The sequence below is a fragment of the Mesocricetus auratus genome, unplaced genomic scaffold, assembly GCF_017639785.1.
Source record: "Mesocricetus auratus isolate SY011 unplaced genomic scaffold, BCM_Maur_2.0 Super-Scaffold_100010, whole genome shotgun sequence".
In the NCBI taxonomy this organism is placed as follows: Eukaryota; Metazoa; Chordata; class Mammalia; order Rodentia; family Cricetidae; genus Mesocricetus; species Mesocricetus auratus.
Genome location: NW_024429194.1, coordinates 13911503 through 14040002, shown reverse-complemented (window position 1 = coordinate 14040002; position 128500 = coordinate 13911503). Strand labels below are relative to the sequence as shown.

Genomic DNA, 128500 nt, shown 5'->3' with positions numbered 1-128500 from the left:
CTTCTTTTCTCTCCCTTGGGCAGTGTGCTTTCTAAATGTCGGGCTGGTTTACACAAACTCTTCAGTAATTCATTCCGTGTGAGTTTCAACTGTAAATTCCATATTTTCATTTTATTTGGAATTAATGTGCTACTAGCATCATTGTTTAAACATCTTGGAAAAGTTCAAGGAAATATCTTATTTCCTTGATGTTGGAAATTTCATATATGTAAAAGATAAAATCCAAATAATTAATATATTAACACATCTAATTATGTCTATTCTTCACTCTGTTTCTGTGTTTAATCAAACCTTTTATCTATACAGTGTTTTGCCTGGATCTTCTTATCTCCATGCTGCACATTAAGAAGAGCTATGATACAATAAGGAATGAAAGGAAATTGGAAAAACATGAACCTCCGTCAGTGCATGGAAATGTCTTGCTCTTCCTAAAGCTAATCTGAGGAATGATGTAAAGAGAATCGATGACTTGTTACAGATTCTGGATTTCTAGTGAGAGTACAGGCTCTCAACCAGAGCCACCATGGCTAAGCCTCCCTATCTAAGAGTTTCTAGTAAAACATGCTACATTCATATTAAGCACCATAGAGATCTGGTGTGAATTATGTCCCAGAAGGAAGGACAAAGGGCTGAGTAAAACTCCTGATTAACTGCACTGGGCCTGTTCCTCATATCTCCTGGGCAAGGAGAGCAACAGGCCAACAGGGGCTGCCCAGCTCTTATTTTCAAAACAAGATAATTAGTGATGTTTACAGAACAGCCCCTATTTTTTGGCCTCTAACAAACTATTTTGCAAACCATGAAACATGAATATTACCATATTCCCTCAGTAAATGTCCACCGACTTAATATGTATTTTATCTTTTTTAAAGTGACAGAGAAAAATTTTCCATGGAAAATTCATGTTCCTCATGAGGACAGAGAAGAATTAGAATCTTTGTAAGCTCTCTTGTCTTTGTTAGTTATTCATTATATTCAAAATTGTGCCCCAAGAAAACAAAATCTTGATGTTTATATTTATGGTTTTTGTATTTTTTCCAAAGTAAAAATGTGCACCACAGAGGCAAACATGACCTCCAAGAAGTACAGTGAGATGCACACACTGGAACTCACTGGAGCACACATTTTGGCCCATCTTATTGAGGAAAAAGAAAGCAAGCACTGTTGAAGAGGAAAAACTAGGGTCAAGCAAGGAAAACAAATGACCACCCAGAACAGTGTGAAAGAAAGGTAAAATGAGAAAACGCAAGCATGTATTTTTTTTAGTAGCTCTAAAACCCAAATGCCCTCAGTACTGAGGCTGCTACAAGGAGAGTCTCTGTACAGACAGAGAAGACCAGTAGTGACAGGAACACATTGATAGTGCTTTGTGATCCAACTGACTGAATCCATGAAACATTCTAACAGCTAAAGTCTCATTTACAAATGAGTTCAATTACTTTACCCCATATACATATGGACACCTGAGCTTTAACAAAGAAGGAAAATCATACAATGGGAAAAAGAAAGCATCTTCAACAAATGGTGCTGGCTTAACTGGATGCTGGCAGGTAAAAGACTGCAGATAGATCCAAAAATTAAAAAAAAAACTTAAGTCCAAATGGATCAAAGACCTCAACATAAATCCAGCCACACTGAACCTCTTAGAAGAGAAGGTGGGAGGTACCCTTGACAAATTGGTAAAGGAGACCATTTCCTGAACATAGCACCAGTAGCACAGACACTGAGCTCGACAATTAATGGGACCTCCTGAAACTGAGAAGATTCTGTAAGGCAAAGGACAAAGTCAACAAGAAAAAAAGGCAGCTCACAGAATGGGAAAAGATATTCACTAACCCCATATTTGACAGAGGGTTGATCTCCAAAATTTACAAAGAACTCAAGAAGCAAGTCTCCAAAACACCAAAGGATTCAATGAAAAGTGGGGTACCGAACTAAATAGAGGATTCTCAATAGAGGAGTCTAAAATGGCTGAGAAACACTCAACATCCCTAGCCATTAGGGAAATGCAAAACAAAACAACTTCGAGATACCATGTTACTCCTGTTAGAATGTTAAAATCAAAAACACCAATGACAGTTTATGCTGGAGAGGATGTGGAGAAAGGGGAACACTCCTTCACTGCTGGTGGGAGCACCAACTCGTACCGCCACTTTGGAAATCAGTATGGAGATTCCTCAGAAAAATGGGAATCAATGTACCATAAGACCCAGCAATTCCACTCTTAGGCGTAGACCCAAAAGATGTACATTCATACAAGGACATGTGTTCAACTGTGTTCATAGCAGCATTATTTGTAATACCCAGAACCTAGAAGCAACCTAGATGCCCCTCAACTAAAGAGTAGATAGAGAAAATATGGGACATTTACACAATGGAGTACTACTCAGTTGGGCAAAAACAATGGAATACTGAAATTTACAGGCAAATGGATGACACTAGAAGAAACTATCCTAAGTGAGGTAACCCAGTCACAAAAAGTCAAACACAGTACGTACTCACTCATATATGGATTTTAGACATGGATCAGGGGAGTGCCAGCCTACAACACCACTGCCAGAGAGTCTGGGAAACAACCTTCATCCAGTGACTGATGGAAGCAGAAGCAGACACCCACATCTAACCACTGAACTGAACTCCTGGAACCCAGTGAAGGAGAGGGAGGACTGATGAGCAAAAGGGTCAAGACTGGGCTGGTTTAACCCACAGAAACAGCTGACCTGAACAAGTGGGAGCTTTTGGACCCCAGACTAATGGCTGGGAGGCCAGCATGGGACTGATCCAGACTCCCTGAATATGGGTGTTAGTGAGGAGGCCAAGGCAATCTATGGGGCCTTGGGTAGTAGATCAGTATTTAGCCCTGGCATACAAATGGATTTTGTGTGCCTATTTCACAATGAGGGGTGTTCTCTCAGCCTGGACTCTTGGGGGAAGGCCTTGGCCTTGTTCTGAACAAAATGACAAACTCTGGAGATCCCCTATGGAGGGTCTCACCCTCCCTGGGGAACAGATTAGGTGGGGGTCTGGAAGGATGGGTGGGGGGTTGGGGGGTGAGGGGAGGAAGAGGGAGCTGGGATTGACATGTGAAGCAAGCTTGTTTCTAATTTAAATAGAAAATCTTTAAAAAACAAAAATCAAAACAAACAAAAAACAAAAAAGTATAGAAAATACCCTACCAATTCAGAAGACAATGAGAGAAGGACTGGGGAAGCAAAGTTGGGGAGAGGATGGAAGGGGAGGAAAGGGAAGGAGAGGTAAGTTGGATGGAGGCAAGAGATCCTGAAGAGATTGCATGAATTTATTTTTGACCAACTGGCCATTTTTGTCATAAAATTATCAGATTATAACTGTATGTATCTTGGTAAAATTATTCAATGTGTTACTATTTAAGTTTTCATTTTCCTGGACAGGGTCTCACTAAGTAGCTCTCACTGGTCTTGAACTCACTATGTAGACCAAGTTGATCTCCAGTGGAGACCCTGTGTAGGCAGCAACTTGGGGTCAGCAACTCAAGAGGTCTAGGGTTAGCCTCAACAAGAGAGTGCTAAGATAGAGTCCTAGGTGGGCAGGAGCTGTCGGGAGCCACCTGGGAGGAGGAAAGGTAAACAGAATCATCAGCAGAACTAACAGATGTGGCTCTTGCCCTGGCCTTGTCTTAGAGACATCATGGATGAACAACAAAGGTTGAGGATCTAGGGTCAGACTATGCATGAGAGTTCGCACCTATAGATTGTTTCTGAAGAAGGATAAACATGTAAAGCCTGCTTCTAATGGTTAAACTTGGTGTGTGTGTGTGTGTGTGTGTGTGTGTGTGTGTGTGTGTGTGTGTGTGTGTGTGTGTGTTTAAAAGCTGGGCTTTTGAAAACAATGAATAGTGGAAACATTAATCTTAACTGTCATTGTGTGTTTACTTCAACAAGCATGAAGAAAGTAACTGCTGTTTAATCTATGATTTGCTTTTAGTTTACAGTCGGTCTACTCTGAAAATGCCAGTCATCAGTGGGTGAAGAAGTGTCTGCTTCCCAGGACCCTGCAGACTTTCCTTTTCATCTCCCTTTTAAAACTGTGAACCGTGGTGCCCTCTGCTGGATGGCCAGAAAAGCGCTGCTGAGCCTAGATAAGTCGAGTCTTCTGTGATGAAATAGCTGTAGGATTTCAGGGTTACCAATGAGACAAAGGTTGAGTAGGGAGGAAAGGGGTTATGAAAGAATTGGGGGGATATGACAAAAATATACTCTATGAAAAAATTAAGAGTTTGGGCTATAAAAGGTGTGAATTTCTTTGTTTCTTTATTTTGATTTTCCAGATCGTAGTTTCCCTTCCCTCCAATCTTCATAATCATCCCCCTCACCCCACCCAAAAAAAAACTCAATAGAGAAATCCAAATTGCTGAGAAATGCTTAAAGAAAAGTTCAACATCCGTAATGATCAGAGAAATGCAAATCAAAACTACTCTGAGATTCCATCTTACACCTGTCAGAATGGCTAAGATGAGTAACATGAGTGATGGCAAGGGTGTAGCTCAATGGGAATACTCCTTCATTGCTGTTACAGTGCAAGCTTGTACACCAATCTGGAAATCAATATGACATCTCTTCAGAAATCTTGGAATAGATCTACCTCAACAACCAGAAATACCAATCCTGGGACAATCCATCCTACCACAAAGACACTCATTTAACTATGTTCATATTGACTTTATTCATAATAGCCAGAAACTGGAAACAACCTAGATGTTCCTCAGCTGAAGAATGTATAAAGAAGATATGGTACTTTTACACAATGGACTACTACTCAACTATTTTGTTTTGTTTTTTTAAGACATCATGAAATTTGCAGGTAAATGGATGAAACTAGAAAAAAATCCTTAGTCAGTAACCCAGACCCAGAAAGACAAATACAGAATGTACTCACTTATAATTGGGTATTAGCTGTTACATAATGATAATCATGCTACAATCTATAGACCTAGAAAGGCTAAGTAGCAAGTCTCAGGGGAGAAATGTGTGCTTCTTCTTGGGAAGGAGAAAAGTAACAGATTTTGTCCAGTGGCCGGGGCATGAGTGGAAATGGGAACAGGAGAGACCAGGTAGGTGGAGAGGAATGGAGAAAGAGGGTAGGGGAAAAGATGAATGGGATTGGGAAGCTTTAGAGGGCATATAGATTCCTAGTCCTGTAGAAACTCTCAGGTTTCTGCAAGAGAGCTACCCTAGCAAGTACTCCTATTAATGGAGGATTCAGAGCCTGAACTGGTCATACTCTGTAACCAGCCAAAGCTTTTAGAGGTAGAACTGGAAGACCAACTCAATCACAAAACCTTTGACCTATAATGTATTCCACCTGCAAGATGTACTGGGCAATGGAGGCACAGAATTTGTGGGTCTGACCAACCAATGAGGGGGTCTAAGTTGAGGTTCATGCGGTCACGGGGAACCTATAGCCTAGATGACCAGGAGCCAGAGACTGGATAAACCAAAGACTTATTATTTAAAAAAAATCAATAAGACGAGATCAGGCACGTTCAGGGTGGTATGGTATGGAGATTCCACAGAAAAATGGGAATAAACCTACCACAAGACCCAGCAACTCCACTCTTAGGCATATATCCAAAAGATGCCCATTCATACAACAAAGATGTCTGTTCCACTATGTTCATAGCAGCTTTATTTGTAATAGCCAGAACTTGGAAGCAACCTAGATGTCCCTCAACCGAAGAGTGGATAGAGAAAATGTGGTACATCTACACAATGGAGTACTATTCAGCAGAAAAAAGTAATGGAATCATGAGATTCGCAGACAAATGGATGACACTAGAAGAAACTGTCCTGAGTGAGGTAACCTAGTCACAAAAAGAGAAACATGGCATGTACTCTCTCATATATGGATTTTAGACATAGATCTGGGGAGTGCCAGCCTACAATCCTATGGCCAGAGAGTCTGGGAAACAGAAAATTCATTTAGTGGCTGATCAAAGAAGAGGCAGACTCCCTTGGTTAAGTACTGAGCTGAACTCAAGAAAGCCAGTAACAGAGAGGGAGGACTGATGATCAAAGGGATTAAGACTGGGCTGGTTTAACCCCCAGAAACAGCTGACCAGACAAAGGTTAACTCTTGAATCCCAGGCATCAGCCTGGGAATCCAGCATAGGACTGATCAAGACCCCCTGAATCTGGGTGTCAGTGAGGAGGCCTAGGTAATCTATTGAGCCTTGGGCAGCAGATCAGCACCCATCCCAAGTATACACACGGACTTTGGACTCCCATAGAACAATGTGAGGTGCACTCTCACCCTGAACTCTTGGGGAAGGGTCTAGGCCCTGCCCTATATGAAATGACAGACTATGGACACCCCCATGGAGGGCCTCACCCTCCCTGGGGGAATGAGGGGATAACGGGGGGGGAGGGGGTTGGGAGAGGGCACGGGAGGAAGGGAGGGAAAGGGAGAGGGACCTGGAACTGACTTGTGAAGCAACCTTGTCTCTTATCTAAATTTAAACTGGAAAATAAAATTTAAAAAAAGAATAAAAAAAGAAAAAAAATCAATAAGATGATTCCTAATGAAATTCTCATATACTCACAGATGAGTGTCTATCCAAATCATCATTGGGCAACTCTATGGAGAAAGAAATGTAGGATCTGGGGAGGTCATGGATACCAGAAGAACTTGGCTAACAGATGTTAATTGAGAAGAGGTCATAGGGGTTCACAGAGACTGAAGCTGCAGTCATGCAGGCTGAAATGGTCCGGGCTAGGTCATCTGGATATATGCTATGGTTGTTAGCTTGATGGTGTTTTGTTGTTGGTGGTGTTTTGTTTTTGTTTTCTTTTCTTTTTTATTTAAATTAGAAACAATCTTGTATTACATGTCAAACCCAGTTCCCTCTCCTGCTCCTCCTCCCCTGCCCCCCACTCCCTATCCCATCCCCCTTCTACTCCCCAGGGAGAGTGAGGCATTCCATGGGGGATCTTCAAAGTCTATTATATCATTTGGAACAGGGCCTAGGCCCTCCCCTGTGTGTCTAGGCTGAGAGCTAACTCTATGTGGAATGGGCTCCCAAAGTCCATTCATATATTAGGGATAAATACTGATCCACTACCATAAGCCTCATAGATTGTCCAGGCCTTCTTGCTAAGACCCACATTCAGGAGGTCTGGGTCAGTCCTATGCTAGTTTCCCAGCTAACAGTGTGGGGTCCGTGAGCTTCCTCCTGGTTCAGGTCAGCTGTTTCTGTGGGTTTCTACTGCCTGGTCATGACCCCTTTGCTCATCACTCCTCCCTCTCTGCAACTGGATTCAGGAGGTCTGCTCAGTGTTTAACTGAGTCTGTCTGCTTTTGCATGCATCAGCTACAGGATGAAGGCTCTAGGATAGCATATAAGGTAGTCAGCAATCTCATTATGGGGGAAAGGCATTTAAGATAGACTCTCCTTCTAGATCTTTGGACATTTCCTTAGTGCAAGTTTTCTCTTTAAACTTATAATGGCTCTATCATGGCATCCCTTTTCTTGCTCTCCTCTATTCTTCCTCCAACTCAGTCTTCCTGCTCCCTCGTGTCTTCCTCTCCCCTCCTCTTCACACCCTGTCTTTATCCCAACTCCCTCCCCCACCCCCCTTCCTTCCAATTTGCTCAGGAGATCTTGTCCCATTTCCATCCTCCTGACGACCATGTATGTCTCTATTTGGGTCTTCCTTGTTTCCTAGACTCTCTGGTAGTGTGGATTGTTGGTTGGTAATCCATTGCTCTATGTCAAATATCCATATATGAGTGAGTACACACCGTGTTTGTCTTTTTGTGACTGGGTTACCTCACTCAGGATGGTTTCTTCTGGCTCCATCCATTTGTATAAGAATTTCAAGATTCCATTTTTTTCTGCTAATTAGTACACCATTGTGTAAATTTACCATATTTTCTCCATCCAATCTTCAGTTGAGGGGCATCTTCGTTGCTTCCAGGTTATGGCTATTACAAATAATGCTGCTATGAGCATAACTGAACAGATGTCCTTGTTGTATGAATGCGCATCTTTTGGCTATATTCCTAAGAATGGAATTGCTGGATCTTGTGGTAGACTGATTCCCCATTTTCCTGAGGAAGCACCATATTGATTTTCAAAGTGGCTATATGTGTTTTCACTCCCATCAGCAGTGGAAGAATGTTCCCCTTTTTCTGAATCCTCTCCAGCATAAACTGTCATCAGGGTTTGTGATTTTAGCCATTCTGATAGGAGCAAGATGGTTTGAGGTGCATTTCCCTGATGGCTAAGGATGTTAAACTATTTCTTAAATGTCTTTCCGCCATTTTAGATTACTCTATTGAGAATTCTTTATTTAGTTCTGTACCCCATTTTTTATTTAGATTATTTGGTGTTTTGGTAACTACTTCTTGAATTCTTTGTATATTTTGGAAATAAGCCCTCTGTCAGATATGGGGTTTATGAAGATCTATTCCCATTCTGTGGTCTGCCATTTTGTCTTGTTGACTTTGTCCTTTGCCTTACAGAAACTTCTTGGTTTCAGGAGGTCCCATTTATTAATTGCCTGTGCTACTGGTGTTATGTTTAGGAAGCAATCTCCTGTATCAATTCATTCAAGGGTATGCCCCACGTTCTCTTCTAAGAGGTTCAGTGTGTCTGGATTTATGCTGAGGTCTTTGATCCATTTGAACTTAAGTTTTGTGCATGACAATAGTTATGGTTCTGCACAAATACATATATCTGCAGTCATCTACATGTCCGCATCTAATTATGCCAGCAGTATTTGTTGAAGATGCTTTCTTTTTTCCATTGTATAATTTTTACCTTCTTTGTCAAAAATCAGTTTTTTTGTGGGTGTGTGGGTTAATTACAGGGTTTTCAATTAGATTCTATTGGTCTACCTTTAAGCCAATACCAAATTGTTTTTAGGACTATAGCTCTATAATAGAACATGAAGTCAGGGATAGTGATTCCTCCAGAAGTTCATTTATTACACAGGGTTGTTTTGGCTATCTTAGGTCTTTTGTTTTTCCATATAAAGTTGAGTATTATTCTTTCAAGGTCTGTGAAGAATTGTGCCAGTATTTTGATGGGGATTGCATTGAATCTGCAGATTGCTTTTGACAAGACTGCCATTTTTACTACATTGATCTTACCTATCCAAAAGCAATTGAGATATTTCCATGTTCTATTATCTTTAATTTTTCTTTCAAGACTTAAAGTTCTTGGTTTACAGGTCTTTCCCTTGTTTGGTTAGTATTAACCCAAGATATTTTATGTTGTTTGTGGCTATTATTATTTTTCGTATTCTTTTTTGATAGCTTTATTTCTTCGGATTAGAGATTATTATTTTTTTGTATTCTTTTATGATAGCTTTATTTCTTCAGATTAGAGATTACAATTTCATTTCTGCTTGTTTCTCCCTTAGAGATCTACAAATTCTTGGGTATAAAAGTCCAAGTCACCTTCTTCCACTGGGAAATGGAACATTCTTCTTCAAAGGAGGAAGGGAGGGATGGCAGGGCAGTTTCCAGAGAAAGCAAGAGTAGGTAACTTCCAACAGACAGAGGCAGAAGGCATAAGGACTAACTTGAGGGTCCTGCCTACTCAAGAACGAAAACCCAAGTAAATGGCAAACACTAAAAGCCGGGGAGCTTTCAAGTTGTTCCTGCTTCCTGTTTGGCATTCTAGACAAAACCCTACAGGATACACACAATCAGTGCAGGACAACTGCAAACCACACAACAGCAGCATGAAGAAGCCAAGGAAGGTGTTGCCATGGCAGTCCTCAAGACTCCTTGGCTCCCGCACAGCAGCGTCTGTGTCCAGGAGCGCCTCATGATCAAGTTAGGCTACGTGGAAGGTTCCTGCTAAGTGTTGAAAATGAGAAGCCATCTGGGTCACTGTGAAATGATCCCAGAGTAGGTACTGCAGAACACACTAGGGTTACCAAGAGAAATGTGGCTAGAAAAGCAGGAAGTTACAATGCTCAAGCAGGCTCTAGGAGGTGGAGTCCAGGTCCTGCAAGCTGTCTTGGGCATCAGTGCTGTCTTTGCTGTCACTGCAGCTATCATCTCCGATCAGGTTCTCCTGCTGACAGGCCTCTTCAGAACCTGGTGTGTTGCCCTGATTCTCCTTGGAACCCAGAACCAGGTATCTGCTTTTCTTCAGCACCAGCTGCCGCCTCAGCTCCTCCGCCATCTGTGAGAGGTCTGGCTTCATAGCATATGCGTCTTCTCCATCCGCATAGTACTTGGGCTCCACCTCACTAACCTGGAAGTTCAGGGTGTTGGAATAGAGATGCAAGGCTGCTCGGTTGCTCCTCCTGACATGCAGGGATACATACTTAGCGCTGAAGTTCTCGATCATGGCTCGTGAGGCCTGGTCCATCAGCTTCTGGGCCAGACAGAGGCGCCTGCGGAAGCGCTTCACAGCCCTTGAGGTGATGTGTCCGTGGGGGACATCATCCGGGTCCTCTTCCATCTTGGCCAGGACATAGCCCACGATCTTCCCGTCCTCATCCTCAGCAATGTAGGAGATCTGGGGCCAGGAGAGGCCGTGATAGAAATAGTACTTCATCTGGTAGTTCTACGGCAGGCAGAGAAGGTTGCAGCGCTGCATGTTCGGCAGGTCATCTGCCGAGCACGGCGGATGTTCATTTTGGCAGCAGATAGGCCTGTCAGGCTCCGGAGAACACGAGAGGATGCGACGGAGCACAAGCGACACCAACACCGTTTGCTTTAAAACAGCTGGGATATCCAAACAGGACTCATACAAGATGAGAAAGAGCTCCCACTATCTTCCATTTCTTTTTGGCGATGCTACAGAACCTCGTCCATCTTCATGCAAGTGGGGTCCCAGGCATGTCCAAAACGGATGACGACCATGCGGTCCTCCTCCGAAAGGATGGCCTGGTCTACCTGCCAGCCATTGTGTAGATGCAGAAGCATATATGACATCTTGAGCAAGTGCCGCGAGCTCGTGAGAGCCCACGCTGCCCGACCGCCTGCTCCTCCGCGCCTGTTTGTGGCTATTATAAAGGGCAATATTTCTCTGAATTCTTTCTTAGCCCATTTATTGTCTGTATGTAGTAGGGCTACTGATTTTTTTTTAGTTAATCTTGTATCCTGCCACTTTGCTAAAGATGTTTTTCAGCTGCAGGAATTTTCTGGTAGAGTTTTTCAGGTCACTTATGTAAACTATCACATCATCTGCAAACAGTGAAAGTTTGACTTCTTCTTTTGCAATTTTTATACCCTTGATCTCCTTTTGTTGTATTAATGCTCTAGTTAGAACTTCCAGTACAATCTTGAAGAGATATGGAGAGAGTGGACAGCCTTGTCTTGTTCCAGATTTCAGAGGAATCACCCTGTGTTTCTTTCCATTTAGTTTGATGTTAGCTGTTGGTTTGTTGTATATTGCTTTTATTATGTTTAGGTATGTTCCTGTTATCCATGGTCTCTCCAAAACCTTTATCATGAAGGTGTGCTGGGTTTTCTCAAAGGCTTTTTCAGCATCTAGTGAGATGATCATACCGTTTTTCTTTTTCAGTTTGTTTACATGGTGGATTGCATTGATGGATTTTCGTAAGTTGAACCATCCCTGCATCTCTGGAATGAAGACTACTTGATCATAGTAAATGATTTTTCTGATGTCTTCTTGGATTTGTGAGTATTTTTGCACCAATGTTCATGAGAAATATAAGTTTGTAGTTCTCTTTTGTAGTTGTGTCTTTGTGGCTTGGGTACCAAGGTAATTGTAGCCTCATAAAAAGAGATTTCCAATGACCCTTCTGCTTAAATTGTATGGAACACTTTAAGGAGAAATGGTGTTAGCTGTTCTTTGAATTTCTGGTAGAATTCTGCACTGAAACCATCTGGCCCAGGGCTTTTTTGGTTTGTTTGTTTGTTTGGGAGACTTTTGATGACTGATTCTGTTTCATTAGGGATTATAGGTTTATTAAATTGCTTATCTGTTCTTGATTCAATTTGGGAACATGATACCTATCCAGAAAATTACCCATTTTCTTTAAATCTTTTAATTTTGTGGAGTACAGGTTTTCAAAGTATGACCTGATGATTTTGGGGATTTGCTCAATGTCCCTTGTTATGTCCCCCTTTTCATTTCTGATTTTGTTAATTTCCATGTTCTCTCTGTGCCTTTTGGTTAGTTTAGATAAAAGTTTGTTTATCCTGTTGATTTTCTCAAAGAACCAACTCTTTGTTATATTTATTCTTTGTATTGTTTTCCTAGTTTCTGCAGGGTCCTTCCTGCAGGTAGAGCGGGGTGGGGGGGTCCAGCCAGTCTCTTCCCTGGGGCAAATATTTTAGGTCTCTCGCTGGTATCCAAATGGGTCTTTTTTTCATTTTGAGGGAAGACACATCCAAATCCTCTCCCTGCTGAGAAGAGGGGGTCTGTTCCTCTCCAGACCCCCATCAATGGGTCCCTCCATCTGACCCAAATAGAACTGTAGGTAATTGATGAGGACCAACATTTTTGAAAAGGAGCAGGTATTTATCTTCTTTAGAAAAATTTAAAATATTTAGGGTGAATAATGCCCTTTTTAATTGGTCATGTGGGGGTATAGATTCCCCCTTTTGTTTTTGTAATTGAGATTTGAGAACTTGATTATACCTTTCCACAAATGCTTGTCCATGAGGATTGTATGGGATGCCTGTGGAGTGTGAGATGCTTAAGGAAGTCCATAAAGGCCCTGCTTACACAGCATGGGCCATTATCTGTCTTAATCTGATCAGGCAATCCAAGGGTGGAAAAGCATTGAAGCATAGGGCTAACAGCATGTTTAGCTCCCCCCACCCCCGGCATGTGTCAATACCCAGCAGACATGGGAAAAGGTATTAACCGAGAGAAAAATATACTTTAACTTTCCAAATGGAGAATAATGAAGTTCTCAAGGGTTGCTTCCACTGTTGAAGCAGGATCTCAATTTGTTCCAACAGGCAGGAACTTATATAGGGCTGAGGTAGGAGATGGGAAACATAGGCTAGGGTAAAGTGATGTCAGGAGTAAGGGCCAATAGTATTCCACCAAGCAGGCAGGTAGCTAGGCAGAAGGAAACCTTACATCAGGTCTGGCTGAGTCACCCCCACGTGGAGGTTACAGATTAGAGACAGGTTGCCAAACTCTAGCCAGGCTCAGGAGATTACATTGGACCTCACCTCCTAGCCCTAACTCAAGTCAGGCTCAGGAGCTTACACTGGGCCTCACATCTGAGCCTTTCTTAAGCCCAACAAGTTTCTACTTTATTGATTTCAGCCCTTAATTTGATTACTTCCTGGCATCTACTCCTCTGGTGTGATTTTGCTTGTTTTTGTTCTAGAGTTTTCAGTTGTGCTGTTAATACTCTAGTGTGACTATTCTCCGGTTTCTTCATGTGGGTACTGCTTTCAAAGTGTCCCATAAGTTTGGATATGTTGTGTCTTCATTCTCATTGAATTCTAGTAAGTCTTAATTTCTTTTTTTTTAATTCCTTGACCTACAAATGGTGCAACTGTGTATTATTCAATTTCCATGAGTTTTTAGGTTTTCTGTAATTTGTGTTGTTGTTGAATTCTAACTTTTAAGCATGGTGGTCTGATATGATACAGGTGGTTATTCCATTTTTTTTGTACCTATTGAGGTTTGCTATATTGCTGAGTATGTTGTTGATTTTAGAGACGGTTCCATGTGGCACTGAGAAGAAGGTATATTCTTTTGTGTTTTGATGGAATGTTCCATAGATATCTGTTAAACCCAATTCCTTTTGTTTCTTTGTTAAGTTTCTGTCTGGTTGTCCTGTCTAGGGTTGAGAATGGGGAAGTCTCCCACTATAAGTGTCTGAAGTTTATGTGATTTGAGTTTTAGTAATGTTTCTTTTATGAACATGGATATCTTCGTGTTTGGGGCATAGATATTCAGAATTGAAACTTCATCTTAATGGTTTTCTTCAGTGATGAATTTGAAATGACCTTCTTCATCTCTTTTCATTGATTTTAGTTTAAAGTCTTATTTGTTAGATATTAGAATTGCTACTCCCGCTTGTTTCTTGGCTCCATTTGATTTGAAAATCTTTTCCCAAACCTTAACTTTGACCATGTGTCTTTGAAGTTGAAGTGTGTTTCTTGTATTCAACAGAAAGATGGATTCTGTCTTCATATCCATTCTGTAGCCTGTGTGTTTTTATAGGTGAGTTAAGACCATTATTATCGAGGGAAATTAAGGACTATTGGGTGATAATTCATGGTTGTTTGGGATTTGGTGGTGGTGGTGATATTGTGTGTGGGTTTATGCCACCTTTTCTTTTGGCTTTTGGTACATTGGATTTATCTGTTGCCTATGTCTTTGTGGGTGTAGTTAATTTCCGTAGGTTGGAGTTTTTCTTCCAGTATTTTTGGTAGGGCTGGATTAGTGGATATGTATTATTTAAATCTGCTTTTGTCATGGAATATCTTGTTTTCTCCATCTATAGTGATTGAAAACTTTCCTGGGTATAGTAGTCTGGGCTGGCATCCCTGGTCTCTTAGTGTTGGTAGACTATCCAGGTTCCTTTGTCTTTCAGAGTTTCCATGGAGAAGTCTTGTGTAATTCTGATACGTTTGCCTTTATATGTTACTTGGCCTTTTTCCTTTGCTGTTCTTAATATTCTTTCTTTATTATGTATGTTTGGGGTCTTGGTTATTATGTGGTGAGGGCACTTTTTTGTGGTCCACTATATTTGGCTATGTATAAGCTTCTTTACTTTTATTGGCCATGTCTTTCTTTAGATTGGTAATGTTTTCTTCTATGATTTTATTGAATATGTTTTTTGCACCTTTGAGGTGGGTTTCTTCACCTTCTTCTATATCTGTTATTCTTAGGTTTGATCTTTTCATGGTGTCCCATATTTCCTGGATAGTTTTGTGTTAGGGATTTGTTGGACTTAAGATTTTATTTGGTGAATGAATCTATTTCTCCTAGTGTATCTTCAACACCTGAGGTTCTCTCTTTCATGTCTTGTATTTGGTTGGTTATGCTTATATCTGTAGTTTCTGATCATTTACTCAGCTTCTCTATTTCCAGTATTCCTCAGACTGTGTAGTTTCTTTTGTTTGTTTAGTTGGGATTTTTTTTTGTCTCTATTTCAGCCTTCAAACCTTGCATGGTTTGAATTGTTTCTTGCAGTTTTTGGTTTGTCTTTTCCTCCATATCTTGATTTTTTGTTTGTTTGTTCTTCCATTTTCTCAAGGGATTTTCTCATTACATCTTTGAGGGGCTCTATCATCTTCATAAAGTTGTCTTTTAGGATTGTTATCTTCTGCTTCATGTTGGGATGCTCAGGTCTTGCTGGTGTGGAGTCCCTAGATTCTGGCGTTGTCATATTGATCTGTCTGTTGTTGACTGTGTCCTTATGCTGTTGTCTTCCCATGCCTTCTTCCAGTGGGTACTGGTAGGATCTCTCTCTATCCTGGTGGGTATGGGACCAACTCCAATGGATCTCCTCTTCCAGTGGGTGGAAGCAGGACTAGTACCATGATGTTGGCAGACTCTAAATGGGCTGTTCTTCCGGAACAGTTCCTCAAGTTTCAGGAGGTTCCAAGCAGGGCACCAGAAGGTGGGCCGGAAATAGGCCTTGTTGTAGAGTGTAGTCTTCCTTGCCAATCGCCTAGTCCCTGCCTCGCTGTCTGAATCCCCAAATAATACACAGGAGTGGGATTTGAGTTTCCACGCAGAATGACAAGAGCTTAAGAGGAATTTTAGAAACAAAAGAACTTGGTAGCAGCATTTTTTCTCAGGCAGGCTCTGTTTTACTAGAGACAAAAAGAGACTCACATGGCTAGCTTAAGAGAGTCATCCTGACTCAGCATAAGCAAAAAACAAAACAAAACAAAACAAAAAACCCAAAAGAACCCCAGCAAGGTTCTTTTAAGAGGCTCTGTTAACAACTGAATGGTGCGCACCAGCATCTGGCAGTGGCAGTGACCACATGTCCAAGCCGGCATCATGCTGCTGGATGTCAGGATAGACTGAGGCAGTGAGCTGGAGTCAAGCTTATGCCTGCCATGGTTGAAAGCCAGCTACTGTTTCTGCTTTAATTTTAGCAATGTTCTTTAGCCTATATAAGACATGTAGCCGGAAAAACATAAAGTTTTACAGTAAAGTCAGATTCAGATGAAGAAAAATATAGGTAGACTTGCAAGAGTAAAAGAAACAAGATATTAGAAAAAATAAAAATAAAGTATCTGGGTGTGGTGGCACATGCCTTTAATCCCAACACCCCAGAGGCAGAGGCAGAGGCAGGTAGATTTCCAAAGAGATACCCTTCTCAGAGAAAAATAAATAAAAGTGGGAGAAATAGAGTAATATAAACCACATAAAGATGGAAAATACACAGAAAGTCTGGATACTGTATACTGTTGTGTTTTTCAGTTGTTCAGTGGCTAAGGAAGGAACAACTGCTAAAATTTACTTGATTATAAATGCTGATGAATAAATTCAATGTACATCTGTTGAAAATGCCTTGAATTCAAAATTTAAGTACAAGGATATGTTACTTTGCAAAAGCTATTTTATTTCTGTTTCCACAGAAAATGGAAAGCTGAGGATTCCTTCCAGGCTTCTGTGGTTTGATAAACCAAGACCCCCGGAAGCAGTGGCCCTAGTGATCCAATATCTAAAACAGCTGAGATGATGCATCCTTATGGACTACAAAAACAAGGACTTGGCCAGGTTTCTGAGTTTTGTCATGATTCCCATGGTATGGACAGTGCCCCCTATCAGCAGGAAGCAGTTTGGAATAAATAACACCCAATTTCCCAAATATTGTTTATAATTTTTTGTTTTCGCTTAAATTGGGTTGCTTATAATTGGTTAATGATCACAACCAATCTCTTTTTAAAGGTAAAAGGGGGTTATAGTATGGAAATGAATACTTTGTATTGGTATGGTTTTTCATTAATTGATGCAAATTTAAGATCAATTTTGTGATGTGTATATTTCTCCTCTTGATCAAGTATTGTGTTTATACTCATCTTTCTAAACATAATACATAATAAAATACAGATTATAGATAGTTACCTATAATAGTCAGAACTTATAGTTAGGTTAGTTAGGTTTTCTAGATGTACAGAGATATAGTCTTTAAACCTTTCAAAGACCTTCAGAAAATGAAATTAAAAATGGTTTATGTTTTTTCTTGACAATGATAAATGTTTGCTCCTCGCACATCAATTACATCTGAGAGGAATATAGGCATCAAAGAAACTAGTTATGGAGTTTGCTTTCAACATGGCAAGATTAGACATCTAGGCAAGAAACTGCTCTTGCCTTTACTGTTTGATAGACTGCACATACAGGACCTACAGGAAAGTAACTGCTGAACTTGATAGACAGTACTAAAGGGTTCCTATTTCATGGAAGAATCTGCCGGACTTTCTGCATGACTCAGAAAAATGACTGACAGACTGCCAACGCAGATGGACAGTTTGAAATTTCCTGCTTTGCTGAGAAGTCTGCCAGACACAAAGGAACTTCGGGTGACTGTCCAGGTAGCAAAATGTCTCTGTCAGTTCTTGTGCTTATATATTATCCTTCTGTCGTCTTTGATGGAGTTAAAGACAGATAGTTATAATCATAGTTTTCCTTAGTTATGATAAGCTACACATAAGACTTTAGACTGACAAAGATAGAATAGATAATATTTTCTTTAAATCTTACTAAATGTTAATGGACAAAATATTATAACTATAGTTCTTACTTGATAACTGTTCTGTTATATATAATTTGTCTATGTTAAAGTTAAAGCCTTTCTTCTTATTTAGACAGCAAAGAGGAAATGATGGGAAATGTCATGTTGTCTCTCCTATTGGTTGTTGAATAACTGTTGGCCAATAGGTAAGCAAGATAGGTGGGACTAGCAGTCGAGGATTCTGGGGAAGGGAGGCACAGACAGTCACAATGTAGAAAGCTAGAGGAGTAAGAGGCCTGGACCCTGTTCTCTGGTAAGCGAAGACCACATGGAAATACTATTAGCAATTATGGGTTAACAGTGAAGTCAGAGCTAGCGGATAAGAAATCACAGCAAATGGCCAACAGCTTCATAATTAATAAAAGAAGCAAAAGGATAGAAGAAGAGTAGAGGACAAGAACTATCCATGTTCCCACGGACCTATGACACCAAGAACTATCCATGTTCCCATGGACCTATGACACCAAGAACTATCCATGTTCCCACAGACCAATGACACCAAGAACTATCCATGTTCCCACGGACCTATGGCACCTAACCAGACTTCACCTACGAGAGTCTCCACCAGTTCTAGCAATGCCATCAAAGGCACCCAAGCCTTTGATAGATATCCCATAGGTCACATTTTCTAGACCCAAACATAGCATATACTACCACTAACATGAAAAATAAGGAAAATAAGACTTTGTGAATTCAGAAGCAGAGAAGTCCCTTGCTCTCATGGAACCCTGTTTCCACTTTCCATTTTACATCTGAGAAAACAAAGGTTCTCAGTGGTCAAACTCTGGAACTTACCCCAGATAATAGAGAACTTTCTTCCTATTCTATCACCTGTCAAAATAATGGTATCTAGAAAGATGTTTATAGCATTTAACTTAAGCTTTTTTTGTCTTTTTCTACCACAAAAGCATGAATGTCCATTTACAAAGATTCAAAAGAAAGTAAAGATGACTAATTGTAAAGATAAAATTTCCATTTTGCTTTTTGAATTCAAATGGGCATTTCCTTCCAATTTTACACTAGATGGAGCCATTTGCTTAAATTGTTTTTTTTTTGCCTGCGAATCTCATGATTCCATTATTTTTTTATCATTTTTTATTTTAATTTTAAATAGCTTGTTTTGAAAAGGTTCCAAACTATTTTCTAAAATGACTATATCACTTTTTAGCTGCATCAATAGCACATGAAAATTCAGGAGGCTTCATTTACTGCCTGGTTGGCGTTTTGCTGCTTTTTCAAATTTACTCATCCTAATTTCTCTTTTACATCACTGTAGATTTTATTTAGTGTGTGTGTGTGTGTGTGTGTGTGTGTGTGTGTGTGTGGCTATGTTGGGGGATGTGTACAATTGTGTGGGTGAGTGCGGTCATGAATGCAGGGGCATGTTTGCACACATGTGGAGGTAAAAAAATCACTCTTTAGCTTTGTTCTTTGAGACAGGGTTTCTTACTAGACTTAAAGCTCATAACCCAGCTAGGTCGACTGGACAATGAACTTTAAGAATATGCCTATTCCTGTCTCACTCCTCCATATCCTAGCCCATCCCACATGGACTCCACTATTAGTAGCGCTAACTAGTGTTATAGACTCAAACAGTTGGCTTTTTCCATGAATCTTGAGGATACCAACTCATGTCCTCATGCTTGCGAAGCAAGCAGTTCCCCAAATGGGACATCTCCTAGAACATCATTATGATTTTTTTCTAACTTTCCTTAGTGACTAATGATGACAAACATGTTTCAAATGAACTTCTTAGCTCACTTTATATCATCTGTGCCAAACTACCTGTCCAAGTATTTTGCTTATTATTTATTGATTTGTTTCTTAATGTCAAGTTGTACAAATTCTTTATATTATTATGAGACACAGAAATTGCAGTATGTTGTGCTTGTCTAAGATAAGTAAAACTGTATGTCTACTCAAAGATCAATATGCACATGTCTTTAATATTATTTATATGCGCCCAATCTAAAAATTGAGCATCAGCTGGAGAGCAGACAAACTGCGCTTCACACACAGCATGGAACATTAACAGCAGTGGAAAGGAATGAATTGAATAAAACACGATGAATCTTCAAAGTTCAGTGCTACGTGAAAGAAATCAGACACAAAAGACAGCATGTTGTAAGATTCTCATGACATTCTTGAAAAATATACAGAGACTTCAGAAATTTGACAGGGAGTAGAGGGAAAAGACCAAAAGGAACAGGGCACAGATAAATTTTGGGGCGAGACTAAAATATTCTACAGCATGTTTGTCATACTTATGCAATTGTGCATATCCTGCTTGATTTGAGGAAAGAAGCATCAGTTGAGAAAATGTTCCATCAAATTTCCTGTAAGCAATTCTGTAGAGCATTTTCTTAATTAATGATTAAGGTAGAAGGGTCATGATCATGGGGGGGAAGGAACATTTCAGCCCTAGACAGGTGATTCTGAGTGCCGAAGAAAGCAAGCTGAGAAAGCTGTGAGCAGTAGCCAGTCCTCCGTGGCCTCTGATTCAGTTCCTGTTTCCAGGTTTTGCTTTGAGTTCCTGTCCTGACTTCCCTGATGAGGGATTGCAATGTGTAAGCCCCTTCCCTGAGTTGCTTTTGGAAACAAAGCACAGCACCGGATAGTAAACTAAGACACTACATTAACTGCACTTATAAAAAGGCTAAGTTTGTTCAAAGCCATTGGAAAAATATTATGGGACCTTTGATTGCTTCATAGTGAATGTTTTAATATTGAATTAACCCAATATACAGAAAGTTGCTTTTAGTCTTGTCACACTTTAAGGATGTGGATTAATAAGATTTTCCACTAAACCTGTATGCATGTGAGAGACTCAGTTATGTGAATGTGCCAGGGATAGTGTCTGTTTTCATAAAGAATGGCTCAAATAAAGGCTGTGAAATAACAAGCTGATCTGTACAAATCAGCTACAAACACATCTTTTTATTTCAGAATGGGACACTTTTCTTACTTCTTGCCTCTTGACCAAGAGGCTCTCCTTTGTATACAGGTGAACAGTATTTTACTATTAAATTCTAGAGAGAAATGTATTGTAATTATAAAGAAGACCATTCCAATCTATATAATATGTGACTAAGCATACACACGCACATGTATGTTACATATTTTTTTAAGTTAGATGAAAGTAAATCAGCACGTGGAGGTTATATAACACCCATTGTTCTAGTAGGACTATTATACCTTTGAATATTGCTTCCCTCTCAGCAACTGGGGTCCAGGAATTCAGTTCAGTGTTCAGCTGTGAGTGTCTGCCTCTGCTTCCATTAGCCACTCTATGAAAGCTCAAGGGTAGCATATAAGGCCATCAAAGTCATTATCAGGGAAGGGCATTTAAGGTAAGCCTCTCCACTAGCTAAAATCTTTCACATATATTTCATTTACAGTAGCTAGATGTGGAGTTTTTAAAAGGATGGCATCTAGTATATGTGAAATCAATTCTTTTCTAGATTTTTTTATTTAAATAAAAAAATTCTTTTACATATCAATCCCAGTTCCCTCTCCCTCCCATCCTCCAATGCCCCTCTTCAAGGCTCCATCCCATCACCTTCTGCTCCCCAGGGAGGGTGAGGCCTTCCATAGGAGATCAGCAAAGTCTATCACATCATTTGGGACAGGGCCTAGACCCTCTCCCGTATTTCTAGGCTGAGAGAGTATCTCTCTATGGGGAATAGGCTCCCAAAGTCAATTTGTACACTAGGGATAAATACTGTTCCACTACCATCGACTGCCAAGTCTCCTTACTGACAGGGGGCCTGGTTCAGTCCTATGCTGATTCCTGGATGTCAGTCTGGGGACCATGAGTTTCCCCTTGTTCGGGTTAGCAGTTTCTGTGGGTTTCCTCTGCTTGGTCTTGACCCCTTTTCTCATCACACCTCCCTCTCAGCAACTGGGTTCCAGGAATTCAGTTCAGTGTTTAGCTGTGAGTGTCTGCCTCTGCTTCCATCAGCCACTGGATGAAGGCTCAACGATGGCATATAAGACAGCGATCAAAGTCATTATCAGGGAAGGGCATTTAAGGTAGCCTCTCCACTATTACCTAGTTTTCCAGTTGGTGTCATCCTTGTAGATCTCTGGACATTTCCCTAGTGTCAGATTTCTTTCTAAACTTATAATGGCTCCCTCTATTAAGGTATCTCTTTCTTGCTTACCCACAGCTAAGCACTGAGCTGTAATCCTGGAATCCAGTTGTAGAGAGGGAGGAGGAATGAGCAAAGGGGTCAAGACCTTGCTGGAGAAACCCACAGAAACAACTGACCTGACCAAGTGACAGCACACAGACCCCAGTCATAAAGCTGGGGAACCAGTATTCGACAGAAACAAGACCTCTGAATGTGGGTGCCAGTTAGGAGGCCTAGGCAGTCTATGGGACATCTGACACTGAAGCCAGTATATATGCCTAGTTGACAAATGGAGCCCCTTCTCCATGGAGGGATATTCTCTCAGCCCAGACATACAGAAGAGAGCCTAGGCCCTCTTCCAAATGATGTGACAGATTTTGATAATCCCAATGGAAGGCCTCACCTTTCCTTGGGAGTGGGATTGGGGTTTTGCTTGGGGCCATGGGAGGATGGGAGGGAGAGGGAACTGGGACTCATATGTAAAATAAAATTGTATCTAAATTAAATAAATAAAATATATGAGGGGAAGAATACCAAAAGGTTTCTAATCTTCTCATTTATAGCAAACATACAAACAACAACAACAACAAAAAATTTAAAGTCCTAATCCAGGGCTAGCAAATGGCTTATTGGGTTAAGTGTGCTTGCCAACAGACCTGACAGTCTGAGTTCAGTACCCATAAGTCACGAGCTGGTGTGAGAAAACTGACTCCCGATAACTAAAATGCATGAACTATGGTAGGAATACATGCTGACCCCACAATAAAACTAAGAAGAAATTCCTAATCTATAAAATATAATCATAAGTTTTCATGAGAGTATTCTTTATTGTGAAAGTGAAGATTCATATAGGTACTTTTCTGCTATATTTCTCTTCTGAATTATACCCTGGCCAGAAATCTTCAAATGATAGACTGCTGTTCTTAGAACTCGTATCCTCACAGGTTCTCCAATCATGCAGGTTTAAACCAAAAAAAGTCAGTCAATTTTCACATAAAACTAGGTTATAGATTTTTCATATAGCATGTTCAATTTAAGGAGTGTGAGTTCAATGATTATTTCCTGTTTCACACTCTCCTATGCCTGCCATGGTCACAGATGGAGCCAGCCTTCCATGAGAAGTCACATTAAGGTTATAACTTCTACAAAAGAAACAGCAGAGAAAACTGCCCTATATGTTCCTGCTATAAAAAATCATTTTATCTAGCATTTATAAAATATAAGGAAATTCTGTATTATAATATATGAAAAAATTCTCTAGAAGAACATTTTAACTTGAGAAAAAACCCGTATGTTGGTTGACATATATTGTATAAATGCAAATGTTTCTTCACAAGAAAGAGTTGTGATTAAATATAAACTGAAAAATAAAGCAAAAAAGTAAAAGCAATCAATTTAGGTAACTAGGCACTGTTAGTGAAATTCAAGTGAAGGTAAATATAGAGACACATGATGACATTAATTTTTATATCAAAAATAAAAAAGCAGGAAAAATGTGTAGTGCAAATTTTCTGGAGTTATCTATGCTAACTCATCAATGAATGCAGTTTTGACCCTTAAGAGGCTAAAGTAATCTACTCTGGAAATTTAACATAATTTAAATTTTAAATTTTCACCATATGATCTATAGTGAGAGATATTTCATTTACAGAGTTATTGAGAAACCATTTTTGATACAAAAAGACATAAGACATTCAAATATGACCTCTCTAAAGATAGCAATTTTATGAATGCTAGAAATCTTTACATTTTTTTCATCTGTATTTTGTAGAGTGAGGTTTCTTGACTGCCAGTTACTGCCGCCCATCTCAGCCACAAATAAACACACAAGTAATTATATTAATAATGATTAGGACTTCTTGTTGGCCAGCTCTGTCTTAACTATTAACCCCTTTCTTTTAATCTATGTAGTCCCATGTGGTCTTGACTTACCAGAAAACGCCTGACGCATCTTCTCTTTCTGAGCTCACATGACAACTCCTAAGCATCTCAGCAGAGAAGAGAGTGATTTCAAGTTTGACCCTGCTTGTACCATTTCTGCCTAGCTACATCACTTCCTGTCTTTCTGTATAGACCTCCAGATCTTTATGATTAGCTGGTGGCAAGCTCCATTCTCTCACCTACAAACAGGCTTTATTTGTACAAGAAAGATATCACCACATAGGATTTCAACCTTCTAATGTGTAATGATTCCTTTTTAAAAAATGTGTGCGTGTTTGTTATAATGAGTGTTTGTACAGGTTTGTGAGTGTGTGTCCATGTATGTGAGTCTGAAACCCACAGTGAATGTACGTGTGATGACAAAGACAACCTTAGATGTTGATCTTTGCCTTCCTCTTTGGTTGAAAATGTTATTTCCGTTGTCACAGATGCATGTGTCAGTTTTCCATGTCTTCACTTTATCTCCTAATAGGAGGGCTAAGACTACAGGAGCAGAATGGCATGTCTGTCTTTACATAGATTATAATGATCCAAATATAAATCCACATACTTGGGTGGCAAGATACACATTCCCCATCTGGCCAATTTTTAAAAAGAAATGTAATTTATTTGCTAAGATGCTTTATCTAATTCTGAGATATTTCTCTGTGGCTGTTTCAAAGTCAGTCAATAAAAAAATGGGGTGATTGTTTTTTGTTACAATTTTCTTCTTTATCATTTGCTCTGAGTTCATTTTTGAACCAGAGTATATGTTCTGTCATAGCAAAAAAAATTTTATGTCTTTACCCTACAACTTAGTTCTTAATTTTTATTGTAAATTTTGTTTTCCCTTGATGGAGAAAAAGAAGAAATCAAATGTAGATTAAATTAGTTCTTAATGCACTAATACATATTACATGTATATTCAAAGAATCTGTTATTATTTTTTTACATCTAACTGTATATACATATTCAAGCCATATGTAGATGGAAGAATGCTTAATAGCTTTAATTTAATTATTTAAAACTAATTCTTACCAAAATTTACATCACTCATGTGAAATACTATTTTAAAATTCTAATCCAGGTCTAGCAAATGGCTGAGAGGTTAAGTGTGCCTGTCCACAGAGCTGACAATCTGAGTTCAATGCCCATAGTCCAGGAGCTGGTGTGAGAAAACTGACTCCTGAGAACTATGTCTGAACTATGACAGAAGCACATGCTGTCCCTACAATAAATCTAAGGAGAAAATTCCTAATCCATAAAACACACTCAGAAATGTTTCATAATAGTATTCTTTATTGTGAAAATGAAGATCTAAATAGATACTTTTCTGCTATATTTTCACTTCTGAATGACAGCCTGGCCAGAAATCTTGAGAAATTTTCAAATGATAGACTGCTGTTCTTAGAACTTGGACCCTCACATGTTCTCCAGTCCTGCAGGTTTAAACCAAAAAGAGTCAGTTAATTTTCACATAAAACTAGGTTATAGATTTTTCATATTGCATGTTCAGTTTAGGGAATGTGAGTTCAATGATTATTTCCTGTTTCACATTCTCCTCTGCCTGCCATGGTAATGGATGGAGCCCCCCTTCCATGCAAACTCACATTAAGGTTATAATTTTTAACAAAGAAACAGCAGAAAAATGGCCTAGGTGTTCTTGCTATAAAAATCATTTTATCTAGTATTTGGAAAATATAACGAAATGCTGTATTATAATGCATGAAAAATAAAATTTCTTTAGAAGAGCATTTTAACTTGAGAAAAATTCCATATGTTGGTTTATTTGGATTGTATAAGTGCAAATATTTCTTCATAAGAAAGAGTTGCGATTAAATATAAACTGAAAAATAAAGAAAACATAGACATTCAATTCAGGTTATCAGGCACTGATAGTAAAATGCAAGTGAAGATAAAATTTAGAGGAATGTGAGGACATTAAACTTTATGTCAAGAAATAAAAAGCAGCAGAATATATGTAATGCAAATTTTCTGAAGTTATCTATGTCAGATCATCAATGAATGGAATTTTGACTCACTAAAGATTAAAGTAACTATTTTGGAAATTTAACATAATTTTAATTTTTAAACTTTCATTATATGATCTATATTGAGAGACATGATTTAAGTTATAGGGTTGTTGAGCAACAATTATTGATACTCAAGATAAAATGCAACAAAAATAGACATTAGGGACTGGAGAAAAGGCTCCGTGATAAACGGTTCTAGCCACCAACACTAGTGATCTTAGTGAAGTTCTACTCCACATACATGCCATGATACACATATGCAAAATCACACACACACACACACACCATGAAATGGAGTTGAGAATGGTACATGCTGAGAAGACATGTGAGGAGTTGGGGGAATGGAGTGTAGATATGATAATATAGAGTAGATCATTTTAAATAGACTCCCCAATTTCCTATGTCTAGTAACTAATAGGTGAACCTTGCCAAGTTGAATATTTCCATCTCACACTATTCTTTCAACTGTTGTCTTCTTATTAAAAGCAATAAGTACCCCCAGACACAATCCTCCCATCTCACCCTTAACTCTGCAGCAGAATATCTGTTTCAGCCTTCCCTGTCCCCCCTTTCCATGCTCTCATCTACTGTAGATCGCACTGACATTTCTTATGTAACCTCATTTCTCCTGCTCCTTGCTTCATCTTAGCCCCAAACTCCAGCAGGCTTCCCCAACTAATTCACAGGCTTCCTGTGATCTTCTCTTCTCCCTTCCTCTCCCCAGGCCCAATCCCTCAGGCTCATCCCCAGATCTTCAGCAGAACATCTGTGGCAGCCTTCCCTGCCCCCTTCATTACTCCATCTTCTGTAGATCCCACGGATCTTCCTCTTATTATCTCCTTCTCCCCCTTGTCCAGGTCCCAAACCAAGATGGCATCACCTGCAAACCAAAAGGCTGCTCTTTTCAGTCAGCAAAGAGACAGGAAATGGATCCTTAATTCTCTCTTCTCCTATAGAACAAGTCTGCTACTCTCACCACCAGCACCTTAACAGGCAACTTGCTGGGGTCTCGCTTTCCTTTCTGACCCCATCCCCAGCAGATCACAAAGACCTTCTCCTCCAAACTTCCTTCCCCTAACTCATCTCAGTATCTCAGCCTCTAACAAGAGAAGGTTTTCCTTGTGAACACATCAGCTGTGCAGTTCAAACAAACAGATAAGTACACTGAGGATCATTACCACACCCTGATCTCCAAACCCAATCCTCCAGTCTCATCCCTATCTCTGCAACAGAACGCCTACTGCAACTTTCCCCCTCTGCTCACATCTTCTGTGGATTCTACAGGCTTTCCCCTCCTACTTCCCTCATCACTGGTTTCTTTATCCCAGCCCCTAATTGCAGCTGGCCTTCCCTAATAACCCACACACCAACCTAACAAGAAATGCTAGATCAAGCCAAATTTTCAAATACAATAGATGGAGAAAATAAAATTTTGTGTGATAAAGCTAAATTCAAACAACATTTATCTAAAATCCAGCCTTACTGAAAGCACTAGTAGGAAAACTCTGATCTAAGGAGGTTAACTACAACCATGGAAACACACACACACACACACACACACACACACACACACATATGTATATATGTATATATATATATACATATATGCCCAAAACACAAGAGCATCCTCATTTGTAAAAGAAACATTATAGCTTAAATCCTATATTAACCCTCACACACTGATCTTGACATACTTCAATATTCCATTCTCACTTACAGAAAGGTCATCCAAACAAACACTAAAAGGGAAATTCTGGAGCTACTAGACACCATAAAACAAATAGAGCTACAACTTTTTACATAATATTTGACCTAAACACACACACACAAATACCAATATTCTTTTTCTTCACCTCATGGGGCTTTCTTAAAAACTGACCTCACACTCAAGACATAAAAAGAAGTTTCAGCAGATACAATAAAATTGAAATAGTATCTTTTATCCCATGAGATCTGAACAGATTAATGCTGGATATTAACAAACACTAACTACAGAAAGCTTAAAAACTCATGAAAACTGGATGATTATGTAATGAAGACTGGATCAAGAAAGAAATAAAGAAACTGAATACTCTCTGGGATTCAATGAAAAGTATCACAGACCATATGAAATATATAAAATGCAATGAAAGGTTTTATAAGGGGAAAGTTCATAGTACTAAGCACCTACATAAAAATAACTGGAAAAAGCACATATTAGTATCTTAGTGGCTCTAGAACAAAAAGGATAAATCACAGGCAAGAGACAAAGATGTCAAGAAATGATCAAACTCTGGTCTGAAACCAATTATAAAATAGAAAAGAAGACAACACAAATAATCAATGAATCAAAGAAAGAGATAATGCTTTGAAAAAAATCAACTAGACAAATCCTTACCAAACCTAACAAATAAAGAAAGGGAATATCTGAAATTAAAAAAATCAGAAGCAAAAGACGGAACATTGCAGACACCAAGGAAAGTCATCAAATCATTAAGACATACTGTAAAAACCTGTACTGTACCAAATTGAAAATCTAAATGAAATGATAATTTTCAGGATAGGTATCTCTTAGCAAAGTGAATTCAGGATCAGATAAGCAATTTGAATAGAGCTATATCTCCTAGTGAAATAGGAGCAGTCATTAAAATCTTCTAATTGAAAAAAAAACAAGGACCACATGTTTTCAGTGTAAAATTCTAATACACTGTAACTTTCAAAGAAGTTAATCCTAATACTCCTCAAGTACTCCACAAGGGGGAAACAGAATTATACTTTGCCCAGTTCATTTTATAAGATCACATCTATCCTGACTCCCAAACCACATAAAGACCTAAGAAAGAGAGTTACAAATTTCCCTTCTGAACAAAAATGCAATAATATTCAATAAAATACTTGCAAATCAAATCCAAGATCTTATCAAAAAGATCACCCACAATTATCAAATAGGATTCATCCTAGAGATGCAGGAATAGTTCAATATGTGAAGTGTATCCACTGTATAAACAAAATTAAAGAAAGAAAAACCATGGTATGATCTCACTAGATGCTGACAAAATCCAACACCCTTCATGATACAAGTCCAGGAGAGAGTAGGGACACAAGGTACAAGACTAAACACAAAAAGGTAGGTTACTACAAGTCTATAGCCAACATCAAAATTAAAGGTAGAGAAAATTAAAGCAATTCCACTGAAATAAACAAGATTAGGGTGTACTCTCTTCATAACCATTCAATATAATGCTTAAAGGCTTAGCTAGAGCCATAAGACAGCTGAAAGGAGTCAAGGGAATACAAAAAGTAAAGGAAGAACTCAAAGGATCTTTATTTGCATATGATTGACAGAATACATAAGTGACCCTAAAATTCAACTGGATAACTCCTGAAGCTGATAAACACTTTCAGAAAAGTAGCTGGACACAATCTTAACTCACAAAAATGAGTAGCTCTCCTACATACAAATGACAAAAGCACTGAGAAAGAAACTCGGAAACACCTTCCTTCACAATAGCCTCAAGAATGTAAAATATCTTAGGGTAACTCTAGCCAAGAAGACATATATGATAAAAAACTTCAAGTCTTGAAGAAAAATATTGAAAATATATCAGAAGACCAGGAAGACTCCCATGATCATGGATTGGGAGGATTAACATAGTAAAAAAGGCCATTCTATAATAGACAGATTCAAGGAAATTGTGATCACAATGGCAACACAATTCTTCACACATCTTGAAGTCCTTTTTAAAGGGCATCTGATTTCCAAAGTGGCTGAACAAGTTGGCACTCCCACCAGCAACGAAGGAGTGTTCCCCTTTTACCATATCCTCTCCAGCATAAATTGCCTTTGATGTTTTTGATTTTAGCCACTTTGGAAATCAGTATGGAGATTCCTCAGAAAAATGGGAATACACCTACCACAAGACCCAGCAACTCCACTCTTGGGCATTAAGACTGGGCTGGTTTAACCCCCAGAAACAGCTGACCTGACAAGGGTTAGCTCTTGAATCCCAGGCTGATGCCTGGGATTCCAGCATGGGACTGATCAAGACCCCCTGAATGTGGGTGTCAGTGAGGAGGCCTAGGTTATCTATTGAGCCTTGGGTAGTAGATCAGTGTTTATCCTGGGTATACAAATGGACTTTGGGCACCCATCCAACAATGAGAGATGCACTCTCATCCTGGATTCTTGGGGGAGGGTCTAGGCCCTGCCCTGGATGAAATGACAGACTATGGACACCCCCATGGAGGGCCTCACCCTCCCTGGGGAAATGAGGGAATAATGGGGGGGTTGGGGGGAGGGCATGGGAGGAGGGGAGGGAAAGGGAGAGGGACCTGGAACTGACTTGTGAAGCAACCTTGTTTCTAATTTAAATTTAAATTAAAAAATAAATAGATAAATTTAAACAAAGAGCATAATAAACAGAAAATTTTCAAATAGAGAAATAAAGACTTCTCAAAACAAGTGAACACCAAAGGAATTAATAACCACTGAGTAAGAACTGCAGAAAACATGTAAATAACATCAATATAACTTTTCTTAGTAAACCTTAATGGTTCTCTCCCACAGACTTCAATATATTTTCTTTTCTCTGTACTCTTATTTTTCAAAGATAATTTCATTTAAAGAGGTTTTGCTTTGGCCATATCTTTTTGAGATTCTAAATGCCTTTTGTCTTAGGATTTTTATTGCTGTAAAGAGACACCATGACCATGGCAACTCTAATAAAGTAAACCATTTAACTGAAAAAAAAAGAAGTCATGTTTTGAAGAACGTCATACTCGGAAGCCAATTAAGAAAGCCGAAAGGAAGATACAACATCCCATTGTCTAATTGGCTTGCTGTACCTTCAAACTAATACATTTGTCACATTAAATTATTAATGAGAAGTGAATATTTGACTTGTTACCCTGAAGAGAAAATAGTTCGTTTCAGGTAGCACTGTTCCTTTATAATAATGAATCTGACAATAGGGGAGTTTAGGGGCAAAGATATCTAAAAACTGTCCCTTTCTTAATCACTGCTTTTCCCATGCCATCCATTTATTTAAAATAGCATTTTACAATCATTTTAGCAGACAAAAATGGTGGCTTTGATTTTGAGCTTAGTTTTGTTTTAATTTAATATAAAGTAACAGAGTATACTTTTCTAGTCTTCAAATAATCATGTCCTTCTGATTCTGTAAAAGCATTTCCTAACCCTGCATTTTGAGTATTTTCTTCAAAACATGCCACTTGTTTACTTTTTTATATTGCTATAGCTATTAAAGGGTTGATAAAAAATGTCCCCAGTCCCCACATGATTCATTAAATAATACACTCCTCATCTTAAAATTTTTAAAATGTCACCAGTCCCCACATGATTCATTAAATAATACACTCCTCATTTTAAAATTTTAAAACGTGGATGCCGGTTAGCAATCTGCTGCAGACAGATTCTGGCATGATGGAACTTGAACGACTTTTGCTCAGGTCAAGTGGAAAGGCCGGATTCTGTCCTAATTTGGGGTCGAGGGCATGTTTGTGTTGTGTTGCAGGAAAAGAATAAAGCTCGGCGGCTGTCAGAACATTTGATGAGATGCATGGAGCAGAGAAAAACTGGACCTGAGATAGTGGGAACCTGCCCAAGCCAGTTCGATTGAGATCTCCTAAGTCAGTGTTTCTGACACTTGATGTCACCAAATCTACAGCCCGAGAAAGAAAGGAAACCTTTCAAGATGTCCAGTTTCTCAACAGGCCTGCTGCATCAACCTCCCGGACCCATGAGGTTTCATCCCGAAGCCAACAGAACTGGAAGTTTAGCAGTTTGCCCTTGACACACCTTGAATAGCAGAATTAATTTTGCCAGTTTTTCCCTTTGGGGAAAAAAGGACCCATTTAAAACAATTGGACACTGGTAGGGACTGTGATGAGTGACAAAAGCCCCTTTTCAGTATTTGAACAGGACTCGGCCACGTAAAATATCAGCCTTGGTGGTTCCTAACTTGTCCTAATGTGGCAAAAAAAAGAGACTTTGACGTCACGGCCGCTGTTGTTGCAGCCATCGCCATATCAGCCACTGCGGCTGCCATGGCCAGAACTGCCATTGCCCAATATTCCGCCAAAGCAAAGACCATTAACAGCCCCAGAAACGGTCTAGTCCCCTCAGAAAGCCTGCCAAGAGTTAGCCCCCTCACCCTCTCCCAACAGGGCTTCTCAAAGACTATACCTATATGTTGGGGGAAGTCCTGTGCATTTGTCAATAAAGTACTGTTGAGCCTATAGGAAACCTAGATAGGAGGGACTAGGAGTCCAGGAGAACTCTGGGAAGGAGAAAGACAAGAGGGTCGACATGTGACGCCATAGGGGTAAGAAGCCGGGAACTATTCTCCGGTAAGAAACATACTTAGATTAACAATTATGGGGTAATTACTTAAGGCAGAGCTAGCCAATAAGGGACAAGCAAGGCCAACAGCTTCATAATTAATATAGCCTCATGTGTGTTTATTTGGGACTCATGCGGATCTAGAACCAGGCTGGCGCGGCAGAGCCCAGGTGACTGGCGGGGGATAAACCAAAGCGGCTAGCAAAAGAAAAAGATTCTCTTAACACCTATAGACTACTTAAGACACCATATTTGCCTTGTGAAGACTCTCCTGCTCTTCTGAGGATCACCTAGGAGTGCTTTGCTCTGTTCATGACACCTGGATTTATTAGTTCGGTCTGATTGGCTTATTACATAAGTAGTGGCAGATATTCCATAACTTCTCAGTGGTGTTGCATAAACCTGATGCCTTGAGTCAGACAAAAGACTCATGACAATGAACTCTTCTAAGTAAAGATGAATGGACTTAAAGGGTAAACTGTGTGGCTCAACAGACCACACTACAATATCCACACGATTGTTCTTTTTTGTTGTTGTTATTTTCACTTTTGTTTTGATATTTTTTCTTTACTTTGTTTGGGTTTTGATTGTTTTTATTATTATTATTATTATTATTATTATTATTATTATTATTATTATTTGGTTTTGATTTTAGGGGCAGTTGCAAGGCCAGAAGGCAGATCCAAGGAGATGGGCAGATAAATGGAATCAGAATGTATAATGTGAAATCAATAAAGAATCAATTAAAGGAAAAAAAGGATCCTGTTGAAAAGTGGGGTAGAGATATAAACAGAATTTTCTATAAGGAAAACTCAAGTGGCTGAGAAACATTTAAAGTAATATTCAACATCCTTAACCATCAGGGAAATTAAAATTTCAGGGAACCACCATGACCATTGAAAACATTTAATTGGGGCTGGCTTACACTTAGCAGGTTTAGTTTATTATCATCATAGCATAAATCAGGGTGACATTCAGGCAAACATGGTGCTTGGGAGGTAACTGAGACTTTTACACCCTGATTATCAGGCAGCAGCAAGAGATAGAGTGACTCTAGGCCTGACTTGAGGACCTGAAATCTAATTGCCTACTCAGAGTGACATACTTCCTCCACCAGTGCCACACCAACACCAATGCCACACCCCCACAGAGGTTATATATAGAGGAAGGAGCAGGGGTGGGGGTACTTGTAGTTCTCCCTGGGAAGGGAAAATAGAACAGATTCTGTCCAGCGAACTGGAGGCTTGTGGGGTGGTGAAAGTGAGGATTGGGTGGGGAAGAGCAGAGACTGTGTTGAGTGAGGGAACCCAGGAAGAGATGTTGGGATTTGTGGGGCATTTGAGAGATGGCATCTGAAGCCCATAGGACAGTAGAAACTCCCCTAAATATAGCAAGGCAAACTAAATCAGGTTTCCTAATCACAGGGAAGTCCTAACTTGCCATCTCTTGTCTCAAAGAAAGCTTCTTGTAGCATAAATGCATTGCATTCTATCAAGTCGTTTACCAAGGGGGTCCCATAGAAATCTCCACATAACCCAGGTTGTTGTTAAGACTATGGTATTCTTTCCACAAACTGACAGAGGAGCCCATTTCCAAGGACACCCACGCAAAACTCATCAAACATGAAAAAGTTCAGCTGGTGCCTTCACTCCTATGTTCTAGTTTGTTTAGTCTAGGAAGGTACCTCATAGGCTACCAAAAGAGAAGTGTATACACTAAACCAGCCACAACCCTTTGACCTGTAATCAATCTTGACTGCAAGATATGGTAAGGCAATGATGTCGTGGAAATATAAGAATAGCCAACCAACGTCTGTCTGGCTCAAGGCTCATTCTGTGAGACAGAATTCATGTTTGACACTGCTGGGGTGACAAGAAGCAGAGACTAATAGCCCAGAGAACAAAGGTAAAAAACTCTACTAGTCTTTAAGAAAAACTATAAATAAAATGATTCCTAATGATATTCTGCTACACTCAGATTTCTGTGCCTTGTTCAGTCATCATCAGAGAAACTTCCTCCTGCAGCAAAAGGAATTGAGACCTATAGCTAGACAAAACTCAGAGACACAGCTAGACAAAGACAGAGACACAGGGATACAGAGAAAAAGACAGACACACACACAGAGCGTCTTTGGAATAGACAGCTCCACATAGGATTGTCCACCAAATCCCTCCCTCCAGAGCTCCGAGAACCCAGAGAAAGAGGAGGCAAACAGAGTGTAAGAGCCAGAAGGGATGGAGGATTCCAGGAAAATAGTCCTCTGCATCAGCTGACAGTCACAGGGACTCCCAGAGACTGAATCAGGAAACACATTCCACACGTGTCACCACCAGTATCTTTCAGCTTAATATTTTTACAGGACGTTTCAATGTATAAAGGGATGTGTCTGTGATTCTTCTGCTGCCTGCTTTGGGGGCCTCTTTTCCTTCTGTTGCGTTGCCTTGTCCACTAGTGATGTGATAGTTTTTCACCTTACTTCATTTTATTTTGTCATGTTTGGTTGTTATTTCACAGAAGACCGCTTTTTTCTAACCAGAGATAGACATGGGTGCATCTGAGGGGAAGAGGAGTGGTAAGGAACTGGGTTGGGTAGAGAGAGGGGAAACTTTAGTCAAGCAAGATTATAGAAAAGAATCTATTTCCAAGAAAAGGGGGTGAGAGAAGACCTATAATATATTTTAAGTGTATGTTTCATAATAGTTTCAATAATCTTAACACAGGCTATTTTATGATTCTCATTATAAAATTTGTAAAATTATATGAGGCGTGTTTTTCAATGTAACTATTCACTAATATTGTTTTTAAAGTTATCAATATTATATTCCATTGACAATGGGAAAACATACAGTTCTTACCCAATGAAGAAATCAGTCAGAAATTATGTTTTTTCTTCTTTACCCTCTTTTCCTTCCATTACAGGATGGACCAGACAGTCCCTACTTGCATTTACCACAGAATCATATTTGGAAAGGGCAAAAAGACCAAGCAAGGCAGTGGATGATTGGAAAAAAACACCTGAATAATAAATTAATAGAGTGCAAATGTATATTTAACAAAACGTTTTGCAAAACTTCTATTTACCTGAGAAAATATATAGTTTACGTCTAAAAGTATTAATTTCCCAATTACAAATATAATTAATATTACAAAGTTGTGTCAAATTAAATATTTAATATGCTTAGAGAATTTTTCATTTTCTTTAGCTAGCCTCCGAAGAGTAACACTTAATAAATAAAGTGTGCTAATTTGAAAACATATAATTGAATTATATTTTCAAAATTTAACTATATGTAGGAAGTGAAACTTGACTAAACCTTTATAAAACTTTGGTGTTAAAATATTAGTCACTTTCTACACATAAACCTAAACTTGTTGTAAACATAACTACTTTTATAGTTTTTATTTTTGTCTCAAATTTCTGATAACTGTATATATAAAAGTAAACTTCACAAGCAAATAACCCTTTTAATTAGAGTCAAAGTGTTATAGCTGAACAATACCAGTTACCTATTAAAGCCATCTCACAAGACAAGAAACATTAATAGATTTTTCCGTTTATGAAACACTTCCACTGTCTTAAGGGTTATCTTCTCAAAGATATAGTTACTTGTGAAATAAATGTAGTATTACAATGAAAAGCATAATTAATGAATGACTAAATGTTCCTTTGGAAGCACAGTGTTTGAGGAAAGATTGAGAAATTATGAAAACTACACCCAGTACTGCCTGCAAAACTAGTGTAGTGCTAGTAAAAATTCATCTGATATCAGCAGAAAAATCCAGACAATACATTAAAAATTCCTATATTTAATAGCCAAAGAAATGAAAAGCAATATCCAGAGTTGGGGAGAACATGATGGCAATGGCATGGAGTCTGCATTATGTACATTTTCTATAGGCTTCAAGAGATGCAAAACTAAACTTTTATCTTAGAAGAACCTTTGACAAAACATCATAATCTTTCAAAGACTCAAATAGAATGACCATGCAGAACAAAGTGCAAATAAATACTAAGACTTGTACTTAAATGCTAAGAGGGTAGAATTCCAAACAACAAAAACAGCAAGAGTAAGTTGTGGGCAGCACTGGTTGTCTTCATTCAGAATCATAGATGAACAGAGGCAACATAATGGAAAGACTTGGTGAGTTTATAGCCTGCTCAGGAAAGAGCAAGACCAAAAGTTTGGAAGAAATTACAAGTGTGGCCCAGTACATACTTGCTACTGAGATAAGTGTGACTAAACAGGAGTGGACTGTCGTGCAACTCAACAATGACAAAAGGTCTTCAGAACATTTAATACATCTTAGGAAAGAAGTCTGCTCCCTTCCAGGGGGTCAGCTTCATAACTCTGATTGGCTTGCTGCTTAGGGGCACTTTCTCTATACAGCCATGGTTCAGACTTAAGTACTAGTGCTCACATGGAAGCAGATCTAAGTGGTCTTAGTTATCCAGGGGGACACAATGCAAGTGCTTGGGGATCCTGACAGCATCAAAAATATCCTCAGAGGAAAGCCAGGGTTACAGTCCAGAAATTTGCTGCAAGGTTGGAACCCAGATAGAGGAGCCTTGATAATACAATGACAAGATTAGTTTGAAATGGACCTCTAGTATGGAAAGTGTTCATAGCACTAACCTGGACACATGAAACCATGCATCCATACAGTCTTTACTTTGTGGTTGAACATTCTGCTTCATTGTGTCGCTGCCAATTAAATTAAAACATATTCCTATTCATGTCTTTTATCCACAAATAAGACATTCATCTTGTACTGGGTCCATCATTGTTTTAGGTAAAATGTCTAAATTAACATGGCTCTCAGTTTCCTTTGTTGTAGTTTCATGGATAGACACGTTCTCCGCGTTAATATTTAGCAGCTTCATCTGATAATCAGAGGATGCCTGAAAACAAGCACTGGCGTGACACAGCATGACTACTGACTAGTCAGCAGGTGGATAAGATACTGGGATAGAGAGATGATCTGCACTCTGGGAGGGACAAAGAATTGCTATTTCCTCATGCTACTCAAAATGGCTTACAATGTAAAGTTCATGAATTGTGCTTTTTCTGTAATCTCCTTTCAATATCTTCAGGCCATAGATGGTAGCGTGGCACCTGAACCATAGTTGAAGCCCCACTTTCCACTCTGGCAATTTACTCAGCTTCATTAAAAGGATGGATTTACATTGTGTCAGGCAGTCTTTGGGTTTAGCCACAGGTGAATTACTTTCTTAATGTCACATTATCTCTATGTTAGAGGTATGTGTCTTTCTAATTAAACCATTTACTTTTTTTAATGGAACATTTTTATTAATTCTTTAGGAATTCCTCAGTTTGATATATTCTCCTTCCCACTTGCCTCCATAACTCTTCCCAGACCCATCCCACCTGACTTTTCCCTTCCATCTTTGTTCCTACATCCCTGCTTTTAACTCACTGTGGTGATCTGAAGGAGAATTTCACCCATGGGTCATGTATTTGAACACGGGTCCCCAGCTTATGTCACTGTTACAGGAGGTGGCTTTGATGAAGGATGCATTTCAATGGGAGTAGGCTTTGAGAATTCATAGCCTTACTCCTATTCTAGTTTACTCTCTCTGTTTCATGTTTGCAGTTGAAGATGTAATCTCTTAGTTTTCTGCTCCCGCTATCATGTCTGTTGCCATGTTTCCCCCCCATGATAGAGTCATCACTCTGGAGCCCTATATGAAATTCTTCTACAAGTTGCTTTTACTCACTATGGTTTAGCACAGCAACAGAAAAGTAACCAATACAAAAGAAGCTGGTACATGAGAGTGGGTCACCACTATGAATAACATGACAATGTTGGTTTTTGGAGAGGGGTGGAATATTTTGGAACTGTGAACTAGAAAAGTAATGGAATTCTGTAGCCAGAATTTAATGGGTTGTTCAAGTAGGATCCTGGAAAAATATCACTGAGAGAAATGTCATGGCAGAAAATTGTATGAAGCTGTGAAAGTAAATTCTAGGTGGCAGTGGAGACCAAATTTTGGAGATGCCAGATCAGTGAGATATCTACCAAAGTGAACACTGAACAGGAAATGGAACAATACATATTGCTGTCATCAAAGCTGGAGAGCTAAAGCCATCTAAAACACTTGACACTAGGAATGGAGCTATAGGAATAAATAGTTTCCCTCCTGAGTTTTCAGCTTGCTTTGGTCTGTCACCATTCACCTACTTTGGAAAAGTAATTTTTATTAGTGTGCTGTTATAAACTGGAAGTATGTATTTGATTTTTGACTTTATGTGGTGTTACAGTTAAGGGACTGCTTTGAATCTCCAAAGAGACTTTGGTCTTACAAACAGTGTTGGGACTGTTGAAGTATATGAGCAATTTTAAAGGTATAGTATATGCATCATGATGCAGCAATGAGTTTCCGAGAGCCAGGGAGTAGAATGTAGAAGTTTGAATGAGAAGATCCTCATATGATCAGGGATTTGAACGCTTGTCTCCTGGTTATTAGCACTGTTTGGGGAGGTGGAACAGCCTCAATGGAAGAATTGTTATCACTGAGGATGGGACAAGGACACCACATCTAACAACTCTCTCTGTAGCCAAGGCAATGACACATGGAAGTACATTTTGAAGAAAGTAATTTTGTAAGATTCTCAATAACTGAAAAATAGCATAATATGTAGCTAGTATTACCATAAAAAGTGAAATTGTGAAGTTTAATCTTCAAAGACATTTTGATGATGTTATTTACAACTATAATAATTTTCATCCTAAGTTATTTAATACTGTAAAACTGTAAATTTCATAAAGGAAATCAATTTGGCTGTATAAATGTATAACCAAAATAGGTTAACCAATTGAAATTATACTAATCATCACCCTTTCTTAAACAACCTCACAGAACTCTAGTGCATTTTGCACAAAACTACAAGTGTTTATGTAAATTTTGTAGTACTAGTTTATAAAATACTTCCTACACAATTATAGAAGGCCTTGCGTAACTAAAATATATATCCATTGTTAAATATTACCTAGTTATAAACAATTGCAAATTTTAAACACAATTTTATTTATTTAAATTATACAATTTGGATCACTTACATAGTCCCATCACTATGTAGACCATTTTTGACTTATTGTGGATCCAACAACGTTCTTTGATTCCACATTCATTAATGTTCCAGTAAATGCAAGCTCGAGCTATTGATACATCAAAAGCCAATGGTGCAAAGATGGATCCTATGAAACCGTCAATGACTGTAAGTTCTTTCTAAAAATCCGTTTTGACCAGGATTAGAATTATTTCTTCTTAAAACACACACACACACACACACACACACACACACAGAGCATGGACACCCCACAGGATCCTCTAAACACATTATTTAAAATTCTGTAATAGTCTTTTATAGATTCAGTCATTAACTCTGACAATCAATATCCTGAGCCCTGCCTGTTTACAAATATCAGAAGTTTGAGATGATTTTACAATTCTTTCTATGTTGTTGTTTACATGGCATCTTAAAGCACTGTTTGCATTCGCTAGGAATATTAAGGAGGATGTATTTATCACAAAGGCACTAAACTAAATGAATTTGTGACTTCCAGTGTCTTTAAAGATGCACAACTATGAGATTTTTAATGACTGAAAATGACTTAGCGTTTTCTGATTGCATTCTGAAATTTATGTCTCTACAGTACTCTGCACTAATTCCTGGGGAGTAGTTTCCAAGTTTCTCCAGTGGATGTGTGAAACTGTGCATGGCACCAAACCATACTCACATACACAACCATACACACAAACACATTACTTTCTGGTACAATGTGATGCTGTCAAATTAAAACACATTGCCCATTTGTGTCCTTTACACAATGGTGAGATTTCATAAACCTTCTATAATTCTTAGCTTTGGATCCATCCCGTTTCTCCTCTCTTCCATTGCACCCGAAACTTCTTTAAAGTTTAGTTTCTCCCTCCGCACTCTTTCTTATCACATGAATTTTATTATTGTCTCTTATCATGCTTTTACTCAGATTGCAAGATTACTGTTGCCCATGTAACTTGTTCATGAAGGCTTCATTTTGTCTAAGGATTCCCTGGCTCTTCTTTCTGTTGGTCTATCACTTCACTTCCTGTCTGAACCCTTCCGTTCCCTACATTCTTACTTTCTACTTTCATCTCACCTATATTCTGTTATCTCTCCTTCCAAATGCATTCCATTAAGTGATGGACCAGTTCTAGTTTCCACAAGTACTTTAGTTTAACATGCATTTGTATATATATATATATATATATATATATATATATATATATATATATGTGTGTGTGTGTGTGTGTGTGTGTGTGTGTGTGTGTGTGTGTGTGTGTGTATTCATTGTCCATTCATAAGCTGATGACCATCTAAGTTGAATCCATTCCTATCTGAAATGGTTATAAAATCAGTGAGCATGAGTGGGCAAGTATCTTTGTAATAACACATAAGTTCCTTCGGTTATATGTCCAGGTGTGTTATATCATGGTCATGTGGTAGGATCTGTTTCAGAGTTTGTACCGAGTTTTGTTCATATTACTATTCCATGAAAACTTGTATTATCAAATGAAAATCTCAGTGCCAAAACAGTTTTGCTTTTCTTTGGTCATTGGCCAGGGAGAGCTTAGAGGCACCTGAAACAATACAGTCTTCTGCCAATGATCCTAGAACCCACCATAGCCTGATGATAACATCCTGTTACTGAAGAAACCGTATAATTTGGTTACAGGACTCAGAGAAAACAACACTGAGCTCCGAACTGGCTAGCTTTCATAGTGTTATAAGTCACTTTGCAGCCTGAGAGAAGAGTAAAAAACAGCTCTTACTTAGTACCAGACCTTGATCCAGTACCAACCTACCAGTCAGCTAGTGCCTATGGTGTAAAGGGACAGGATTTTTTATAGGGACAACCAACCACTCTCTTGATCCAATCTGTCTCTTCTTTGAAGGAGGGAATTAATTGCTAGTGTTATAAATATGGTCAAACACCATGACTAGGGGAAATATTTTTAAAGAACTCATTTCACTTGAGGATGTTGCAAACAAAAAAAGTATGAAATTACTGTGGATGCTTTCATGATCTTCAGAATCACTCATATGAGGTGATGAAGATACCTCAGCTCCAAATGCATGGCTCCAGCGAATGCATATAATTGCTGCATACTTTGTGGAACGGGATGGCTTTTATTTCACACAGCTTCTCTCTGTGTCTAACTGGATCCTAAATTTTTCAATGCAATCCACTATTAATTATATATTATTGTTTACTTTGAGGTATAAATACATATATAGGTATATTTATAGATCGGAAAAAATTGGTACATTGAAAATACATACCACCTATTCTCCAAATTGTGTAGGTTATACCCAGGCTCAGTGAATTTAAATTGGCAGGTGCACTTCTGAAAGCAAACAGCAATAGTATAACTTATGGGTGGCATACGACAGGTTTGTTTTTTTAAATATATAATATATTTTATACATGATTTATTCTACTAATCTTCAGCAAGATGACAAAAGTTCAATTTGACCTAGATATTGTGTAGGTCTTTCCTCTTTCCCATTTCTTCATTCTCAATAGACCAGATCCACCTGAGCCTCTCTTTCCTGAAATGGCTGAGCTTCCTGATTTTCAATCTTGGCTCAGGCTGTGAGGTACAGGATTATGTATAATGTTTCACGTTTGTGACGTCCACTCCACTCCACATTTGCCTAGTTTGCTGATTGTTGTGGATCCTGCCTCTACACTTTATATCAGCAATGGTACTTTGAATGAAGAAAATAGGTGAAGTCAAGTGTTTTTCTTCAGACTTTTTCCTCATAGTTACTCATGGTGACTGGATGCCACAGATAGGTGTCTTTCTTACAGGTGTCTCCAACTCATTCTCACTCCTTTGAGTGTGAGGTGGCTGAATACCACACCATGCAATGATATTCCTTACATCCAACCTACACTGGGTGGCAACTTTAGTCAAATTTACTTAAATGGTGTTAATTTCTGAATGTTTTATCTTTCCTGTGTTACCCTTATATTCATTACTCAAATTTGTAATGGATGGCATCATTTTAAATAGGAGGTGCTCACCCACAATAACACAAGCAACTGAAATAAGTCTAGCAAGTCACACACAGAACGACATCCCTAAAGAAGGGCATTGTTGGAAAGAAGAAAAGCACAGATTGAAAGTAAAAACAGCTAAAATTCATTATATTTTAGTATGAAAGAGTTGAATAATAAACAGGAAGATATATGTATTTCTCACTGATTAGATAAAATGTTGAAGAAGAAAAATGATGTACAGCTACATTACAAATCAGTACCTTATAAAGAACTTTAGCTATTTATTTCCTTATATTAACTCTTTAAACACCATACTATATATATAAATATAAAGCCATATATTTAGCTTTCAGATATTTTTCTGTTTCGATCATTTTTTTCATTTATTTTACAATCCAGAGACCTCTTTCTAAAGGAAAAAATAGGTATATGATATTGAAATGATTGGGAAAACTGGTAGAATATTAAATCTACTTTAATCCAAAAACAACTGTTAATCTCAAAATATTTTACATTGGTATTAGTTTATTGATACAAATTTAAAGTTATTTCTGTTATGCAGATTACATGTTGCTGCTGTTATTTAGGGTATTGTGCTTATTTAGCTCACTTAGAATGCAGCATATAATTAGCAAATACAGATTAATAGTTATTCCTCTATGACAGTCAATCTTATAGTCATATTAGGTCTGTTTTCGTCATCATACACAGATATATTTAATTAGATATATGGTCTTCAAAGCTTTCAAAGAACTACAAAATAAGGCATTTAATATATTTAATAACACAAGGATTTTCGTGACAGTGAGACAGGTCTGCTCCTGGCAGCACCAATCACTACAAAGAGGAAGATGTGCATCAGGAAAATTCCATATGGAGTTTGATGCCCCAATGTTGCAGAAGCCTGGATGACTGTCCAGACACTGGAATGTCCCTGTCATTAGTTAGGTAACGCCTTCTGAAGTCTTTGACGGGATAGAAGATTAGATAGTCATAGTAAAAGCTTTCCTTAGTTAGGATAGAAAGTAAATTGGGTGCAAAACTTTAAGTTCACCAAGATAGGCTACATAATTATTTTCTCTAACTTTGTCAAATATAAATGGACTGTGTACGGTAACTGTAATTCTTAAGAACTGTTTTTGTTGCCTATAATCTTATTGTGTTAAAGTTAAATAAAAACATTTTAAATTAGATGAAAAGGGAGAAATGCTGTGGAATAATCCTTCTATATACTGTGAACATGAATTACTCTGTTTTTAAAACCAACTCTGTTTTATTGATCTTTTGCATTATTCTTTTTGTCTCTTTTTCATTAATTGCAGCTCAGAACACGTTTCTTGTTTTATTTCTTTGATATATTTGTCTCTTTCCTTCCATCTTCCCTCTTTCCTTTGCACTTTTTCTTTTTCATCCTCTTTCTCCCCTTGTTGTTTGATTTTGTTTTAGGCTATCTTCAAACTCCCATTTAGGCTGAAATAGAACTTTTGATCTGCTGTATCCACCTTGTCTGTGCTGGGATTAGAGGCATATAACAACACTCCTAGACTATGTCTTGCTGGAGATCAAGTCCTCCTCACTTGCCAGGATAGTCTATCCATTTCTGTCTCTACTTTTACCCCACAGCTAATTGGGATGATACCAGAAATGTGTTATTATATTTTTCATTTTGTTGGTGAGATTTTATAGGATAGCTATGATGTAAACATACTTGTTAACTTAAAAAAATAAGTTTAGAGTAATGTCCTTTTATTCAATTCCTAGAATAAAAATGAATATTAGGTGTACTTAAATATTCTGGAAGAACATATCAGTGATAATTGTTGGTTTAATTTAGAATAATAAATTGAAATTGTAAAAGTTACTGTGTTCTTTTATGGCTGACTCTAATGTTTGCTCATAGATAAGTTTTTAATGTAGAACTAGAGTTAAATACCCATGCCCATGAATAAACTTTACACTTATCTCTATGCTAAAATTAAAAGTTTTCCTGTTTATGGAAAACCTTATTTTTCTATAGTTTATCTTATAAAACACATGAAGTCCTTTGCTGTAATAATCTAAAATACTTCTAAATTTTTTATGGATTAAGTAAATTACAATTATGAAAATTACATACTTACTGGAGGATAGTAATGGTGACAGGTATACTAGACAAATTGGAAAAAAGTATTGAAGAAAAGAAAAAGGCAAAAAACAAAGGTAATGTGTGACACTTGTTACTACATTTTCCAGAAACCGCATCAACAAAGTCACCTTCAGTATCTGCATTTGTCAGTCCTTGTTTAATGCAAGAACAATTGTAATATGCCTGTAAATATCGAACATAAAAACAGTATTTCAGAAACAGACAGGACACACTAGCTTTATTATTCTAAAAATAAAAATTAAATAAATATCCAAAGGGAAACTGCACAATGTTTTGATTTTTTGTGTTAAAAAATTTTAATTCACCAATATTAAAATATAATTTTAAATTTAATGATATTAAAATATAATCATATCATTTTCTCCTTCACTTCTCCCATCCAAAGCCTTCCATGTGTCCCTTTCAAATTCATAGCCTCTTTTTCTTGATGCAATTTGCTCAGTCTGTATATTATTTGTGTTTATGGTTTTGAGGCTGATCAGTTGGTTTTGGACAAGGAGCTAGTGGGCTTTTCCCTTGAGAAGATGATTTCTCTTCTCTCAGCAGTCCCTAGACAGGGTCTCACTATGTATCCCTGGCTGGTCTGTAACTCACAGGTGTCTGGTTGCTTGTGCTTACAGATTACTGGGATTAAGGATGTTTTAATTGTGATCACATACAGTTTAGACTGCCTAGTTTCAATGAATATATTAATGCTAGCCCTGTCATATGTCAGTTAGAAATAAAACATTAGTTGTAACATCTGAAATATTTTACATGTGAATCAATCACTTTATATATGTAGTGATATATTGTTTAGGTAATGTAGTTTTTATGATCTAATAAAGCTTCCATGAAAGATCATAATGCAAAGTTAGTCAAATCAATAATAGCTGGGCAGCATGACACACACTTTTATTCCCAGGATTCAGGAGACAGAAGCAAATGGATCTCTGAGAGCCCAAGGCCATTCACTTGGGCTACATTCAAGTGAATCAGTCTAAAAGAGTAAAAGAGCTCATGCCTTTAATCCAAGCACTAGAGAGAAGTATATAAAGAAGCAAAGGGTCTCATGTGAAATGCAGATTCCAGTCCCAGAGAAGACAGGATCTCCACTACAGTCTTGGATGAAGTAAGAGCTATTGGCTGGCTGCTTTGCTTCTCTGATCTTCAGCTTAAAGTCCAATATCTGTCTCTGGATTTGTATTGTTCTTGCTAAAATATGTAGGTGTTTGTGGATGTATAATTGTTGTAAATGAGGAAGAGTTCTACAAATTTAAGAAATAATAGTCAGTTTATGTTAGTATTATCAGGGGTTATAAATTAAGAGCAAATAAAGCATGCAATGAATATAATTAAACTTTATCCATGATTTGTAATATCGACAATAACCCAACTATGAAAGATTGTATAACCATGTTAATACTTTATTTTGTGTATGAACATGGCAGAGTTGAGTTAAGCATAGTTTTCATATTGTTTCTGAGAACAAACATTTTCAAAAATACACAGAAGAGCAATTGTAATCCCAGCCCTGGGAGGAGAGAAGCACACACACACACACACACACATACACACACACACACACACACACACTGGCACTGAAGTAACTGAATAAATAAGATGTATGTAAAAAACTATACAAAGTTAGAACAAATAGTTTAAGGATATTTCTAATGAAGGATAGATACCCTAAGAGTTCTTTGCTGTTTCTAAAAAATTTACTATTGTTTGGACTACCCAAGAGCTAAATCAAAATTCACTTTAAAATATCAATAACAGTTTACATGCCAAAAATTCTTTTGTAAATGAGATATACAACAATAGCTTCCTACATCTACTCTATCTCATTCATCTGGATCCTTTATCAATTGCTTTCTTTTTGTAGGACTTGTCATTTCAATTTCTTATGTAGGATTATGTTACAAATTGAAATGTGAAAGAAAAAAGTAGATTTAACTGTCATATACAGTACTATCTGTACTAGCTGGTTTTATGTCTCAACTTGACACAAGTCATCAGAGAGGAAGGAGCTTCAACTGAGGAAATACCTCCAAGAGATCCAGCTGTAAGGCATTTTCTCAATTAGTAATCAATGGGGAAGGGCCCAGTCCACCATGAGTGGAACCATCCCTGGGCTGTTGGTCTTGGGTTATAAAAGAAGGTGGGCTGAGAAATCCATGGGAAGCAAGCCAGTAAGCAGTTCCCCTCTATGGCTTCTGCATCAACTCCTGCCTCCAGGACCCTGCCCTTATTGAGTTCCTGTCCTGACTTCCTTAGGTGATAAATAGCAATGCTGAAGTATAAGTCAAATAAACCCTTCCCAACTTGTATTTTGGTCATGGTGTCTCATGGAAGCAATAGAAACCCTAAGACACCTAAGACATAATTTTTGCTTTACTTTTCTTTTGCTTTTCTGTCAGAGTATGAACTGTGACAGAAAGCCATCATCGTCCTTTGGACCCAAGTGACTCCTTAGTGCTCTGGATGAGATGTAAACTAGCTCTTTCACTGAAAGTGCAACTGAGGTCTCTGTTGAGCTGGAGAAGCTGCTGACAAAAGTTCTCACCCTTGCTATCTTATAATAAAAGCCACAGAAGATAACAGAAAGAACCAGCCAACGACACAAGATCAGAAAGAAAAGTCCAAGGGTTTTTATTACATAAACAATAAAAAGCAAACAACCAAAAAGAGTTAGCATCTTTTAGGAGTATAAGATGTGATCGTAAAGAGCCCCCCTGTCTGGACTAGTAATATGAAGAACAGACTTTTTTCTCTGTTTTAGTGAAGGCAGTGTTTCTCCTCAGTTTTGTCAAAATTATCTTGTTGTTTCAGTTCTTTACCATGTGACACTAATGCTGATTCCAAACATTCCTCAGTTCAATTTATATCAAATTTGAAACAGCATAGACTTTCTTTTTGTCAATTTTGCTTCAGATGACTTGTGGCAGCTATACTCTTCAATGGAAATGTTTTATTTTTCCCATTACTAAGTATCATTTCCATACACAGTGTGTGGATATTATAGAATCTTTTATATTTGCTATGTATTATGAAATAATTGTGCCTTATAGAAATATAAGAAAATTATAAAGAATTCCTTGAGGTGAATGTTGCAAAGCAGGATTTCCCACAAAAGAGAGCTCATTAGTGATACTGTGTTTAGCCTCTCAGTGAATCTGCACTAGCTGTAGGGTGGCATGACAGGCATCTGCAACTGCATTTACATAATTTAGCATAATAACTAGAAGAAATGGGCACATGTATAAAGAAAATACTTAGAGTAACTTAGTCAAGTTTGAAGATGGAAAACTCTTTATGGGAGTCATTATATTTTCTATTAAATTTCTCCCATATTTTGAAAACTTAAAAACTATTTTAACATATAATATTTTAGAACAGTGGTTTTTTTTTACAAATGGCAAAAAATCTTTCTTATAAAATAAAAGAAAGCAGGCTGAGCAAGACTTAAGTAGCGAGTCGGTAAGCAGCATTTTCCCATTTCATCTGCTTTAGTTCCTGCCTGCAGGTTCCTGCCCTGCTTGAGTTCCAGCCCAGACTCACATCAGTGATTTGCTGGGTTTTGGAATTGTAAGATGAAATATACCTTTCCTCCCCTCTAAAAATTAATTCAGTAAGTAAAGTGCAAAAAATCAGGACCTGGGTTTGATCCCCAGCAGCCACATAAAAAGCCCAGCATGGCAGTGTGCTTGAAACTCCACCACTGCAGAAGCAGGAAAGTGTGGATCCCTGGGGGCTGCTTAGGAGAGCTCCAAGCCTGTGAAAGATCCATCAGAAATCAAGGTGCATTGCTCTTGGGGAGTGACATCAGAGATGGTCCACTGACCAATACTTCATTCACATATTTTGAGGCTGAATATTTTTCCGCTAATTAGTATCAAATGCTGGCATAGTTGTGCATGGGTGCGTCATACACACACACAAGCATCAAAATGTCTATACACACAAGATCAAAAACAGAGAACCCAACAAACGTAGACAAGTTGTAAAACAGGCAATTGCTCTCTACAATAGAACAAGTACTAGGAAAAAAGATTATGTTGTGGGCACTGACAGCAAGTAGAGAAATAAGAAATGTCACAGATGTACCATGAGATATATAACTAGAGTTTTAAGGCAGATTCAATTCAGTTAATTCACATTTATCTCATTCATATGATTTCTGTATGGCTCTGCATTTTCTAGAATATCAGATATGTTCTGTGAAAGTGTTGTATATGTGGTAAGATCTGGTGCACAATTAAAGAACTAGGCCCAGGGGATGTAAAAGCTAAGCAGCAGATGACTAGACTCAACACCCCTCTAAAAACCACGACCTTAAGTGTATATGAGTTACTGTGGAGAAGAAATAGAGAAACTACATGAAAATACAGAGTAGGAATTGTGAATCTCAGCAGGAGGCACATTTGAGGGAAAGATAACTCACAGAATGGCATTGAGCAACCTTTTGGTGTGTGAAGGATTGTGCTCCAAAATTGGCAAAGCACTCAGAAAACATAAACTAGCTTTTCCAACTTTGTTGGTAAAATTAAAAATAAGAAAAATACAACAGAAATTTTTCAGAGAGGGTAAGGAGTAGAATCTAATCTCATCACTGTCTACAAATTGAACATGCTGCTGGAGAAAAAGATGTGTAATTAAAGTTACCTTTTCATTGTGCAAAAATTTAGAAGCCCTGCAGCCTGCGAAGCAGGGAGAAAAATACTCAGTATCATCTCTTCCACATACAGAAGCATAGATTGAACTTGGGCAAGCACATTTCTCATTGCATGGAGCTGTGAGGTTTCCCAAGTTACCTGACCTGTGAGGTTGACATGAAATACAATTATGATGCTACCATTTAAATTATTAATGCAGACATTAATATATCAATAAGAGATATATGTGCTCATTTCAGTAATTTATTTTTCACAGATTTACTAAAGTATAAAAACACAATAAAATGTAAATTTAAGGGTGTGCAACTTGATAGTCTGGGAGAGTCAGTTTAGCCCATAACAGCACAGCCTGCTCTTCCAGAGGCCCAAATTTTCATTCCTAACATTCACAATGTAGCTCACAACAACCTGTAACTCAAGTTGCAGGGAATTTGGTGCCCTCTTATGGTTTCTACAAGTACAGGGCATATAAGTGGTGTATATAACTGCATGAAAATGATCTTTGTTTCTTCTTACATGGACAAGTGCATGTGTACATATTAAAAATAAAATATTTAAAATGTGTGAAGGGTTTTATATAAGTATTTTGGAGTTACTTTATGTGTGTGTTTGTTTTGTTTCAATGTATATTTGCATACTGTGTGAGCACAGAATCTATGAAAGCAAATTTTGTCATTGAATCCATAGGAACTACACATGCAGAAAATTATGATCATCAGTGTGGGTGCTGGAAACCAAACCTGGATCCTCTGTAAGGAGAACAAGTGTTCCTAAACACTGAGCCACTGTTCAGGCTACACCCACCTTTTTAAAAAACTTTTCTAGAAACTATCAATTTTCCAAGGTGGTTTGTTGCTAGGAGCACAAGTGCCTTTGCACCCACAGATCACCAGCAAAACCAGAAATGTTAAATACATAGGATTTTTCTCTAAAAGGAATGGACCTAAACCTTTTCTTCCATCCAGAAATCTGGGAATAGGAGATGATTAGCAGCCCTGTGATCGACACTATCCACCTGACTGGGTATTTCAAGCTCTCACAGCTAGGACCAGAAGTAATCTAAATGTACATTACTAGTACAGCCAAAAGCTGTCCCAAGCTCCTACAACGAGGACAATAAATAGCTAATAGCATATATGATCTTCGCCCTACATGTATGACCAAGACCATGCCAAATCCTTCCTTGGATCCTTAAGTAACACAGGTAGCCTGTCTCTGTAACCCATCTTCTTGAAAGAAATGACATGTGCCCTGAGTTGAGTTTCAATGTACTTTTGCTTCCTTGTGCACTGGGATCCGGTTATATAAGAAAACTGGTGTCAGCATATTTAAATTCAGTATAATGGGAAAAAAGTGTCCAGGTTGACAAAGTCAATCTGAACTGAGTTTTCATTCTCACCTCTTCCTGGTTCATTTCTGTACCTGCAGTGACACCTAAGGCTGCCAAAATATAAGCTTCTGAGAATATAAGAAAAGTTTTCTTTAAATAGGTATTAGGGTTTCAGAAAACTTGAGTCTGTTGCTAAAAAGGGCTCTCAACCATTGAGAGAGCGGCACTAACGATCTTTAGAACAAATCATTTTGTACAATTATTGAAGTGTTTTTAAGATCCAGAAAACAACAGTCAGAGCTGTAGTTTTGCAACTTGGTGTGCATAGGAGCTGACACGAAGAAATCCCATGAGAGAAAGGAGGAAAGGTGGTGAGCACAGAGAGGGGCTGAGGGGGGAGAGGAGAGGAGATGACGGAGAGACAGAGACAGGCAGACAGACAGACAGACAGAGAGGGAGAGAGAGAGAGAGACAGAGAGAGAGAGAGAGAGAGAGAGAGAGAGAGAGAGAGAGAGAGAGAGACAGAGAGAGAGAATTTTCTGCCATACACATGTTGGCATGTTTGCAGGGCAGGCAGAATGTGCTCCGCAGGTGCCACAAGGGTTCAGGGCTCGCCCTCTTGCATGATTTGGCCAGAACTCAGAGCTCTCCCTCTGCCTGTAGCCTGTCAATCCTTCCTGTGCAGACCCCACTAGTTCAGACCAGCAACACCTCAGTTCCAAGGAATGGCAGATGGAGCTCCACTATCTGCAGCATGAGCTAGGATGAGGCTGTCACAGAGCTTAATTTTTTGTTTTCTTTTATTTTTCCCTCATAGCAGAAGTAACTCAGTTTCAACGTTTCCTCCATGTGAGAAAAAATGTTAAAAAATAGGCCACCTTCTAGTGTAGATATAATTGCAAGTAAGACATAAAGCCCTTATCCTGATGCTGATTACCTCTCCCAAGGTTTATCATTCATTTTATGGAGGACATTCCCCTCTTCTGCTCATCAAATCAGTGCTTAAGTGAGTACTTAGCTTTCATGCTACATAAATTAAAAGAGGAAAATGAAAATTTTGTGTCGAGGTCATTTAGCTATCCTCCTAACTGGCTGTCACTACTAAGGTTTTGACCGTGTTCTTGAAGTTGCTAAGTAGAGACTCTTGGTTAAATTCTACAAGAAGTTGAACACCTGAAACACAGCAGGAAAGTTGGGGACCAACATGAAGCATAGACATACTGATAATGGAAGATAACTTGAGAGAAAATATTGCAGAAGGGTTGTGAATGTATAAAGAGTGCAGTGAGTGGAGATATTTGTAATAACAAACTCAATAAAGTTTAGTCAATAGAACTTGGAAAGAATGGCGTGTGAGTAGTTTGGACACAAAAATGAAAAATGGACAGAATGGCATTATCAGGGTCACCAAAGTTTAATCAATGTTGAGAAAAGTCGATCTGAACCAAGATTTCAGTCTCATCTCTTCAAAGTTTGTTGCCCTAGTGCATGACACCTGCAGGGATATCCCTCAGCTCATGATTGCATTTCTGCTAGGGATATAAAGGAGACTGAACTGTTCTCTGTAACGGTATGATCTCAGTGACTTAGGCATTCTGATCTGGGAACAATAGTTAAGATTGTGATGTTAGATTCACATTTTTTCTAGTTACTAATGATATTGACTTTATTTCTGCATATTTGCCATCTGTGTGTATGTGTGCATTTGATGAAATTATAGTTTCAGATTATTTGTACATTTTTATGTTGTTTATTTTCTCATTACAAATAAAGATACTGTTAGGTGTTTATATGATCAGGAACAAATGTTTTCCTTTATATATATGTATATATTATTTTAAATACCTTTTTACATTCTGTGGATTGATAAAAAATTTAGAAAACATTCTCAAATTTGAGGAATGATGGCACACACCTTTAATCCGAGGATTTAGGAAAAAGAGACAGAGGCAGATGGTTCTCTGTAAGTTCGAGGGCACCTTGGTCTATTTAGTGAGTGTAGAAACAACTAGGTACACATAGTGAGACACTGTATCAAGCTCCCCTGCCCCACAAAATGTAAAACAGAAAAAGAAGCCCTCAAAAGGGCATATTTTAATTTTTATGAAGCCCAATTTAAAAATTTTTCCTGAATTATGTGTTTTTGACATGTGAAAGAAGTCCTTACCTCTTCAAAATCAAAATGGAATTTCCCTCATATTCTTAGAATATTATAGTTTTCATTTATCCTTATGGTTGATTTTAAATTTCTCTGTATATTACAAAGTGGGGATCCAAGTTAATGTCTTTACATATAGACATCTAATGGTCCCAACCCAATATCATTTTTACATCTTTAAATTATTTTTATTACATTTAATTTGTGAGTGTGCAAGTATCTGTGTAAGAACATCTCAGCAGGGTCGGTGCCCTCAGAAAACAAAAGAGGATGTCAGATCCCCTGGAGCTGGAATAACAGGTGTTCTCAACAGACTGGCATAGGTTCCTGGAACCAAATTCAGGCTTTCTGGAGGAAGAGCCTGCATTCTTGACCCTGAGCAATCATTCTAGCCATGCTAACACTATATATAATTTTTGTTCTGTAAATTTTTTGGTTTTGAGATTATAATATAATTACATCTCTCCCCTCCCTTTCTTCCCTCTGAACCTTACCCACTCTCCTTCAAATTCATGACTTGTGTTTTTACTAAATATTATTATATTCATATATGCATATGCATATACATATATTCCTAAATATAAAGTCTGTTCACTCCATATAATGCTATTTTAGTAAATGATTCTAGAGTCTCTACTTCATTGCTCTGTTCCCTGCCAAAGATCAACCACTTAGATATATATGAGTTTCTACTTATAATGTCTCTCCATTATATTTTATCAATGTACTTTTATCACTTTCTCAATTATCATAGTTCCACAGTTTGCATTAGAAGCAAATAGGTTTAGTCTTCTATTTTTTTATTGTTTGTTTTTCTAGGTCCTTGCATATCATTGGCAATTAAGATATTATTACTGGTATCTACGAAAAACAGCCTGATGGACTTTTGTTTTAACTACACTGAATACAAAGCAGAAACTTCAGAAGAAGACAAATTTTCATAAAAAATGGATCCTCCTATTCGAGAACATAGGATAGCTTTCCTTTAAAAAGCCTCTATTTTCTCCAAGATATTATAATAATCAGTATATGTTCATCACATATATAGTGAAAATAATTTAAATACTTGTTATTTTTATACAATATCTGAAAATTATATTCTTTTATAATTAACATAGGAAACAGATGTTCCTCTATAATGATGGTGTATCTACTTGTTTGTAGGAAGCTGTATATTGTTGCAGGTGTATGTGTGTTTGTATGTATGTATGTATGTATGTATGTCTTTTTCTGTGCTGGTAGAGAGCTCTTAGTCATGTAGTAATTATGCAAATGGACAACCAATGACCTACAACCCCAGCCACAGAGAATCATGGATCATTTTTATATTAAGCTTGTGGTGTGTCATTATTCTAAATTCAATAAATTAGTTCTAGTGGCTTTGAAATTTCTACAATCATATTGTCTTTAAATAAAAATAGTTTTCCTAATGTTTATTCAAAATGCCCTTTATTTTTCTTTAGTTAACTTAGCAAAACCACCTGTTAAATTTGTAAAGAGAACGTTGAAAATAAACATCATTGCACTTCTGACTGGTTAGTGTTCCATCCCCTGAATATACTCTGTCTCATTAATTTCAGCCTAGGATACATATGACTGTTTGTCAAAATCTAATAATAAGCTGAATTCTGCCTGGGTTAGATAAACTACCAAGGAGTTCATCTCATTCCTGAACAACACAGATTATTCCTTTCTTAGTGGCCACAGCCACTGAATTTGGGGATGGGACCTTGTGAGATTCCCTGCATCCATGTTGGAAAGTCAACTGGCGTTGTTTTGTAGAGATCTTCTATCATCAGCCGTTTTGGTAAGACTTCATGAGTGCAGTTCCTGGTCATATATAAATGATATTATATACAAAGTGAGATGATATTCACTTTCATCTGCTTGTCAAAAGGAAATAGATAAATGAATAAACTTTAAAGGATGAGACTCACTTACTGAAAGAGCTGAAGTTCAAGCTGGAAAACTATTTTGTACATAGTTAATGGAACATGTGAAAAATTAAAGGTGTATAGTTACCAAATTTGGGTGGAAATTTCGTAAACTCCAAGATATTATAAGAAGAAATATAAAGTTGTACTGACATACATTTTAGAATTTTGTCAAATTATAGTGAGTAAATTTACAGTAAGTTTCCATTTCTCTTTGGTGCTGTTTTGGACAATAAACTGGTTAAGAATAATGAAAGCAAAACAAAACAAAACCTTGAGGTCACAGGACCTTCATCAGCCTTCATATTTCCCTAGTCCATCTTGTTCACCAGTATCCCTGTCAATCAGTCCAAACTACCGGTGTGCACACGAGTCCATTGCCCCAGCAGCATCACTGTTGCCTGTGAACCTACAAATTCTGAGACTTCTCATGTAAAAAATTGTAATAATTCAGGGCAGCAATCTATGTTTTGACATGCTTTCTAGAAAATTTTTATATTAAATTTGAGAATCAATTGTGTTTTTTGTGTTTTGTTTTGTTTTTTGTTTATTTTTATATTATTAGTATTATTGCTATTTTTATTATGGTGGGATTTTTCAAGACAGGGTTTCTCTGTGGCTTGGGAGGCTGTCCTGGAACTAACTCTTGCAGACCAGGCTGGTCTAGAACTCACAGAGATCTGCCTGCCTCTTCCTCCTGAGTTCTGGTATTAAAGACATGTGCCACAGCACCTGACATAAGAAACAACAGATTTAAAGAAAAAAAATATAAGTATTCACAAAAGAGATTGCGCCTAATGTTCATAATCCAGAAATTCATTGTCTTATATTACGAACGGAAATCTCTTACCTCTTCTCATTTTCCCTGTGCTCTTCAACTACAAGGAAACATTTTCATAAATTTGTTCATCCAAAATATATATTGATAATGTTTTTCATGTTTATAACGTATCATTTATTCATAAAATAAACAAATTTATACATAAATCTAAACAGTTTTATCTTTTTTGGTAAATTCTATATTGCTGTAATGCAGAAATATTATCCCTGTTTTTTCCTAGCACTAACAGATTTATTGTACATATATAAATAAATCTCTTACAAACAGGAGGACTACTTGAAATTGAAAGTGGTGCCTTAAATTCTGTTTCAAGTTGAAAAGTAAATTTCCCAGGAATATATTTTAAAACATGTAACATCTTTCTCAGATTTGAATGCCTGCTTTGCATGCGTTAAGTTTCTAACTATTCATAATGTATCACTGAGCTAACTATTTAGAATTTTATGAAGATTTTAAGGAAAGACAGCACCACTGTACTTTTTTAGGATTCACAATAAATTATTATCTCTACCAGCTGACTTCTCTGACTTGGTTTCATTATTTTGGTTCTTGAGGAAGTATATTGTCCACTCATGACCTTTTGTTTGTTGCTCTGGTTATGTATATAGGCTCTTTGAGGAATGTGGAAAACTTTACTAGGGTAAAAATGACACAATTCTATCTTAATTAAAATTCATTTGGCGTTCCAGTGACTAGCTTTGTGAGTTCTTTGTATATTTTGGAAATCAGCCCTCTGTCAGATCTGGGGTTGGTGAAGATCTTTACCCATTCTGTGGGCTGCCATTGTGTCTTGTTGACTGTGTGCCTTGCCTTATAGAAGCTTCTCAGTTTCAGGAGGCCCAATTTATTTTAAAAAAGATACTCTATGAATTATAAATAATTTTCAAATAAATTTGTGAAGAAGTGACATGTTCATAACATTTAGGATTAGTGCATATGACGTTCAACAGCACTATTGCCTAGGCATTAAGTGAGTAACATTTTATTTTGTTTATAAGTTTTTTGTTCACCTTGGATATTTGAGAAATTTATTTGGGAATCTTTTGCTTTATTTTCCCCCCAAATTCTTAATAATGAAATGTTTTTTTCTATTTTTCTTTTTGCTGGAGTTAGGAAGCAGCTGTCTTGGTATTGTATGTTCATAGATTTTTCAGTTGATATGCCATTAACACTCCAACTGCAGATTTGAATATTTATTTTACAGATATTTCTCCACTGCACAATATACTTCTTTTACCAGATTAAAAGTTTTTTCACAGGAAAGGTTTTTAATTTTTATAAAGTCTTAAATTATCCTTTATTCAGTTACAGATATATTTTTGTTGATATGTCTATGAATTCTAGACCCTCCTCTAAGTCCTTTGGATAAATTTGTATTGGTTTGCTGTATCCTATTCCACAGTAAGCAATGTATTATATCTCCCTTTTATCATTTTACTTGCTCAGTTCTTTGACTTTCAATTGCATTTATGTTATACAATATTTAATATTAATTTATGCCAAGCCCTTTGAACATTGAATATTTGCATATTTAAATTAAAACATTCATGTTAAAGCTCACATGTAATTTAAACTCATCCCTTATTATGTGAATGCAGACAGATTAGTTCAAGAACACAAGGTCAAATCACTACATATATATTCTAATACCATCTTGTACTTGGTGCATACCCTAACATAAAGTTTTAGTTTTGATTCTAAATCATTTATGAATACATGAAAAATATGCGTCTGTATACATACCATTAATATGAAGACTAAAACTGTTTTATACTTCATTTACATGTTTAACAATTCCCAGAGTTATATAAATATATCTAGTTACTGAAAATATCTCCTTGACAATGATTGAAAAATCTAGTACACAAACATATTTACCCATCATAATCTTCATTGATTCCAGCAAATTTCACTGTTTCACACTCTACAAAAAGGATTAATATAAAAAGCACAAGTGCTATAGTAGATGTCACCACTGTAAATCTTATTTTGTTTTTACAACTCATTTCCAATCTGTCAACAATTAAACCTCCCACAAAATGGCCAATTGCCAATCCTGGAATTAATATCAAGCCTGAGAAAAGGAAAAGAAAATACTGTTATAAAGTAATCTGTTGAGAGTACAGAATAACTACACTTAGGTGACACTCCCTCTAATCAAATACAGGTTTTGAAACAAAGCAAAACAAAATATGGAAGCTGTTGAATCTCAATGAATCTGGACTCCATGATATACAGAATCCTGCTGGGCATTTGTGGCTCACACATTTAATTCCAGCAGAGGAAGGTGGATCTTTGTGAATTTGAGGACAGCCTGGTCTACAGGGCAATTTCCAGGACAGCCTCCAAGGTAATACAGAGAAACCCTGTCTCGAAAAACTGTATGTATGTGTGTGTGTGTGTGTGTGTGTGTGTGTGTGTGTGTGTGTGTGTGTTTAATCCTAGGCATGGGGATGGAGCCATTATATGTCTACTGAATTCTGGAAGAAATGTTGATGTGTTGCTCCACTACACGGAATATCAATAGAAGCCAGGAACTTAGTCCATACCACATAGAAATTAAGAGATATCTTATTAAGAGGTATTATTACTTAGCTGATTGAATGTATGGGTTATTGAAAGACAATTGAAATAACAGGCTTTTTCAAACTATTCTGTGAACAAGAATCAGACCAACCAGCCAGGCATTGGTGGCACAAGCCTTTAATCCCAGCATTTGGGAGGCAGTGGCAGGGGGATCTCTGTGAGTTTGAGGCCAGCCTGGTCTACAGAGTGAGTTCCAGGGCAGCCTCCAAAACAATACAGAGAAACCCTGTCTTGAAAACAACAACAACAAAAAAGATTCAGACTAATCAGCTCAATGAGATTTCTCATAGATGATCATCATTAACAGTCTTAACAATGTGTGACCACAGAATACCCAGTATAGGCTAGCATTTTTCTACTTCAGTGTAAATACTTAAAAAGAGGAAAACACAGGAAGAATATGAGCTAGGAAAAAACTAAAAGAGGAGGAATGGAAAAATAGGAAGCACTCAGAATAAATAAATTCACACGATACAACAATCTGATTAGATCCATTGTAGACTACTGTGTGAAGAAGAAATAGGTAGAGAAAATTACCAATAACAACATATACATAAGATTAAATGACACCATAATAAATACATACAAGGGAAATATTCCACTAAAATGAAAAAAGTGAAAGAAAACATGTTGTGGAATATGAATTTAAGATGTGTTACACTTGTTTCTTCTGTTCAGTATTTGTTAAATGATGCAGAGCCCTGTTGCCTTCTTTTATGTTGCATTTGTTTAACTCTGAAAAGCTGTATTGTTGTTCCTGGTCAAAACACCTGATTGGTTTAATAAAGAGTTGAACAGTGAATAGCAAGGCAGGGAAAGGGTAAGTGGGGTGGCCAGGCAGAGAGAATAAATGGGAGAAGAAACCTGGGGAGAGGTGGGATCAAAAGAATGAGAAAAGTAAGAGAGTAGGATGCAAGGGGTCAGCCACACAGCTATACAACAATCAACAGAATTGGATTTACAGAAGTAAGAGAATGTGAAAAACCCAAAAGGTAGATGGGATAATATAAGGTAAGAAAAGCTGGAACAAACAAGCAAAGATATGGCCAGACACTCATAATTAAAAATAAACCTCCATGTGTGAGTTATTTGGGAGCTGGTTGGTTGGACCCTCAAAAAGTAAAAGAGGAAAACATTGAGTTACAGCATCTTACTCCCTTCAACATTTGTGTGTCTCCATATTTAAGTAAAGTTTCAGTTAAGCAATATATATTGCAATGTCTTCCCATTATGGCAATGTTTTGTTTCTTCCTATAAAATATACCTGCAGTTGTATGTTTTAGATAATTTCCCCTGTCAGTCTTAATCATATTTACACAATGAATGCTGAAGCCAGCTGCTCGTTGTTCTAAACTCTTTGCAAGCATGTTTCTTTGTAATGTAAACTGCCACAGATCACAGAGATTGTATCTCTGCCTTCAGTGCAGAGACAAGTTACCTTATGATGTTAGATAACAAAGATAATACACATTCCAGAACTAAGAGGTGAAACTGTGTTATCTGAAGCAAGGGACAAAAATTACTAGTGACCTAATTATAAAAATTGTGAGTTCTCTATCTTCGGGTTTGGATTTTGTTTTATATTTTGATTTCATTTTCTATGTAATAATTGACCATGAGTACAGAAACTGTCTAGCCACTTTTCATTTCACTTTGTGGGAACTGTGCCTCAGAAAAATGGGCTACTTGTTTTAGAATTGTTGGACAATGAAGCCTCACAAATTCCCCAAGCAGCTTTAATGATTACCAGTTTTCTTGATTCCTTACTGATCTTGAAAATAAATCCCTGTTGTAAGACTCACACAATAGAATTATAAAACATGGAGCAGTCAAGCTGGTACTGACAAGGACAATTCAACCCTACTGGCTAGTTTTCATAATGTAGAAGGTTTTAGACATGCTACTGGAGGAGCACAGTAGTTATCAGACACACCCAGTTGTTATCCCTGAGAACTAGGATAATGACTGGTATGGAAAGAAGTACCCACTACCATAAAAGCGGGGTGAATGTTAATGAAGAAAACAGTCACTTTCTGAATGTACTGACATCTCATTCACCAAGACAACATACATGTTTTACACTAGTACTGAGCAAAAACCCTGTGTCTAGACAGGACATAGGCCCTAGGAAAGAACCTATTATTATTTTCTGCTATGTGGATAAATTATGAAATCAACTTCTAATGAATTATTATAATTCCAAAGATTAACACATCTATCAACAAACATCTGAAAGATCTTAGCTACATTAGATGGTGATTAACACAGAGGTCCACAATGACTAAGACACACAGACAGTTATAGAAAGCTAACCCTGAATGGAAGATGTACACTGCAGCCCCCCCTTCCCAAAGCTCAAGGGTCAATGGAGAGGAGAACAGAGAAAGAGTGTAAAAATCCACCCAATATGTAACTACAGAAAAACAGTCTCTTATTAATACACCAAGGCAGAGGCACATACGAAGGCACAGCAGTTACAATAGTTATCCACAAAACCTGTGCAAGCTCAAGTGAGACCATATCCTATCATGAAGATAGGACCTGGGAAAGAACACCGAGTCCAAGCCGTGGAACAGCTGTTTGCTGCTTGGAGTGGGAGAGAGCATTTCTCTTACAAGCCTACCTTAAGTTATCAGCAGTTTTCTCTTAAGAGTCTACCTGGAAGAATTGCCAGTCCCATCACTTCTTGGAGCTACAGTTCTTTGTGAAAGGTGATTTTCTGAGACAAAATACTCTGAATAATGGAGGAAGACTCTCCTAGGAGACTTTCTCCTACAACTAGAAGCCAATGACTTTCTACAGTGGGCAGCTTCTCAACATAATTTACTACAGGACACTTGAAAAGAAAAGTCAAAGCTTTGGCATGAAAGCTTGAAAATTCTGGAGACTTGTAGCATTAGATGAGTCTACGTCATTGCTATAGATACCAAAATTGCATGAAAGTTCATCCTTATAAGCCAATGTAGAGTATGCAATTGTTAATACATCTATTATACCTGAGCTGATGCATCAGGATACATGAAGAGATCAGCATGTAAACATATGGGAAAACCTGATGTTGGAAAAGAGCAATCTACTCAATATATTGCTTATATCAAGGTCTGTACACTCACAAATATTTGTTTTTGTTTTTTTTCCCATATGCTTTATACTCACTCCTTCTTATCTTTTTCTGACTTTCTGTGGAGTTAAACATTAATGTAAGTACTCTTTTTAGTATGCATTCACAGGTTACACTAAATGTTATAAGATACCTGCATGACTTTTTGTTGCTTTTATTTTGTTTTTGTTTTTGTCTTTTAGTTGTTTGCTTGTTTGTTTATGTGATGTGACACAGGGCTTCTCAGTGTAACACTGGCTGTCCTGAAAACCTACTTGGCTTTTTATAGCCTAAAACTAACTTTTATCTTATTCACTTTTCAATTAATTCTAGAACCTTTTCATACTTCCTTTTAGAACTGATATTTAGAAGTCTTTTAATGAGCCAATTCTCAATACACTTTTAAGGACAGACTTTGATGATCCCCCATGGAAGGCCTCACTCTCCCTGGGGAGTAGATGGAGGTGGGATGGGGTGTCAGTGGGGGGCATGGGAGGATGGGAGGGAGGAGGAACTGGGATTGATATGAAAAATAAGATTGTTTTTAAATTAAATAAATGAATTAAAAAACAAGACGAAAATGTAAACAATAGTAATTATTGTTTAGTGTCAAAGCATACAAAGACATTTACATATATGAATGAAGGAGTATCAAAGGGCTCTTGCATTTTAACATGGTTTAGAGGCATTAAGAATAAATTTAATTTCTATCTCTTAGTAAACTAAAGGATACACACTTGCATGTGTGTAAACAGTGGCATGTCTCTGGCAGTTAAAGAATAAAGGATAGGTTCCTGCCTTGTCCATCCACCCTCTGGTAGAGCAAGAGTGGGAGACAGAGACAGAGACAGAGACAGAGAGAGAGAGAGAGAGAGAGAGAGAGAGAGAGAGCTGAAGGCAGAACAAAATATCCACCATCAGCACACATTCCTGTTTTGTCCCTGTACCATCTTGGAGAGAGGAGAAGATAGACCCTTCAAGACATACCCACCAGAAGAGGTAGAGATGCCACCTATACTCACTGGAAGAAGAGATGGGAAGATAACTCTATAAGAACACATCCAACACTAAAAAGAGCTGTGCGACACCACCAGAATCTAGGGACTCTACACCACCAAGACTTGAACATCCCAACACATATGAAACAGAAGAGAATGACCTTAAAAACAACTTCATAAAGATAATATAGTAACTCAAAGAGGATATGAGAAAATCCCTTGAAGGTATGGAAGAAAAAAAACCCTAAAAGTGAAAGAAATCAACAATTCTCTTAAAGAAAGCCAAGTAAAAAAAACAATCAAACAGATGGAGGAAACAGTTCAAACAGTTTAAAACCTGAAAACTGAAATTGAAATAGACACAATAAAGAAAACACAAACTGAGGAAATGCTGGAAACAGAAAATCTGGGTAAATGATCAGGAACTACAGATGCAAGCATAACCAACAGAATAAAGGAGATTGAAGAGAGAATCTCAGGCACTGAAGATAAAGAGATAAATATTCAGCAACCAAAGAAAATCTTAAATCCAAAAAAAAATCCTTAACACAAAATATCCAGGAAATATGGGACACCTTGAAAAAAAACCAAACCTAATAATAATAGTGATAGAAGAAGGCATAGAAGCTCAGTTCAAATGTGCAGAAAACATACTCAACTAAGCTAAGAAAAAGGTCAAGTAGTAAATAAAGGCAGACCTATTAGAATTAAACTGGATTTCTCCATGAAAACCATGAAAGGTAAAAGGTCCTGTTTAGAGACTACAAATTCCAGCCCAGAATACAATACCTTGCAAAATTCTCAGTTTTTATAGATGGAGAACACAAGATATTCCATGACAAAAACAGATTTATACAATATATATCCACAAATCCAGCCATGCAGAAAACTCTGGAAGGAAAACCCTAACCAGGAAAGTCAACTACACTCACATAAACATAGGCAACACATAATCACACTTTATCAAAATCCAGCAATAAGGGAAAAACTCTCACACACAATACCACCTCCAAAAACAATTCAAAACAAATAAGAATGAACATGCAATGATCATTAATATCCCTCAATATCAATGGTTTAAATTGCCTATGAATAGACACAAGCTAACAGAATAGATACAAAAACAGAATCCATCCTTCTATTGCATATGCTAGGAAATAATCAAATTGAGAGCTGAAATCAATAAGTAGAAACAAAGAAAACAATGCAAAGAATTAATGAAACAAAGAGTTGGTTCTTTGAGAAAATCAATAAAATAGACAAACCTTTATCCAAATTAATCAAAAGGCAGAGAGAGAGCATGCTAATTAACAAAAGCAGAAATGAAAAGGGGGACATAACAATAGACACTGAGGAACTTCAGAGAATCATGAGGACATACTTTGAAAACCTGTAGTCTACAAAATTTGAAAATTTAAAGGAAATGGACAATTTCCTATATAGATGTCACTTATCAAAATAAATTAAGAACAGACAAGCAATTTCCTCTAAAATCAGGAACAAGACAAGGCTGTCCAGTCTCTCCATATCTCGTCGATATTGTACTTGAACTTCTAGGTAGAACAATAAGACACAAAAGGAGATCAAGGGAATACACATTGGAAGGGGAAGAAGTCAAATTTTCACTATTTACAGATGATATGATATGATAGTTTATGTGACCCCAAAAATTCTACCAGGAAACTCCTAGAGCTGATAAACACCTTCAGCAAAGTGGCAGGATACAAGATTAACTCAAAGCCCTACTCTATATAGATGATAAATAGGCAGAGAAAGAATTCAGAGAACTATCACCATTTACAGTAGCCAAAAACAATATACAATATCTTGGGGTAATGCAAGCTTTGTGTGCACATTGCTCTTGACCCCCCTAGCCTCCCAAATGGGGAGTAAAGAACCTGTTGTTTGTAAGTCATTCTTGTCTCTAGAATTCTGCTACAGGATGCGGATTCAGGACCCTTGAAGAACCCAAGCAACCTGTTGTGAATCTATTTCACTCTGTTTTACCCTTGCCCCAAAGGGAGTCAGTATGGATTAATCTTATGTTCCTATGTCTTCAGTCTGGTAATGGAAGTTGTTAGGAGAAAGGACCATGTGAAACAGAGGTCAAATGAGCAAAAAGACTTTGTAAGCTTCATATCAGACTGAATAATTTAGTTAGCAATATGGTTCTAAATGTTTTGTAGATTGACATGTCTAATTTAGAAGTTAACCCCCAAAATCAGTAACCTGCTATATATATATATATATATATATATATATATATATATATATATATATATACAACAAATGTGCTGAGAAATGAATCTAAAATGGCTGAAAGACACATAAGAAAGTATAGGGGTGAGGCCACAAAACTCTATATGCCCATAAGTGCGGAGATAGGGAGATTTAGCACAGGTGAGGATAAAAGGAAGTGAAAGAGAAAAGGAAGCTCTCTTTTCCTCTGGATGCCTGCCACGCTTTCTGTCCTCCCAGCTTGTATGTAAATAAACATATTCCATATTGCATTGGCCTCCCGTTTCAGCTGGTGTCAGAAGTGAAGAGGACAGCTGGGTCAAAGAATGTCAGCCTTCCCTGTTGTGCCCACAACTTTTGCAGAGCAGCCACCATAACCTGCTTGTGCTGCTGGCCACTGGGTGAGTGCAGTTAGTTTTCTGCCTCTGGTGGCAGCTTTCTTTGTTCTGGGAAACCGTGCAAAGCCATGCCACTTTGTCTCTCATTTGCGACCGAGCACATTCACGCAGAGCTCTAGTCTGTTTGAAACACTGCTTCACAGTAGTGCCAAAGAACCCCAGCCTTTAGAAAAAGGCTTGCGTACCCTTCTCCTGATGCTTGTGCTAACCCGTAGCTTCTGGCCCTGCTCATGCTGCACAGCCCTGAGTGAGTGCTCATCGGGATTCCAGCCACTTCACTTGCCCCAGGAAACAGCAGGGTCATTCTCCATTCCATTCCTGGCAAAGCTGACCACCAGGTGCCAGGCGATTTACATGCTGCCGCCCCGCCCCCCTGCCCCTGCCATCAGTGGCCCACCATGTGCCTGATTCTCCCCCTGCTGGCTCCTTGCCACCTAGTACAAGTTAGTAGTCACAGCCCTCCCGCTCCAGCCCGTTTCAAGAGGTGCTTGCACTGCACTGCCTTTCAGAGCTCCCTCTGCAGGTGCAGCCAGGCGAATTGTGCCCCCTCCCCACCCATCAGCAAACCAAACCCCCAACCATTGCAGGGTTTTCATGCTTCTTCCTCCAGTGAACTTCTCCAACTGCAGAGAAGCCGCCAACCCGCCCCACCCAGCTCTGCCACCACTGCGACCTGCTGAGTTCCCCTGTGTTTTGGGAGCAGCACCACAGACCAGTGCAGAAGTCAGAGCACTTGCATGCCCAGTGTGGCGGCCCTGGTCTGCTTCTCCAGTTGTAGCACGGCTTCAGGATAAACAGCATAGCCACGTGTCCCTCAACCTTCCTAGGCCTTTCCCTTCCCGAATCTGTTCATTAATTTTGTACAAATTGTTGTTAGCATTTCCAGGTTCCTTTTGTTGAAAAGTGATCTTCCGTCGTGTTTGGCGATTAACCTTCACCATCTACTGGCCAAGCACAGTAACTACAAGTACTTTAATTTCATAGACAAAAACTAGTGGTGATTTTTCCAATTCAGGAACTATTAATTGGTGGTAAGAACATCTAATTATAACATGGAAGGTATCTTAACACTGCAGGAAGTTAGAGATTTCATTACCAATGTCATGGGTTATGCAGTAAGAGACAATTATGATATATTTCAAATGTGTTTGTGTACGATGCTCGTGATTAGCGTGTTAATACACGTAATCACATGGAAGAAGCTTGGGAAACAGACAGATAATAGACAAATTGTACAAATGATTCAAGAATTAGAGTCAAAAAATCAGGAAAAAGAGAATACTTTGGAACTTAATCTGAACAACCTGCCAGACACATTTAATTCTATGTCCACTGCATTTATGGCTAAGATAGAGTCTAGCCAGGAGGAACTTACTAAATTAGCAGGGTCAATTCAATCTGTGTCTGAAAACAATGGCCATCTAGTAGACCAGATAATTTTTCTGGAAGGCAAAATAGATGCCTTTGGAGCTTTTAGAGAGGATGGTATGAAAAGCTTGGAATCACGCTTGATTGAACAGTCCAAGGAGAGCATTAACTCACTGAAACAATTTTTGATGCAGGAAATCCAAGCCCTCAGAGATGACATGGTCACAAAATTGCAATCTTTAGAAGATTCACCGTCTGAAACATCAGACGCTGAGCCACTAGACACTAGGTTACCAGAAATGAAAGAAGCATAGCTACTAGATGCCCAAGAGACCTTCCTAAGATGGCCTTTCCAGTAAGTATTACAGAAAGGCAAGCATCACAGAGGAAGCAAACTGGTTCCACTATGCATGAATGGGAACCTATTCCCATGAAAAATTTGAAGGGAATTAAGCAAGCTATGGTGGCTTATGGGGTCCACAGCCCTTATGTTGAAGAATTATTAAGCACATGGTCAACAGCCAATAAAATTACTCCCTCAGATTGGAATAATTTAATATCAGTGGTGCTGCACCAGTCTTTCCAAATACAATGGAAAGCTTTGTGGAGACAGGAAGCCAAGGCCCTCGAAATTCAAGGTTTGAAGGAAGGCTTTGATGCTTGCCAAAGTAAGATTATTGGGGAGGGAGAATTTGCTGACCCACAGGTCCAAGCTGGCTATATTGACCATACATTTCATTTATGTCAAACAGTGCCACTGAATGCTTTGGATAAGGTTCATGAACCAGGAGAAAATGTTGAATCATATTCATAAAGTGGTACAGGGTCCGAGACAAAGATTCTCTGAATTCTTACAAAGATTATCCAGAGAAATAGACTTACAAGTAACTGATCCAAATATTAGGCGACTTCTTACAGAATCTTTGGCTTATGAGAATGCAAACACACAATGCAAACAGATGCTGTGACCATTAAAGATCAGATTAGCACCATTGGAGGAATGGGTCTTGTATACACCTAATATTGAGTATGACAATCCAGAGACAGGAACATGGGTAGGAGAGGCCATTTCTAAAGGATTAAAGAAGCATCAAGATGAAAACTGGCCTCACTATAAGGTGATACAAACCTGGGTAGGGATAGCAATCTCCAGGAATTTCAAGACATCGATAGAATCGGAGGTTTGAGTAGGCACTGTAGACAAAGCATTCCTAGAAATAATGCTTCTACCAGGAATGCCTCAAACAGAAGGCCTCCGCCTTCTGGTCTTTCCAAGAGGTATGGCAAAGGAAAACACTGGACCAAGGAATGCTGGTCGACCACAGACAGATAAGGTAAACCTTTAGCCAGGAAATGGTTTCAGGGGTCTCTTAGTGGAAGCCCCCAGATCAAAGGTGGTCCGGTCTTTCCCATTAACAGTGGAGGTCAGCCTCTCTCAAGACAATTAGAAAGTCTACTGCCTATTGTAAAGACTAATGACCATGTGGATGACAGATTAGATATTGAGGAGGAACTAGTTGATACTGGAGGAAACAAAAAAACGTATATTTTGGCAAACTCCTGTACAGGATCACAGACCCAAATTACCAGTAAAAATGAATAATAAGGTATTTTCTGGGGTCCTGGATACTATATCTGATGTCACAATAATAACTCAGATAAATTGGCCTTCATGGTTGGTCTTTAAAAGAAGTAAATGTTCTATTTCTAGGAATCAGGACCTTATTTCATGTGAAACAAAGTACAAAATGAATAGAATGTATTGGACCAGAAGGGCAGAGAGGAAGTTTGAGGCCATATGTCTCAGATATTGCTATGAATCTCTGGGGTCATGATTTATTACAGCAATGGAATACCCAAATTAAAATTCCTCCTGTATCTGAAATGAATCATAGACAAGCTCCTGATGGTAGAAAAAATATTGTAAGTTATTCCAGAAAACAGATACCAAACATGCAGGCTGTACAAAAATAGGAGGTTAGTGTCAAACCTATAGAGCAAGCAAAAGCTCTACCCTTAAAATGGCTAACAGATGAACCTGTCTGGGTAGGTCAATGGCCTATGGCCTCTGAGAAGTTAGAGGCTTTAGATAAGTTAGTTCAAGAACAGCTAGATGTTGGACATATTGAAGAATCAACTCGTGCATGGAATTCACCTGTTTTTGTTATCAAAAAGAAGTCTGGAATATGGAGAATGGTTACTGTTCTGAGAGCCATTAGCAAGGTTATTCAGCCTACGGGCTCTCTATAACCTGGGAAACCACTACCTTCTCTAATACCTAAGGATTGGCCAATTATAGTCATAGATTTAAAAGATTGCTTCTTCACTACACCATTACAAGAAAAAGAGAAAAGCTCACCTTCACTGTACCTACCTATGACAATTCTCAGCCAGTAAGGAGATTTCAGTGGAAAGAATTGCAACAAGGAATACTAAATAGCCCAACTTAGTGCCAGTATTTTGTGCATAAACCTCTGGAAATAATTCATAAACAATTTACACAATCATTAATATATCATTACATGGATGATATATTACTACCTGGTTCAAGTAAAGGTACTTTGGAAAAGATGTTTGTAGCAGTAAAAGTAACTTTGCCTCACTGGGGATTACAAATTGTCCCAGAAAAAATACAAAGAGGAGATTCTATTAATTATTTAGGCTATAAAATAGACTCACAGATAATTAGACCACAGAAAGTGTAGATCAGAACTACTAGGAGAAAGTTCTCAACTACAGACAATTATTGGAGTAGAAGGGCATGATTTAAAAGATCTGAAAATGGCCTTAAAAGGAGACAAAGACTTAATAATCCACGAGTATCATCAGCAGAGGCTGGAAAGGAATTAGAATGGGTAGACGAGATCAGGCATGTTCAGGGTGATATGGCCGTAGACAAGTATGGGTAAAAAAGAGAATATTATGTGGACCATGTAGACTAAAAACAGGCTGCATTCTGGTTATTTTACCATCTAGAGAATACCCCTCAGGAATATTACTACAGAGGGAAGACATCATACTAGAATGGGTATTTCTGCCACATAAACAGAATAAGAAACTGAAAACATACATAGAAAAGATTTCTGATTTGATATTAAAAGGTAAGTTAGGGCTTCGTCAACTGACTGAAAGAGACCCAGCAGAAATTATTGTACCTTTAATGAAGGAGGAATTTTCCTTCTTATGGAAGGATAATGAATATTGGCATAGGGCTTGCAGTGGTTTTTTGGGAACTATCAGTAACAATTATCCCAAAAGAGAGAGAATCAAATTCATAAAGAAAATAATTTGAGTTCTTCCATGTATTGTAAGAAAAACACCTATTTCTGGAGTTCTTACATTCTACATGGATGCAAAGAAATCAGGAAAGGCAGGTTATAAATTAGGAAATATAAGGAAAGTAGTTCAAAGCCCTTACAACTCTGTATAAAAGGCATAGTTGTACGCTATTATCATGATACTTAAAGACTTTACAGAGCCTCTCAATATAGTTACAGATTCTCAGTATGTAGAAAGAGCAGTTTTACACATTGAGACTGCAGAATTTGTTCCTGATGATGATACAGAATTAACTTTATTGTTTTTACAATTACAGGAAACCATGGTAAATAGAACTCATTATATATATATGTATGTATGTATGTATGTATATATATATATATATATATATATATATCACCTCAGATCCCATACGGGTCTGCCAGATCCTCTAGCTCAAGGCAATGATGAGACTGATCATTTATTAATAGGAAGTGTGGTGGAAGCTTCAGAATTTCATAAGAAACACCATGTTAACAGCAAAGGTTTAAAGAAGGATTTTTCTATTACCTGGCAACAAGCCAAGGAAATAGTAAGAAATTGTACCACTTGCCCATTATATAACCAAACTCTGTTACTAGCAGGCAGTAATCCCAAAGGAATGAAATTTGCCAAGTGGATGATTTTTCACTTCCCAGAATTTGGCAGTTTAAAATATGTGCACCATACCATAGACACATTCTCAGGCTTTCAATGGGCTACTGCTCTTAACTCTGAAAAAGCTGATTCTGTTATTGCACACCTCTTAAAGATGATGGTATACCTGCACAAATAAATTGACAATGCTCCAGCTTATGTCTCCAGCAAATTGGGACAGGTTTTCAAATATTATAATATAAAGCATTTAACTGGTATACCTCACAATCCTACAGGACAAGCAGTGGTTGAGAGATCTAACTGTACCTTAAAAGAAATGCTTCATAAACAGCCAGGGGGAATAAAGACAGCTAAAAACAGATTACATAATGCTTTACTAATGTTGAACTTTCTTAATGCTAATTAAAAAGGACAAACAGGTGCAGAAAGACACTGGACTACAGAGCAAACTGAGCTGAACTAACCTGTGTATTTTAAGGAAATTGATGGCACTAGAAAAAACCATCCTGAGTGAGATAACGCCGTCACAAAAAGTGAAATATGGCATGTACTCTCTCATATATGGATTTTAGACATAGATCTGGGGAGTGCCAGCCTACAATCCCATGGCCAGAGAGTCTGGAAAACAGGACCTTCATTCAGTGGCTGATGGAAGAAGAGGCAGACTCCCACGGCTAAGCACTGAGCTGAACTCAAGAAATCCAGTGACATAAAGGGAGGACTGTTGACCAAAGGCATTAACACTGGGCTGGTTACCCCCCAGAAACAGCTGACCTGACAAGGGTTAGCTCTTGAATCCCAGGCTGATGCCTGGGAATCCAGCATGGGACTGATCAAGTCCCCCTGATTCAGTGAGGAGGCCTAGGTAATCTATTGAGCCTTGGGTAGTAGATCAGTATTTATCCCGGGTATACTTTGGGCTCCTATCCAGCAATGAGAGATGCACTCTCACCCTGGACTCTTAGGGCAGGGTCTAGGCTCTACCCTGGATGAAATGACAGACAATGGACACCCCCATGGAGGGTTTCACCCTCCCTGGGGAAATGAGGGGATATTGCGGGGTTGGTGGGAGGGCACGGGAGGAGGAGAGGGAAATGGAGAGGGACCTGGAATTGACATGTGAAGCAACCTTATTTCTAATTTAAATTTAAATTTAAAAATAAATAATAAAAAATAAAAAATTCACAATTTCTGTATTATATCAAAGAGCCATTGATATAAAACAGAAGAAAATAAAATTAGGGACTGTCAGCTGTATGTACTAAATTCTGTTTCTGAAAGTCTAACCTCCTTCATGTTTATTATCTTCCTTTCCCAATATGCATACATATAAAAGTTGAAAATTTCTTTGCTAACATTAATATTTGAGTTTTCCAGAGAACAAGGATTTTCTTGATAGCACTCTTCAGACACTTCGGAAAGAAAACGGGGCCTCACATCATTGACGCCACCTGACAAGCACCATCCTGAAACCAGATTGGGACTACATCACTCGACACAACTCCAGAAAAAGGAACTGACAGTGCATCTTCTACAAGCTGATGAGAGCATCAGATAAGAGCTTCAATCAAAATTAGAACTACAATCAAGTATTCAATCAAGCATCTCCTGCCAAACAGAGACTAAATAACCTACTTAAGACTCTTTTTACACTAACATTTTCTTCCCACAGGTCCCCATGAGATTGTCATCGCCACATTTCAGCAGTAAGTAAATTTGAGAATTCCACACCCCCTTTCCCTACTGTAGATATCACAGAATAATTTACACCTGTTAATGTTAGGTTTCAATTATTTTAGGGTTGGGATTGGAAGGAAGTGTTCAGACTTGGGCATCCCTTTCAGGTAAGTTTAGAATTTAGATGGGATAGATACGTTTAGTTTAGGATATAAGTGAATTATAACTTACTTATCACCCTCTATGTATATATGCTGTATATGTTTGAGTTTGTATCAAATATAAATCTTCTATTTATACTAAAAGGGGAATTGTAGGGGCGAACCCACAAAACTTTTCACACTCATAAAAGTGGAGATAGGGAAATTTAGCACAGGTGAGTATAAAAGGAAGTGAAAGAGAAAAGGAAGCTCTCTTTTCCTCTGGAAGCCTGCAACGCTTTCTGTCCCCCCAGCTTGATGTAAATAAATATATTATATTCCATTTTGCATTGACTTCCAGTTTCAAGAAAGTGCTCAACATTCTTAGGCATCAGGGAAATGCAAATAAAAACAGCTCTAAGATACCATGTTATACCTGCAGAATCGCTAAAATCAAATATGCCAAAGACAGTTTATGGTGGAGAGGAAGTGGAGAACAGGAACCATTACTCTGCTACTGGTGGGAAGGTCAACTTGCATAGCCACTTTGAAAATCAGTATGGAGATTCCTCAGAAAAATGGGACTCAGTCTACCTCAAGATCCAGCAATTCCACTTTTAGGCATATACCTAAAAGGTGGACCTTCATACAACTAGGACATCTGTTCAAATACGTTCATAGCAGCATTATTTGTAACAGTCATAACCTGGAAGCAACCTAGATGCCCCTCAACTGCAGAATGGATAGTGAAAATGTGGTACATTTACAAAATGGAGTACTACTCAGCAGAAAAACATAATGGAATCTTGAAATTCTCAGAGAAATGGATGGCACTAGAGGAAACCATCCTGATTGAGGTAACCCAGTCACAGAAATTAAAACATGGTATGTACTCACTCATATATGGATTTTAGACATAGAACTCAGGATTACCAGACCACACTGAACACTGCCAGAGAAGCTAGGAAACAAGGAAAATCCTAAGAGAGACATGCATGTTACCTCGGTGAAGGGAAAAAGAATAAGATTTGTGCAAATTGGGAGGATGGGGGAGCAGAGAGGGAGCTAGGAGAAAGAGAAGGGGAGAAGAGGAGGAGAGAGGAGAACATGAGGGAGTAGAAAGATTGAGTCAGGTGAAGAATAGAGGAAAACAAGGTAAGAGGTACCATAATACAGGGAATCATTATAGGTTTAAAGAGAAATCTGGCACTGGGGGAATTTCCTAAGATCTAGAAGGATGACCCCAACTAACAACCTAAGCAATAGTGGAGAGGCTACCTTAAATGTCCTCCCCCAATAATGAGATTGATGACTACGTTATACTCTATCATAGAGCCTTCATCCAGTATGTAATGGAAGCAGAAGCAGGCACCCACAGCTAAACACTGAACTGACCTCCTGGAATTCAGTTGCAGAGAGAGAGGAGTGATGAGCAAAGAGGTCAAGACCAGGCCGGTGAAACCCACAGAACAGCTGACTTGAACACGGGGAAGCTCATTGACCCCAGACTGATAGCTGAGATACCAGCATAGGACCGATTTATACCACTTAATGTGTGTGTCAGTGAGAAGGCCTGGGCAGTCTATGGAATCTCTGGTTGTCGATCCGTACTTATCCCTAGAATACAAATGGGCTTTTGGAGCCCATTCCACACAGAGGGATACTCTCTCAGTGTAGTACACACATGGGGGAGGGCCTAGGCCTTGCCCCAAATGATATGAGAAGACATTTAAGATCCCCATGGAACCCTCACCCTCCCTGGAGAGAAGAAAGGGAATGGGATGGGGGTTAGTTGGGGCCTGGGGATGAAGGGAGGAAGAAGAAACTGTGATTGACATGTAAAAGAAGCTTTTTCAATTTAAATAAAAATAAAGCATACCACAGCATAATTAAAACACATAAAATTGAATTTAATGTGAATCTGTAACATAAAGATTCTGGTGAAAGAAATAGAAGAATTAATAGGAAATTATGTGAATATTTTAGAAAACCATTGAGTACAGACCCACAAGCAGAAATATACAGGACTGGAAAAGGGAAGGACAAATTGTGATTTAAGAAGCCTATTTTCCTATAGAGAAGAAGCAAACAAATAGGAAAATATGTAGACTGGAGGCAGGAAGATAGCAATCAATATAAACAGAATGGTGAAGTTTATGTATTTAAAATATTGAAGGAGTGTACCACGTTTATGTTTTTCTAGTTTCTGCTAGGAGCATCCAAGTACAATTTACCCTGTGTCTTTTGTTTACATGATATATTTCTTCAACATACATATCACACTTAAATATACACGTTATGGAAATATTGAAATCTGCACAGTAAGAATAAAAAAATCTACCTGTGAGCATAGAGGCAACTGAGGGTGTTATCAAAAACTGATTTTGTAAATAAATGGGCACAAATGACATAGATCCTTTAAAAGTAAGGGACTCAGTGGTTTTGCACAGTGAGTAGCATATCAGCAGTGGGTTCTTCAACAGACACTGAAACAGAAAAATTCATATCACAATGATTTCATCTCTTCCCATGTCAACACTAAATCTGTAGAAGTACATTCCTGTAGTCTAAACAGAGTTATGCAAACAAAAAACAAAACTGTAATTCTGTAATAACATATTTCATAAGAGATTTGTAATTTGATTATTCTATACAGCAAAAATAGCTTTTAGCTCTGGATATGCTAGCATCTTGAAAATACTTCTTGGTGTCTTATTAGATACACTCATATTTTCCCTTTATATGACCCATCTCGTCAGAGTTCTCTACCTTTGTGTCATTTGATTCCACTGTATCTGTTGATTCCTATAGGATCAAATATCTGTCACCTTCCACTCCCCAGTGTCACAATAAAATCCCTGTGCATGCACTCTTGATCTCCTTTGAGAAGCATATCTTTAGAAACGTGTGTTATTGGAAGACGTTTTTAAATATTAGGGCTTATGAATAACTTATTTCATTTTTTTGCTCCAAAATTTTCTTCAGGTTGTATCTTTATTAACAACACTTCAATATCTCAGAGCACAGTTTACTTGGTGGCCCAGCTTATACTCTAAGATTCCCTACAACAATACCTCGGGTTTAGCCCTTGCAGACATGTACCATGGCACTAAGTCACTGAACACAGGAAGACCTTACAATTACCAGCAAGGCCACGTGTGAGTGTTCTAAATCCTAGCCAGTAATGTCGTTAATAGTAGAGCAAAGAAACCTTGAGATGATGCCATCCTATAGATTGTGAGCACTTTTGTCACCCCATGTGCCTCTGAGAGGAATAAAGCCTCATACAATTTCACACTGATACGTAAAACAGTTTTCTGTCACACTACTATGTTTTGTCATGCAGCAACAGATATGTCATAGCTCACATAATTAGAAACTCAATAACCTAGCCTTCCAAAATTTTGTCATACAGATGTACACAAGATAATATTTCTTTTGTGTTTCTATGTTCTCAAATATAAATATGTATTTTGGGGTCTGTAGAGGTATCAGTTGGCAAACTGTTTCAAGGACCTAAACTCAATCCCCAGAACCAATATAACAAATGCCAGGCATGGTGGCACACACTCATATCTGTGCTGGGAGACGGTGATGGCAAGGATCTGGTAAGCTAGTCTAGTCTACATAGCAACTACTAGTCGAGCTAGTGGGTCTCCAAAGAGAAAATAAACATGTATAGTACCTGAGAAATGACACCTGAAGTCATCTAACTCCACATGTTTATATGTGCAGCTGAAATGTGTGAACATCTACATACATGCAAATACACACAAACCTGTGTATTTATTCATATAATTTAGAAGTTCAGTCTGTGTGTTTGTGTGTGCTATTCTATTACACTTATTTATTGATTGGATAGATTTTTCTAAGAATTCCCTATTTGACCTAAGTATTAAATTCTTCTATTTAGGTAGGCATGACTCATTGACTGTACTTGCTTCGAATTTTTCATAGAACAAATATTCTTGAGTTTATATCATATGATCTATTAACATTTATTTTGTGTTTTACATAGGTAAAAACTTACGTAGACCATAATTCCACTTCTGTTTTATACATATATTCTCTGTCAACATTTACTTTTTATTTTACCTAAAGAACATTATAAACCTGCAAAGTATCCATGTATATTATTTCACATAGGAATTCATATATTTATTATAGCATATATTGAGAAATACTCTTTTCGTTGCTTATATCATACAAAATACATTTTAATATATATGTATATATACACACAGATAACAACTGCTAAGTTGTCTTTGTATAACTATGATTTATTTAGATGCACATGAGAAGTGTGTTTTTATTAAAATATGATGTCATATAATTGATTATTATTGCAATTAATTTATAGACTATTGGACTAAACATAGCATATATGAACATAGCTTTTTCATAAACTATATATCTGCTAGTTTTCTCAAATATTAATACAGATAGGGTGCTCTCAGCTTTCTTTACAAAAATTTTAGTCTTCACTGTTAAATGAATTTCTGAATTACTTAGAATTTTGAGATAATATACAGGTATAAATCCAATTTTAGATTTAGAGTAAAGGTATGCAAATGGTGAGGGTAAAATTAGCACTGTTTAAAGATTATATGCTTTCATGTACAAAAAAACTATGGTCAGCCTTAAAACAATATTAATCCTTAAACATCAACTCAGAAAATTTGTAGCATAGAAAACTGAACCATAAAACTTAGTAACATTTATTTATCCAAATGAACTTGCTGTGAGAGAAATTATGGAAGCACTCACAATCAAAACAGCTTCAGAGAAAATGGATGAAATAAGTTTAACTTATAAATAAAGCACCTCTATAATGAAAGTTTTAACACTGATGAGAGAAAATTAAATAGACACACATGAACACACACACACACAAACACACACAAACACACACAAAGAGGAAAATATCATCCATGATCATGATAAAAAGAATGCTGGAAAACAAAAAATGATCTATATGTTCCAACATCATCCAATACACCACTGGTGTTATTTAAGAACTTTAAAAATCAATATTCAAATTCATTAGGCAGAAAATAAAGACTAAAGGAAATCAACCTGTAGCACAACAAAGCATGAGGTTTCAGTAAATCTGGTATCAAGGCAAACTATCGAGCCACAGTAGAAAATGACACATGACAGCCGGGTGGTGGTGGAACACGCCTTTAATCCCAGCACTCGGGAGGCAGAGGCAGGTGGATCTCTGTGAGTTCAAGGCCAGGCTGGACTGACAGCCTCCAAAACAATACAGAGAAACCATGTCTTGTAAAAACCAAAAAGAAAGAAAGAAAGAAAGATAGAAAGAAAGAAAGAAAGAAGGAAGGAAGGAAGGAAGGAAGGAAGGAAGGAAGGAAAGAAAGAAAGAAAGAAAGAAAGAAAGAAAGAAAGAAAGAAAGAAAGAAAGAAAGAAAGAAAGAAAGAAAGAAAATGACACATGACATAGAAAGGAATACACAGAAGCCAGATTATCCAGGAAATAATCAGTCATCTACAGAAAACTGATTTTTGATGAAGGGTCAAAAGTAAACACTAGAGACAGGTGTCCACATGCAGAAACCTGCAATTTGACCTCTGATTTCATGCTGTAGAAAAAGCCAACTCAAAGGTGATTAAAATGCAAACATAGGACCAGAAAGTGTAAATCTAGGAAGACAGAACACACAGGCTACAGTCTATCAGTATGAATGATGATGATGCTTTTTGTCTCTGACTGCAAAGGTACAGAAAACAGAAGCATCGTAGATAAATGTGATCATTTGAAAAAACAAAAGGCTTCAGTGCAGCAAAGAAAACAACTACTGGAGAGAAGAAGCAACCTGTAGAATGGGAGAAAAGCTTGGCCCACATTCTTCTGTCCAAGGATTAATACACAAAGCAGATAAGGTTCTGAAGCAACTTAACAGCACAAAGGCAATAATTTAAAAATGGACACATGATCTGAATATGTACCAAAAGAAGAAACATAGAAAGCTGGGAAATAATACAAAAAATGTGAAAAATATTTAACCATCTTGGAAATGAAAGTGAAAGTTACAATGAGATACCTCTTCTCCAGTTTGAATGATATCCATGGCCTACATATGAATTTCTCCCCGAAGGTTGAGTTATTTGGTAGCATTTTGACACTGCCTGTGGGTACTTGGAACCTCCTTAAGGAGGAGGAGCTACCTGGAGACAGCATGCCTCTGCAAGTACAGCTGTGAGTATTATACCCTGGTTCTACTTTGACCTTGATGCCTTCTACTCCAGCAACAAGGCAGGTGATAAGGGATTTGCAGCCACACCTTCTCTGCCATGACAGACTGCATGATCCAGAATGCAGAACCAAATTAAACTCTCCCTCTGTTAAGTTGCTTCGGCAGGCATTCTGCATCAGGGATAACAAATGGCTATTATCAAAGAAGTCCAGATTTCAGCAACAAAAAACGATAAAAAAATTCTGCCAAAGAAAAAAGAAACTGCTATACCTTGCCAATGGGAATACAGCTACTATGAAAAAAGAAATTGGTTTTACTAAAAAATCATGAGCAGATCTCTACACCATATGATTGGACTACTTTGTATATAAAAATATAAGCATGTATACTCCTTATAGGATAAGACCATGGCTTATTGTCTCAGTTACTTTGGCTCATGCAGCACATGCTCATACAATTAACCCTACAATGTATGGCCAGGACAGAAATAAAGAGAAACTAGTAAGGTATCAGATTTTCACAAAGGAACTGTTCAAAGTACAGCAATCTCAAAGAAAAATGATCAACATCCCAAAGAAATACCTGCACCCAAAATAAATTACAATACTATCCACAAAATCTATGATAAATATTTGACCTAGGTACTTATTAATCAGTAAGCTGATAAAAGTAGGTGTGGTAAATGTATATTCTAATTTTTTCTCTTGAATTTTTGTATTAATCTTATTTGAACTGTTTATACATAAAATCATGTACCTATAATAGACTATTACTCAAATGTAATGAAGGATGAAATCTTATCATTTATCAATTAATACATGGAAGTGATGGGAAATACATTAATTAAGTTAGACACAGAAAGACAAATACAAAGTTCTCTTTCTTGTATCTAGAGACTAAGAAACAATTTGTCTGCCTGTAGACAATTATTATAATAAGGAATAGAGATAAGGTTTGGGAAAGAGAAAAGGTGATTAATAAACACAACAGCTAATAACCACTTTAAGTAAACTAGCTGGATACAAAATTCACTCATAAAAATCAGTAGCACTCCTATCTAAGAATGGCCAGTGGACTGAGAAAGAAATTAGGGATACAATGCCTTTCACAATAACCAACCAATAATATAAAATATCTTTTGGCAACTCTAACCAAGCAAGTAAAATACTTGTACAATCAAAACTTTAAGATGTTAAAGAAACTGAAGGAGAGATTAGAAACTAGAAAGATGTTTGAAATAATACATATCAACTCAACTTACAGTATATTTTGGAACTAGACAGCAAAAGAAAAGATTCAGTAAAAAATGGGGTACAGATATAAACAGATAGTGTTCAACAGAGGAAACACCAAAGGCTGTGAAACACTTAAACAAATGTTCAGCATCCTTAGCCATCATGGAAATGCACATTAAAATGGCTCAGATTCCATCTGACACTTGTCGTAATGGCTAAAATAAAAAAAAGTGCCAAATCATGCTGGGCAGGATGTGGAGCAAAGGGAACACTCCTCTGTTGCAGGTGGGAGCGCAAGCTAACTAGTACAGCCACTATGAGACCAATATGCCTTTTCCTCAGAAAGCTGGGAATCAATTTATCTCAACATTCAGCTACATGAATCTTGGCATATACCCAAAGGACACATGGTCAACCATGTTCATTGATGCTACAGTCATAATAGCCAGCAACAGGAAATAGCTTAGATTACCCTCAAAAGAAGAAAGGAGGAAGAACATGTGGTACATTTACACAAACGAGTATTACCTATCTGTGAAAAAATGAAATAATGAAATTTGCAGGTAAGTGAATGGAACTAGATAAAACAAAGTCATACTGAGTGATGTAGACCAGAACCAAAAAGATAAATATGGAATGTGCCTACTTGTATGTAGATATTAGCCATTAAATAACTATTAATTAAGCTATCCTTTATAGACCCATACGTTTAAGTGTACAAGAAGTGGGTGGGAGAAACAAATAGCTAATAAATGCTTTAAAAGGGTTAGGGGTCTTTTCCACATGGAAGGGTATTTCCCTTGATCTCAGTACTGTTCCTTAATTGACTGTAGAAATTCCTCTTCAGTTGAGAGAGATCAAGTGGTGTGGGGTTACTTGGAAAGGAAAGAAGGGAAGAAAGGGATGGGGGAAACGTCATATTATATTTTAATTTAAAATCAATTTTAAAGGAATAAAATGTTTAGAGTAGAACATAGTGTAAAACACTGAAAAGATAAAGAAAAATAATGGAAAATTGGAAATACAGAGATATAATTCTAATGTGATTTAGGAAAATTCAATTGATGTTGTATCAAAGACTTTTAGAAGTTCTATTCAGACTGTTAAATTCATAAAAATGAATGAAATCTGTATATGAAAACTAGAACCATGTAATATATATGCCAGAAAAAATGTTATAATAGAAAAAAATATTCACAATAGGATTAGAGTGTTGGAAGGAGCTTCTTCTGCATCCTGGTATCTGCTACTATTGCAGTACTATTTAATTAACATCAATGGAAACACAGAATTTTGTATTCAAGATTGTGACTTCTTTGTATGGGGAATATGTGTTGACTAATGGGATTCTTTCAATTCATGGCCTTTTTGTTAAATGCCTTTTTTTTGGTTTTATGAGACAGGGTTTCTCTGTATTGTTTTGGAGGTTGTCGGTCTAGCCTGGCCTCGAATTCACAGAGATCCACCTGACTCTGCCTCCCGAGTGCTGGGATTAAAGGCGTGCGCCACCACCGCCTGGTGTAAATGCCTTATTTTTTCAAAGGGAACGAACAAACACATAAAAACAATGAACACTACATTAAAATTATACTTGTGCATCATCAGGCTCTGGCACTAGACAGGTCCCTATCAATGCCAAATCAGGTACTCTCCCTTTCCATTACAAGGAAAATGAACAATTTAATTAAGAGACTCCAAAACCTTCACCCAAATTTGAATTAAAGACTTGTCAACGTTTTAACTCTGTAAGAAAATTAAACAGGTCAACTTAACAAGCTTGGTTTTTATATGTTACAGTATTACTTTATTTTACCTTAGTAGTCTGAACCATATCCTTCAAACTAGGTCCATATTCCTTATTTTTAAGTCTCTTGTCGAAGGAGGGAGGTTCCTTTTCTTTCTCAAATCTTAGCTTGTGTGCACCTATAGGCCGCAAGCAAAACAATTTTTGATATGTCCAGTTCAGTAAGAAAATATACAACATCCATTTGAACTTGTTACAATAATCCAAATTTGTCATGGAAAGATATATGACTTATTTTAAATAAACTAAAGCCAATGTATATTTTAGAATACAAATTCTTCTACAGTAGTACTTCACAAAAGACAATTTTTTGATAATGAAAATTTCACATATCTGCACTACCCAATATTGCAGTCAACCACTATGTATGTCTTTTAACTGCTGGGAGTGGGCTGAATTAATTAATTCTTAAGTTAATGTAGAATTCAATAGCCACATTTAATAATTAACTTTTGGTGACACAGCCCTAAATACACATATATGACATAGATAAAGATATGCATGTGTATATACGTGTGTGTGTGTGTGTGTGTGTGTGTTTGTATGTGTGTAGAGACAGATAGAGGGATTTATTTTCTAAGTTCTGTTACTCTAGCATGTCTTCACTAAAACACTAGGGAAATAGATTTCAGTTTAGGTCACTTTAAAAGACAACTAAACACTTTAAATATAAAGGGTATATAAATGAGATAATGATAAAAAACACTAATGAAAATGTAGTATGCAAATATGATTGGATGTCATGCTGATTGAGTGCTCTTTACTACAGAGCAATACCCATAGGAGAAATATACTCATAAAGAAATGTAGTTTATCTGCTGATAATGGGAGCTGAGTTTAAGAATTACTCTAACTACTTAAATAATTAAATATTTTTTATACTTACCTGGTAACCTACACGGAAAACATAACAATGGTAAAAATGTACACCACGAAAGTACAGCAACCGAAAAAAAACCGCTCCACCAATTTTGCTGAAACTTTCGAAACTGAATCTCATTTTCACTTGAACGAAGAAAAATAGGAAATTTAAATTAGGAGCATTAAAAAAACAAATTGCAGTCACTGGGGAGAGAGAGGATTTTTTGTTAATTTGCATTCATTTTTAATTTGTCGATATTAATTTGGGGGTTTTGTTTGCAAGGTTTGGTTGTTATTACTCAGTTGTGTAGTGCTTTCTCCCTCCCATCAGAGCCTAACTTTCCCACTTCCCTTTTCAGTGACGCTACTCAGGTGCCAGAAGTTCCTGTTTATTCCTAATCAAAATTATCTCCATTAAAAGCTATGCCCCTGGGACTAGGTAAACCATGGCCCATTTCCCGCCACCTGCCTGTGCTGGGGACTGCCATGGTTGCTCCCATCCTGAGGCTTCCATTCTGATGGCAGGAGCCAAAGCACCCCAGCACTAGGGTGGCTACCTGTGCTTGGGGTCTACCACTAAGACTTCCATCCCACCAGTGGGAGCCAAGGAACTTTAGTCTCCTACTCCACCCACGGGACTAGGTCTAGGACGGATGCCTGTGCTTGGGGTCTACCACTGTGGCTTTCCATCCTAGTGGTGGGAGCCAAGGCACCCTAGTCTCCTGCTCCACCAACAGGATTAAGACTATTGGGGCCTGTCTCTAGGCCACATTCCTATGCCTGGGGTCTACCACTCAGGCTCCCATCCATCCCAATTGGATCCAAAGTACCCCAGCATCATAGTCCATTTCTCCACCCATTAGACCAGGAAGTAGAGAGCTACCAGAGCATGGGACTTGCCTACACCCACCAGAAGGGATCCCTGGTCCCATACCAACCAGGAGAGGAAGAGGCACTCTCTGGAACCCACTGCAAGAACTGATGGGAAGGAGACAATATAAAAACCCAAGAAGCGCCGGGCGGTGGTAGCGCACGCCTTTAATCCCACTACTCGGGAGGCAGAGGCAGGCGGATCTCTGTGAGTTCGAGGCTGGGCTGGACCGACAGCCTCCAAAACAATACAGAGAAACCCTGTCTCGTAAAAACCAAAAAAGAAAAAAAAAACACACAAGAAGCAACAGAAAAACCAATATGACACCGCCAGAGTCCAGAGAACCTACACCAGCAATACTGGAACATCTCAACACAAAAGAAGCAGAAGAGAATGACATTAAAAACAATTTCATGGCAATGATAGAGGCCCTCAAAGAGGATATAAGAAAATCCCTTAAAGAGATGGAAGAAAAAACAATCCAAAAAATGCAAGAAATGGAAGAAAAGACAAAGCAAAAATTGCAAAAAACAATTCAAACAGTGCATGGGCTGAAATTGGAAATAGAAACAATAAAAAAATAACACAGTCTGAAGGAATGCTGGAAATAGAAAAACAGGAAAAACGGTCAGGTACTACAGATGCAAGCATAATCAATGGAATACAAGAGATGGAAGAGAGAATCTCAGGTGTGGAGGATACACTAGGAGAATTAGATTAATCGACCAAAAAAATCCTAAGTCCTACAAATCCATAACACAAAATATCCAGGAAATATGGAACACTGGGAAAAGACCAAACTTAAGAATAATAGGTATAGAAGAACGTGAAGAAACATTACTAAAACTCAATGCACATATAAAACCTCATACACTTGTACTGGGAGACTTCAAAACCCTGCTCTCACCGCTAGACAGGACCACAAGACAGAAACTTAACAAGGATACGAAGGGTCTGATAGAAGTTATGACCCAAATGGGTTTAATGTATATGAAAAAACACTCCATTCAAACACAAAAGTATATACCTTCTTCTCAGTGCCACACGGAACCTTCTCAAAAATCGACCACATACTTGGCAACATAGCAAACCTCAACAGGTACAAAAAATATTGGAATAACTCCATGTATCTTATCTGACCACCATGCTTTAAAGTTAGAGTTCAACAACGACACAAATCGCAGTAACCCTGCAAACTCATGGAAATTGAATAATGCACAATTGCACCACTCCTGGGTGAAAGAAGAAATAAAAACGAAATTAAACACTTCCTAGAATTCAATGAGAATGAAGACACAACATACCCAAACTTATGGGACACACTGAAAGCTGTGCTAAGAGGAAAGTTCATAGCGCTAAGTGCACACATGAAGAAACTGGAGAATAGTCACACTAGAGAATTAACAGCACAACTGAAAGCTCTAGAATAAAAGGAAGCAAACTCACCACAGAGGCACAGATGCTAGGAAATAATTAAAATGAGGGCTGAAATCAATAAAGTAGAAACTAAGAAACAATACAAAGAATCAATGTAACAAAGAGTTGGTTCCTTAAGAAAATCAACAAGATAGACAAACCTTTATCCAAACTTACCAAACGGCAGAATATGAACATGCAAATTAATAAAATCAGATAAGAAAAGGGAGACATAACAACCAACACTGAAGAAGCCCAGAGAATCATCAGGTCATATTTTGAAAAGCTATACTCCACAAAATTGAAAACTTAAAGGAAATGGACAATTTTCTGGATATATATCAGTTACCAAAATTAAATCAAGAAAAGATAAGCAATTTAAATAGACCTATAACATCCTAAGGAAATAGAAGCAGTCATCAAAAGTCACCCAACGGAAAAAAGCCCATGTCCAGATGGCCTCAGTGCAGAATTTTAACAGAAACTCAAATAACAGGTTATACCAATTCTCCACAAAATATTCCATGCATAAGGGTCTTTGCCAAACTCTTCAGTAACATTGATATCCAAGCCACACAAAGACACAACTAAGAAAAAGAGCTTCAGACCAATATCCCTCATGAACATTGATGCAAAAATAGTCAATAAAATACTGGCAAATCAGATCCAAGAACACATCAGAAAAGTCATCCACCATGATCAAGTAGGTTTCATCCCAGGGATGCAGGGATGGTTCAACATATGAAAATCCATCAATGTAATCTACCATATAAACAAGCTGAGAAACAAAAATCGCATGATCATCTCACTAGATGCTGAAAAAGCCTTTGAAAAAATCCAACACATATTCATAATAAAGGTCTTGAGATATCTGGGATAACAGGAACATACCTAAACATCATAAAAGCTATATACAGCAAACCAACAGCCAACATCAAACTGAATGGCTAGAAACCCATGGAAATTCCTCTAAAATCAGGAACAAGACAAGGTTGCCTTCTCCACTTACCTCTTCAATATTGTACTCAAAGTCCTAGCTAGAACAATAAAACAACAACAAAAGGAGATCAGGGGGGATACAAATTGGAAAGGAAGAAGTAAATCTTATTTGCAGATGATATGATAGCTTACATAAGAGACCCAAAATACTCTACCAGGGAACTCTTACAGCTTATAAACACCTGCAGCAAAGTGGCAGGATACAAGATCATCTCAAGAAAATCAGTAGCCTACTATATACAGATGATAAGAGGCTGAGAAAGAAATCAGAAAAACATCACCCTTTACAATTGCCACAAACAACATAAAATACCTTGGGGTAATGCTAACCAAACAAGTGAAAGACCTGTATCACAAGAACTTTGTGTCTTTAAAGAAAGAAATTAAAGAAGACATCAGGAAATGGAAAGATCTCCCATGCTCTTGGACTAATCCATAATCCTATGAACACCTGATTTTTGACAAAGAAGCTAAAAATATACAATGGAAAAAAGATGGCATCTTCAACAAATGGTGCTAGCATAACTGGATATTGGCATGTGGAAAACTGCAGATAGATCCATGTATATCACCTTGCAAAAAAACTTAAGTCCAAATGGACCAAAGACCTTAACATAAATCCAGCTATATTGAACCTTTTAGAAGAGAAAGAGGGAGGTACCCTTGAACAAATTGGTACAGGAGACTGCTTCTTGAACATAATACCAGTAGAACAAACACTTAGATCATCAATTAATATATGGAACCTCCTGAAACTGAGAAGCTTCTGTAAGGCAAAGGACACAGTCAGCAAGACCAAAAGGCACCCCACAGACTGGGAAAAGATATTCACTAACCCCACATCTGACAGAGGGCTTATCTCCAAAATTTACAAAGAACTGAAGAAGCAAGTCTCCAAAACACCAAAGGATCCAATTAAAAGTGGGATACTGAACTAAATAGAGAATTCTCAATAGAAGTGTCTAAAATGGCTGAGAGACACTTAAGAAAGTGCTCAACATCCTTAGCCATTAGGGAAATGTAAATCAAAGCAACTCTGAGATAGCATCTTACTCCTGTCTGAATGGCTAAAATGAAAATCACCAATGACAGGTTACGCTGGAGAGTATGTGGAGAAAGGGGAACACTTGTCCATTGCTGGTGGGAGTATCGACTTGTACAGCCACTTTGGAAATCAGTATCGAGATTCCTCAGGAAAATGGAAATCAGTCTACCACAAGACCCGGCAATTCCAATCTTGAGCATATATCCAAAAGATGTCCATTCACACAAAGAGGATGCCATTTACACTATGTTCATAGCAGCATTATATGTAGTAGCTAGATCCCGGAAGCAACTTAGATGACCCTCAACTGAAGAGTGGATAGAGAAAATGTGGTACATTTACAGAATGGAGTGCTACTCAGTGGGAAAAAATGGAATCTTGAAACTTGCAGGCAAATGGATGGGACTAAAAGAAACCATCCTGAGTGATGTAACCCAGACACAAAAAGACAAGCATGGTATGTACTCACTAATATATGGATTTTAGACATGGATCAGGGAAGGCTTAGCCTACAATCCCAGTGCCAGTGAGTCTGGGAAACAGGGAGGTTCCCAAGAGATATGCATTATACCCCAGAGAAGTGGAATGAGGCAAGATATCCTGAGGAGATTGGGAACTTGAGGAAGGAGAGAGGGAGCCAGGAAAAAGAGATGGAGATAAGAGGAGGGGAGAAGAAGGCATGGGGGAGCAGGAAGGTTGAGTCTAGGTAAGAATAGAGGAGAGCAGGATGAGAGATACCATAATAGATGGAGTCATTATAGCTTTGAGGGGAGATCTGACACTAGTGAGCTTTCCTGAGACCTACAAGGATAACACCAACTGGCAAACTAAGCAATAGTGGAGAGACTACATTAATAGACCCTACCTTATATGCCATCCTTGAAACTTCATCTAGTAACTAATGGAAGCAGAGACAGATACCCACAGCTAAACACTGAACTGAACTCCTGGAACCCAGTGACAGAGATGGAGGAGTTATAAGCAAAGACATCAAGACTCTGCTGGTGAAACCCATATAGACAGCTGACCAGAAAAGGGGGAGTTCTTGATCCCCAGACTGATGGCTGAGAGGCCAACAGGAGACAGAATCAGACTCCATGAATGCCGTGTCAGTGAGGAGGCCTCAGAAATCTCTGGGGACTTGGGTAGTAGATCAGTGTTTACCATGGCGAACAAATGAAATTTGGGAGCCCATTCCACATGGAGGGATGCTCTCTCAGCCTGGACACATGGGGAAGGGCCAAGGTCATGCCCTGGATGAAATGACAACTGGAGATCCCCCCAAGGAGGGCCTCACCCTCCCTGGGGAATGATGTGGTGATTGGGTGGAGGGATGGGGGAGGGCTGGTGAAGGGACAAGGGAGGAGGGCAGGAGAGGGGGCTGGGATTGACTTGTTAAGCATGTATACATGCTTCTATGACATAATTTATTTTAATAAAAATTTTTTAAAAATTAAAAATTAAAAAAAAATTGTGCCCCTGGAAAACTAAGGCTTCCTTCTTTATGCTGCTCCTTTAAATCTTCCACCTGGATGTCTGGGGAAAGAAGCCTTGTGTTTTAAGTTGCACAGCTTCTCCTGTATATTGCATCTGACCCTTGCAATTACATATCAAGTGCCTTCCTTTGTGTCTCTTATGGTCAGTGTATTTGGTACTTCTTTGGTTTTTCTGTTTTCCGTACAGGACCATGTGCATTCTTCCTAACCTTTCCTCTGCCTCTCACAAACCTTAGCAGCTGGCAAAGGAAGAGAGATAATATGAAAGTACCCATATTGGGATTTGCTAACTTTCTCTGTCACAGAGTGACAAGGAGCTATCAGGATCTCTTGTCTTTAATCAATGCTGAGGTCACCAAGTTTCAAAGTTAGCAAAGGCTTTTGTTTGTCTGTTTTTACCATTTAGGTATAAGATATACAGAAGTCAGTGAACAAAGTTACTACTTTTATTTTAGTTTTAGGGATTTTTGTTTTGTTTGTTTTGTTCTCAAAATACGGTTTCCTGTGTAGCCTTGGCTGTCCTGGAACTGGCTCTGTAGACCAGGGTTTCCTCAAACTCACAGAGATCCATCTGCCTCTTCCTCTGTCTCTGCCTCTGCCTCTGCCTCTGCCTCTCTGTGCCTCTGCCTCTCTCTGCCCCTCTGCCCCTCTGCCCATTTGACTCTGCCTCTGCTTCTTGAGTGAAGGGATTAAAGGCATACACCAACAACAACCAGCTCACGCAGTGACTAATCTTTTCAGCTCCACACCCATGGAAAATCTTAGCCAAGAGTTAAAGACATAACTCAGTCAGAAATTGTGAGCCCTGCAAGCCCTTTAAAGAAAAGGTTGGTTTCCAATATGCATGTGGTAGCTCATCTGTAAGTTCATTTTCACAGGATTCAACACCGTCCTGTCTCTTTTGTGATCACCTCACGCACATGATGCAGACATACATCCTGACAAATCACCCATACATATAAAGTACAAACAAACAAATATATAAAAAGGAATAAAAGCTTCACTAATCAGTTATGTATAATACCAGGAAAATGCGACTTCCACAAAAGCTAACTTTGGAGGATCTGTTTTTTCTGAAAGACTTGATGAGTACATTAGACTTTCTCTTTCATAAAAAGATGAACTGTTCACAGTGTTATTCACTGAGGAGGCAACTCCTTATGTTTGGAGGGCATTATTTGGGAATACAATTATCAACCCACAATATCATAGCAATAGTTGTTGGAAGGTATATAAAGTAGAGTCAAGGAATAAAACATTCACACAATCATGTCAATGGTTGTAAAAAAATGCCATGGTAAAAACTCAACCCACCCCCTTAGATTAAAACCCCAAATAAGTAGTACTAGAAGAGTCATGTACACTTGAGTATAATAGAGGACATAAGCCATGATGACAGCCAGCACGGTGCTAACCAGGGGCATTCTGAAAGCATTTCTTCCACAGTTTAGACTGTAAGATGAGTGTCTACTCTCAGCATCATAGTTGAAGAGAGCACTTAGAGTCTTAACCCAGGCATCTGGGTGCAGAAAAGAGGAAAGGCAAAGAGAAATTTATTTAAAGATGATAAGATTCTATACTTAAAATACCCCATGATCCTTGGCATTATGATAAACACTTTTGGCAAAGCACTAGGATAGAAAATTGTGTGTGAATATTAGTGAATTTCCAGTGAGAAGCATACAGAGAGTAATCAGGAAAATAACTACATTTATAATTACATCAAAGCTTAAGGGATCAAGAGAAAAGAAAATGAATGAAGGCAAATGAACATTATGGTGAAGTACATAAAACACTATAAGGTAGAAAATCATCAAGAACTTGAGAAAAATAACAGAAATTAGTAATTGATTGACTTTCATATACATTAGTTAGAAGAATTTATTATCATGCAAAAGAATATATTACTGAAAGTTTTCTGTAGATACAGTGTAGTATTTATCACATTCCAATGGCATTCTCCATATACTTAGAAGATGTTGTGTGCATTCTGAACTGTTAAGACATCCTTTGAAACCCTCATTCTTCAGGATTTTTTATTTGTGACCTCTACAGTAAGTATCCATGTTCACATTGCCACCAGCAGGGAATAGAAGGTTTTCTTTACCCACATCCTTATGAGCATTTATGCTCTTGATGACAGCTACTCTGACCAAGATGAGATGGAATTTCAATGCAGGCTCAATTTGCATTTCCGTAATGAGAAAGCATGTCAAATATTTTTCAAATATTTGTTGTTCATTTTAATTTCTTTAAGAAATGATTCTCCAGACTGGCTGCCTGTGCTTGGGGTCTACTGCTGTGTCTTCCATCCCAGCGGCAGGAACGAACGCACCATAGTCTCCTGCTCAACCCACGGGTCCAGGTAAACCAGGGCCCATTTCTGGGCCAACTGCCAGTGCTTGGGGCTGCCACGGTGGCTTCCATCCCAGAGGCAGGAGGCAAGGCACCCCAACAGCCTAAACTCCGGCTCTACCCATGGGACTAGGCCGAGTGCCTGTGCTTGGAGTCTATCACTGTGGCTTCCATCCCAGTGTTGGGAAAAAAGGCACGCTAGTCTCCTGCTCCACCCATGGGTCCAGGTAAACCAGGTCCCATTTCCAGACTGCCTGCCTGGACCTAGACTCTGCCACTGAGGTTTCCATCCCATTGACGACAGTAGGAGTCATGGTAACATAGTTTTCTGCTCCACCCACGGAACTAGGACTAGACTGGATGCAGATGCTTGGGGAAAGCCACTGCAGCTTCCATCCCAGAGGCAGGAGCAAACTCACCCCAGCACCCTAGTCTCCTGCTCCACCCACGTGACTGAGACTATCAGGGCCTGTCTCCAGGCCACACTCCTGCGCCTGGGGTATATCACTGGGGCTCCCATCCATCCCAGGGGGATCCAAGGCACCCCAGCATCCTAGTCCATTTCTCCACCCTCAAAACCAGGAAGTGGAGAGCTACCAGAACAGTGGACTTGCCTACACCCACCAGAAGAGAACCCCGGTCCCACAACCACCAGGAGAGGCCTCTGGAACCCACTGCAAGAATGTATGGGAAGGAGACAATATAAAAGCAAAAGGAGCAATAGAAAAACCAATATGACACCGCCAGAGTCCAGAGACCATACACCAACAATACTGGAACACCTCAACACAAATGAAACAGAAGAGAATGACATTAAAAACAACTTCATGGAAATGATAGAGGCCCTCAAAGAGGATATGAGAAAATCCCTTAAAGAGATAGAAGAAAAAAACAATCCAAAAAATACAAGAAATGGAAGAAAAGACAAAGCAAAAATTGCAAGAAACAATTCAAACAGTGCAAGGGCTAAAATCTGAAATAGAAACAATACAAAAACAGTCTGAAGGAATGCTGGAAATAGAAAACCCGGGAAAACAGTCAGGAACTAGAGATGCAAGCATAACCAACAGAATGCAAGAGATGGACGACAGAATCTCAGGTATTGAAGATACACTAGGAGAATTAGATTCATTGACCAAAGAGAACTTTAAGTCCAACAAATCCCTAACACAAAATATCCAGGAAATATGGGACACCATGAAAAGACCAAACCTAAGAATAATAGGTATAGAAAAAGGTGAAAAACCCCACCTCAAAGGGAAAGAAAACATATTCAACAAAATAATAGAAGAAAACTTTCCCAATCTAAAGAAAAACATGCCAATGAAGGTGCAAGACGCTTACAGAACACCAAATAGAGTGGACCCAAAAAAAATCCCCTCAACACATCATAATCAAGACCCCAAACATACAGAGTAAAGAAAGAATATTAAGAGCAGCTAGGGAAAAAGGCAAAGTTACATATAAAGGCAATCCTATCAGAATTACACCTGACGTCTCCACGGAAACTATGAAAGCCAGAGGTCCTGGACAGATATTCTACCAACATTAAGAGACCACAGATGCAAGCCAACACTGCTATACCCAGCAAAGCTTTCAATCAATATAGATGGAGAAAATAAGATATTTCATGACAAAACCAGATTTAAACAATACATATCCACTAACCCAGCCCAGAAGAGCAGACGCCAAGATATAATGAATCAATAAAGGAGAAACTAGGAAAACCATACAAAGAATCAATATAACAAAGAGTTGGTTCCTTAATAAAATCAACAAGATAGACAAACCTTTATCCAAACTTACCAAACAGCAGAGTGTGAACATGCAAATTAACAAAATCAGAAAGAAAAAAGGGAGACACAACAACGGACAGTGAGTAAATCTAGAGAATCATCAGGTAATATTTTAAAAAGCTGTACTCCACCAAATTTGAAAATTTAAAGGAAATGGACAATTTTCTGAATAAATATCATTTATCAAAATTAAATCCAGAACAGATATGCAATCTAAATAGTCCTATAATACTTAAGGAAATAGAAGTAGTCATCGAAAGTCTCCCAACCAAAAACAACCCAGGCCCAGATGCCTTCAGTGCAGAATTTTACCAGAAATTCAAAGAACAGATCATACCAATTCTCCTCAAAGTATTCCATTCAGTAGAAGTAGAAGGGTCTTTGCCAAACTCTTTTTATGAGGCTTCAATAGCATTGATGCCCAAGCCACACAAAGACACAACTAAGAAAGAGAATTTCAGACCAACATCAGTCAAGAACATTGATGCAAAAATAGTCAATAAAATACTGGCAAATCGGATCCAAGAACACATTAGAAAAGTCAGCCACCATGATCAAGTAGGTTTCATTCCAGGGATGCAGGGATGGTTCAACATATGAAAATCCATCTATGTAATCCACCATATAAACAAACTGAGAAACAAAAATCACACGATCATCTCACTAGATGCTGGAAAAGCCTTTGATAAAATCTAACACCCCTTCATGATAAAGGTCTTGGAGAGATCTGGGATAACAGGAACATACCTAAACATCATAAAAACTATATACAGCAAACCAACAGCCAACATCAAACTGAATGGAGAGAAATTCAAGGCAATTCTTCTAAGATCAGGAACAAGGCAAGTCTGTCCCCTCTCCCCATACCTCTTCAATATTTTACTGGAATTTCTAGCAAGAGCAATAAGACAACAAAAGGAGATCAAGGGGATACACATTGGAAAGGAAGAAGTAAAACTTTCACTATTTGCAGATGGTATGATAGTTTACATAAGTGACCCAAAAAACTCTACCAGGGAACTCCTACAGATGATAAACACCTTCGCAAAGTGGCAGCATACAAGATCAACTCAAGAATATCTGTAAGGGCTGAGAAAGAAATCAGAGAAGCATCACCCTTTACAATTGCCACAAACAACATAAAACACCTTGGGGTAACATTAACCAAACATGTGAAAGAACTGTATTGAAAGAACTTGGTGTCTTTAAAGAAAGAAATTAAAGAAAACACCAGGAAATGGAAAGATCTCCCATGCTCTTTGATAGGTAGGATCAATGTAGTAAAAATGGCAACCCTACCAAAAGCAATCAACAGACTCAATGCAATCCCCATCAAAATCCCAGCACAATTCTTCACAGATCTTGAAAGAACAATTCTCAACTTTATATGGAAAAACAAAAAACCCAGAACAGCCAAGATAATCCTGCTCAACAAAGCAACGTCAGGAGGCATCACCATCCCTGACTTCAAGCTCTATTATAGAGCTGTAGTCCTGAAAACAGTTTGGTATTGGCACAAAAATAGACAGGTAGACTAATGGAATCGAATTGAAAACCTTGAGATTAATCCACAAACCTATGAATACCTGGTTTTTGACAAAGAAGGTAAAATCATACAATGGAAAAATGAAAGCATCTTCAACAAATGGTGCTGGCATAACTGGATATTGGCATGTAGAAGACTGCAGATAGATACATGTCTATTGCCATGCACAAAACTTAAGTCTAAGTGGATCAAAGACCTGAACATAAATCCAGCCACACTGAACCTGTTAGAAGAAAAAGTGGGCGGTACCCTTGAATGAATTGGTACAGGAGACAGATTCCTGGACATAACACCAGTAGCACAAACACTTAGATCAACAATTAATAAATGGGACCTTCTGAAACTGAGAAACTTCTGTATGGCGAAGGACACAGTCAGCAAGAAAAAAAAGCACCCCACAGATTGGGAAAAGATATTCACTAACCCCACATCTGACAGACGGCTGATCTCCAAAATTTACAAAGAACTCAATAAGCAAGTCTCCAAAACACCAAAGGATCCAATTAAATAGTGGGTCACTGAACTAAATAATTCTCAACAGAGGAGTATAAAATGGCTGAGAGACACTTGAGAAAGTGTTCAACATCATTTAGCCATTAGGGAAATGCAAATCAAAGCAACTCTGAGATATCATCTTACTCCTGTCAAAATGGCTAAAATAAAAAATACCAATGACATTTTGTGCTGGAGAGAATGTGGAGAAAGGGGAACACTCCTCCACTGCTGGTGGGAGTGCCAACTCGTACAGCCACTATGGAAATCAGTATGGAGATTCCTCAGGAAAATGGGACTCAGTCTACCACAAGACCCAACAATTCCACTCTTAGGCATATAACCAAAAGACACCCATTCACACAACAAGGATGTCTGTTCCACTATGTTCATAACAGCATTATATGCAATAGCTAGATTCTGGAAGCAACTTAGATGCCCCACAACTGAAGAGTGAATAGAGAAAATGTGGTACATTTACACAATGGTGTACTACTCAGCAGAAAAAAAACAACAACAGAATCTTGAAATGTGCAGGCATATGGATGGCCCTAGAGAAAACCATCCTGAGTGAGGTAACCCAGACATGTACTCACTCATATATGCATTTTAGATATGGATCAGGGGAGTCTCATCCTACAATCCCAGTGCCAGTTAGTCTGTGAAACAGGGAGGTTTTCAATAGTGATGCATGATACCTCAGAGAAGTGGAATGAGGCAATATCTCCTGAGCAGTTTGGAACATCAGGGGAGTAGAGAGGGAGCCAGGAAAAAGAGAAGGGGATAAGAGGAGGAGAGAAGAAGGCATGCGGGAGCAGAGAGGTTGAGTCTAGGTAAGAATAGAGGAGAGCAGGATGAGAGATACCATAATAGATGGAGTCATTATAGGTTTGAGGAGAGAGCTGACACTAGTGAGATCTACAGGGATATCACCAACTGACAAACTAAGCAATAGTGTAGAGACCACATTAAATGCCCCTCCTTGGTGATAATGTTGATGACTACTTTATATGCCATCCTAGAACCTTCATCTAGTGACTAATGGAAGCAGAAACAGATACCCACAGCTAAACACTGAACTGAACTCCTGGAACCTAGTGACAGAGATGGAGGAGGGATGAGAAAAGGGGTCAAGACCATGTTGGTGAAACCCACAAAGACAGTTGACTGGAAAAGGGGGGAGATATTGAATTCCAGACTGATGTCTGAGAGGTCAACAGGGGACTGATCCAGTCTCCATGAATGTAGTCTCAGTGAGGAGGCCACAGAAATCACTGGGGCCTTGGGTATGGATCAGTGTTTACCATGGGTTATGAATGATCTTTGGGAGCCCATTCTAAATAGAGGGATGCTCTCTCAGCCTGGACACATGGGGAAGGGCCTAGGTTCTGCCCTGGATGAAATGATAGACTTTAGAGATCCCCCAAGGAGGGCATCACCCTCCCTGGGGAATGATGTGGGGACTAGGTGGGGAGCTGGGGGGGTTGGTGGAGGGACAAGGGAGGAGGGGTGGGAGAGGGAGCTGGGATTGACATGTGAAGCATTCATGTCTCTAATTTAAATAAAAACATATTGAGGGGGAAAAAGCTTCTGAACTTTCATTCATAGGCAGCCGTTCCAGGATTAGCCTGACCACAACCTGTAAGTCAATCTAATAAAACTCAAAGTACACTTCATTTTTAGAAGTCAACTATGCATTTTAAATATGTGTGGTGGTCAGAGGACAAATAAAGTAAGTAAATTCTTGAATTCTACCATGAGAGTCCTGGGAATTGAAATCAGATTGTAAAACTTGACAAGTGTTTTTCCAAAGTGAACTATTTCTTTAGTTATCTCTTTATCTTTATAAAGCTTATTTTGGTTTCTGTAAAACAGATATTTTAAAGTATTTATTGAAAATTAATTCTTATTGCTTTTCATGTGGATAAATATCTTGCACAATTTGAATTGTAGCTGGGGTCATTTTCAATGAAGCTTTTCATCAGGTACAGCCTTTCAGATATTGATATAGTAGACATTTATTCCAGATTTTTTTCTTTACAAAGTGCTTCTCACATTTTTTTCAATTTTGCATGTGTGTGTATGTATATCAGTATATACATGAGGATGTCAGAGTACAATTGTCAGGAGTTTATACTTTCTACCCTGTGGACCCTGGAATATCAAAAAGGGTCTTTAGGGTTGGTGTCAAGCATCTATATACAATAAGCCATCTTGCTGGCTCTATTCTAATCCTCCATTTTTACACTACATGTCTTTAACTCATGTATCTTGATACCATTCATTTCCCCATCTTTGGAGTCTAACCCCACCCATGTTCCCCAAACCCCTGTCCCTGATAAACCAAAATTTAAGAGAAAAGGGGGTTAAAATAAAAAAATCTCATCATGGAAGTTAGAGTGTGACACAGTGAGTCACACAATAAACCTCCTTGTCCATGTATCATCACTTGCAAGTGTTCATTGCAAAGAGTCATTGGTTTTTATCACACTAGCGATGCTAGGCCATCACTGGAACTCTTCTTGGGTATCCTGTTGTTGCACTGTGTCATAGAGATCCTGAAATTTCAGTCTGTGTGTCAGGTTCTTTCATGTGCTCTAGCAGGCAATTGATATCAAGGTCAACCAAGTCATAACCCTGGTTGCAAGGTTGGTCTACCCACCAGTTCTCCCTGTCCTCCACACCAGGGTGAGCGCTCCAGAATTGCTCTGGCTAATTCACCTCTTATAGCAATGACAGAGGGGTGGGCAAGTTTCAATCCTCTTAATATCACTGTCTTCGTCATTTGGTTTTAAAAAATTCAACCCATGACGCTTATTTTCTCTGAGTCTGCAGTCCTTAGTTACTATGTAAAGACTGTACAGTACCCTAGATTCAGGTTGTCAAGATTCTGTTATTACAATGTAGCTTTTCTGCATTACAAGGAATACATAGATACAAAAGTTCTCAATAAAATACTTGCAAACTGAATACAGGTGCACAACAAAATGATCATCTACCATAATCAAGTAAGCCTAGTCCCAGAGATGCAGGTTTAGTCCCACATACTTAAATCAAGGCTCACAACCAACATCAATATACACTGAGAAAATCTCAAAGCATTTCCACTAAAATTAGTAAGTAACAACTCTCCATAACTATTCAGTGTTGAAATTGAAGTTCATCCCAGAGCAATAAGTCAACTGAAGGAGATCAAGGAGATACAAATAGAAAAGGAAAATTTTAAATTATCTTTATTCCAAGATTATATGATTTTATGAAGAAGACCTTGAAGATTTCACCAGGAAACTACTAAGCCAATAATCACTTTCAGCAAAGTAGCAGGATACAATGCAAATGATGACCAGACCTGAGAAAGAAATCAGGGACACAATACCTTTCACAATAGCCTCACAAAGCATCTTGAGATCTCTCAAACCAAAGAGTGAACGACTTGTGTAATACAATCTTAATACATTGAAAAGGGCAAGAAGATGTGATCTCCTATGCTCATGGATCAGGACTAATGAGCATCCTACCAAAATGACTATCTTACCAAAAGCAAACAGCAGATTCAACAAAAACCCAATCAAAATGCCAACACAATCCCTTGCAGTTAAAAAATCAACTTCAATTTCACACACACACAGAGAGAGAGAGAGAGAGAGAGAGAGAGAGCAACAGACAGACAGACATATAGAGTAAAATAAGACTGAATAGTGAAAGAATTGCTAATGTTATCACCATCTCTGATTTCTTGTTACACTTCAGATCTAGAGTAATAAAAAATAATCATATTATTGGCATAAATACAGACACACTAGTCAATGGAGTCAAACTGAAGACACAGACATAATTCCACATATGTACCCACACTGGATTTGTTTTTATTATGAAACCAATAATACACACTTGAGAGTATCTTCAAAAATGGTGGCGGTAATACAAGGACGCAAATAGATCCATTTCTGACACTCTTCATACAACCAAACTCCAATTGGATCAAGGACCTCAACATAAGAACAGATATACTGACCATCACAAACAGAATCAGGATGGTAGGGGGGGAGTGTGGCGAGATAGGCTTGAGCTTGTTGACACAGGAAAGGACTTTAACAACAGTACTACAACAGCAAATCCATTAAAGACAATTTCAACAAGAATGGAAACTGAAAATCTTCTATAAGGCAAAGGACACATAATCACTCAAGCAAAGCAACAGGCAACAGAATGTGTAAAGATATTTACCAATTATGTCTGATAGAAAGTTAGCATCTACAAATATGTAAAGAACTAAAACACTGAACAGCAAAAAATATAACACAATTTAAAAATTGAGTACAAAATTTCTAGATTTAAAACCTGGAGTAGAGATATAATCAGAAAATCTCAAAGATGAAACACAAATGATTGATAAACACTTTTTAAAAATTCTCAACTGTATTCTTCAGGGAAATGCAAATAAGAACTACTTTGAGATTTCATCTCCAATCTTTCAGGCTGCCAATTTCAACATAAAAAATGATATCTTTTTCAGATTAGAGTGTTCACTGCAATAACCATTATGGAAAACAAGGTGGAGTTTCTCTCAGGAAGCTCAGAGTCAGTCCACCTCAATCCAATTATACCACCTTGGGCACATACCCAAAGGACTGTACAGTGACATTTACTCATCCATGTTCATTGCTGCTGTAAGCATAATAGCCAGAGATTGGAAATAGCCTACATGTCCATCAACTGATGAATGAACAATAACAATATGGCACATTTATGAAATGGATTAATATTCTTCTGTTAAGAATGAAATTATGAAAGCTGTATATAAATGAATGGAACCAGAAAGAAATAATGCCGAGTAAGAGAACACAGATGAGATCACAGATACAAAATCACTCTCTGCATGTATTTATGTGTATGTATATGTATATATATGTGTGTGTGTGTGTGTGTGTGTTCTCATATGTGGAAGGTAACTATGTGTACTTCAATATGAGTAACCCAGAGGATATATATCTATTAAGGGACCAGGAGGGAGGAGAGAATCTCCCAAGACAGGGGAAATGCAATGTAGTGGAATGTTACAGACAGATAAGAAACTAGAATGAGAGGGTTAAATGGAGAAGGGGACAGTGGAGACAGACAAAGGCAAATAAAGGAGGAAATATGGGGAGGCACATCTAACACTAAAGACCATTTGAAATTCCATATAAAAACCCAGTACTCTAGATGTTTCCTAAAATATATACACACATGAAAAGAATCCAAATGGAATCATCAAATAATTGAGGAGGCAATGCTCCAACTAGATCTTATGCCATCAAATCTCAGGATTAAATGAAATCTTACCGAATCACATACTAAAGGCATGCTACAACACCCCCATACATTACAACTTATTTTCAAGGATATTGGTTGCTCTTCACAACTTGATAGTCAGGTCCAATTGCTAAAGACAGCACTTTACTTATGTCATCATACATGGAAAAGCTGAGCTAGTGCATAACTAGAAGCTCCATCCCTACTTACTAACATTTATGGCACTGTAAGATACTCTGGATGCTACCAGAGGAGAAACAATCATCACCAACCTATAAACCTTTTGACCTACAACAGTGCCCTTACTTGATTTGTGTTAGTGCAATGGTGTCACAAACATTCTGGGAGTAGTCAAGAACTTTTTGATTGGATTTAAGGTCCACTCCATGAGATAGAAACCATGTCTGACACTGCTAAAGTGGCCAAGAACCTGAGACGAGATAAATCATGGGCTTAGGGAAAAAATTAATAGTATTATTCTGCTAAAGGGCTATAGCAGTCAAATGATTCCTAATAGCATTCAGTGTACCTGTAGATCAATGCCTTGTTCAACACACATCAGAGAAGCTTCTTGCAGTAGACAATCGTTAAGACAGACACCTACAACTGAATAAAGTGGAGTGAGAAACATTGGAGTAGTCATCAAAGCCCTCCCCTCAAGACTTAGGTCTCTGTACAGAAGAGAAGGTGAGAAGATTTTAAGAGCCAGAAGCGATGATTGACTCCAGGGAAATAGCATCCTCCAGACAGAATAGGACTGATGCATACATGAACTCACAGAGACTGTAGTAACATACAGAAGATTGCACTGGTCCCAACCCAGAGCTTGGGAGTGAGACATGGGGTCCCAGTTCTAACTATGAGACTATTTCCAAAAGTTGCCCATTTGTGAAGGGATAGTAAGTTTTCTACGGTAGAGTGTCACAGTGTATAAAAGCAACATTCCAGAGCTGGTCTCATGGCTATGATTGTTAGTTACCCAACATAAAATGAAATCATATTTTTTGAAATATTTTTTCATTTTGTTTTAGTTTATCATTTATTTTTGCCTTACTAGTCTTTTGCTTGTTTGTTTTAATTTTTATATAGTTTTTGTGTGGGGGTTGTTTTGTTTTTATTTTGCTTTTTTCAATGAATAAAAGAAGAAGAACACAAACACCTGATGAGGCTAGGAGGGGAGGAGTTTGGTATAAGGGAAGAATATTGTCACAATAATTGTATGAAAAATAACAAAATAAATAAGATGAAAACGTCTGTATATACTGCACATAATTATTAGTATTGAATTGTATTGAATGAGTAAGTCATGTTTTTAACAACAAAATATTAAAAAGTTAGTGAACTTTTAAGTAATGATTTTAGTTATATTTCAAACAGCGTAAATACAAATGTACATTGCAAAGGTACATTGTCCACAATTACATACATTTTCTAAAACTTTGAATAACTAAGTGTTTATTATTTATGAGCTATGGTGCCTATTCAACAAATATTCTATATAATCTACACTAAATAGAAAAGCAAACAGTATAACTTACTCTTCATTCGGATTTCCATGCTGAGGAGGAGGCCATGATGATATTACAAAACCCAGAAGATATCCTAACAATTGTGCAGCATCACAGATAGCTTGAAAATGAACAAAGCACCAGTTTCATAACTTGGTCATACAAAATGCCACTGCAGAGTCTGTGATATCTGAAATTTTTCCATGCTAATCTCTATTACTTAAGAGAAGGAAGGTGGGGAAGAAATGGGAGGAAAGGGGAAGGGGGGATAAAGAGAAATATTGGACATATTTTCTGGAATTGATTCTAACAAATCCCAAATTAGTAGGGCAGGAGACTGATGTGAAATTAATGTAAGAGTTTAATGTACCCCCTAATTATGTTCAATGTGAACATAAATAAACCATAGTTCCTTTAATATCTTGCTAAAGATATTTTTAAAGTAAGTACAAATTAGGTTTATATTTTAAAAAATGATATCTAGGTATCTCTGGGAAAGTATATCTTTATTCTGCCCTACCAGGGCTAGACTCCATAACTGGTTATTAGGTACATTATTTGGGGATGAATCAATGTTTCCTTAAGGACACAATTTATATACGGCATTGTAAGTGGAAGTGATGACACTGTGAACTACTATCTAACCCTTCCTTTCCTCTACCAAGTTACCTCTCCTTCCCCGCCCTCCTACTGTCTCACAGAGGGAAAGAGAAACAGAGACAAATAGAAAAATTTAGCCACTTAAAATATACACTGTTTTGCTATTCCACTGACTCTTTTCAGAGACTTTTGGTGACTTGTCTAGTATTCCAAAACTTGAAATTGGAAAGATCAATGTGATTTGCAACTGTGCTATGCACACAAGTCATCACTACCTGGTACAGTGTCATCACACTTCTGAATCAGTATTTCAGTATCAGTTGAAGCATGCAGAAACCTAATGAAAATTCAAAATGGGGCATGCGTATTTGAAAGAAACAAACTTGCCTAGATAGAGGCCAGCTGAGAATGTGGGAACATGGTCGAAAATGAAGGTCACGCCAAGGATATAAAGAGGCATTCCTGTTATTCCATGGAGGTATTGCCCAAGGATGAAGAGGTGGATACATTCTGTTCTGTGTGGTAACATTAGTGCCCGACAACCTGACATTGTCCTGTGTTGTTCTTCTATGCACAATTCTTTTGAAAGATGAGAACCATATTTTACTTAATTGAACTAAAATTAAATGTACAACTATGTTGCAGCTGCTACCACCACAAATTTTTTCTTTAACTTAGTAGGTTTTTTTTTAGTTTTTCAAGACAGGGTTTCTCTGTATTTTGGGGGGCTATCCTGGAACTCGCTCTATAGACCAGGCTAGCCTAGAACTCACAGAGCTGCCTCTGCCTCCCGAGTGCCGGGATTAAAGGCATGCACCACCAATGTCCGGCTATTTACTTAGTATTTTTTCATTGAGTATTATTATATAACCAATTGTCATATTCTCAATAGAAATAGCACAATAAAACAAAATGTGAGGCTGTGCTGGAAGAGTCGCATAGTATACATGAAACAGTGTGATTGTTTATATGCAGAGGGTTACATGTACAGAGATATACTTATATACACAAATTTACACATACATATACACTCTTTTTTTCTATGCTCTGCATCCTGTTCTAATGAGTTTTGTCTCCAGAATAGAAGAACTTGCAATGCCCTGGATGATCTGTGTTGCCAAAGTCCACCATCTGAGTTTAGTTCTGTGGTCCTTTCTTTAGCAATCTTTAAATTATGTGTGTGCTTCTTGCATTAAATAATTTCCTATTTTAGACCCATGAGTTTCTATACTATATACTCTTATGGTTTGTGTATGAAACACCTGACTAATGTCTATTGTACCAAATGCTTAGTTCCCTGAGGATATTATTTACAGAGGCTCCTAAAAGTGTAACAGGGAGGGAAGAAGCAACTGAACTCTGATGTGTTGTCTTATTCTGTTTCTATCTTCACTCTCCTTGTCTCTGACCGTGAAGTAAACAGACTTCCTAACATACTCCTAGTTCTCTTCCTGACAATGGGCTCAGAGTCAACAGAGCCTAGTAACCATGGAGGGGCCACTCTGAAACCATGATTTAAAACAGGATTTTCCTAGTCTAAGCTGTTTACATTTGGCATTTGTTCACAGTCACAGAATATCTAAGTACACATGGGATCATTTTAAAAAGATATTATTTCCTAAAGATTTCTTTGGTTACTGTGTGGCCATATACCCATTAGATTTAAAAACCTATCAGTAACAAAAATAAGAACATGTTATTTCTGTTTTTTGTTACTCACAAGGCCATAAGGTTTGTATATTTATACTTGCTAGTAGATCTGTAGATCTAAGTAGCTGATACTAGGGAGTTCCTAAACAGTTCAGGGTTCTGGGTGTTCTTCCAGAGAACCTGGATTCTTTCTCCAGTGCCTAACTGGCAGCTCACAGTTATCTGCACCAGGCACACACATCATGCATGCATTCACGCACAATATTCAAGCAAATAAAACACAATATTTGACATTTTTAAGAAATTTAAAACACTCCCTCATCTATCCCCCAATACAGAGTAACAATAGCAAAGAAAGAGAGGCCAAGAATGTGAACGTGACTAAGGATAGAAATGTAGAAATGTAGATGGAGGGAACAACATGGGAGGGCTTGGCAGGATGAGATGTGGGAGACACTGGAATATAAAAATGGAAAGGGGGAAACAATACAAATTTATTTTAATTCAAAAACCAAACAAATGAAGCGTTCAAAACTTTTAGATGGAATGAAAGGAATTTGCTTACATTTAAGCATTAGTGAAAACTGACAGAGAAGGGTGACCTTCTGAGAGCTGTAGAAGGGGATAACTAGAGGGACAAAGTTTAGGACAGGAACTCACAGAATAACCACCATAGGACACCTCCTTCATTTTAACTGGAGGGAAGAAGCGATGTAATGGTGATAGTCAATGCAATAGAGAATACAATATATTTATTTACCAGAGAGAGAATCACACAAGCTAGGAATCAGAAGTGTGGTCGGCTTCCAAAAGAGCGGAGGTCCTTTTTCCTTTTGCTTCCTTTTATCTCTACCTGTGCTAATTTACTATCCCAGCCCACATGGGCAGATGTCTTTGTGGGGTTCACTTCCACAGTGATGAATACTAATAACGTAACTGTAGGCCCAATAAAAATTTCAATGTAAAGCAACTAATGTAATTTTCCTCCATGACCTCATTTTTCATCCATCACAGGACATATTAGGAGTGCAGTAAGAAAACTTAAAGTCCTTTTAAAAATTAGAATAGACTTTGGAATAAGTCAATTTTCAGGTGACTAGATATTTATGAGGAAACCAGAACTTCCTTCTGGCAGCAGAAGATTCATCACAGGACCCATCAGCAGTGTTCATAGGGAAAGGACAGGTGCATGATTCACTCTCAAGGTTTACAAAGAAGACAAAGAACGATGAGACAGGAGAGTTGAGGGTACTCACTAGAGAAGCTTAGATAGATGTTGCTATGTCATGTTGGCAGACAGAAAACAAGAACAAACTTTGGGAAATATTAACTATGAGAATCAGAGAAAGCAGGTGTCAATATCCCCTAGTCCTCATGAAAGAACAGAAGGTTGCCTTCATTATGAGTCAGTTGAAAACACTCATGGTTGTCACCATAAATCTGATCTCTGTATGCCCGCTGATACAAATGTGTGAATGGTAACCTCATATAAAGTTTATTAGAAAACAAAGATGACAATATAGTGTGAGTGTTTTCATGAATTTGTGAAGAATATTCATGATGAATGTATTTCAAGTTGTGCTGAAGTATGATGCTACATGTGTGATGAGGCACAAGTTTGAATATGAACCAGTCATCCTTGTAGATACCAGATGGACTCATGGAGCAAATAACAGAATAAAAAGGGAACGATATGTGTGATACCAAAGAGATTTAGAGAACCCATAACGAAAGGTGATCCTCATATCTATCTAGTAAATAATGTACAAAAATAAAGAACATAAAAGACAATCAGGAAACATCAATAAAAGAATAGTGGTAGGTATAAAAAACAAATGCAGAAGTTCCTTCTGTGTGTGCTTCTATAGACTAAAATATGAGTGTATAATTATGCATTGTAATCCTAAGTAAAACAAAATAAACTTGACATGAGCAAGATTCAAGAGAAGAAAAAAATAATCATTGCTGTAACTCCTTTTCAGCATTGATAACATCTTAAATATTTTATTTAATTTTTAGATAGTGTGTGTGTGTGAGTGTGTGTGTGTGTGTGTATGTGTGTGTGTGTAAAAGCCAATGCCAGCAGAGGCCAGAAGAGGATGCCTGATGCCCTAGCGTTGCAGTTATGAGTAGTTCCCAACTGCCTGATGTGTATGCTTGGAACCAAATTTAGGTCCTCTGCAAGGGTACTACATGCGCCAAACCACTGATCAGAATTTTAATGTTTATCAAGACACTAAGTTCCTGAAGGTTCAACCATTTCTGAACAAAATATAATGAACAGAACCAAGGAATGATATTTTGTTCATTCCCTTCTATTCATAAGCCATGTTCTTATGAAATCTGATGTCAGTTCTGTAAATATAAAAGACATGCTACAGGCAGATTGTAATATATAATATTTATATTTGTATGCATTGTATAGTATAGAACAGTATCATCATTAAAATAGCTGTGTTACATAGTAACCACTTTTAAATTTAATATTTTATAATCACATAAATATATATTGTAAACTTCTAAAACATTTATGTCCATATACACACAGATGCATCTCTGTTAATCATCATGTCTTGCTAAAACCTGTATATGATAGAAAGCCTGTATATGATAAGGAAGAATCGGGGACTATAATGTTAGAAATATACTCTAAGAACATTTCAAATGGATCATAATTACTAGGAAAAATAAAATGATTGCCAAATAAACAATATCAAACAACACAAGAAAGCCACTATCTTCAGAGTCAAATGCCTCCAAAATTTACAATGGGAAGAGTAACTCAGAATGTTACTCCTTCTCTGTGAGTAGACTTATTCCTGTATTTGAATATATGTGGGTCTGTTCTACAACGAAAATGAAGGGAGTAACTGAAATATCTAAAGATTTCTCAAGAAATTCGGAACACCCATAAAATTGTATAAAAAATAATTTCACAAATTATACCACAATGTTCTTTCTTTCCTAGAGTCATCTCTGCTGTGAGGTAAACTAGAAAGCTAATTAATTAGACTAATGCAAATAGTCAATAACCGTGGTTACATAAACAAGGAAAGGACACACATACATCATGACATCTTAAATTCCTTGAACAAATGATTTCCATATTGATTTAGTATATAATAAGTTATTTGAAAAATTCTCACCTTCACTTTTTTCCACTGGTTTTATAATTTCATACTTGTAGAAAATAAGAGCAAATATAATTGATGCAATTCCTAATATAAAGGCAGAAGCTGCCATCCATTTTGACCTGTTTCCTCTGCCTCCATAGTGTGCTATGAGTACTGCTACCAGAAAAGATGCATGATAATCGCTGTAATCCATTATGAGTCTCTCTTTCTCTGACAGAGAAAATTCCTTGTCTATTTTTTTTAAACAATAATCAACAAGAGCAAATACAGCACCTAAAAATTCAAAAGAAAAAGACAACATAATGCATTTTAATAGACAAAACATATCACTGTTATAACCATTCAAAGAAAACTTTACACTGATTTAAGTTTATTTTATAATACTATGAATGAGTAAAGCCTATACACAAAATCAATTCATTATCCTCCAGGAAATATTTTTACTTGAAAATTTGAATCTCTTTAACTACTTCTATTAGTAGCTTATTAAAAATCAACTATGCTTTTATCATCTCATCCCTCTTTTTAAATGTGTTATGCATCATTATGAAGAATAAATAATATAATGAATATTTATATATTTTTAAATCAGAACTATGAAATCATGGGGAACACAGCTTGGATTTCTAAATACAACCTTGTTCTGTAGCTAGGATTCTGAGCTTGAAGTTTAACATTTCTGGGAATTTTCAATCTTTAAGAGAAATGTATATATTCAATTTAAATTGTTTCATGTTCTTAAGTATTAAAGAGATGGTAGTATTATTTGTATAAAATCACCATACGGCATGTAAAGAAGGAAAAAAACCATACTAAATGAAACAAAAATAACACAATACAGGTAATAGCTACAAATGTATTACATTTCTTGGAGTGAAAACAGAACACGGTTAAAATCAAGACTCAAGATATGTCCGCAACCAGGCTGGATCACAAGTCATTGCTGCACTAAGCACAGCTGCTGCTGTCCAACTGTCTCAAATACTGAGAAGCCACTGATCACCTGCTGGTCTGCTGCCCCAGCAGTTGTCACAGCTAGACACAAGGAGCACAGAGCTGAGGAAAAAAATCATGATTGCTGCTGATAGGTTGTCAATTCCCTGTTTTACCTGTAAGGACTTCAATCACCCAGGATGCCTCCTGCTGCCCAAATCACCAGCAAAGCAGAAAACCATAGAAAATTCTTGCTGTATTTTGGTGTGTACTGCTAGAGACACTCCCTGGGAGCAGATAGGTGTGAGAGCCAGGTGGTAGGCAAATGCCCTTTTCTGAGTTAACCAGAACACTTGCAAATCAACGAATGTTCAGTTGTGGACTAATGGAGTTGGGGGACTACAGGCAAAACGAGTGAGACTTTTTATATCAATAAAAATTATTAGTAGAATTTTTTAAGTCAAATAATACAAGGAGAGAAAGACAGAGTAGATAACATGTGGATACAAACACTTTGGGTTTTGCATCGTGCTTACTGAACCCAGGCAATTCAAAGATGAAGAAACAAGATGCTTACAGAAAGTTGGCAGTGTGTTTCACAGTTGTGCATACTAACAACCTGCTGCTGACAATGTTGCCTTCAACTTTCATCTCCAGGAAATCGAACCCAGAACTCAAGTTGGTCATCAAATAACATGAAGTAACAAGACCACCCTCTGATCAGCTCTGTATCTGGAGACCAGAAAGCTGATACCACCGTGTCCTGTGGGCTCTGCAGAGCACGTGGACTGGAGGCAAGGGCAGAGAATTCGGCTAAATGATGCCCCGTCATTAAACCTTTCCTTCCCATATTATGTCAGCCTCGTCTACCACACTACTGCCGTCAACAGAGCAACTCTGCTCCTCCAACTTACCATGAGCTGTGACCAACAGAAAGTACCAAAACGTGAAGAAGTCAATGTTGTTGAAACGTTGAAAAGCAGGGAAAACTAGAGGGCCCAAGCCAAATGGCCCCTCCAGGGAAGTACTCAGTTGTGGGTCTGGTAACTTTGGGGGACTTGAAGAATCAGGCGATTTTTCTAAGTGTAGACGTCTAAACTTCCCCACGGCAGTTGGAAGTGTTTTCAGATAAGGGGTTATTTTAATTAATGGCCCAAGGTCCACTTGATCCATGCCGTCCCCCTCTGTCTCTGGAGCTGTGTTCTTGGCATCTTTCTTATTTCCCGGCTCCTCTGTCATGGCTTATCTGATGCAGCTCTGTGGAGACTGCAGGTGTATTTTGAGGCTCCAGTGACTAACACTGTTGCTGCTGCTCTAATCTCCGGAGGGAACGTTACTTCCAGTTCAGAAAGCTAACGTCCCTACAGAGGGGTTGACTGACGTGGCTGAAGTTCCAAGCTTGTATTTGATCTTCTCTGTGTCACTGAAAAGGAAGGAAGAAGAGAACAGGGAAGGAAAGACGGGGCAAAGAGAGAGGAGGTGCATATAATCAAGCCATGTTGTACAAAATGATTTGCATTTATTCTTTGTGTCCTCATCACGAATCCTGATCCCTTCCCATCTGCCCTCTACCCCTGCACTCCCTCTACCCCTAATAAAACAAAATTCAAGAGAAAAAAGAGGGAAATAAAATGAAATAAATTTAAAATGGGAAGAAAACAAAAATCTCATCATGGAAGCCTGAGTGCAACCCACCGAGTCACATTATACACCCTGTGTCCATACATCTCTACTAGCAAGTGTCTGTTGTAGAGTCGTTTTCTCCATTCCCCATCTGGCAGACCAGCAATATAGCTGCCCAGACCCGCATTCAGAATGATGACTTGGTCTGCCCCAATACGCACCCCGTCTCTGCCCAGACCCACATTCAGAATGATGACTTGGTCTGCCCCAAAACGCACCCCGTCTCTGCCCAGACCCACATTCAGAATGATGACTTGGTCTGCCCCAAAACGCACCCCGTCTCTGCCCAGACCCACATTCAGAATGATGACTTGGTCTGCCCCAAAACGGACCCCGTCTTTAGTCTTTGATCTACTTGAGCACGTGAAGTGATCGGACCTGCAGACCCAAAGTTGCATGTTCTCCGCTGCACGTGGCAGCAGTGGGACTTCCAGAAAGTTCCAGAGCACAGAGTTGATGGTGTAGTGGAGAACATGGGCCTCGAACAAGACCGATGACTCTTTGCAATAAAAATATGTTTTAAGAGAAACAAGGAAAAAATAGCACGGGAGACCCAACAACCTCCAGTGTCTCCAGGCTTGCTTCTTTGGTGTGTCTCTACAAATGGATGATCTCACTTGATGGAAATTGGTTGAAGTATTAAATAAATAATAAAAGTCAGGACAAATGGGAAGACATAGCCATATATGCTAGGTGGGAGATCTGGAAGACCAACCAAAAAGCAAAACAAGCGGTCAAGCAATGGCCTTGAATGAAACTGTTTACAGTGAGAAGGAATTGTCCTGGAAAATCATTCCCTTCCAAGAACAGGAAAGATTATATTTCATTGTGGATGAAGACTGGGGCCACAGAAAAGATCTTATGTTCTTGGGAGTTAAAAACCTTACTTAAGAGAAGGAAATTAAAAGGGAAATTTCAGATCAGCTTCTGTCTTAGGACAAACCTGAGTCATGTATATGCAGAGGGTAACTTTCCAGAACAGTTGAACCTATTTTTGTTCTTAATGCACATTCACACAACAAGGACATCTGTCCCACTATGTTTATAGCAGCACTATTTGTAATAGCCAGAACTTGGAAGCAATCTAGATGCCCCACAACTGAAGAGTAGATAGAGAAAATGTGGTATATTTACACAATACAGCACTATTCAGCAGGGAAAAAACAATGGAATCTTGAAATTTTCAGGAAAATGGATGGCACTAGAAGAAACCATCCTGAGATAACCTAGTCACAAAAAGACAAACATGGTATGTACTCACTCATATATGGATTTTAGACATGGACCAGGGGAGTGCCAGCCTACAATCCCACTGAAACCTTCATACAGAGACTGCTGGAAGCAGGGGAAGATACCCACAACTAAACACTGAACTGAACTCCTGGAACCCAGTGACAGAGAGGGAGGAGTGATGGGCAAAGAGATCAAGACCACAGAGACAGCTGACCTGACAAGGGGAGAGCTCTTGGACCCCAGACTAATAAGAGGCCATCATGGGACTGATCCAGACCCCTTGAATGTGTTGTCAGTGAGGAGGTCTCGGCAATCTCTGGGGCCTTGGGTAGTAGATCAATATTTACCATGGGGTAAAAATGTACATGGGGAGCCCATTCCACATGGAGGGATGCTCTCTCAGCAAGGACACATGGGGGGGGGGCTAGATCCTGCCCTGGATGAAATGACAGACTTTGGAGATCCCCCATGGAGGGCCTCATCTTCCCTCAGGAAGAGTGTGGGGATTGGGTGGGGGGCTAGGGGACTGGTGAAGGGGCAGGGGAAGAGGGGAGGAAGAGGCAGCTGGGATTGACATGTGAAGCAAGCTTGTTTCTAATTTAAATAAAAAATATTATAAAAAAACTTAGACATGTTGTCAAAATCATGAAGCTTTTGAATAATTCTGCCACTTGAAGTATCCACATGGTATACCAGAAAAACAGCTGACAGAAGCCAAGCCAGCAAATTCATATGCTTTTCATTGAAAGGAGAACATCATTTTTATTACATTAATAGGTTCACTTTGTCATCATAGCAATACATGGATAATGGTAAATGCCTACTTTGCCATTTCATTATACTCAGTATGGATACCCTCTCACATTGCTTCATTATATTAATAAGCATAAATGACTTGAGATTCTTAGGGTTAAAACATGGGGGATGATGAGAATTATTATTTTTGTCCTCTGAGTCCTAAAGGACAAAGATAACTGCAAAAATAAGAGCTCTATAATTTTTTTCTTTTCTTTTTATTTTTAAATTTAAATTAGAAACAAGGTTGCTTCACACGTCAATCCCAGGTCCCTCTCCCTTTCCCTCTCCTCCTCCCATGCCCACCCAACAACCCCCCTCACCCAGGGAGGGTGAGGCCTCTATGGGGCTGTCCATAGTCTGTCATTTCATCCAGGGTAGGGCCTAGACCCTCCCCCAAGAGTCCAGGGTGAGAGTGCATCTCTCATTGTGGGATGGGCACCCAAAGTCCATTTGTATGTCAGGAATAAATACTGATTTACTAGAAATTTTACTGCTGATGAGAACATAGAAAGTCAAAGAGAATGCTATCCCATCCTATCAACAGTAGTTATGCTGATAAAGAAAAATAATATTTCAGGGGTCCATCGGAGAGCTGAATTTGTAGTCATCAGGTGAATTCATTGCAAAGTATACAAAGCTATTAGGAAGCAGTTTAGGGCATACAAGTGTCATTTTGGAAAGACTCGCAGAAAGAAAGAGCCATCAGAAAATACACACGGGGAGAGTCGATATTTTAAGGATCTCTTCAAAGCCAAGTAGAGGCAAGTCTGTACTTTGAGAAACTTCACAAGCCTCGTAAATTAGGGACAGCCCATGCCAATTTAGCAGAGCTTGTCATCAACTAAGAAAGCAACTAGTAGTGATATACTAACTTGCTCTAAAGAACAATGTTGGCCTTCCCTTATCTTGGTGTTGTATTGTTGGTCCCTTTGTACATACACAGCAGAAGCACTTTTCCTTTTCATACAAGCCAGGTCACTTCATGTCCCCTAGTCCCAGGCAAAGGATTGTTCTTCAGGAGAAAGAGGAGTATCAGAACCTGGTTATCTATCTGTGGTCTCCTCAAAAGTTAGATGCCACCACAGGAGGTGATGAAAATAAAAATTTTGCCAAAGGAAGAGAGAAAAACTTCATTTCATCCCAAGAAATTCATCAAAAGTAGACAAGGTCTGGCCTTTAGGTCTGGACACACGGGTCTTTCTGAAATCCAGATTTAACCAGGGGAAATCATGTCTGATTTCCATGAGCTTGGAAAAAATGGGCCATGTGAGCAACACGGACAAGTAATGGCATAGGAGGAACATACCATTTGTGCAGTACACAGACAGGATCTGAGGAAAATGTGGGTTACCAAGGTAATGCTAACAAGACATTTAGTGCCCCAGGTTTTACCAGAGGCACAAGGAAGCTCATATCCTACTGAAAGAATTTGATATCTGTGGTTCACTGACAATAATTAGGGTAGAAAAAAATCCAAATTAAATTCTTCTTGAACACCCATAAACATACATAATATCTAAAGAAGTGTCACAACTATACATGTGTAAATATCTCATTCAGTCTCCAGCACTCTTCATATACATTTATTTTAAACTTGTGTTAATTTACCCCATACACGTGTAGTTTATGTAGAAACCCTAATTGGAGACACAATTGACACAAGTTTTAAGAAAATAATGAAAGATGCATAACCATATATGCAATGATGTCAGTAAATAAAAATAATCCCAATAAGATGAAGAAAACTATATCTATGCATATAAAGGTCAAGATGCTAATCTCTCCATTCTGTTGTGGCTTTCTACCATCCCATCCAGCACACTCCCAATCCTCTGTGTCAACTGCCAATGCCTAGAAACACTCTCAATCTGGAATCCCCAGTGACCATACTAGCTTGGGTCTTTATAGGTAACTTTTGGTTTCCTTCTTTACTCCTATTATAATCTTGTCCATATCACTATCAGCCCTGCATCAACCTATTTATAGATGGCCTCATCCATGTCTACCTCTATTCCTGCAGGATGCAGTTGGACTGCAGTGTAAAGAGGAGCCTTCCCGCCAGCCTGGTTCCAGAGCCACATCAGTCCCAAATAAACACACAGTAGGCTATATTAATTATGAAGCTGTTGGCCTTGCTTGTTTCTTACTGGCTAGCTCTGACTTAAGTAATTACCCCATAATTGTTAATCTAAGTATTTCTCTTACCAGAGAACTTTCCGGGCTTCCTACCCCATGGCGTTACATCTTGACTTCCTGTGTTTCTTCTTCCCAGTGTCCTCCTGGACTCCTAGTCCAACCTATCTTGGTTCCTTATTGGCCAACAGTGCTTTATTGACATATACACAGGACTTCCCCCATCATCTCCTCTTTTCTGTCTAAACAAAAAGAAAGGTCTTAACTTTAACATAGTCAAATTATATATAAGAGAACAGTTATCAAGTAAGAACACAGTTACAATATTTTAGCAAGATTTAAAGAGAATATCATCCATCCCATCCTTGTGAGTCCGAAGTTCTATATATAGCTTATCTTTTATCATAACTAAGGAAAACTATAATTATAACTATCTGTCTTCAACTCCATCAAAGACCACAGAAGGATAATATATAAACACTAGGATTGACAGAGACATCTTGCTACCTGAACAGTCACCCGAAGTTCCTCTGTAACGTTGGGGCATCCATCTTCAGCCCACAGGCCACAATGTGTCCAGCAGATTTCTCAGCAAAGCAGGAAATTTCAAACTGTCCATCTGCATTGGCAGTCTGTCAGTAATTTTTCTGTGTCCTCAGAAAGTCTCGTAGACTCTTCCATGAACCAGGAACCCTGTAGGACTGTTTGAGTTCAGCAGTGGGTCCTGCATGTACAGTTTATACAGCAACAGTCAAAGAGTCCGGACAAGAGCAGTTTCTTGCCCAAATGGTTAATCTTGCCATGTTGAAAGCAAACTCCATAATAAGTTTCTTCGATGCCCATCTCAGACAGAATTGGTGCTGCCAGGAGCAGACATTTCTCATTGTCAAGAAAAACCCTAAACCGTGGTACCCTTGAACAAATTGGTACAGGAGACAGCTTCCTGAACATAACACCAGTAGCACAGACAGTGAGATCAACAATTAATAAATGGGACCTACTGAAACTGAGAAGCTTCTGTAAGGCAAAGGACACAGTCAGCAAGACAAAAAGGCAGCCCACAGAATGGGAAAAAATATTCACTAATCTTACATCTGACAGAGGGTTGATCTCCAAAATTTACAAAGAACTCAAGAAGCAAGTCTCCAAAACAGCAAAGGACCCAATTAAAAAGTGGGCTGCAGAACTAAATAGAGAGTTTTCAATAGAGGAGTCTAAAATGGCTGAGAGGCACTTGAGAAAGTGCTCAACATCCTTAGCCATCAGGGAAATGCAAATCAAAACAACTCTGAGATACCATCTCACTCCTGTCAGAATGGCTAAAATCAAAAACACCAATGACAATTTATGCTGGAGAGGATGTGGTGAAAGGGGAACACTCCTCCATTGCTGGTGGGAGTGCCAACTGGTTCAGCCACTTTGGAAATCAGTATGGAGATTCCTCTGAAAAATGGGAATAAACCTACCACAAGACCCAGCAACTCCACTCTTAGGCATATATCCAAAAGATGCCCATTCATACAACAAAGATGTCTGTTCCACTATGTTCATAGCAGCTTTATTTGTAATAGCCAGAACTTGGAAGCAACCTAGATGTCCCTCAACCGAAGAGTGGATAGAGAAAATGTGGTACATCTACACAATGGAGTACTATTCAGCAGAAAAAAATAATGGAATCATGAGATTCGCAGGCAAATGGATGACACTAGAAGAAACCATCCTGAGTGAGGTAACCCAGTCACAAAAAGAGAAACATGGCATGTACTCTCTCATATATGGATTTTAGACATAGATCTGGGGAGTGCCAGCCTACAATCCTATGGCCAGAGAGTCTGGGAAACAGAAACTTCATTTAGTGGCTGATCGATGAAGAGGCAGACTCCCTTGGTTAAGTACTGAGCTGAACTCAAGAAATCCAGTAACAGAGAGGGAGGACTGGTGATCAAAGGGATTAAGACTGGGCTGGTTTAACCCCCAGAAACAGCTGACTAGACAAAGGTTAACTCTTGAAACCCAGGCATCAGCCTGGGAATCCAGCATGGGACTGATCAATACCCCCCTGAATTTGGGTGTCAGTGAGGAGGCCTAGGGAATCTATTGAGCCTTGGGCAGCAGATCAGTACCCATCCCAAGTATACACACGGACTTTGGACTCCCATAGAACAATGTGAGGTGCACTCTCACCCTGAACTCTTGGGGAAGGGTCTAGGCCCTGCCCTATATGAAATGACAGACTATGGACACCCCCATGGAGGGCCTCACCCTCCCTGGGGGAATGAGGGGATAATGGGGGGGGAGGGCACGGGAGGAGGGGAGGGAATGGGAGAGGGACCTGGAACTGACTTGTGAAGCAACCTCGTTTCTTATCTAAATTTAAACTGGAAAATAAAAAAAAATAATAAAAAAGAAAAACCCTAAACCATTTTAAATGCCATTTTCTGAAGGTCTTTGAAAGGTTTGAAGACTATCTATCTCAAATATATCTGTATATCTAGAAAACCTAACTTACCTAACTATAAGTTTTAACTATTATAAGTAACTATCTATAGTCTGTATTTAATTATGCATTACATTTTAAATGATCAGTATAAGCACAATACTTAATCAAAAGGAGAAATATGCACATCACAAAACTGATCTTGAATTTGTATCAATAAATGAAAAACCATACCAATACAAAGTATTCATTTCCATACCATAATCCCCTTTTTCCTTTAAAAAGAGATTGGTTGTGATTATTAACCAATTATAAACAATCCCATATAAATGAAAAAAAAGATTTATAAACAAGATGGGAATTAGGATGTCGCTCATTGCAAACTGCTTCATGCTGGAAGGGGGCGCTGTTCATACCATGGGGATCATGACAAAACTCAGAAACCTGTACAAGTCCGTATTTTCAGGGTCTGTAAGACTGCAGCATATTAGCTGTCTCAATTGTTGGAACACCTGGCCCACTGCTTCCGGGGGTCTTGGTTCATCAAATCATAGAAGCCTGGAAGGAATCCTCAGGTTTTCATCCTCTGTGGAAACGTAAGCTAAAACTCTTTTCCAAAGTAACATATCCTTATACTCAAAATTTGAAGTCAAGGCATTTTCAAAAGATACAAATTGAATTAATTCAGCAGCATTTATAATCAAGTGTACTTTAGCAGTTGTTCCTTCTTGAGCAATCAAAAAACTGAAAAACACAATAGCGTACAGTATCCAGACTCTCTGTGTATTTTCCATCTTTACGTGGCTTATTTATCTATTATTACTTTATTTCTTTTACTTTTATTTGTTTTTTGCTGAGACAGGGTTTCTCTTTGGAAACCTGCCTGCCTCTGCCTCTGCGGCAAATTCTACTGGCTTGCCCCTCCACAGCCGGCTTCTATATTTACCAGTTTGCCATTTCTTTTTCTCTCTCAATCTTACGTATATTTTTAAACACACTGTAAACCTTTAGAGGTTTTTCTTCATCCAAGTCTGACTTTACTGTAAATCTTTATGTTTTTCTGGCCACGTGTCTTATCTGTTAAAACCACGGCTGTTTGAACTGCAGTTTTTCCAAGATGGCGGGCATAAGCGTGATTCCAGATCATTGCCTCAGTCTATGCTTGGAGATATGGTCACTGCCACTTCCAGCTGTATGTACACACCTTTTAATTGTTAGCAGAGCCTCTTAAAACAACCTTGCTTTTTTTTAATGCTGAGTTAGGAAGAATCCCTTAAGCAAGCTGCGTGACTCTGCTTGTCGCTAACAAAACAGAGCCCACCTGGGAAAAATGCTGCTACCAAAAATCTGTGCTTCTCTCTGTTCTTTTGTTTTTAAAATTCCTTTAAAGCTTTTGTCATTCTACGTGGAAATTCATCATCCCACTTCTGACACCATTTTTAACGAGAAGCCTTCCCACCAGCCTGGTTCTAGAGCCACATCAGTCCCAAATAAACACACATGAGGCTATATTAATTATGAAGCTGTTGGCCTTGCTTGTTTCTTACTGGCTAGCTCTGACTTAAGTATTTATCCCATAATTGATAATCTAAGTATTTCTCTTACTGGAGAACTTCCCGGGCTTCCTACCCCATGGTGTTACATCTTGACTCTCTGTGTTTCTTCTTCCCAGTGTCCTCCTGGACTCCTAGTCCCACCTATCTTGGTTCCCTATTGGCCAACAATGCTTTATTGACATATACTCAAGACTTCCCCCATCACTGCAGACCTAGTTTTCCTACTTCCAATGGTACTTATTACCTCCCAGTTCTATTCCACCCCCATTCCTTTGTGTCAACCTCCAGCACTGACATAACCTTTCTATCTGGGACCCCTAGTGGTACCATTAGGCTGGGACTTAAGTTGGTAGCTCACACTATCATTCCTGTTCTCCATTGCAATATCTCTTTTCCCCTACCCAGTCCTGCAACAAGGTGTTTGCCTGTGCCCTTCCTATTACCTCAGCTCCATTTACCAAACTCCAACTCTTGGTGTAGACACAAAGTTCCCATAGGCATCTTATCCCTGTCTCTCCTGGTAATTCTTTTTCTTACAATAGTTTACTTTCAGAAGGCCCTCCCACCACACCTCCAACTTCCCAGACAACTCACCTCTTAGTGTGGACTAGATGCCCTTGGTTCTTTCCTGAAGCTCCTCTATCCATTTTTCCTATCCCACCTCTATTTCACTCTACCACCAACTGACCTGGGAAAGCACTCTACACCAGAGAAACCTTTTGCAACCACACCTTCCCAAGACAAAGAGAAGACATCAGAAACCAAGGACTAAAACACCCACCCACCAAGGACAAGACTAGGCATCAATAACCAGAATGACCTTAATCATCTCAATGTGAATTGTCTAGACACCAGCCCAAAACACAAACATTAGCAATATCCCTATTTAAAATCCAGAAACTACACTGTAGGCCCTGAGATATGTAATATACCTGAGGGACAAGACAAGCACTTCTAAATAGTAAATATGTGTACGTTCAATGACCTTGAAGAGTATATGAATAAATCATTTGAAAATACAGGGTGGCTCATTATGTAGACCAAGTTGACCTCCAGCTTGTAGAGATGTTCCTGCCTCTGCCTCCTGCACACTGGTGTTAAAGGTGTGCCCCATAACCTGAGTGTACCAGGCTATCTTTTTGGAGGACTGCTAACCGATCCCAAATCAAGACTGGTAGATTTATTAGTTCTGAATGCTCAGTCTTATTTTATACTCACCTCACTAGCCCTTATGTCTTATTTTAGCCTGTTTCTCTTCATCTATATTTTGCTTCAAAGCTTTTTAATTTTCTTCCTTCCTTCTTTTCTTTCTTTTTCTTTCTTTCTTTCTTTCTGGCTGCCTGGTGGCTTTGGCTTCTGACTGTGAACTTGTCCCTCTGTCTCCCTCTTTCTCTACTCCTTCTTCTCTTCCTTATCTAGTTATCTCCTCCTACATATTCTTTCTGCCTGACACCTACACCTATCTTTTCTCTGCCAAGCTATTGGCCATTTAGCTCTTTGTTAGACTAATCAGGTGTCTGGGGCAGGTCAAGTGAAACAAATGCAGAACAAAAAAATGTAATAAATCATATATCAGTAAATAAATGCAACATAAATTACTGTAACAAACTCATGGGGGCAGGTCCTTCTGTATGCTGTGAATGTATGTTTCTCTTATTGTTTAATAAAATGCTGATTGGCCAGTAGCCATGCATAAAGTGTAGGCAGGTCTACCACACTAGGAGAATGCTGGAAGGAGGAAGGCAGAAAGGAGCCAACGGGGAGATGCGATGTAGCTACCAGGAAGATAGGATACCAGGCATTTTCTGGTAAGTCAAAACCCATGGAGCTACAGAAATTAATAGAAATGACTTAATAATTAGGAGAGCGCCACACCAAATCCAGTAGATTCTGTGTGACAAGTTCCACAGACTGGGGCGATAACTTCAAAGGAAGGAGGTTCCTGGAAACAGTTGTGGAACTCTTGGCTGGAGAAAAATATTGAGCCGTAGTTCTCGTGGCAATCTCTGTTCTTCTATTCTTTTCTCATATTAACAAAATGTTCCTGAAAGCGTATGCTGACAGATCAAAAACAAAAGACATAAATGAGAAACTGCTCTCTGAGATGTGGTCATAGACCATGACCTCATCCCTAGGACACCAGCGCTTTTTGAATAATTCCCATCATTCATATAAGTAGATAGTAATAGTATTGATAAAATCTTTCCCAACACGAGAGGAGGCTGGGCGCACAGGGAAGTAGCTGTCCCTCTGGCATCATCAGGTAAACAGGCCAGCTTCCCGGCCTGTGTTCCAGAGCCTGCAGATCGCCTGGGAACTGCGCAGAGCTCCCAATCCCGGCGGGAGCCAAGCACCCCAGACTCCAGATCTTCTCTCCCACCAAAGAGACCAGGAAACTACAGGAACCACGGAGACCAGGGGAGTAGCTGTTCCGGATCAGGTACAACAGGACCCAGCATAGGGTCCAGGGGACCAGGTAGGAGGCTAAGCGCCCCAGATTCCTGTTCTTCTTCTCTACCCACGGACCAGCATTTGGACAAGGCATAGAAGAACCACAAGATTACTGGACTTACTAGCACCCACCAAAAGGGAACTCTGGTGCCCAGACAAGGAAGGGGCTCTTTCTGCACCCACTAAAGGAAGAGATGGGAAAGAGACAATACAAAAACACAGTCAGCAACAGAAAAACAAATATGACACCGCCAGATTCTAGAGACTCCACACCAGCAAGACCCCAATATTCCAACGCGAAGGAAGCAGAAGAGAACGATCTTAAAAGCACTTTCATGAAAATGATAGAGGCCCTAAAAGAGGATATTGGAAAATCCCTCAAAGAAATGGAAGAAAAAACAAACCAAAAAATGCAAGAAATGGAAGAAAAAACAAACCAAAAAATGCAAGAATTGGAAGAAAAAACAAACCAAAAACGGCACGAAATGGAAGAAGAAATGAAGCAAAAAATGCAAGAAATGGAAGAAAAAGCAAAGCAAAAAATGCAAGAATTAGAAGAAGAAACATACCAAATAAGGCAGGAAATGGAAGAAGTAACAAAGCAAAAAATGCAAGAAATGGTAGAAAAAACAAAGCAAAAAATGAAAAAAATGGAGGAAGAAACAAACCAAAAAAGGCAGGAAATGGAAGAAGAAACAAAGCACAGAATCCAAGAAATGGAACAAAAAGCAAACCAAAAAATGCAAGAAATGGAAGAAAGAACAAACCAAAAAATTCATAAAAGGCAACAAACGGACGAACAGATAAACAGAAAATTGCAAGAAGCAATGCAAACGCTGCAAGGGTTGAAAACTGAAATAGAGACACTAAAAAAAACACAATCTGAAGAAAGGCAGAAAATAGAAAAGCTGGACAAACAGTCAGGTACTACCAATACAAGCATTACCAACAGAATAGAAGAGATGGAAGAGAGAATCTCAAGTGTTGAAGATACATTAGGAGAAATGGATTTATCAACCAAAGAAAACCTTAAATCCAACAAATCCTTAACACAAAACATCCAGGAATTATGGGACACCATGAAAAGACCAAACCTAAGAATAATAGGTATAGAAGAAGGAGAAGAAATCCACCTCAAAGGGGCAGAAGGCATATTCAACAAAATCATAGAAGAAAACTTTCCCAACCTTAAGAAAGACATGCCAATGAAGGTACAAGAAGCCTACAGAACACCAAATAGAGTGGACCACAAAAAAATCCCTCGCCACATAATAATCAAGACCCCAAACATACAGAATAAAGAAAGAATATTAAGAGCAGCTAAGGAAAAAGGTCAAGTAACATATAAAGGCAGACCTATCAGAATTACACCTGATTTCTCCATGGAAACTCTGAAAGCCAGAAGGTCCTGGATAGATATTCTACCTACACTAAGAGACCATGGATGCCAGCCCAGACTACTATACCCGGCAAAGCTCTCAATCACTATAGACGGAGAAAACAAAATATTCCATGACAAAACTAGATTCAACCAATATGTGTCCACTAACCCAGCCCTACAGAAAATTTTGGAAGGAAAACTCCAACCCAAGGAAGCTAACTACAACCAGAAAAACATAAGCATTAGAGAATCCCTCTCTACCAACAGCCAAAAGAACAAAGGGGTGAAATTCCACCCATAATTCCAACAACAACAACCATCGCAAATCGAAGAAGGATGAGCAATCAATGGTCATTAATATCCCTCAATATTAACGGCCTTAACTCACCCATAAAAAGACACAGACTAGCAGAATGGATTCGAAGACAGAACCCTTCCTTCTGCTGCATACAAGAAACACACCTCACCCTCAAAGACAGACATTACTTGAGAGTTAAAGGTTGGGAAAAAATTTTTCAATCAAATGGACCCAAGAAACAAGCAGGGGTAGCAATCCTAATATCTAACAAACTAGACTTTAAAATAAAATCAATCAAAAGAGATGAAGGAGGTCATTACATACTCATCACAGGTGAAACCCACCAAGACGAAGTGTCTATCCTGAACATCTATGCCCCCAATACAAAGGCATCCACATTCGTTAAAGAAACATTATTAGAACTTAAATCTCATCTAAAGCCCCACACAGTTATAGTGGGAGATTTCAACACACCACTCTCACCACTAGACAAGAATACCAGACAGGAACTCAACAAAGAAGCAAAGGGTCTAATAGAAGTAATGACCCAACTGGGATTAACAGATATCTATAGAACATTTCATCCACATAAAAAAGAATATACCTTCTTCTCACCACCACATGGAACCTTCTCAAAAATCGACCACATACTTGGCAACATATCAAACCTCAGCAGCTACAAAAAAATTGGAATAACTCCATGCATCTTATCAGACCACCATGCCTTAAAATTAGAATTCAACAACAACACAAATTGCAGAAAACCTACAAACTCATGGAAATTGAATAATGCTCAACTGCACCATCCCTGGGTCAAAGAGGAAATAAAAAAAGAAATTAAAGACTTCCTCGAATTCAATGAGAATGAAGACACAACATACCCAAACCTATGGGACACGTTGAAAGCAGTGCTACGGGGGAAGTTCATAGCACTAAGTGCTCACATGAAGAAACAGGAAAACAGTTATACCAGAGAATTAACATCACAGCTAAAAGCTCTAGAACACAAAGAAGCAAACTCCCCCAGGAGGAGTAGACGCCAGGAAATAATCAAATTGAGGGCTGAAATCAACAAAGTAGAAACCAGGAAAACAATACAAAGAATCAATGCAACGAAGAGTTGGTTCTTTGAGAAAATCAACAAGATAGACAAACCTTTGTCCAAACTTACCAAACAGCAGAGAGTGAACACGCAAATTAACAAAATCAGAAATGAAAAGGGGGACATAACAACAGACTCTGAGGAAATCCAGAGAATCATTAGGTCATACTTTGAAAACCTGTACTCCACAAAATTCGAAAATTTAAAGGAAATGGATGACTTCCTGGACAGCTATCATTTGCCAAAACTAAATCAAGAACAGATAAGCAATTTAAATAGACCTATAACCCCTATAGAAATAGAAGCTGTCATCAAAAGTCTCCCAACCAAAAAAAGTCCAGGTCCAGATGGCCTCAGTGCAGAATTCTACCACTAATTCAAAGAACAGCTTATACCAATTCTTCTCAAAGTGTTCCACACAATAGAAGCAGAAGGGTCTTTGCCAAACTCTTTCTATGAGGCTTCAATAACCTTGATCCCCAAGCCACACAAAGATACAACCAAGAAAGAGAACTTCAGACCAATATCCCTCATGAACATTGATGCAAAAATACTCAATAAAATACTGGCAAATCGGATCCAAGAACACATCAAAACAATCATTCACCACGATCAAGTAGGTTTCATCCCAGGGATGCAGGGATGGTTCAACATACGAAAATCCATCAACGTAATCCACCATATAAACAAGCTGAAAAACAAAAATCACATGATCATCTCACTAGATGCTGAAAAAGCCTTTGACAAAATCCAACACCCCTTCATGATAAAGGTCTTGGAGAGATCTGGGATAACAGGGACATACTTAAACATAATAAAAGCCATATACAGTAAACCAACAGCCAACATCAAACTAAATGGACAGAAACTCAACGCAATTCCTCTAAAATCAGGAACAAAACAAGGCTGTCCACTCTCTCCATACCTTTTCAACATGGTACTTGAAGTTCTAGCTATAGCCATACGACAACAAAGGGGGATCAAGGGGATACAAATTGGGAAGGAAGAAGTCAAACTTTCACTGTTTGCAGACGATATGATAGTTTACATCAATGACCCAAAGAACTCTACCAGGGAACTCTTACAGCTGATTAACACCTTCAGCAAAGTGGCAGGTTACAAGATCAACTCAAGAAAGTCAGTAGCCCTACTATATACAGATGATAAAAGGGCTGAAAGAGAAATCAGAGAAACATCACCCTTTACAATTGCCACAAACAATATAAAATACCTTGGGGTAACGCTAACCAAACAAGTGAAAGACCTGTATCGTAAGAACTTTGAATCTTTAAAGAAAGAAATTAAAGAAGCCCTCAGAAAATGGAAAGATCTCCCATGCTCTTGGATAGGTAGGATCAATATAGTAAAAATGGCAATCCTGCCAAAAGCAATCTACAGATTCAATGCTATCCCCATTAAAATCCCAGCACAATTCTTCACAGACCTTGAAAGAACAATAATCAATTTTGTATGGAAAAACAAAAGACCCAGGATAGCCAAAACAACCCTGTTCAACAAGGCAACGTCCGGAGGCATCACTATCCCTGACCTCAAACTCTATTATAGAGCTATAGTCCTGAAAACAGTTTGGTATTGGCACAAAAATAGACAGGCAGACCAATGGAATCGAATTGAAAATCCGGGTATTAACCCACACACGTACGAACATCTGATCTTTGACAAAGAAGCTAAAAATATACAATGGAATAAAGAAAGCATCTTCAACAAATGGTGCTGGCATAATTGGAGACTGGCATGTAGAAAAATGCGGATCGATCCATGTTTATCGCCATGCACAAAACTTAAGTCCAAATGGATCAAAGACCTCAACATAAATCCAGCCACACTGAACCTCTTAGAAGAGAAAGTGGGTGGTACCCTTGAAAGAATTGGTACAGGAGACAGCTTCCTGAACATAACACCAGTAGCACAGACAGTGAGATCAACAATTAATAAATGGGACCTACTGAAACTGAGAAGCTTCTGTAAGGCAAAGGACACAGTCAGCAAGACAAAAAGGCAGCCCACAGAATGGGAAAAAATATTCACTAATCCCACATCTGACAGAGGGTTGATCTCCAAAATTTACAAAGAACTCAAGAAGCAAGTCTCCAAAACAGCAAAGGACCCAATTAAGAAGTGGGCTGCAGAACTAAATAGAGAGTTTTCAATAGAGGAGTCTAAAATGGCTGAGAGGCACTTGAGAAAGTGCTCAACATCCTTAGCCATCCGGGAAATGCAAATCAAAGCAACTCTGAGATACCATCTCACTCCTGTCAGAATGGCTAAAATCAAAAACACCAATGACAATTTATGCTGGAGAGGATGTGGTGAAAGGGGGACACTCCTCCATTGCTGGTGGGAGTGCCAACTGGTTCAGCCACTTTGGAAAGCAGTATGGAGATTCCTCAGAAAAATGGGAATAAACCTACCACAAGACCCAGCAACTGCACTCTTAGGCATATATCCAAAAGATGCCCATTCATATAACAAAGATGTCTGTTCCACTATGTTCATAGCAGCTTTATTTGTAATAGCCAGAACTTGGAAGCAACCTAGATGTCCCTCACCCGAAGAATGGATAGAGAAAATGTGGTACATCTACACAATGGAGTACTATTCAGCAGAAAAAATAATGGAATCATGAGATTCGCAGGCAAATGGATGACACTAGAAGAAACCATCCTGAGTGAGGTAACCCAGTCACAAAAAGAGAAACATGGCATGTACTCTCTCATATATGGATTTTAGACATAGATCTGGGGAGTGCCAGCCTACAATCCTATTGCCAGAGAGTCTGGGAAACAGAAACTTCATTTACTGGCTGGTTAAGTACTGAGCTGAACTCAAGAAAGCCAGTATCAGAGAGGGAGGACTGATGATCAAAGGGATTAAGACTGGGCTGGTTGAACCCCCAGAAACAGCTGACCAGACAAAGGTTAACTCTTGAATCCCAGGCATCAGCCTGGGAATCCAGCATGGGACTGATCAAGACACCCTGAATCTGGGTGTCAGTGAGGAGGCCTAGGTAATCTATTGAGCCTTGGACAGCAGATCAGTACCCATCCCAACTATACACACGGTCTCTGGACTCCCATAGAACAATGTGAGGTGCACTCTCACCCTGAACTCTTGGGGAAGGGTCTAGGCCCTGCCCTATATGAAATGACAGACTATGGACACCCCCATGGAGGGCCTCACCCTCCCTGGGAGAATGAGGGGATAACGGGGGGGGGATGGGGGGAGGGCACGGGAGGAGGGGAGGGAAAGGGAGAGGGACCTCGTACTGACTTGTGAAGCAACCTTGTTTCTTATCTAAATTTAAAATGGAAAATAAAGAAAATATTAATAAAAAAAATCTTTCCCAACAATAAAATTTCATATGGCTGTACATGTGTTATTGAGAGAGGTTTTAACGTTTGTTAAAGAAAGCTTTTTTATAAGAAAAATTAAAATTGCTCTGTTTCAAAGACTCACAAGAACTAGGCAACAGAGTCAAACAATTGTGAGTAGGTAACAGATGTCAAACAATAACTAACCATTAAAATTTATTAACGTGATCTTAGAAATAGGTGGTTAGCTACAGTTAGACTTGAATTATTTTTTGATTTATCACTTTTCTTAGCCTCAGATAAGTTGTGTGTTACTATGCCTAGTAACGATAATGTCATTTGTCTGCTTCACTGAACACAAACAATGAGAAGATATGTTTTATTCTGGATAAATAGCCTTGCTATAAAGCTGCAAAATACACTCAGATTCAAACTGTTTCTGTGTCTATCTCTGTGTGTCACTGCCAAATCTTTACCCATATAGTCTTCAAGAACCCTCATCCCAGGAACCCCCACACCCAGCTGTGGTGGTCCGTGGCAAGAGAGAACTAGCCAATAAGAAGCCTGAGCCATTGGTCAAACAGTTTATAATTAGTATAAGTTTTGGTGTATTTATTTGGGGCTGAATGGCTGTGGGACCAGGCAGGAAAGAAATCCCCATTTACAACACACATTACAAAGTTAAATTAATATTTCACAGCATAAAGAAATGTAGCACATATTTAAAGAGTTAAAATAATATTTCACAACAACCCAAGTTATCAGGACAATGAATTAAATTTTTCATTGCCGCATAGACACTTGTAGAACTTTATCAAAGGTCCATGTTCCCCAGATGCTACCTGATCAGTATATAGACCCTTCTAAAGTAACAGTAAGGAAGAAAAGCTGAAAGTTATTTTAGGTTCTATAATATAATAGATTGAACATAGCTACGCTAATCCAGTTACTCAGTTATTCAGTTACTCTAATAAAATCTGATGGGGATGTCCTTCTGTATATATGTTTCACTTACTGGCTGATGAATAAAACACTGATTGGCTGATTGACCAGGCAGGAAGTCTAGGCAGGGCTAGGAGATGAGGAGAATTCTGGGAAATGTAGGCAGACAGAGTTGTCATGTAGTGCCCCGGAAGAGAGGATGCACCAGGCATTCTCCAGTAATCCAAGACCACAAGGAAACTCACAGATTAATAGAAATGAGTTAATAATTAAGACAGAGCTAGCCAATAATGAGCCCAACCCACCATCCCACCGTTTTATAATTAATATATGTCTTTGTGTTCACATTTGGAGTTAAGGCAGCTACAGGATCAAGCTGGCAGGAAAGAATCTACACCTACAATATGGTGCCAGCAAAGTGGAGGAATTTCCATGTAAAACCTGACAAAAGCTTAAAAAGAGATTTTAGAAACAAAAGAACAAATTCAAGCTCAGTTTCATGTTAGCAGCATTTTCTCAGGCAGTCTCTTTTTGCTAGAGAAGAAGAGGCTTGATGCTCCTTTAAGGGGGGTTTCCTGACTCAGCATAAGTGACAAACCCAAGGCTTTTTTAGCAATGTTGTTTAGCAGATAAAAGACTTGTGGCTAGAAAAAGATAGAAATATACAGTAAAGACAGATTCATATGAAGTATATAAAGGATTTACAATGTATTTAAAAATATACGTAGGCTTGTGAGGGGGAAAGAAAAAGGATGAAGTGGTTAAAATAGAAAAGAAATAGAGTAGCTGGATGGTGGTGGCGCACGTCTTTAATCCAAGCATGCAGGAGGCAGAGGCAGGCAGATCTCTGTGAGTTCGAGGCCAGCCTGATGTACAGAGTAACAGGCAAAAAATATATAGAGAATCCCTGTCTCAAAAACAAAAAAATAAAAGTAAAGAAAGAGTAATATTTTTTAAAAGGCGTGTAAAGATGGAAAGTACAAAGAGTCTGGATACTGTATGTTGTGGTGTCTTTGAACTGTTTGATTGCTGAAGAAAGAGCAACACCTGCTGATAGACATTTGATTATAAATACTGCTGAATTAATCCAACTTAAATATTTTGAAAATGCTTTGACTTCAAAATGTAAGTATAAGGACATGTTACTTTGGAAAAGAGATTTTGTTTGTGTTTCCACAGAAAATGAAAAGCTGTGGATTCCTTCCAGACTAATATGGTTTGATAAAGCAAGACCCCCTGAAGCTGTGGCCCAGGTGATCCAACATCCAAGACACCTGGGACGATGCAGCCCTTCAGACTACTACAGACGGAATTTGGAAAAGTTTCTGTGTTTTCTCATGATACCCATGGTTTGACGGTTCCTCCAAACAGCAGGAAGAACAACACACAAATGCCCAAATATTTATTTTATAAATGTTTTTTTAAAATAGGGTTGGTTATAAATTGTTAATGATCACAGACAACCTGTTTTTAAAGGAAAAATGGGGAATATGATACAGAAATGAATACTTTGCATTTGTATGGATTTTGATTTATTGATACAAATTTAAGGTCAATTTTGTTATATGTGTATTTCTCTTGTTTACGTATTGTATTTATATAGCTCATATAGCATGTAATATATAATTAAATACAGATTATAAATAGCCACCCATAATTGTCAAAACTTAGGTTAGTTAGGTTTTCTAGATATATAGAGATATATTCCAGTTAGATATTCTTCAAACCTTTCAAAGACCTACAGAATATGACATGTACAATGGTTTAGGGTTTTTCATGGCAGTGAGACACAACTGCTCCTGACACACCAATTGCTTCAGAGAGTAAGATGGTCATTGAAGAAACTCATATGGTGTTTTCCTTACACAAGGCAAGACTAGTCATTTGGGCAAGAGACTGCTCTTGCCTGGCCTGTTTGACTGTATGCTGTACAAATTGGACACCCAAGACCCACAGGAAAGTGACTGCTGGAATTTGCAAAACAAGGTGAGACAATGCTGTAAGGTTCCTTTTCAATGAAGAGTCTGCCAGACTTTCTGCAGGACACAGAGAAAAATGACTAGCAAACGGCCAATACAAGTGGGAGAGCTTCTATTTTCCTGCCTCGCTGAGAAGTCTGCCAGACACACTAGGCCTGTAGGCTGAAGACAGATGGCCCATCATTAAAGAAGAACTTCGGGTGACTGTCCAGGCCGTGAGATGTCTGTTTTAATTCTAAAGTTT

General features: G+C 38.3%; 1 protein-coding gene and 2 pseudogenes across 6 annotated transcripts; all 3 read right to left on the bottom strand.

Annotated features, from left to right (window-relative positions):
- Positions 1 to 9973: 9973 nt before the first annotated feature.
- On the bottom strand, positions 9974 to 10641 carry LOC121142605 (annotated as a pseudogene).
- Positions 10633 to 10932, bottom strand: LOC121142604 (annotated as a pseudogene).
- A 14096-nt stretch (positions 10933 to 25028) lies between these two features.
- On the bottom strand, positions 25029 to 108306 carry LOC101841368 (solute carrier organic anion transporter family member 6A1-like). 6 transcript variants are annotated; one of them, XM_040752763.1, is made up of 14 exons: positions 107846 to 108303; positions 106011 to 106271; positions 101602 to 101793; positions 100645 to 100735; positions 81821 to 81939; positions 80944 to 81053; positions 74022 to 74166; positions 57139 to 57334; positions 48987 to 49140; positions 44314 to 44501; positions 41470 to 41534; positions 39203 to 39340; positions 34978 to 35137; positions 25029 to 25188 (listed from the first exon to the last, which is right to left on the bottom strand). In XM_040752763.1, exons 1-13 carry the CDS (start codon positions 108168 to 108170, stop codon positions 35001 to 35003), a joined length of 2121 nt encoding a protein of 706 aa, XP_040608697.1. In that variant the 5' UTR covers positions 108171 to 108303; the 3' UTR covers positions 25029 to 25188; positions 34978 to 35000. The 6 variants fall into 6 exon arrangements, with proteins under 6 accessions (XP_040608697.1, XP_040608698.1, XP_040608699.1 ...); XM_040752764.1 differs by lacking the exon at positions 34978 to 35137 and having other exon boundaries at positions 107846 to 108305; XM_040752765.1 differs by lacking the exon at positions 39203 to 39340 and having other exon boundaries at positions 107846 to 108305.
- Positions 108307 to 128500: the final 20194 nt, after the last annotated feature.

Bases quoted from the DNA above. Each gene is read 5' to 3' on its own strand.
- LOC101841368 (XM_040752763.1), bottom strand. From the start codon at position 108,170: ATGACAGAGGAGCCGGGAAATAAGAAAGATGCCAAGAACACAGCTCCA. The intron at 100,736-101,601 runs GCAAGTTTGTTT...TTCATTTTCAAG, and splicing joins CTCAGCTGGCCTCTATCTAG to CTATCTGTGATGCTGCACAA. The intron at 44,502-48,986 runs GTAACTTTAATT...CGATATTTACAG, and splicing joins AATTTTTGCACAATGAAAAG to GCATATTACAATTGTTCTTG.